The sequence below is a fragment of the Merops nubicus genome, unplaced genomic scaffold (assembly GCF_000691845.1).
Source record: "Merops nubicus isolate BGI_N331 unplaced genomic scaffold, ASM69184v1 scaffold3072, whole genome shotgun sequence".
In the NCBI taxonomy this organism is placed as follows: Eukaryota; Metazoa; Chordata; class Aves; order Coraciiformes; family Meropidae; genus Merops; species Merops nubicus.
In genome coordinates this window covers 242-115,134 of record NW_008592685.1, presented here as the reverse complement: position 1 = coordinate 115,134, position 114,893 = coordinate 242, and the positions used below count along the sequence as shown (strand labels likewise).

General features: G+C 41.8%; 1 protein-coding gene across 1 annotated transcript; it reads right to left on the bottom strand.

The window, feature by feature from the left end:
• Window positions 1–62,355: 62,355 nt before the first annotated feature.
• On the bottom strand, window positions 62,356–97,534 carry KIT (v-kit Hardy-Zuckerman 4 feline sarcoma viral oncogene homolog; the record flags this gene model as incomplete). Its single annotated transcript, XM_008935214.1, has 20 exons — window positions 62,356–62,664; window positions 63,813–63,918; window positions 64,584–64,683; window positions 64,781–64,892; window positions 67,404–67,526; window positions 70,679–70,806; window positions 71,156–71,244; window positions 72,991–73,141; window positions 74,821–74,931; window positions 75,019–75,123; window positions 75,381–75,507; window positions 75,592–75,698; window positions 76,768–76,961; window positions 78,145–78,259; window positions 83,678–83,793; window positions 84,474–84,663; window positions 87,456–87,615; window positions 90,160–90,296; window positions 93,413–93,691; window positions 97,295–97,534. Coding segments are annotated over 20 exons (2,816 nt in total), but the record flags the coding sequence as incomplete, so codon positions are not given.
• Window positions 97,535–114,893: the final 17,359 nt, after the last annotated feature.

Genomic DNA, 114,893 nt, shown 5'->3' with positions numbered 1-114,893 from the left:
TGGGCAGCGTGGCAGACGGCGAAGCAAGGCATGCCAAAGGCACCAAGCTCACTAGCTAGCAGAAAGCTGGCCACAAGGTGTGTCTCTCTGCGTGGCACAGTCACACCTCTAGTGTGCACCTGCAGCATGTCTATGTTGAGGAATTACTGCAGAGATGCAAATCAGTCTTGGTTGGTGGAGCTTCTTGTACTTCTGGGTGGACTGCACAAACCCATGATGATACCTGTCATGCACTGCAGCCACAAAGAGTATCTGTGATGTTTCCTCTCTTTGAATTCAGAATATCATTTCCACAGTGTCCTTCCAGACTCAACTGAGGCTGTAGATTGCAGCTGGTTTTCTATCACTCATTCCTGGTGTACTAGACCCTTGTTTAACACCACAGATGATGGGAAACAGCTAGTAGCAGCAGCCTGGGGTTTGGGACGGGTACTCTGCCTGGACTTGGCAGTGTTGTGTTGGCATGGAGCAGGACAGAGGATCTGAAAGAAAAGTTTTAAGAATTGTGTATGTTCTTTTCCAGTATGCATATTTCCTTATACTGAAGAGTTGTACTTCAGCACCAGGAATTCAGGAAGAATAAAGGGAGTTTGCTCATCTGGTTGCACCATAGGGCTCGATGACCATCATTGCTTACTGCTCTTCATCTGGAGGATGTTTCGTGGTGTGTATTTCATGCAGGAACAGGGCTCCTTATCCCCTAAAGTCTGTTAGTCTTGCACAGTGCAAGACTCTTCACAATGTTCAGGCTATAGTTTAAGAGACAAGGGCAAGGCATTTGAACCAGCAATGGGCCTTTACGTTTAATGTCCTTTGGCGAATTTTCCACTTGTTTTTTGAACCCATGTAAAACCCTCAGCATCTGTGACATCCTGTAGCAAGGACTTCTTGCAAACAGATTTCCACTCGATGGCCTCAGCTATTTTCCAGTACACCACTGGAGTATCCCCTCCTCATTTTCTCCATGCCATTTAAGATTTCATGGACAGCTATCCCCTCAATCATTCCCTTTTAAGCCAGACTATTCCTAGGCCATAGCAAAATCTGTTTGCATCTCCCCAGACCCGTAAGCAGGGCCCCTTGGTGAGAAGGTGACATCTGCTCGGCATGCCTCCTGAGCAGGTCTCCGTGCCGGGAGGAAGGAGGGCGCGGGCCAGTCAGCAGAGGAGAGCGCTGCGTCAGCTGATGGGCGTGAGGGCTACACCGCCGCTTCGGCAAACAGCGCTCAGTGGCAATGTCCAACTTTGCCGGCATCTTTTCAGCATGGCTATTTTTGGCTGCTGAAATGTTTCCAGGGGTTGGGCGGGATTGGTCTCCTGTGTGTGCAGCGCAGGCCCATTCCCAGGCTGCTTGCGCTGGCTCCTGGCTGGCTGCGGGGAGGGATAAGACGCAGAAAGCAGAGGCTCTGTGGCTCAGACTCGGCACAAACAGGGGCACCGTTTAGCACCATGAACTGGCAGAACAGAGCGAGAGCAGGACCTGTCTTATCAGTTACTTACTGAGTTAAGACTTGGGGGTATAAAAACTCTCTTTAAACTCTGGGTAATATCCATAAATGGGGCCCTTAGGAGATAACTTCACAAGCGGAACTTTTTGGGTGCACTTATGTGTAGTTTTAAATTACAATCCCAAAGACATCTTTATATTGTCTGATAAATTTCTTAAACTGGCAACAACTATTTAACATTACGGTTTAGTTAAGTACTAAACCAGCAGGGAGTGTGCAGCTAAAGCGCCACAATTACTAACATATAGTTTGGTAATGCTACCAAAACAGTGGCTTTAGGCATTTAAAGCCTGCTTTCAGACTAATGTCGCTAATTTTTCAGAAGGATTGTTAAGTTTTATTAGCAATTAGCATCTCAGTATAATTATATGGATATTAGAGAAATCAATATTGTATAATGTAAAGTCCCTTAATGGCTATACAGTTTGTTGAGTCTGTTATGGGACCAGCTTTGAAGTCAATTTAAGGAGGAATCTTTATAATTCTGCTGGAATTAGGTTTTGCATGATGAGGTAGATGCCTTAGACATTGAAGAGAGGATTGCAAAATCCGTCCTCAGTCTTGAATCTTTGCGTTCAAGTTACAGTTTTACAAGCAGACTACAGAAAATCATTGCTGTATGTTTAAACATCTTCCTCTCATTCTGACTGATAAACTTTATTGAAACTTCTGACCACTACAAGCAAATTGATATATCCATATAAATATGTGTATTCCACGCCATAAACGTTTGTCACCCATTGCAAAAAATTCACTGATCTAAAGTGATCTGCCACAGAAGTGTCTGTGACAGCTTTCTCATCTGAACTGATGAACTGCTTTTTATTTTTAATTATAAAGTGTTTGGGTTGGTTTTTTTTTTCTTTTTTAAGAGCATTTCCTCAGGTCTGGACGTATGACAGTTCATGGGAACTTAAATATCATTACTTTCTTGCATCATGAGAAGGTGCATCTCAGGTAGTTTTTATTTCATGATCTATGCTTCTAGTATATATACTTCCAGCATAGCTCAGCCCAGCATTTCTCTGACACTTACTCTGATTTAAGGTGACAACTTCACCATAAGAAACTGCCCTGTGTTTTCTCAGGACCCTTAAGCTTAAGCATTATCCCATGTTGCATGTGAGTTTTATTTTTTGCGCCAGTAAACAGCTGGTGGCCACAGAGTAAATCTAGTCAAAGGACAGAACTGACTGAAAATAAACTGTGGGTTTTGTGGTTGGTGGGTTGGTTTTCATAGGTTACTTTGAACTCAAATAAGTCCCAGGGTGCAGTTTGCTAGGCACTGCAGCTGTGAAGAGATGTGTCAGCCGCAGGAGGAAAAGTGGTGGCCACTGACAGAGGTGGAGAGGCCCGTATTTGTTCCTTCCTCCAGTGAACACTGCTTGTGACACTAAAGCTGGTAGGGCCTTTTCCAGAGGCAGCACGGAGAGTCTGTGCAGCTGTAAGCAGGTGTAACCAGAGCTACAAAAGGGGAGACTGACCCACTGCTCTATTTGGAGTATTTTTCAAAGTTGCAAGAAAGGCACCTTTCCCTGTCCACTTTGTACTGATTTCTTCCTCACTAGTGGAAAGGATTTTAAGTAAACTTGGAGATTTTCCTGCAGATACTTCAAGTCCTCAGCAAAATGGGTCTCTGCATTTCTTTTATTTGTGTTACAGAGAAGAATGATAATGTTTTGCTATCTCCTGACTTAAGTTGTCAGTGTTTCACAGAAGGAAAAGTTGTAAGGAAAAGCTGTTTTCTCACTCCTCCAACACAAGAACTAGTGAGCATCAACTGAGAGTAACAGGGGACAAGTTCAAAATAAATACAAGAATATAGTTTTCAGCTGTGCTCAGTGAACCTGTGAAATTATTTTCCACAGGTTGCTAATATTTACATCAGCTCAGAAAACTGTGGAGCAAATTAACAGAAGAAGAAACCATTCTGAGGTACTAAATTTAAAGACACTATCACAGGTTCAAGAAATCTTGATCTGCGAATAGTGGGAAACTGAAATAGGATGTTAGGGGGAAGCTTTCTATGAGCTTATCCTGCTCTTAGTATCCTAGTCTTCTCTAGGCTTCCACTACTACTAAAGCTCCTAGAAGGGTGCCTCAGTATACTCTGGTATGACCTCCCCTCTGAATTTTTTATAAGTTAACTTGCAAGCTCTTACAGTTAACTAAAACATCAGCTTGACACATTATTTCTCTGCAAGTGTTACAGTTTTCATGCTGCATGTAAAAGATCCAAAGTATGTGTTTCCAACACACAAGAATCTCTGCACAGAATCACTGTGTAGGTTAGTAAAGTTCTGGAATTCTGCTAAAATTGCTCTAAGTGGTCCTGAGCTCTGGGCAAATGCTATGTCCCCAAAGAAAGGATGAAAGGGCAGTGGATCAGACATCGTACCTCGCAGGTGTGGCTGAAGCTTGCAGTCTGGTTTCAGTGATGCTTCAGTGCCACCACGTACCAGCTGCACAGCTCATACCTCATGTCAGCAGCTTGCTGAAGAGTCATGCAACCTCTGGGTGAGAGGCTTTAGGCCCTGATATTCAGCCTTTTGGCTGGAAATAAACAATGCATTCCTGACATTTCAGGTACACAGTCAGAATATCCTCTGCTCCAGCAGGCTGCTGAGAAGTTGTGCAGAGGAAATCTACTACAGCCTCAGGAACTGATGGGTTTCCTACTCATTCTGAACAGATTGACTAGTGCTAAATATATATATCCTGTATTTCCACACAGTCTTGGTAAGTCAACCTGTAGACTTTTTTTAAAAAAAAAGTTTCTTTGTTTTTTTTTTTTTTTTTTTTTTAAGGCAGAAAAACATAAGGTGACCGTAAAGTGGCAATTAATAAAGGAAAATCTAAATCATAATATTTTTCTTACCACTCCATGCTTCTAGTTCAAAGTTCACTGAACACTCTGGTCAGCACTACAGAGAAAGAAAAACTCATTGACATCTTTGCGAAGCATGTGTAGTTAGTAATTTTATAGGGAAAAATTTCCAGAAGACTAAAGCATGGAAGTGCTAAACAACTACTGAAAGTCTATGAGATGTAAACACTGTTTACTTTGGTGTCTTTGGATGTTGCCTTGCTTTATGAACCTTTAAGAGATACTCAGATGTTCTGGCTTTGGGAAAATTTCCAAAAACAAAAGGTAGTGAGCTCAGTCCTGAAGCTGCTGGGACTCTACAGCTCCTCTGCGGACAACTGCCCTGAATATGAGCCTGAGTAGAAAATCCTCATCAGATCCAAAGCTTGGTATTTGGTGCTCAATTGCTGCATTGCTACAGCTCTGGCAGCCCAGGCACAGCATGTAAGTGAGAGATTTGATTCTAGGGATTGTACAAGTCACATGGTGCATACAGGTAGAAGACCTTCACAGGACTGTAACACAGCAGGTAACCTGTCTGACTTCTTCCAAGGCTTTCCCGTAAGGCTGAAGAAACTGAGGAAACATCCTGATAAAGCTGAACTCTGGGAAATCCAGCTCCCTGATTCAGTTTATACCTTGCTATCTGTATACTTTTCCATCGAGCCAATTTCTCACTTTGAGTCTTTGCTCGTGTGAGAGAGATGACATGAGCTTGTAAACGACCCTCTTCTGCAAATATTGCTGTAAATCTTGGGTGATGCCCTGGGAGATTTAAGAAACAACTTACTTTGTTCCCCCTTCAAAAAGACTCTACCTTAAAAGTTTAAGATGAGCCCTTAAGTGTTAAGCATTCAAATTTTTTTTTTTTCATGCTTACTCCCTTGTTTCACATGCACTTCAGTCATCCTCCCCATTATATTTAGAGCAAGGCTGTATAAACTTGGTCTAGCATTCCTTAATTATTGCTGGGGATAGATGGAGATGCAAGTAGAGCTATGATTGGCATTGTCAAAGCAGGAGCTAATCAGTCCCTGGAACAAATGTTTACTGTTCTGCTAGAAAAGCAGTAGGGAAAACTCAAGTTACAACTGGATTTCTCTAAACCCAGCCCTCCCCAGATAAAGACATTTTAAAATAAAGCTCATTAGAGGAAGAACATGTTAATATTACCTGAGATTGAAATAAAAGAGGAAAGCAGACGGGTCTGCCCTCTGAGCCTGGAACCAGCAAAGCTGAACTGACTGTGGCTCCCACTCTCAGGGTCAAGTTTCTTAGTGCCTAATCAGTCACAAACTCCATTTGAAGCTTTTCCCCAGCACTGGAGTATATAAAAAATATTAAATGGAAGACAAATGGATTAAAATGGTCAGTGGATGAAAAAGTTGCTGCAGGGGGCAGGAAGGGAGGACAGGCAGACAGTGTGATTACATTAGAGCAATTTCCTGCCATCAGATCAATGGTATGCAAAAAGTTAAATGCTATACCTAACGTGCCATAATCATTGAGTACTTTTTCTAGTGTCTCTGGGGAAAAATTAAGTTTTGTCTGAAGTTCACTGAATTTTTGCACTCATACAAACCCCTCCCTGCGATCTTCCTTAAAAAAGAACTGGGTGAAACTGTCCTCATCGAAGTCCAGAACTGTTTCACCTTTTACTTTAATCCAGCCATGTTTTTACTTATTTATGTCTCTACAAGATCTCACAAACTATGCATAGAAAAATCACCATTCACTGGTCTCACAGGTTCTGAAGCCCATGGGACAATATCCGTGGAAAAAAACAAAGAGGCAAATTAGACAACAATAAGCCAGGCTTCTCCCTGCAAAACATCAGTCCCCTCCCAGTGCAGCTAAAGGAAGCAACAAGCCAGATGAGGAAGGTAAACTTGGGACCTGAAAGGAAAGAGTCTCTGGTATTTATAAAAGTCAGAGGTTCACACGGAAACTTAGTTCCAGCACTGATCCTCTCCAGTCTATTTCAGGACACGCAGTCCTTTTTCAGCTATAGCATTTGACTCATTAGTGTTGGAATATTTCTCCTCCTTTTAACTCTTTGAGTGGAAAACCTTGTGCTGATCTGAAACTATATTGGTAACTAGAATATATGAAGTGAGACATGAGCACTGAAATGAACACATTGCTTGAGTAAGAACAGATAGAATACTAAATCTCAGCTTCAGCACGTGATCTGTAAGCAATGGAGCCATTTGACCCATCATGGTCTTCTGTAATTCTGTGATTAACAAATGCATGGCATGGAAAAAGGGAAATGGAAACTGTCTGCAGCAGTCATTGTGATGAAGTGCAAAGAATGCTGATGCATACTGCATTTCTTGTGTTAATACCCTCTGAAGGAACAACATGGGCTTCATTTAAAGCCTTCTCACAAGATCATGGGGTAACTCAGGTTGGAAGGGACTGCAGAAGGTCTCTAGTACAGCCTCCTGATGAAGTAGGGCCAGCTCTGAGATCAGATGAGAGTGCATTTCACCACTCTCTTTGGGTCATTGATAAAGAGGTTAAACACAAGAGGTTTCAAGATAGACCCCTGTGGTACCACACTTATTACCAGCCTCCAGGTGGATGATGACCCATTAACCCTCTAAGCCTGATTATCCAGACAACTTTCTAGCCCTTTAGTTATCTACCCATCCAAACCATAATGTTCTAACTTGGGGTACAAGAATGTTGTGAGCAATAGTCTCAAAAGAATCACTAAACTCAAAGTAAATTACATCCACTGTTCACCCACAAACCCAGCTGTTCTATCACAAAAGACAATCAAATTGGTCAGGCATGATTTAACATTGGTAAATCCATACTGATTGTTCCCAGTCACCTTCATTCCCTTGTGTGCCCAGAAATACCTTATAAGAGGACTTGCTTCAAGATTCTTCCAAGGATCAAAGCAAGACTGACTGGTCTGCAGTTCCATGGATTGTGGTTTTGGCCTTCTTGAAGATGCATATAGTATTTGCTTTTCCCCAGTCATCAGAGAGGACACTCCCAATTTCCATGACATCTCAAAGATGATAGAGACCTTGCAATGGCAGCAGCCAGTGCTCTCAGCACCTTCAGATGTAGCCTGTCTGGTGTCTTGGTGTGATCACCTTTAATTTGGCAAACATTTAGGTTCTCTGTATATTGGTTGTTAGTATTGCCTGCCTGCAGTCACAGTAACAGTAGAGAGAAACTTCTAAATAGAATGCTAGAATTGACAAAACAGACACGGAAGGATTTTATTTGTGACAATAGGTGAGTAAGGATAGCTTTCTTTATCATCAGAGAAGTCAAACTAAAGCAAAGGTTGATCTCATCATCTGTTCTTTCAAATTAAGAATGAATCCCCTGCCAAGGATTCACAATGGTGTAAATCTATAGTGGTTCTACATTTTAACCAAAAACTTTTTCACGTTTTCACCTCATCTAGTGGTATAGGCAACACTGAAATATTCATCTCTATTAAACATAGCTGAAGTTATGAAATTGTCCCTCAGTATTTAATAAAATCCATCTTCCTGAGACCATCTGAGGACACCATCTATGCAGAATCTTTTAAATAAGTCAGCTGCTTTTGACATTCATCTCAGTAGACTGTGGCTACAACTTCTGGAGGGACCAGGTTCACTTTAATCCTTTAATGATAGAAAGCTGAGACAGTATTTAAAAGTAGCTGGTCCTCAGCCTTATGGGGGCTACCACAGAGGTCTAATCTCTTACATTTTCTATTCAATATGTCTGTATGATACCAGATGTGAAAATTAATCTAGCTGTGGTGATATATACGTGCCAAACTGCAAGGTTAAAGGATCAAACTATAGATAATACCTGACTGTCAAGGTGATATATTGACTCAAAGGAGTCAATATTTTCACTTAGAAAGGATTCAATACTAAAACCTGGAAAACAATTAGATGCCTCAATCCATAGATGAGGAGTTATGTCTTGGTCTACAGCATGAATAATTGGGAAGCAAGAGAGATGCCCTAATGAAGGTTTATGGCCATTTATATCCAAGTGTAAACATCTCTACTTTCTGAAGGATTCAGGTAGCAGCTCAGGACAAAACTGCTTTTTCCATCCATAGATGACTCTAACAATTACTTCTGGATTATTCATTGCTCACTTGCACTAACAGTGATTCTTGCTTGGTTTGGCTGCACTGAAAGGTTGGGCTCTGCACCATTCTCACCCTGGCTCTTGCAAACTTTCTGCTGCAGCTAGTGCAGAAAGCAGCAGCCAGCTCAGCCAGAGGCCACCGTTATATCCTTATGTAGATTACACCATTACACAGACCCTACTGCCTTTCAGGTACTGGGAGGAGACCAGTATGTGGGATTTTGTATTTACATCCTGTGAAAGCTCAGAACAAGCGCCTGGATCCTCAGGAACACTGAGACTCTCACAGCCAGTTGAGATCCACAGAAGAGGCATGTTTGGGATTAATTTGGTCCCAGACTATTTCTGAGAGTTTTTTTCAAGTCATATGAGAGAGATCATCCTGGAGAGGACAGGTACTCTAGCTGCAACTCTGCTTTGTGGAGGATGCCCTGCCATGCAAATGCTGGTTAGGCATAAAAAAGACGCAGGCTGAAATGTAATCTGTCAGAGGGTGGGTAAGTCTTTCATCATCCTGGAGAATATTTCTTGGCTTTTTGCGATTGTACCTGGGCCACTACATTTGAGTAAGTACTCTTGGTTATGCTGACCAACAGAAACTGTCTATAAGGCTGTCTCTGCATGAGCGTGAAGGCAGCTCTGTAGAGTGAATCAGTTGATGCCAAGGACTCAATGATCGCATTGGGGGAGGGGGGCAAGGAGGCTGCTTTGGACTATTTCTGGTCTGGTCTTATAGCCTGAATACCCAGCAGTGGCTGGGACATGTCAGTTGTGTTTCTAGATCTCACCTTTCTGTCTGATGTCATCTGAAGGGACTCCAGTTTTCACACTCTGGGGTAATACCCCAACATGACCAAAGTGTTCATCAATGGGGGGAGTGGAAAATTTTCTTCCAAACTGTTCCTGCAAAAAGGAACAAACATACTGATGTTGTGCAGCCTGAGTTACTCACCGTGGATATTTTTCTTGACTGTAGGAGTTTCCATATCACTGTTAGTCAAGGCCTCTTTCCTTGCCCAGACTCTTCCTGAGACTTGTTAATATAAGCCTTTAGCTTTTCTCAACAAATTGGTTTGAACTTTCTAACCTCAAAGGTTAAGCCTGCTACTCAGTGAACGTCTTATACTATCTGCCTTTATAAACTGGAAGAGGACCTGTGTCACCCCAGTTGCAGATGTTTGCTCCACTTCTGGCAGGATCTTAAAATTGCAAGTTACACCTGTTTATCATCTGGAATGAGAAAAACAACATGACTCTGTAGCAGCACTCTGTTTATCTGAATGCTCAAGCTCAGGATCGTGAGATCCTCAGGAGACCACGTTTCAACTTGGTATCCTGATTTGTGGCCTCTAATTGTTTGTTTTGAAAACAGAACTGTCACCAGCATCCCTTGAAAACAGAGCTCTGGGTTTTAACTGTGTTGTAGCAGTCACTTGATATGACTGCTAAAATGAGAGTGCATGTTGGTGTTAATTGAGGTCGGCATCAGATGTGTTTTATTGGCTTCTGATTGCTACCATTACGGCCGCTGTTACTACTGCTTACCTTTCTATAACCTCCTTGCTCATTCCTTAGGTAGTATATCAGAGAGGTGGGTTTCTTCCCATCGCAATAAATGGCAAATGAGAGATAATAAGAAAGTTAGCTTTGCCTCCTGCAGATTAATGGAAGTGTCGTCATTTCACCAGCATAATAACAAGCTAATAGTGCTGAAAGAGATATTATGGCACTTCCATTGTTAAAAAAAAAAAGAAAAGAAAAGAAAAGAAAAGAAAAGAAAAGAAAAGAAAAGAAAAGAAAAGAAAAGAAAAGAAAAGAAAAGAAAAGAAAAGAAAAGAAAAGAAAAGGAAAATTAAAAAGACATGATTACGCACTTCAATCAGCTGTAAAACTTAAAAGCCAGAATTCCAAAAAAGAATAAGGGAAAGGGAAGCACCTGTCAGCACGATCACTTTGAGCAGTCCTGGCTTCTGGTCTAATCATAATCACTTAGCAAAGGCTATGGGGCACCTAACTGCTGTCTTCAGCTACCTGTTGTGGCACAGGGAGAAGTTAGATCCAAGTTCTTCTTGAAGGTACAGTATGAAAAGACAAGAGGCAATCATCACAGGTAAGAGCAGGGTAATTTCAGATGAGTCTTTCTTTAAAGCTCTTCACCATGAGCACTAGAGCAGGTTGTCCCAAAAAGCAACTGTGCACATTTTACAGATTTGATGGAGACAAGGCCCTGAATAATCTGATCCAACTTTAAAGTTATCCCTGATTGGGGCAGAGCAATAGACTTGGTGACCCTCCAGAGCTCCTTCAAACCCTAAATTATTCTATGACTCAAAATGTTAGGTTGTGCTGGGGAAATATTTCAGCAGAAAGCTTTCCACAGAACAGTTCTGCTCTAGTAAAATGAAACTATTTTATAGGACCATGTTTTATGGCACACTTAGTTAAAAAAATCTCAAAAACTCTTTTGAACAGCCCCAAACTAAAATAAGATATATTATTTTAGTTGTTACACTATCCATATGTATATTTTTAAAATTCATACTACATTTTTTTTTCTATTGTAACACTGAACTACTGTGAAAAGGAACAAATTCTACATTATGAAATGACTGTGCTAAGGTCTGGCTGATGTTTCCAAATTCACACCATCTGGAATACTTTCTGCAAAAGTTTACACATTTCTAATTATTTTTAGGGGGCTTTCAGTTACCTGAAAAGTGGCAGGTAGAAATTCTGTCATCTCTAAATCAAATACTAATTCACAGAAGTGATAAAATGCATCACACCAAATACATCCTACATGTGTGTTGCCTTGCACAGAAGCCATGTGTGTTTGTGTTCCAGAGAGAAAATCTTCTATGATATCATTGGTTGCTTTCAGTTCTGATCTGGATCCTCTGAGTGACAAAAAAGATGTACCACCAGACTGAGATAGGAAGTCTTTTCTGCTTAATGATTCAGAAGCTATGCTACCTCCTCTTTTTGAAGAATTAGGTGAACTTCTCCAGAGAAATAGGACCTTCTTTCACATTAGCTGTTGAAGTCCCAGGATTCCATCCTTAAAGCTAATGAAGAACTTGGCCCTTTGTATGGGCAGTTTGAACAACTCTAGGTTTTGTGCATGGCCTTGGCATTCTAGCAGCTGAAAGTGGTTCCCAACACTGCATTCCTCAGTTAATAAGATAATTTCTTCTCTTTGTGCTCCTGCTAGCTTGTGTTTATCTGATAATCTGGTTTTGCTTCCATTTTTCTAAGTCAAGATCCTTTCTGTTTTTACTTTTGGCATCAATTTTGATTTACTTTGATTTAGTTTTCAAGATTTTATAGGGGAGCATGATATCAGACAAGATTTGCAATTACTCAAGTCACATTTGTAGGGGCATAATGGGGGTAGAAATCGTGCTTGAACATTCACTTCTCTGTCCCTGGTAAGTAAGGCTGAGCAGTCACTAACCATGGGCTCAGGGATGGAGACAACTGGCCTGGTAACATCATGTCCTCCACCTCCTGGGTCAAGTAAGTAAAGGTAAAGACAAGTAGACAGGATATTTCTGTTCATTTGGTCCCACCACCCAGAGTGACTAGAGGAGTGCAGTGAAAAGGAGCCAAAAATAACACCATGGTGAAGGCTGCCTTGCTGCATTGGCCAAGCTGAACATTGTAGTTGCGACAATCTCCTCAAAGTGCTTGGGAAGAGATTAAGAAGTACAAGAGAGAGCCTTCTCACTCCCTTTCCTCCAGGAAACTGAGTAGTTCAAAACCTTATGTTCTTTTGCCTTTACTGTCTTTTCCTAGATAGCACTAGCAGCAAATTAACTGAGAAGCATGACTAGGATGGAGCTAGCTCCAGCTCATCGGCACGTTATGTCCTAACCAGCAGGAACAAGTCCCAGGGGATGAGGCATGTCAAATGAGATGTGCTCGGAGGGATGACGCTTTAACACTAAGTCATGTCCTAGCACTTCAAGGATAAGTCTTCATAGACTTGCACATGGACCATTTTACCATCACCATTTGGATGTCCTTAGCACTCTCCTTATCCGACCTGGAATTAAGCTGCATGCTTTTAAAATGAGATACTGTGTTTACCTTGTTAATAAAATAACTGGCAATGTCCTAATCTTGAGGCATAATATTTTCACACACAAAAAAAAAAATAAGGGCTTGGCTAATAAAAATTTATAATTAATGGCAAGAAACAAGTGATTCATTCATAGAACAAATGAGCATAACTGAAGAATGGCATCTACTGAAGGACCCTTGGAAAAAGAAAACCATCGTTCATCCTTGCACTTCTTTTGATTGAAGTTACTTTAGGGATCAGCTTTCAGAAGGAAAACAACTTTAGCATATAAACCACTCTAGCTAATGTTTATCCAAGGCAAAGCGTTGAGGACACAGGTTAGGTGTATATAAACAGTTAATTTCATGGGGAATTAGTTTGTATTTCAGGGATCAGCAGGGCAGTGAGGCACAATGTGCTTCAAGCTGCTATTTGAAACACAGAAACATCTATGGCAAGAGTTTTACTAGAATATGTAATGATATTCAGGGTGTTTATCTCTGTAGTACTTTTCCTGTTGTGATGGAAGTTTTTACTTGCAATGACACACAATAACAGCAGAGGTAAAAGCAGAAATGAAAAAACTACCCTGAAAGAAGGTATACTTGTGCAGGCTCCTGTGAAGCTGCTTGTGTGAAGGTTTGAAACCGTCCTCTCCCCCATTCACAGATGGGAAAATGAATTGCAGAGATTGCAAATGACAGGCTGAGCACATGGCTGTTTTGGCACCCAAGCCTGGCAGTAATGTCCATGCCATTTCTGGTGCTAGACCAGAAATATATCTGTATCTCCATGGCTGAGTGAAAAGACTCCTACACACCAAAATTCACATTTTTTGTGACATTTGCAGACTGTCATTTTTTTTAGGCTAGAATGTACTAGGGACCAACATTGTCTTCAGCGGTGGAAAAGAGCTGCACTGCAGAAAAATGGCATGAGAAATATCTTCCTGCTTCTGCAGGGTCTTCTACGTGGGGATCTTACTGGGAGATGGAGAATCCACAGCTGCCCCGTGGCCAGAAGAAAACTGAGAAAACTCACTTGCCTTGCTTTGAAAATCCTGAGAGAAGGATTTGAGTAGAAACTGAAAGAGGAAAAATGTTTAAGTAGTACAAGAATGATTTTTTTAAATGAATTTTTAAAGAAAACCTTCCCAAGTAGAAAAATACAACAGCATTAATAGCATTTATACTGATTTTTTTGGGGGAAAAAGTATATTTAATCAGTAGGCAAAATTATGCCTGAAGGGACATAAATTTTAGAAGTGTATTTTCTCTCTCCATCCTTTCAAGTAACAGAAGAAGTCAATGAGAATGAAAATCAAAAGCCACCTCCAGGTTTTGCCCCTAGTTACTCTTTCACTTGTAAATCTGGGAACTTGTGAAGGTAAAAATGAGAAAGAAGAGTATGCAGTGCAGTTGGGAGCATGACTTTTCCCTACCTGGTGTCTGCATTTGGGTGAGTGTTACTGGGTGTTCACCTGCTAGCATGTAAATCCTCATGTAATTCTGATCACCCCATTTTATAACAAGGTTGCACTGTATCCATTCATTGTGTCTGTGCAATAGTAAAGGACTCCTGATGGACTACCAGGACAAAGAAGTGGATTTTCCACTTCAGCCGTTTCTGAGAGGTAAGCTTTATCTACTGGAATCTGCAAGCGAGCTTCACAGCTAAAGGCAAAGAGCTGCCCTCCACATCTCTGAAGGCTGCCTTCAGGACAATTCTGCCAACAATTACCCATCAAGTGGGCTGTTCCTCACATTCGAGCTGCAGGACTTTGACATGAAACTGCACATTTGGCTTTTACTGGCTGGGAAACTGAGAATGACAGGGGAATGTGAGGTTATTGTGGTCTCAACAGCTTCTGCTAGCAGGGGTGCCATAAAAAATATCATAAAATCTGTAAAATCATAAAGACAAATGAGGTGGCCGTATCTATTTAGATACATAGCCGTGATGCGTGCTTTAAATTGGAGTGTAGCCTGTAGGTGCATTGATTTTTTTTTTTTTTTCCAAAATCTCTACAATTTTGAGCATTCCTTATGGGAAATTCACCTGGAAATGCCAAGCTTTTCAGAATGGCACTTATTTTCCTGGACATTAATTATCTAGGGAAATATTTATCTTGTTCCTACTTGTGACTTTTAAGGCTAAGATACTTTTCTGGAGACTCTGAAGTCAGTCTTTTCACATCATTGCTCGTAACAGTATCTTTTACATAGAAACGTATTACAAAGAGATAAATATAAAAGAATCAAAGCAAAGTATAAAATCTGCTGTATACATTTTGTATTTTAGACAACTTTAAATTAAAATCAGGAGCTGACTGGTTGTGCTTCTCTATGATCCAGCATTTAGCATGAAAAAAACAAGTCAACAAGACCATCAGGGTTCTTACTTCCAGGAAGCAATCTATTTTTAATATTACAAATGTTTTCCTGTTTTCTTTTCTCCAAGATTTCTCCAGTGCATATGAAATCCAGGGTTTAAACTTTTTTTTTCTTCTCCCCTCCACCCCCGCCTTGGCCATGGCATGCAATCAGAGAGGGAGATCAACATTTTTATTTATTTTAAGAAAGTCTCTGCGCTATATCAGCTGAGCTGGGTAACATTGATAGGCTTTGTGGTTCACAAATGTCACCCTTGTTCTAGGTGAAAAGCTACTGCTGCTAGAAAGCTCATGCACTGCATGTGTGTTTAGTGTACGTGGGATACATGTTCTGAGACTGAGAGTGGTCAGAATATCTACTGATCTGCAATTAGATTATCCATGTTATTATTTTTAGTTCTTATTGAATTGGAAGCAAAGTGAGTTCAGAAAGAAACCATCAAATGGCTCCAACTGAGATCAGTGATAAACAATTTTTTTTCTCACAGAGCAAAACCAGAGTAAACACAGCCCAGGTTTGCTGTGGTAGCAATGCCTGTAATGCAGCAAGAACATCCTTTTCAAAATCTTGTCCAGATTGTTCCAACAGGTGAAGAGCAGGGTGTGTTTAGAGAGATTTCTCCAGGCTTTATGCAATCTCCGTGGCAGCTGCAGCACAGTCTGAAGGTGCCAGGGGAGCAAAGACAATTATGGATATGCTTGGCTGCGTGTACAGCAGATACTCTTCTCATAAAGGTGGTTTGCCAGAGTGTGGGGTCCTGTAGATTAGGAGGACAATCCGGTGATGGAGCTGATTGCCTTTGTTGGACAGTGAATATCTACAATACTTTCCTTGTTTCAGCTCCACAAGCATTTCAGCCAGTAAAGCCAGACAAGATGCTGTTGTCAGGATGCAGCTTGATCATTCCCTGATTTTAATTTGCAAGGTGCCTTTCTCAGTGAACACATGCTGTAACAGTTTCTGAAAGCAGGTTAACTGATTTTGCTGAGAATTGCCCAAATATCACAAAATGCACTTTTTAAAGATAATCTTCATGTTACGATTTGCCAGGGTATTATACTATTCCTGGGCTTTATTGCAAATTCAGAAGCTGTAATGCTGTCCAAATGTATTTTTGAGTTTTCCTCTTCATTGAGTAATGAGGTGTCTGGTTTTCAGCCCCAGTTTTTGCCAGAATCCCTCACTCTCCATATGTTGCATGTCTTAATACTACAGTTTGCTATTCTTATGCATTGTGGATTCAGTATGAAAAGCCTGCAGTTGTTCTCTATTTATACAGACTTAACCATAAAGCAGATTTTCATACCCTCAGGTGCCTCCCCTTCTGCTCAGTGTCCATTTCAGAGAGTGATTTGTATTTGTGATGCTCCATCCTCTTCTGTCTTGTGACTGTTTCTTTGCTTTTGAAACTGAATTGTTGCCTATTACAAACTGAATTTAATTGTTTGCTGGTTCTTCATACTTTGTCATGAGTCATACCAGAACTGCTGATTCTCAACAAGACACAGAGCTGGAGTTACTAGGCTCAAAATGCTCTGCACCCATCTTCCTTGCTAGCACCTGCTTCCTTTTCTGGTGCACTAATACAACAGAAAATGTAAGTAATATGGCAAATTCCAGAGCCATTTGGAGTCATCTGGCATCCATCCACTGACCTTGGGCCACACACAAGCTGAAGACCAGCTGAAAGCCTGTGAGTTGGTTCATTGCCAATTTATCCTGGAAATTCTTGGTAGCTTTCTTATCCGCTACGAATACGTGACTTTGGTGGTCCTCCAGCAGCTCAGGTAGAGTCATCTGTTTTCCTCCCAACCCTAAGCCCACATGCCTTTGTCTTTACTCTCAGCTGTTTCCTTGGGTTGCTTATATTGCTGGATGTCTCCAAGCCACATGCTGATGGTCTGTACACAGTCCAGGTGATACAGTCTGTCTTCCAAGGGACTGTTCTGTGGCATTGTGAGAGATGCACCATTCATGCAAGAGGACTGACAGGCAGTCCTGTCTCTGTTAATCTCCCAACAGGTTGCAATTAACAGAGATTAGCAGATTTAGCATCTCCAGAATTGACCTAGATGATGGAACAGAGCACACACTCAGCAAGTTTGAAGACAGTATGAAATCAGGAGAGGTGGCTGATACATCAGATCATTGAGCTGCCATGCAGAGAGACCTGAACAGGCCAGAGAAATGGGATGGTGGGAACCTCATCAAGCTCAGCAAGTGGAAATGCAGAGTCCTGCACCTGGGGAAGAATAACTCCAGACACCAATTACAGGCTGAGAACAAAGGGCTGGAAAGTAGTTTTGCAGAGATGGCCTCAAGGGTCCTGTTGGACACGAAGTTGAACACAAGCTAGGAATGTGCCCTTCCAGCCTTGAAGTTCAACAGCCTCCTAGACTGCACTGGGTAGAGTGTCTCCAACAAGTTAAAGGGGAAATCTTTCCCCTCTAGTCATAAATGGTGAGACAGATCTGGAGTGCCAGGTCCAATTCTGGGGTCCCCAGTAAAAGAAGGACATGGACATACTGAGTCTGATAAGGGGTCATGAAGATGATTAAGGAACTGGAACATCTCTCATATGAAGAGAGGCTGAGAGAGCTGCGACTCTTCACGCAGCCTGGAGATCTTAGCTATGTGTATACACACCTGGTAGGATGAACTAAAGGAGTCAGGCTTTTCTCAGTGGTGACCAGTGGCAGGATCAGAGTCAATGGGCACAAACTGGAACACAGGAGGTTCCCTCTGAAGATCAGGAAAAACTTTTTTACTGTGAGGGTGACCAAGTACTGGCGCAGGTTGCCCACAGAGGTTGTGGAGTCTTCACCATTGGACATATTCAAAACCTGACTGGGCATGGCTGAGAGCAGGGAGGTTAGATGGGTGATCTCTGTGATTTTTGCAATATCTGAAATGGGATGATTTAATCTCTCCCCTTTCCATGGTTAGAAACAGACTGGAAAACAGTCATAATAATCATAAAACTGATCTGATCTTATATTCTGGTGGATGACTTCTACAATAGCCTGTAAAACTCCTGATTTCCTTTGGGAAATATTTCTGTTTGTTCATTCTTCGTTCAAGAGGACCACAAACTCCTATTATCTTTCCACAAGAAACCAGTCACTTTTCTTGCACCACCCTATACTAGCTGAAACTCAGGGCCTCCCAGGAAGAGGAAACCAGAGAACAGAGTAAGGTATTAGATATAGCCTTGGTTTGTCTCAAGAAATGCATTGGCTCCTTTTCCTGAATTTTCCTGAATTCAAATAGAAAAGAAAAATTCTTTTCATAGAATCATAGAATCTTTTCAGCTGGAAAGAAACCTTTAAGATCATTGAGTCCAACCATTAACCTAACACAACCAAGTCCACCACTAAGTTGTGTCCTTAAGCACCTCATCTACAGGTCTTTTAAATACCTCCAGAGATGATGGCTCCCCCACCTCCCTAGGCAACTTGTTCCAATGCTTGATAACCCTTTTGGTGGAGAAGTTTTTTCTAATATCCAACCTACACCTCCCCTGGCACAACTTAAGCCCATTTCCTCTTGTCCTATCACTTGTTACTTGGGAGAAGAGACCAATCCCCACCTCAGTACAGTCTCCTTTCAGGTAGTTGTAGAGTATGAAGGTCTCCCCTCGAGCCTCCTTTTCTCCAGGATAAACCACCTCAGTTCCCTCAGCTGCACCTCATAAGACTTGTGCTTTAGGCCCTTCACCAGCTTTGTTGCCCTTCTTTGGAGATGCTCTAGCACCTTGATGTCTTTCTTGTACTGAGGTACACAAAACTGAACACGGTACTCGACATGCAGCCTCACCAGTGCTGACTACAGTGGGACCACCACTTCCCTACTCCTGCTGGACACAGCATTTCTGATACAGGCCAGGATGCCGTTGGTCTCCTTGGCCACCTGGGCACACTGCTGGCTCACATTCAGGCAGCTGTTGATCAATACCCCAGGTCCTTTTCTCGCGGGAAGCTTTCCAACCACTCCTCCCTAAGCCTGTAGCATTGCCTGGGTCGTTGCGGCCCAAGTGCAGGACCCGGCACTTGGCCTTGTTAAACTTCACACCATTGTGCTTGGCCCATCGATCCAGCCTGTCCATTTACCTCTGAAGAATCTTCCTACTCTCAAGAAGATCAACATTCCCACCCAACTTCATACTCTCCACAGATTTACTAAGACTGCACTTGATCCCCTCATCCAGATGCTTGACAAAGATACTAACAGAACAAGCCACAATACTGAGCCCTGGAGAACACCACTTGTTACTGGCCACCAACAGGATTTAACTCCACCACCACTCTTTGGACCCAGCCATCCAGCCACTTTTCTTACCCAGCAAAGGGTACATCCATCCAAACCATGAGCAGCTGTTTTCTCCAGGAGGATGCTGTGGGAAACAGTATCAAAGGCTTTACTGAAGCCCAGGTAGAAAAATTCTACAACCTTTCCCTCATCCTATTGGTAGGTCACCTTGTCATAGAAGGAGATCAGGTTAGTCAAGTAGGACTTGCCTTTCATAAACCAATGCTTACTGGACCTGATCCTCTGGTTGTCCTGTATGTGTGTCACAATGGCACTCACAATGATCTGCTCCATAAGGCACTGAGATCAGACCTGTAGTTCCCCAGATCCTCCTTCCAGCCCTTCTTGTAGATGGGTGTCACATTCACTAACCTCCAGTCCACTGGGACCTCCCCGATTAGCCAGGACTGCTGATAAATGATGGAAAGTGGTTTGGTGAGCACTTCTGCCTGCTCCCTCAGAAGTCTACCTCAGTACTTTACCCAGAAGTCCTTCCTGAAACATACAGCTCCTGCAGTCAACTGCGTCCGAGGGTGGTGATATGAAACTTCAGTATCTGCTGCTCCAATACCTTTATTTTTTGTACCTCTAGCCTTTCTGCTGCTTCTCTCCCAGTACCAGTTCAAAGAAGCAATGCTAGGTGACTTCCTAGGGCACACACGTCTGAGGTGAACCACCTGAATAGATGAATGTTTTGGTTAAAGTCTTCCGTGGCTTCATTTTGCTAGTGGCTGCTTTGACCTGACTGCCTAGAAGAGTTTGATGGCTTCTTTATGCTTTCTTTCAGTAAAAACAGACCAAATGTAGGGAAGTTATCCAACGTATAAAGTGTGCTTTAATACCATGGACCTGGGTTTGACAAACGCTGGACTTCATACGACCTAGATATCACAAGCAATGCTCTGTTCCCCAGACCTCACCTACTTGCATAGCATCTGACACTCTTTGGAGAGACTGCACTTTCAAACAAGAAATCACAAGCGACTAGGTTTACAAAGCATTAATGATTAGCACAGATTCACTCCAAACCAAGTTGCACCAAAATGTCAATTATTAGACAGCAATATGGACTTTTTTTTCTTTTCACTGCTCAGCAACTTACATGGTAAAAGCTACCCTTGGCTCTAGCTGATTCCAAACTACTGGCCTCCTACCTGCAAAGACGTAGGTGCTGACAACGGCTAATACAAAATACTGCTCTGCATTGGCATTTGCAAGCAAGTTTCTGTGACTGACATTCTTTGCTGTATGCCTTGATTTTTAATTCCTTCACTTTCATTATCTGCAAGTAGTGACTTTTTCCATTAGATTTGTAAAGGTGCAGCCAAAAAAAAAAAAAAAAAAATTATGAAACAACAAATGGCCACTGGGCAGGAAATTAATCACTCTGGCTTTGAGTGTGCTAACTACAGATACTGCAAATATACAGAACACTTTGAAAACTTTCCAAGGACAATGCTCTGTTAAAACTATAACGTATTCTGGGGATCTGGATATATTATTACACAACTCGTTGAAAACAAAACCCAAATGAGGCATGCAATAAAATCTTGGGGATGTGTTTGGATGGGAACTTTTGTTTCATATGAGCTGGCTTCTATTACTCTTAAATGACACTCTGTAGCCAGATCTCTATTCTCCTTTCTAGGAAGGACTTAGCAGATTACTGAGAGTCAGGTTAATTCTTGCCCGAGAATTGTCTTTTTTCCTGCACGTTAGTATCATCCCCAAAGGATGCTGTGGTAACATACTGCCAGATGGAGATCTGTTCGGTCAGAGAATATGTGACTATTTTTGTCCAGAAGGAAAAGTAAGGGGGTTCTCCATGCCCTCTTGTGACACTTGGCATTTTTCAGAGCATGTCTCTGGTCATTTACCATCACATTGACAACTTACATAATGTCCCCAGCTTGATTTGCTTGATGGGATCTCACTTGCTCAACAGGGCTGAAGATATATAGTTATGATCAAAGGCTGTCTCAGAAATTTTTCAGTCTCTTCTACTCCTACATTGTAAACAGAACAGAATATTTAAAGAAAGGCTGCAAGCTATGGGCAAAATTCAATCTTAACTGACTCAGTTTAAATGGGAGACACAAGCAGTTCAGATAGATTCCATCACGTCCCAACATTTTACACAGTCACTAGTAAAGATTATGTTTATTCCATTGTCTTCTTCTGTATGTTGCAGAGGATTATCTAAAAAGCAAACTATTGACCTACTTTTGGAGGTTTCTTCATTAAACTCCTGTTTGTGCTGCCCAGATCTAGCCTGGCTAATAGGTGACTCAACCAGAGGGGAAAAAAAAACCCAACAAAGTAAAACATCTGTGGTTCATTTAAAAAACATCATAACAAACAATATAAAGTGTGAAAGTTCATGCAGCTTTGTTTGAACAGCCTAACTCAGACCAAGCTTGCTGTATTTTGTTTCCCTCAAACTGCAGCACAGAATTAGGTTTGTCATAGCTGTTTGGCCTTCAGTTAGAGCTGCAGCTGGATCAGCTCTCAGATGCAGAGCTGCTGGAACATTTGCTATTTATAAGAAGCCAAAGGAGAGAAAATCAGTAAGTAACAGCTGTTACTCAAAGAAAAAAAAATTATTAAAAAAGAAATAAACTAAGATATTTGAGCCATGTTTTAGAGAGATATGGCAGCAAGACTAAGCAGTATGCAGGTTTGAATGCTAGTCCAGGATATGGGACAGTCTCCCTTCCCTACTTGTCTACATGCTTCTCTGTCACACAGACTGAGGAGTGCTGTGCTACATAGCATGGGTGGAGATGGCCAAGGAGCCATCACACAAACTGGCTGGGTTCTTGGGCAGATATGGCAACATTACTGTAACCTCTATCCAGCTAGCAATCGTGGCTGCTCAGCAGGATTCAATGGCTACTATGCATCAAGGATCTTTCATGACTCCTTTATGACCAGCTTGGCTCTACTACTGAGCTAGAGATTACGTCGTTGTAACTATTTGATGCACGTATGAGAACCTGAAGTTTCACTGAGAGGTATTTGCATGGAGTCTGACACTTGATATATGGCCAACATGAAGACTGGTACGCTCATGCAGGTGGGATGTGGCATGTCGTCTGCCTCAGGGTGCTGCTGGGGCACTCCCTCTTACCCATGGCATCCCTTGACACAACCCGGGCTAGCAGGGATCTGTCATACACCAAGTTCACCTCCACTTTTGCTGCGTGGCCACTTCTTCTCCTGAGAGTGCTCCTGCCTCACCAAGTCCCAGGAAGGGGTCCAGCACACATCTGGGGTCAGCAAGAGATGAAGAATTACACAACTTACCCAGCAGTCTGCTGTCACTGATAATTGCCCTTGATCAAACACTGTGATCAGATATGTATGGCTTGGGCTTCCAGCTACCAGTTCTTGCCTTGCTTGTTCTGTGGAGTCCTACCCTGCTTCTGTGCTTGGGCCTTAGCACATACACAAAATAATAAAGTTGAAACTAACTAGTGGAATCAACAACTCTCCAGTAGCTGCTTCACATTTTTTTTTCCACAGCTTTGAGACCGGGGATTGACACTGTAATGACAAAACTGCAGTTTCACAGGAAAATTCAGGAAGCTGGTTAAAACACTCCAAGAAATAGAAAACTGAATATTATTTCTTGAAGTAAGAATACAGAAATCTGGCCTGGCCCAGGAGGAGGTACTTACCGTTGTACATAAGATTGTAATCGTGATCTTAGGAGGAGAATGCTGGATATTTGCTAGCTGATGTAGTCTTTGAGTAACAACAAAGTGGAGGTTTTAGTTCAAATCTCAAGCAGAGCATACCATATAGGCATGTTTGGGTCTGGTGCTCCCAGCAGGGATTTCCGTGTTGGTGGTGCAAAAGAAGGAGATGGAAGGTGGATAAAATGTGACAAATGTGAGCAAGTAGCTACTAAATGGGAATCATCTGACATGAAGAGAGTGCACTAAGTGATGTCATGTCTCTGTTGTGCTTAAATCCATGTATAGGGCACTGAAGACGGACTTGAGTGTGCATATCTGAATATACGTACTCATTTACCTAAAGGAGACTCCAGAGGAGTCATAACAGTCCCATACCATTGCACATCCTGTTCTGCTGCCTAGCTCTGTGCAGCCTGCAGTGCCCTCTGCCCTCTCAGAAACCTCTTCTTCACTGAGATTGCTCCTGGACTTTTATTATAGATTTCTTCATTCTAGTACAAAACATCAAAACTTTTTAACTAAGCCATCACCAACAGATTGTTGCAGAATGTAAAAGATCATAGGCACAAAACTAGGAGAAACTCTACTCGGATATAGTAACCGTAGAGACTCTAAACTTCACAGTCTGAAGAAATGTTTCTTTCTCCACCAGATGTCTAAGGAGTGCAATGAGAATTTTCAATATTTTCAATCACAGTGTAGGTAACAAATTCATATATGACTCAGGCATATAATTCATTCTATTGGAAAATATTTGCATCAGGATCTTTAGTGAGCATCTAAAATACAAGCCCCTGAAAATGAGAAAATAGAGATTTGTTAAGATGCACTGAAAGACAGGAAGCCACTGACAGCTTTCAGAGTGAGGTGACAAAGGAAGAACAGCAGAAAAGGAAGGTGACCTTCCATAGCAGCAGTAGTTTGGATAGAGTGATAGAGGTTTAGTTACTTACCAGGAGAGCAACAAAACTACAGAAAGATAACTGGAAAGTGACAAAAATCTGAAGAAGTTTTTAGTGGCTTAATATAACATGCTAAGACAAGAAGGGCAGTCTCTGGGCCAAGTGAATCCAAATCCTTCCCAACCCAAATTACCTTCATGCTAACGGTCTTCTGAGTACTGATGTTCTACAACAGAAACTAGACAGCTCTGACTTCAATGAAACTCCTTATACCTCTCTGTTAAGTAAAAGCACTTACAAAAAAAAAATTAATTCAACGAAAATGTGTATTTATGGAATTACATTGATTTTAAAGAATTTTGTACCATAGCCCAGTTATTAAAATTCCTCAAACCCAAACTGCATTCAGTTTTCTTAGTGTTCTTGTAGCACACCAACTCACTGCTTGCTCATTTTCCTTCTGTAAAACCAGCCATACATGACACTCTATTAGTGATTCTTACTAAAACGCTTCATTCTGCCAAGAATGTATGGATTGTGTTATAAAATCTAAGCTGTTAGTGCACTTCAACTTTGTTAAAACTAAACAGAAGTTGATCGTGTAAAAAAAAAGGAAAAAAAAAAGGAAAATAAAAAAAAGGGAAAATTGATAATACGCACTGTTCAAATTATCTATGACATATCAAGTCAATAGTTAAGACTTATTTTATTTTGTATTTTAACTAGTTTAAGTATATATATATATATATATATATATGTAGCAATGCAGCGTATACTTTCATGCAATGTATCCAATAACCTTCAATAAAATATTCTAAAGGCTATTATGAAGCATAAAGCACATTTAATCAAAATAGGTCAGCATAATTAAACTCCTTAGTCTAGGACAGTGTTGCTGCTTTTTAGTAAGGACAAACGGGAAGCATTCCCATCACCCTTGTGTCCCTTTGCTGCTTTTATTTAAAAAAAAAAAAAAAAAAAAGGAAGCTTGCTGGAGATGCTTTCCTTGGGGTTGAAGAGCCATCTAGTGTCGGAAGGGCAGGGTTCCCACATACATAATTTCCCTTTACTCTTAATTCCCCAAACGTTTCCCCATTTCCACTTTAATGATTTTATCACCCTTTCTCTGACTCCTTTTTGTTCTTCTTTCCCCCCACCCCCCCTTGCTTTTCTCCTGTCTTTAGAAATGTTCATGCATGAAAAGACTGCCTGACAACACTGTCTGCCCATACCCATACAGAAATGATGGCAGGCCCAGCTTTCTGTAGTTGTTTCTTCCTTAGGATAGAAAATAGAGGGATGGAGCAGAGCAAAGATGCTTTGATTCATTCAACCCTCTGCAATGCCTAAGGCATCAGTTATACCTAGGCTAGCCCTAGTAGATATCAGTCTATCCTGTCCCTAAAAATATTGAGAACGTCCCCATTCCAAAGGTAGGAATTTCATATTCTTTCTGGCCAGCCTTTCCCCTGTGGTTACTCGTTTTCACTTAGGCAGTTTGCTCTCAAGTCTATCTTCAGCTTATTTCTTGTAAATCTAGGTGGATTCTTGTTGTCCTGCCTTGGCAAAAAAGAGAAGCATTCGACCACTGCTGTGCCTGTTGTTTGCCTATTGGTGGATGTGCATTCTCCACTACTTTTTGTCTGTACAAAGCAAATGTAAATCTTACAGTCTTTCCTGGCCTGTGGGTCTTGTGGGACCTATTTGCCCTGCATTCTGCTCTCCCCTGAGCTGTCTCCTTGTCTAACCCTGTCTCCAAGAGCCATGGCAGAACTGGATGCTGCTTCAGCCAAGGCTGTGCCAGTACAGCATCAGGGCAGCACAAGGGTGATATAACACCTTACACGTGATATAACTGGTGGTGATCTTGGGTGGCCATCTCGGATGGGGTAGAAACAGTCTGGAAAGCTGCAGAAAACCCAGAATACAGAAAAGAGAGGTCTGTATACAGGGCATTCAGAAAAACAGGACTACAGGGTCTAATGGGAAATAATAAGAGCATCCCAAGTAGCTCATGCATATTGGGAGCTACCAGGGTCAGGAGGAGGAATGATCTGTGTGTCATATATATGCACGTGCACTTTTCCTACATTCATGAACACAATGTTTCAGTTCACTCTATACCAGATAATGCTTAATTGCTCTAGAGTTGGAATAAAACTGTGTCATTTGAGAGACTAGCTAGAGAACAGGTTTGCTAAATGTAGGTACAGTTTTATTCTGGGAGCAAAGTGCTTGCTTCAGGCAACAGAAAGGGTTTATGTAGATGTCTGTTCTGGGTCTATTAATCAACAATTAAAAGAAAAGAAAAAAAAATAAAAAAAGAGACGTTTGTAGCTAGAAAGCTTCCCTGTTTCAAAACTGAGTTTGACTGCATGACATTTGGCTACTGCTGATGTGTTTCATTTGTGTGTGTGGTGGTTCATGTTATCCAATATGACTAATATGCAAAAGATAGGCAAGTCTATCCTAAACAAGATGGGACCTCAGAGAGATGCCTTTAATATTCAGCTCCAGCTAGAGCAGATTTCAGTGAGCCATGCTGGAAGTGATGAAGGAATAAATGACAGAGAAGCTGCCATCCAAGAACAGGGGCAGCCATAAATACAGAGATGAGATAGTCTGATTATAGGATGGATACTGTTACCTAAACATATGAATGGCCCTGTTAGATAAAGAGCAGCATTTATCACCCATGTGTCTGTTTAGGCATCTGGAAATAGCAAGTCCAACAGGATTTTGAAAGCAATCTGGCAGAAGGTGGGTAACCTCAGATTTCCACTGAGGGTGGAAAAATTCTCACTAACAACTTCTGAACCTGCTGGCCAGGTTTAATGGATGGCTAGCAATCTCAAGGATATGAAATTCCTGTATTTTCTATGACAATCAGTCACTGGGTGGAAGAAAGAGATCCAAATGGCTGTTTCCTCCTCTGCTACTCTACCAAAAGGAATAATTTGTTTAAATAAAATATCTTATATTTGTTTTAGCTTTGGTTTGTGTTAGCTACCCAGCAGTCAACAGTTTTATTAATTGGAAATTGCTAGTTTGGAAAGAAAAAAAAGTCATTCATTTGCCTCATCTTAAAATAAAAGTTGTTTGTAAAAACCTTTGGCTCACAATAGCTTTTAGGGACAATTTTGGATCATGGGAGTGGATGCGCTTTCAGACAGACAGCTGCCTCTCAGATGGAATATATTAGCAGAACACAAAAATGAGAAAAATAAGGTGGTTTTGTGGATCTCTTCACTGGAGGCCTCCCTCGTCTGGTGCTCCTTGGGGCATCTGGCTGCCACAGGTGACTCCTGAGAGAGAGAAAGGAGGTGTTGCCAAAGTGCCAGTGACCTGGATAGTATAAGGCTGTGCCAGTAATTGTCTGACAGCATCCACCGGTACATTAAAGTATCCATTTACTATGAGCCTTTCCTCAGAGGCTGAAATTTTGTTGGGTTATTTGGGCATAAGAAATCTCTGTCTTGCAGCTCTTTTTGTGGGTTCCTGATGTTTCTGACTAGACTGAGGGAATGAAGGTATTGCTGTATTCTCCCATTATTGCTTTTTCCTTCATCTAAGCTTAAACTGTTGCTGAAGAAAGATCAGAAAGCAAAGTTTAAGACTAGAAAACAAGGAAAATCCACAAGCTATTATCTGTAAAACTTCAATGAAGAGCTGCTTGCAATTCCTGGACAAGAAGTGTATGAATTATTACAAGAATATAAGCAAACCCAAGGTGTTTTTCCCCTTATTGTCTCCTACCCTTGCTGCTGTGATGTGCCTGAGGGGAAATGCAATTTGTTGATGTAAACCTTACATTTGTGCACGTGATATATAGCATACACACACGGAAAACCCTTGGACCTTCTTTGGGGGTGAGTTTTCCATATTTATAACATGACCATGCAATGACAGATGTGTCACCTGAGCTCTCCCAAACTTCAAAGGAGATGACAGCAGATCCTGTTCCATCTTCCCAGGAACATCTGCTGGGCAAGCCAGTGGCTGGGAGACCTCTGCAGCCAGTAGCACCATCAGCTCTTGGCTCACTGGTATCCTTCCACGTGAGTGAAGCTGGAAGCCCCTGTATTATCCAAAGTCGAAGAAGTATTCGGATGCATATCAAATGTCTGCAGAACTGATGGCATGGCCTTGGTGGATCCATTGCTGGCCAGTCCCAAATCCCTTTCTACCTCCCATCTTACCAAAGCTCAGTCCTGAGCTCTCAATGGCACTTTGCACATCGCTGGAATATGCAGCCTCTACTGAAGACCAATCTTTGATGAACCCTTGTATTGACTGCCCTGTGGTCTTGTGCTTCCCCTCTCCCAGTGGCCTGTGCTTCATATCCCCTTTAGCAAACTTCTTAGGCAGGTCACAGTTCTGGTATAGCTCCTCTCTTAATTGATATTTATTGTATGGCATCATGTCAGATGCTCCACTGAAATCAAAACAGAGCAAATCTGCTGGGGAAATCAGCTGTCCTGTCAAAGAAGGATACTGGGTTAGTGTGGCACTACGTGTTTGCATATTACCTTCATGTCTTGAATTACATTTTCCTCCCTACAAGGTGACAGCTCTTGGGAGGGAAGAGCCCTGTACTCAGACCAGGCCAGCATTAGTCATCATCCCTCTTGCAAAGAATAGGGTCCTTGAGCTGCAACAAATTATGAGTGTTCCTCAGTAATTACTAGCATGTTTGGTCATAAACAGGAATTAATTAATCACAAATCCTACACCAGTATCATAACTTGATATAATAGCATTGTTTCTCTAAAAAATAGAGTCAAGTAGCAGTAAGGAATCTCACTGCTACTGCTGACTGGACTAATCCATCAATTTACGTTCCAGAAAGAAGGGTGTGTAAACATTTTTCTTTCCACAAGTGAAGAGGTGAATGACATTTCTTTTATTCACAAATGATTAGTGAAGATATCAGCCATGAGCAGCCTCTGGAGCAAGCCATTGAGATCACAGTGGTAACACAACACTGCCTGGTACCAAATTTCTGCCTCTGCAAAGTGGTGTGGTGTGTTTGACCCGTCTGCTAGTACTACCAGGCACTAAAAGCCTAGTCTCACCATGGTGGGCGAGTTCCTGAGCTGCCCAGGAATCATGTTCAGTTTGCAAGCACAGTCTGGTTAGTTTGTGATCCTTTCAGACCCAGCAGCAGCAGTCAGTCAGCTCTCTTCCCCTCTTCTCATCGAGGCGCAGTTTTCATTCTCAGCATCACACATCTCGGCGCAGAGGCATGAGCTGGTGTAGCCAGGACAGCACTTCATTCCTCTGGATGTGTCCCTGAGGTAGGGGATTATTCTCTTTTCTCTGCATCTGAAGGCTGGGTTATGGCCACATGATGCAAGGAAGTCCGGTTGGGTCATACAAGATGCTGAAATGCTGTTTGGCTGATGGACAAGTTTTGTTTCCCATGGAAAGCAAACAATGACTAGACTATGCAAGCTATAGTCCTGTGCCCTTGTTCTCCATGGGGTGGACAGCAGGAGAGAGGATATGGTAGCAGATCACTGCTCATTTTTAGTAAAAAGCCCAGCACACTGAAAATCACATCTTTTGTGTTTCAAACAATGTCAACAGCTAATACAGGAGAATTACTGCAATACTGCAGTCCCACACAGCGGGTACTCTCTTCTCCCAATATACTGGAGTAAAACGACTGTTTCTGAGTAAGTGTGTGTAACCAGTCCCGAGTCTCTCTGAATGAATAAAGAATTATTGGCAGCAAGTTTAACTGCTAGTTTAACTTCCACTCTTGTGGAACTTTTCAGCTGCCGCCCTACAGTAAGGAGATAAACACAAGCCCTAGAAGTCTCTCAGAACTTTCCCACATACTGTAACATATTTTAGACATCTAGAATAACACAAAAGTGTCCAGTGGAAAAGAGCAGCACCACAGAACTGCCAAAACTGGGGAACCAGCATGAGGGACTACCACTGATTCTCCTACATTGTTAAGTTTCCTGATGAGTTTTGCACTGCCCTTCAGCATTTTTAAGCAAACAATTCTCAAGCATTTAAACAAACTTCAGTAAATATAGCAGACTAGAAGCTCTGATTTTAAAATGTTTGGGTCCGCAATCAGGTGATTGCTATATACAGCAGAGTAATAAGAAAGACTTGACTCTTACCTGAATTTAGGTGCCTCTAAAGCACCTGAATGAGGATTGGCATAGGGATGATGTCCACAACCGGGCAAGAAAGACCCTCTTGACTGGTTTCCACCCAGGGTCTGGCCAGCCTTTGGTGGAACTGGTTAGGAGATCACCACCAGCTGCCTGCACCTTCCACATTAACTTGAAGGTGGGGCAAGAAGCCACCTCTGTAAGAGCTGACCCCATACATAGGGAGTTGGGGAGGTTTGCTTATATGGTGTGTGTGGATGCTGATTATTGGAAAGACTCCTTGACTTTTCACAGTAAGTGGAGTTCCCAGGATGACAAGGCCAGAATCTGAAGCTGTCTCTCAGTCCCTACTATGTAACTAGGCTCATGGCCTGGCTGCTAACATTGCCCATGGCTGGGATCCCCACCTGGCTCTCTCCCTCCTTCATGTCCCCTGTGGTGGGTGAGTGTATTGACTTGTTCCTCCCTCTGCTTGTCCGACACTTTGGATCTCTGTTGCTGGTCTGTCTGTTAATGATAATATCATTCTATATCAAGCAAGTGGTCAGGAAAAGAGCCTCTGAGGCACATCTATGTTCCAGCTTGGTAACTAAGCACCCTTCAGAGTCAGCAGAGTTAAGGAAATACAGGGAGCAATTACTCTTGCCTAAAGTAGTCAACTAAATTTGGCCAGATATATTATGAGATCTCAGCTGACAAAATCTCCTCTGTCAGGGTGGGTGCCTAGGTAGCAAGTTCAGATGAACTGGCAGGAGTAGGAATAAGAAAGCCTGAGAACAACAACAAAATTCCTAAAAGGCTTAAGCAGAGGAAACTAAAGCACTTACCTAAACAAAAGAGTTCAAGTATTTATAAACCACTGAGAAACCATGTGTCTCCACAGCCATGTCATGGAATGCCTTCAGAGCTAGCATGGCGTGACTGACAACAGCATCTCTCTGAAGCAAAGCTCACTCTGAATGTAGTTCCACCCTGGTGAGGTCCATGTTAGCCTGGAACCTTATTCCCCAGCTCCTTGGGCTTCCACTGGTCTGTTGCTGCAGGAGGAGCTGGGGAGGGCAAACAGTGCTTGGGCAGCAGCACCTGCAGCCCAGTGCATGGATGTGGGTCTGCAAGTGGGGGAAGAAGATGCTGCCCACTGATTACCCTCAAGCCCAGGATGTCATCCAGCTTTAGGTGCTTCCCGAAACATTTGTGTGGTTCCCAGGAGCAGCTGTACTGGTGCGCAGAATCACATTAACAGTAAAGAGTATTTAGATTTTTCTCTTCGTGGGGCTATATTTTTCTTAGTTGCTTACTAATTGAAGCTTACCTTTCCTTTGCTTACACCCTCATTTCATAGGCTTTTCAAGCATAAGCAGGAATCCTTGCTGCCATTTCTCAGGAGTTCCCTTCATTTTCTTTGTCTCAGCGGATGGTGGGACTTGTATGAGGCTTGAAGCAGAGATGCTCTGTGGTCACTGGCTGATAACAAAGCTGCTTCTTTGTAAAAGAAAAGCATTTTTTTTCTTAGATATTTATCATTTGAGCCCTGCTTTAAAGAAAAAAGCCTTACAGGTAAACTATATCAGTCAAGGACCACAAGTTACATATGTATATGTACGTATTCTGAATCTGGAAACACTCTTCCTCCATTTCATCTCTTGAATTTTTTACATCCTCACAGTGAATAAACTAAACATTATTAAACTGTCCATGACCATGGAACTATAATATCAACTACTGACCTGCACAGAATGGAGGTATTTACACATGTTGCTTCTGTTTGTACATGACATACAGTAAGAAGTATACCCAATATATATGCATTGGTGAGACCGCATCTGGAGTATTGTGTCCAGTTCTGGGCCCCTCAGTTCAGGAAGGACAGGGAGCTGCTGGAGAGAGTCCAGTGAAGGGCTACAAAGATGATTAGGGGAGTGGAGCATCTCCCTTATGAGGAAAGGCTGAGGGAGCTGGGTCTCTTTAGCCTGGAGAAAAGGAGACTGAGGGGTGACCTCATCAATGTTTACAAATATGTAAAGGGTGAGTGTCAGGAAGATGGAATTAAGCTTTTTTCAGTGATGACCTGTGATAGGACAAGGGGTAATGGGTGCAAATTAGAGCATAGGAGGTTCAAGGTGAATATCAGGAAAAATTCTTTTACTGGGAGGGTGATGGAGCACGGGAACAGGCTGCCCAGAGAGGGTGTGGAGTCTCCTTCACTGGAGTCATTCAAAACCCACCTGGACGCCTTCCTGTGTGATGTACTCTAGGTGACCCTGCTCTGGCAGGGGGGTTGGACTGGATGATCTTTCGAGGCCCCTTCCAGCCCCTATGATTCTATGATTCTATGATTCAAAGCAATGTTCAGTTCTGGCCAAATTCTGTTTTAAGAAACAAGTGGAATCAGACAGATAACATTAGCATATTTAGGCCATTGTTTTAAACAGTATCAAGAGATTTAATTAAGGAAACTCACCCCATATTGTGAGTAACACTGCGTGACTGTTGCACAGACAAACATAAGTAATTACTTGATGAATGCTGCTTCACAGGTTACTAATGTCAGATGAATAAATAACACTATCCATGCTCCCAAAGCCTCCTTTCTCAGCAAGGAGCCTCCTTGAGTGAAATGCTAAAGAGAGCAGCTCACAGGTTTACATAGGTCAGGATGTAAATCTCAGGGGAAGTAACAGATTTCTCCAAGCAAAGGAACAGGAAAAGGAAAACCATCAGCTTTCCTTCTTCCGAAGGGAAAACAGATAAAAGGTGCTGGTGGCTCCTGCCAAGTCTTTGCACCCACTGTGCCACAGACAGTCCTGCCTTTCATAAGCTGTGGAGCTGCAGCCATTCATTTTTATCAGAGAATTAACTGGTTTTCCCATCTATTTTCTCCATTTGAAATTATAAAAACTGGTTTGTGGGGGAAGCTAATGCCTCAGGTTGCTGTATCCTGTCAATAGCCATCAAAGCTTGGTGGGACTTTAATTTCCAGAATAAAAGTTCACCTCCCAAATTTTGCACCTCAGTCTGTGTGCTGAGTTTGGGTTGGGCTTGTAGGGCAACCTCACTTTTCCTGTACACAAAATGGGAGGGTAGGTGCCTAGGTCTGGTCTTTGCATTTCCACTCTGTAGGTCAGTCTGTAGAGCAACATCTGCCCTGCAGAGGAGTCTCTGCTGCTTCATTCCAGCAACTTGGCTGGTGGCCATGGTGTGCACCCTCGCAGCACAACGAGGAGTTTCTTAGGTGCTTTCCAGTGTCTTCTTGCAAGTTCATGAAAGCTGTCCCAAGAGCTTACTTAAGCCGTTGCACGTTCCAGAGGCCACAGGCAGGGGGATTTTGCAATCTCCCCTTCATACAAGCTCTTGCCACAGAGAGGCAGCCTCTGCCAGTAAGACAGACAGAGAAACAACACTGAAGGGGAAAGAGGAGCTTTGTAGAAAGCGTCAGTAAATGGAAAAATAGGAAGAGTACAGTCAGGGGGTGAGGCTGTGCCTGACCCACGCCCGAAGTGCCTCTGCGCTTTGCGCTGTGGGTGGAGGCAGCACCTCAGCAAGGTGCTTTGCATACAGTAACACGGCAGTTTTCCTAACCTGTAGAGGCAAAAAGTTTTATCTGTTGTGAAACGACAGTGGTGTCTTTGCTGTTGTTTGTTCTGAGGGCGGGGGCAGCAGTAGTACCTGTCCTGATGGTTTCTGTGCCCTCACTGAACAGTTTGGGGGATTCTTGAGCCCATCTTCTGCAATCAGGGGACCTTGCCAGTGGAGACCATTTTGTTCCAGCACAGTGGGCAGTCTAAAGAGAGCATAAATGGTAATTTACAGCAGGTAGGGATTTACTAAAACTATAAAAAAAATACATATAAATGTTGTCCCTATAAAAGACAATTTGAGGATTATTTTTTTTTTCCCTAACTGAATATAGGGATTTAGTTCCTTTAAACTCGGAACTCTGTGACAGCAACATTCCTGAGGGCAAAAGTCCTTAGCTTTCCACCTGCGACTCAAGGATGTTTTTCTATTAAAATCTTAATTGTATCAATGAGGTTTCTTCATTGTTTCAAAGCTACTAGTAACAATTAGCGTGCTGATGTTCACTGATTAAGAGAAGAAGGAAAAAAAAAATGCTTAAGGTAAATAAATCAGCTTAAAAATCATCCCTTTCTGCAAACAACAGCTGCACAGGAAAAGGAAGACTGTTAGCCATCTTTCACTGATGTACTAGACTGATCCACTAGTTGCATTTCAAGTACTCTGTGGCTGCAAGTTAATATATCCTACACTCCACAGGAAAGAACCGTGCAGGAAAACAAAAAAAAAAAAAGCAGAACAATTGTGTGAACAGAACGCCCCATCTTATTCTGAAAACATCTGGGCCTTTGAACGTTTCATTCATTCATTTGGTTTATTTGGTGCCAAAGCTGCCCAAGCACTAGCAGCCTGTCTCAGTTAATAATAGAAAAAGCAAGTGTTGGTGTAGAGATCCTTTGCCTTTTATTTGGTAGGACATGGATGCAGAAAACAGGAACTGCTCAGGGGCTGAGGCTATGGGGAGTATGATGGGAGTTGGTATGGGGGAGGATGGCTGGGATATGCAACACTGGGATTATGGAGGGGATAAGGAATGCCAGGAATTTTGGACATACTGGTTTATGGAGAGCTTCAGTTCAGCACAAAGGACAGGAATATTGGAGAAAAAGAATACAGGTGTGAAAGAAATAAATGGGAGATGAAATGCAGGCTTGGGCCTGGGATGATTTTGGCACACAGCTTCCAAAAAAACCCGTAATTTTACCAGTCAGGATATTAGAGTTTCTGACTTCTGCCAAGCTCAGACATGAGACTCTGCTTTGGTGCTGAGGAGTGTCTGGCAAAGGGTTAAGTGGTGAAAGAGCAACTGCTTCATTTTACTTAGATAACACAACAAAGACTGGAAATGCAAATTCACTCAGGAGAAGCCTTTGAAGCATGTTTGGTTTGTTTTTTTTTTTTCCTCTCAAAGCTCTTAGTTATAGAGGTTTAAGAAAAGTCCTCACTGTTTATTGTCGAGTGTTTATTACTCCAGACGTCAGGAACAGCTGAGAAGTTTACATAAAAAATTCTGGATCTTAACATTTTCCCAGTTGTTACTTTTCCTTTTCTACTGCTTCATCTTTATAGAAGAAAGGGATTAAAGTGATGTATTTTGTTGCATATTTTCCTGTGGTGAATTAACCCTTGGCCAACAATGACAAGGAAGACCATGTAGCTACATGGAAATTAACTTGGCAGCCCATAAACAGGAGAGTTTGCTGTTCACTGGATTTCATTTTAATAGCATTGATAAGGCTTTTGGGTTAAATAAGCAAACAGAACTAGCCCTGAAACTATGATTTCATTTCATAGTCCTTTTCACAGGGATTAGCTATGAGTGTGAAAGACCTTCAAGGTTTAATCTGGTTTTTTAATTCAAATTGTATGAATCCATTGCAATTCCATTTTGCCCCTAAAATGCTGCAAACAAGTAAACAATATCCCTTGTAGTTGCTTATATTTCTTGGTGCATGTCAGATTTTAAATGAGAAATCTGAGATTGGAATGATGCACATTCACACTGCTCTACCAGTGTTTGATCCTGCATATTCCCAGATCTTAAATTAGTGGTAACTTTTATTCCAGAAGGATAATTTTGCTTTTTAAAATGTCAAAGGTACATATGTGAGATTAAGGAACAGCTAAGCTTGCTTTTCTTCCTCTTAAATTTTAGCCATAGTTTGTGTCTGGGCTGAACGTGAAATGACAACAAGCTCTCTGGGTTGTGACATCAAGCTTGCATTGCCTCTGCCGGTTAATCAAAATTGAAGTGACATCTCACTACAGACGTCAATGCTCATTCTGCTCATTCTCCTTTTCAGAAATGTTCCCCACTCAGAAGTAATACAACAATTAACAGCTGGATAAGAGCAGAAGCGTGCTGTGAATGCTTTATTTGGGGGTAAAAGAACTTGCAGTAGCCACAGCACCAAAGAATCAAGAGGAGTGGTTCTAATGATCGCTTCTGACTGAGAGCAGAGAATGGGAAATTAAAGGAATGCTTTTACACATGCTCTGACTGAGCAAGTCTTCCAACCAAGAGGAACCACAGAGCTTCCTAACAGGACAGTCAAAAGCTCGCTGCAAGAGATCCCCTCAGGTCCATGGCCAATGATGACGTTACCATGCTTCATGGCTCCAGCTTTGCATGCAAGCACAAAGACTTGCATGTTGTGATGATCCTGAGAAGTTTAAAGAAGTTGTATCGCTTGGCACCTGATGTACCCAAGAGCCAGCCTCTGATACGTTTCTCAAAGTACGGAGCAGACCAAGTTGGGTGATGGAAAATTGTTTTCCCAAAGGCTCCCAATTAAACCGGCCATACTTGCATCCTTTTCACCTACTTTCATGCACTTGCTTGTTTGTATAGATATTAATGAAGGCTTTTATTTATATGAACAAGTATTATTCACACACAAGTGGATGTAGGACATATGAACAAATGTGTTTCTGGAAACACAAGCATACTCTCTGGAAATTATCACCTTGCAACCCTATACATACACATTTATTTGATGAGAATGTGACTAAAGAAAATAAACGTCAAACATGCAGGACAGCCAATAAATGTCATTAATGTGTTCCAGTCAGGAAGGAAACCAGCTATTTTTAAAACAAGGATTTATAAATATAGACAAATGTAAAGCATACTCTAGAGAGAACATGCAGGAATGGAAGATGCTTGGTAGCTTTCCTGGAGCACACAGCTTGTTCACCATCACTGTTACTGGCCCAGACCCAAGTAGAGCAGAGCCTTTCTGACATCCTGTTAACATATCTACTGCTCTTTTAGCTAATAGCATCAGAGTATTTAAAATTAAAAAAAAAAAAAGTCTGTAGAAATATTCAGGACAGGGCTTAGCAGTTCTACAGGTGTTTATTGCAGATTTCTGACTGTCAAGCAGCAGAAGGGTTGAGACTGGAGTGTTCTGTATGTCTGCCTCATACTTATGTCCACAGACACTCACCTTACCTTGTGGTATACGAACCTGACCATGGTTCTTCACATGTTGGGCCAAGACACCGTCTCTTCCCGTTCTTTCCTCTCTTCAAGAACTCAAATAGACCCAAATAGGTTAAATTATTCTAGCAGAGAAGCTCAGTTCCTAGAGAATTCTGTATTTCTGTGCTGAAGAACAGAAAGGTGAAGATTGTATTAAGATCTTGCGTTTAACATCTGTGATCTCAGCAAATAGGCGGAAGAGGAGGAGATTGTCATGAAGAAAACAGCAATGCTTACTACCCAAAGGTTTCTGTTTCAAAGATTTTTGAAAATATTTAATATGTTAGTTGAAAATTCCTATACTAGTTAAAACATGCATTGAAATATTTATTAAAATACTGCATTTCTCTCTTGGCTTCCCCTCTCAAGGTGACTCAGAACTGTTATATCAGCTTTGAGGGGGTTGGTGCCCCCTCCAAACAAGCAGCCCAGGGGCTTTAATTTTGTGCAGCATTTCTCAAAAACCTACAATTGCATGCTGTGCTTCAGCAGAGAGTGAGGTTGAAATGCAGCAAAATATTGCTGTTTTAATGTTCCTATCACATGGGTATATAAGACATGAGAAACAATCAGTAGCTGGTTATTTAAAATCAATTTACTGCAGTGTTCCATGGTGCAGACATCCACAATCATAAGTAATCTGAAAAATCTTGATTTTATTGTGAATCTCCCAACACATGGATTAAATTTTCTGACTTTGAAGCTACAGTTCCTGGGGAAAAAAGAGGACTTGGAAAGGTGCTGTGTGAGCATTAAAATATTTCTGGACTGATAAAAAGGACACAGATATTGTCTTCTTAATTTCCTACTTTGAAACCATTCTTATGATTTCACCGCCTTTATTATTGTATTTATATATTAGTGAATTTCCCAGTCCCACCTTCATGGACTGCATGCAATAATTAACAATTAACATGGTACTTATATTTTATGGTTATTTTTTTCTGCTTTTCCTAAATTTGAAGTCTGGTTTTATTCTCTAAGTTACAGTTGTAGCCCATAGCATAAACTGGGGCTGTTCAAGAATTGTATTTTTAATATCTGTTTTCTTTAGCTTAAAAGACTGTTGAATTTCAGTGAGTTTGGGAATGTTATTATGTGTGGGAGTCCACCTTCACTGAACAAATTTTGAGAGAGTCTGGAGGAAGAGAGGAAATGTTTGCTCTCAAGGTAAGTCAAATTTCTTTCAAAGCTGTTCTCAATTCATGCTGGTGATAGATTGTGGAGAGGCGAGCAGCAGCTACAGGCTCCTCTGAGGCATTTCTGCAGCCTCAGGGCTCCTTGGAAATGTGCTCTCCGTAACTGCCTCCTTTAGACAAGGAGTAGGCACCACAGAAGGTAAGATCTTCCTCCCCTGCACTCCTCACACATCAGCACCCTGGCAGCTGAGTAAGGACTGCTGCTGCATAGGAGGGGTTCAGTGGTAGCGTACTTTTTTTCCCCAAAAGCAGTCTCAGAGTGATCACCACCCTGAAATGTTCAAAGCAGACATGTTAATGCAGGAATGGCAGGAACCTCGATTAAAGCCACTTTGAAATGCAGCATGCCCACTGCCTCTGGGTTGTGTGGGCTGTACCGCTGCACCTGCACACTGGTTCACAGAGGACTTCTTCTTTAGCGTGCTTAAATAGCAAATACCAAATGAAGGATCATTGTAAAAAGGTACCAAAACAAGGCATTTGGAATGCAGCTTTGTGATTAGGTCAAGAAATAACAGCATTAAATAATAAACTTTATGCTTTACTTACTTTCAACCCGTACAGTGAAGGACTGCAGTACTAAAGTGGGAGGCTGTGGAAATGTCACCCTGAAGGGGTTTAAGGAGGGGCTAGCAAGTATCTCCCAGAAGTGGATTAGGAATCACAGATCCTGCATGAGGCTAGAACAACAGACTGGATGAGCTCAGGATTTTTTTCTAGCATTCATTTATATAGCTCATTGCACACCAGAAATGGGGCTGCTCTTCCAGATTAAAAGGGACTCCCAGAGAAATTCCTATTGCTCATTGGCAGTGTAATGGGTCTTCCACATCCCAAGTGGAGCTGCCTGCCTTGTGCAGTCCCCAGTACGTGCTGCTGCTTCACACTGTCACTGAGCCATCAGCCCCAGGGAGAGAGGCTGTGTTGGTATAGCAGCCAAACTACAGAAAAGCTTTCAGCTGCAGGCCGTTCCTCCAGCAGAGCTGTTTCAGGGGAAGGAACATCCTCAGCCCCTCAGTGGCTGCAGACACCTCTCCCTGGAGGAATCACATTAGGTTTTTGCTTCAATGCCTCTGCAAGAGTAACCACCAAGAGTCACACCAAAACAGCTCACAACTAGCTGCTCTGCACTCTGACATGTTCCAGTGCATCCAGCATCTGCTGCTCTGCACTGACTTGACAGAGTCACCATTATTAGAAAATCACATCGTGGAAGAGTGAGAGAAGTCCATCTCACTTTGCCTGCAAACCAGGCTGATTGTCTTCCCACAAGGAAGAACAAATAAAATTCCTTTTCAGGGTCTGAATTTCAGCACTCCCTCCGTCATACTCAATCACTGCTACAGCCATTGCTATAGTCAGTTGTGTAAGGAGGCACAAAAGCTTTGGCTTTACTACTGCATCATGCTAACAGTAGACACTAGTGAAAAAGAATAGCTGAATTGTTTTTTAACTCTTTTTAAATCTCATTTTAAGATTTTAAATCTCAACAGAAAAAAAAAAAATGGTGTGATTGTGTCTCACACTGTCTTAAGGGGACAAATGAGCTTAGACAACTTTGCAGCAAACGAGAAGAAGATGGGGAGCTACCAAGCAGGACAGCTTGATGCCAAGAGTGAGCAGGGAGCTGATGTGCCACCAGCTTCATCTGAATATTCAGGAAAGTTAGTTAAATGGTGACACCTTGTCCTGACATATGTCCCTCTCCTCTCCTGTAAAACAAACCCTGGCACTCAGCACATGTCGTGTCACTTGCATTTTACTTATGGAGGAAGAGTGAAAAAATTCTGCACATTTGTGAGACATCTGCATTTAAAGCCACAACAGCAGGGAATGTAGATGACTGTGCCACTAAAAAAATAAATCCCAGGGCATATTTTCATGGGGTGCTTTGTGCCTTGCCCTCACTAGACCAAAGAGTCTTGAGACCACAGTCACATGGATTAGGGCAGAAGCATTGCATAGGCTGAAATTATCTGCCACACTAGGCAAAGATTTCTGGATGAAGATGTGTAAGAGCTAGTGATAACTGAGATGGCAGAGACTTAATAATGCTCCTAAAATTGCCTATGTGAATTTCCTGGCTCTTTATGGCCTGCAGAAAATGCTTTCTTGGACCAGGGTGGTGCATGTGAATCAGCAGTTCACATCCCCCAGAGAATTTGTGAGGGGAGCTGTGTGAAAATGGGATGCATTTGGGAAGCTGTGGGGCAGGCAGGGTAAGTGCAGCAAGAGAGGATGGAGGAGTGGGTTGTGCCAGTCTGGGCAGGCTATGGGGAGGCTGGCCGAGGAGCCAGCCTCCTTTTCAGGAACAACTGTGAAGTGCAGGTCTTCCAGGTCTTGGTGGGGCAAAACACTTTGAGTTAACTTTTTTAGAGCAAAGTGAAGGCTGTAGGGAGCATAGCAGCTTTAGGGGAGCTCACCCACAGCTGAATCTCCTTTTCCTCCTACCCAGTGTCTGTCATGACAGTGTCTGTCACCATAGCAGGGACTATGCATTAGCTAGCTTCAAACAAGGTTCATCTTACACCAGAAAAGCTGGCCAGAAAGAAAGACTCTTCAAAACTCAAAGGTCTCTTCTCTGGCTTGATGGAGAAGCAGGTTCTACTCTAGTACTAGGTAATTATTTTTCTATGCAGTACAGATTTTGTGAAACAGCACAAAACACTTTCATAAACCACACAAGATAATATCTCACATCAGAAACACTGAGTTCAGGCTTCCCGCAGAAACGTCCCTCTGGCTCTTTAACCAGGCCAAATCCAGGCTGAGGAAGTGCCCACATTAATCCATTTAAGAGGGAGGATCATACAAAACATCTCATGAGAGCAGCTGACCTTACAAGAATGCCTCCCTCATGATGGCAGGGACTTGACACAGACGCCTGAACTTGCAAAGTATTTGTCATTTTGAACTGCCACACTGGGACAAGACTTCATAGCATCCTTGGGATCTCCAAGCCTTGTTCTTTAATTGCTCTTCAACTTGCAATCCAGTCTATTCAGAAAAATACAAGTAAATGTTTTGCAGTGTTTGTTTTCAAATATATGAGCTGACTTGGAGAAAGCAGGATCTTTTCATCTCCACAGTAGCCATTTCTCAATGGAAATAGAAGGAAATTACTTCTAAGGTAAAGAAATGATTGTTTTCAGCTGGTTAATAATGGAAAGAAATTGTATTTGAGAGTTTGTATTGTCAAATCCTCCTGTTAAATAGCGAGAGAGAATGGTTGTAGAGCAAATCTCCAGGACGGGACAATGATGTAGCATTATCCCTGTTTCCTTTCTATCACAGCTTTTAAAATGATCTACAAACTGCATCTCAAGACAGCTCAAGATGAAGGGTCTCATGGAGCCAGAGGTAAGCACCATGTTTTGTTACTGCAAATTCCATCTGTCTCCTGCCTGACTCAAATAGATATAATCTAGAATGGAGGGTTAATGTTCATGTACCTTTGGATATCTTTCTGATTGTCTAAAGAGACCACAAGTAGGGCATAAGTATAATTTATACATACTATAACCTCATTTTTCATTGCCCCAGTGGAGACTTGCTAACTAGGAGACTTGGGCCCAAAAAGTTCATATTAATTCAGGCATTTGTTGTTTCTTCAAAGAGTAAAATGGCAGTTATACAGCTGAAAAGCCCAGTGGCAGCACCATAACTTGACAAGAGGAGACAAATAAAGCATTCAGTGTTCAGAAAATACCACAAGGACTAGTCTTGGTGAATCTGCTGATGTCCTCAGTATCCATCAAGCAACGTCTTCTGAGAGAAAAAGCATCTCTGTTTGAGTCTTCTCATATAGCTGACAGCTACAGGAGGTGACTCATGCCCTGTGGGGCTAGTGTAGAGTCAAGCTGGCAAATTTTGGTCAGAACCAGCTCTGAGAGCAGAGATGAGTGGGAAGAAAGAGAAATGGCCCTGTTGTTACAGCCACACCACGTGACCCGAGGCCAGGCTGGGACCAAGGCAGCACGGAGGCTGCCACTGCTTTCTTGGCATCCTTCTAGAAAAACTGGGCTTCCAGACATTTGTATTTTCCTGATTGCAGAGCAACCAGTGCCATTGGGCTGCACGATCATGAATCCACACAATCAAAGGATCAGTGGTGGGCAAAGGCAGGTGGTGAATGCCTACACCCCACAACTGCTCTGCCAGGCTGTGCCCCAAGGGTCATGGCACTTGATGGCCAGTAGAGCTAGGATCCTGTTTGCATTCACTGTACCCCCGCTTGCATCACCTGAAGCAGGGATGAGTAGGTCCGTAAGGAACGGGGACTCAAGAGGTCAGCACAGAGTGAGGGAGACTTCTGGGGTCTGATACTGCTCCCCTTAGAGCATTCATCTCACCCTCCTTAGTCATTAGCATCAAAAAATGTTGTTCACCATTAAGAGCTGTTTTTGAAGGTATGCAGGCTAACTCTGCTGTTTAACAATAGATAGTAGCAATGCATAGATAACTTCTATTTATTTTCTTAATCTTACATTAAGCCAGCAATGTGTTTACATTTAGGATTTCTAAGTAACATGCTTCTCATGTGTGCCTGATTTTTAATGGTCTCCTGAATAATTCATTCTAAAAGCCTCTTTATTTTCTTCTCTCTAGTTTAATTAACCTCTTGGTGCAGGATTTTACCATAAAAGCATAATGCATTTTGCATTAGCATGTTACATGCTGGAAGAATCTGAGTACAGCCACTAAGGAGTTAATAGCAGGTTCTGACTTAATGCCATTTTATTATAGATGATGAATAATAACAGAACAATTTCTTTGTGTGTGCCTGAGTGCTACCTTAGGATACCTAGAAAGGAGTACTCATCCTTCCCAGTGCCACTAACCAGACCTTGGCACATGACTCCCTCTTCACATTGAGGCAAGGGCAGCATCCTGCATTAGTTTTCTATGGAGTTCTTCCCACCCTTCTCAAAAGCCTGAAGAAGGTTTCCAGATGTATGCTGGTCCTCTGCCAGAACCCCAGGAATACCAAAATTATGGGGGATGAAATTGTGATGTCAGGAGGCTCTTGGCTGATACATGCTTTTGTAAATGCCCAGGTAAACCCTTTTTGGGTTCCTACTGATGGACCCAATTGACCATCCCATCCAAAGACTTGGACTTCATCAGCAGAAAAGAGCATTTCTCCTTTGTGCTCCAAGTTGTCATTGACTATCAGTAACTGTGTGAACTACAGCTCCTTGCTCAAGGAGCTAGACTGCTTTCTGCAATGAGAAGTATTTTTTGCTTTGCAAATGGAATTTGCTGTACCATCATAGTGGACATTATGGATGCTCGTTCATGAGGTATCTTTTTATTTCCAACATGTCTTCTCTTCCAGGGTTTATAACTGCCCTATGAGTGCCTGCAAGCTCACTTGCCTAGTTCCACAAAGTTTGGGGATATTATTCTTTCTCTTACAGAAGGTGGGGAACGCTTATACAGAGAAATTAATAAAATTGTCCCCAGTTCTGTCACCTGGATGAGGACAGCAAAGGGAACCTTTGCTTGCTGATCCCATCCCTCCTCACGTCTTATGCCATTTATCCCATCCCTGGGCAAGTTTGTGTAGCTCTTACTTCCTACAGTCATACTCAAGTCATACTTGGGTCCTTGTAGTGCAATAGATTTACAGTGGACCAGCTGAGCATAACTTTGGTCCTGTGGTGAGGGACGGCACAGGGCTATGTCAGGCTCTGATGGGCCAGGACCCAGAAGATGTGCAAGATGTCGCAACAGTGAGGAGCCGTGTTTGTCCCTGGGCCTGTGAAAGATAACCCATCATTAGATAAAAGCCCATCATTAGATAAAATCCTGATGATTACAGAATGATTCCTAAAATAAGCAAATGATTAAGACCCAGCTGGTTTGGTCTGGACTAATTAAGGCTGGGAAAAGGGACATGGGATTTAAATCAACCCTGCACCGTTTCAGGAAACAGATTGTCTCACGCTGGTTCCCTCCCCCCCCCAGTAACTATTGTCTGGGTTCAGATGGTCAAAGCTCAGGCTGGCGGTTGTTCGCCGTGCATTATTGGCTCCTTTCTTAAGCCCCTCTTATGCAACGGCTTCGTTACGAAATGGAGGAGCGGCAGGTTGCCACACGCCAGGCAGGGCGCGAGGAAGCTGGCCCTACCTTAGATAAGGGCCGGGGGTTGGCGTGGTGGCAGGGGCCGGGGGCTGGGGCTCGTTCGGGGAGGGCAGCGCTTCCTACGCACGAGCCGCACCAGCACCTCGGCTTCCTGAGCATCTGCGGCTCACGGGACCCCCCGGCCTCCCAGCTTTCCCAGCATGGCCTTTTGCTTCCTTTCCACCCAGACAAAAATATAATAAACCACCTATGTTTTGCAACAGGGCTAAACTGAAACTGCCCGGGTCAGGAGGTTTCTCTTCTGCTCTCTCTGTACGTGCACACACGTGTATGCACACAAATGCACCTTAAAGAGCACCGCAGAGTGATGTTCTTCTCAGTGGCAGTGCACGATTTTGAGAACAGGCCTTTCAGTTCCTACATTATTTTTCACAGGATTCTCAGTTTGACATCTTTGATAATTCTTTACCAGACCTTTTAGACATTTATTATTTCCTCAGTGCGCACAATGCAGCTCAAGCTTTAATCAGAGAGCCAACCGCTCCCTCCATGAGAGGAGCGATGACAAAATTATTTTGCTTCCAATGCCTTCTGAAGACATTTGAGTGGTTTGCATCCCAGCTTTTTATAAGCATGGATGAAAAGCCAATGCTTTTGGAGTCTTTGGTATAGGAGACTGCGAAGCGTCCCCCACATGACCATGGGGGCTCAGAAAGGGACAGAAATGGCATTCAAGAGGCTGCATTCCCCATGATTTGAGGGAGCTCAGATAGGGTATCACAGAAGCCAGAAGTGGACTGCCTTTTGCTGCTCAAGATCCTGACGTGGGGATCTTCCACCCTGCACTGGGCAGCAGCTGGCAGTGGTGGCCTGGCTGGAGATGCAGAAGGCCTCACTGCTTTCCATCAGGTGCTCTCTCCTGACACATAAAGCCTGTTTTGCAGCTTATTTAAGGAGAAATTTGAGGGACGGGTTGTATCTGTGAAACCTGAAGTGATGTGGTCCCTGGGCACCAGCACCTGCCTCATTCCTCATAGAACACCAAGGCCAGCCCAGGCACTCGTGCTGGGAGCTACACGTTTCATGGGGAAGGTGCCAGTGGGTGACATCTCCAATAGTCCCTGGTGCTTGCTTATCATGCTAATCTGCCCCAGTCTGAACTTGTGGCACTCATTCCTTGCCCTTCTTGTGAGGGACGAGATCCTGGCTGGAAAGGGGATTGATTTTAGGCATAGGCATTTGTCCAATGGTATAATGCCAGAGTTTGGTTTATTAAGATATCTTTACATATAAAAAAGCATTTTATTGGAATGCATTTTGATGCATATCTAAATGCTTCCAGCACCTAAGATTTTTCTGAAGACTAACTGAAAACTTTTTTTTGCATTATAAAGACTGTCATGCTTTTCCACAGAAGGGAACATACTCATGAGAACGTTATAAGCTGCCTCTTGATGTGTCTTTATTAATTTTTGCTGAGATCTTTTCTAATAATACACATTAGTTCAAAAAACTAGTAACCTGTATCTGGAGCTTCAAAATTAAGCAAGCATTCAAAGACTATTTGCCTCTGAGAGCTTCAGAATTGTCCCAAGCAACAGTTACCAGCGAAAAGAAACCATCAGCTGGCATTTTTTATACTTTATGCAATTTTAAAATTTAAGGAAGTTCAAAATTTAAGGGATAAACTTGTTGACTCAGATCTGTTAAAAACAGAACTGTGTATAGAAAATATATTTTGAATTTTTTCCCCCCTCTGTTTAATCAAGTAAATATTGTGCAGCCGTAATTCAAGCTGTTTGTGGTCTTGTCTTGTAATGAGAGACTATTTATTCCACAGCATCCTAGCATTAGAGACTTAAGCTTAAATTCCAGCCAATTTAGATTGTTTGATCTTGTTTATTCCCAAGCTTCATTCTCAGCCAAAAAAGTTAGATTTCTGTGTCCTAGCAGATTATTATAGTCTAAAATTATTTGCATTGAATGAAAGCATATAGGAATTGCAGATAGCTTGTGGGCTTTACAGATCGCTGTGGAGGAAATTCCTTCAACATACAATCTGTCTGTCCAGCTGTGAGTTGCTATGTGTTGAAACCTTTATATGCTAAACATATGGTACACATTTTAAGTCTTCTCATGCTATGGATAGCACGTCTTTGAAGGCATGACTTTAAAATGTTCCTTTGCCTGGTAGACCTACCCATGCACAGCAGCACTCTTACGTTGGGCACATTGAGATGATGGTCACTGAGTCTCTGTCTTTACCAGCAAGTGAACGTGGGGGAGGACAGGTTCAAGCCCTGTGCTAGCATGGTTTACATGCTGCAGGGAAAGTCCTATAAGCCCCAGCAGGGACCGTTTTATAGAAAGCCTCAAACGCTGAGCAGAGCTAGTGTTTATGTACCAATGGTGTGACTTCTGAAAGGAAAAAAGGCGCTCAGAAAGTTTATGTTGCTAAAGAGCAAGTTTTCCTTAGTGAGGCATTTGTGCCAGCACATATACTGCCATGTGATGTATTTAAAGGTTTTCCAGCTCATCCCTGCATGAAACTGCTTGCTGAATTTTCTAGCTGGGGATCAGCTTTCCAAAATCTCTAAGTACCCCATGCCTCTCTTTATGGGATATCTTTGCAATGTTACAAGAAATCTCTCTGAAGAGCATAGCGTAATCCTCCACCATAAATTATGTTAGTCAGTCTTCTGGAAAGCAGAATTGCCAAGGGCAAAACACCACCTCTCTGTGTCATTTAAACTAGGGTAATAATAATACTTACCTACATCACAAGGGTGCATTTAGGATTAATTACTCCTTCTCATGCCAAGGATGAATTTATCCCATGGCATTTGGTACTGCCACCCATTAGTGATAATTTGTATAACTAATTATTATGAGGCTTGCCTGCCAATGCTCTCTCTCACACACACACACATGCACATACTCTATGTTAACTTCTTTCTAGTAGACTTTCTGATACTAGCAGAAATTTTTGGCAGATGAGCATAAGGCACAAGTATTTCCTGCTGGCATTTTAGGATATACTTTCAAGCATCTTTTAGAAAAGGAAGTAAAGTAGGACCCAGAGAGATCCTGCCGCAAAACCAGGTTGTGAATGTCTCTTCCAGCTGGTGGCATTAGACTGCAGCATGCAGCTCAACCAGAAGACTGGACAGCTCGGTCAGGTCAGGGCTGAGGTAACATTCACTTCCCAAAATTAATTTGAAACCTAATTTCCATTTCCAAAAGTCATTTACAAACTGACTGAAACTGTTAATGATTAAAGGATTCACCTCCCATAGCTTCAGCAGTATAAATGCCAGCTTTGTAGGCTTGAGTGATTCATCCTGTCACAGGGTAAGCATCCAAGACAGGTGAAACGGTCTTGCTGCCAGCTGCAAAAATAAACTGGGGGGAGAGGAGGGAACTTGGTCGGTATGCCTAAGTTTCAGACAGCCAAAATTAACTGAAATTAACCCCCCTTTAAGATACTTTTGAGATGTGAATTAGTTCGTAAAGTCAAAACAGTCCAGAACCTCAAGGGTGAGTGAGCACCTCACTTGGGCTCTTTTCCCATTTCTGAAAACGTTCTCTCTGCATCACATGAAACTCTGGTGCTTGGTGAAAAACGCCTGCCTGGTTGTATATCTGAACTTGTGAATACAATGTCCTTTATATAGCACAGTGCACTATACTGTTTGCATTCATTAAATCCTTTTCCACTGGAAAATTGGCTCTCTGGCTTGGGATATGCGTGTCACATAGGAAGGATGTCTGTAATCACTTACACAAATGTCCATATCCTTCTGTTCTTCCTGCTCCCTCCTTACTGTCTCTCATGCTCAACTAAACTGCATCTTAAACTGAGAAATGACAAGAAGTGAAGTATTTTCAATCAGTGAGAATTATGTTTGGGTCTCAAGTATCCTAAAAGCCAGAAAGTACTGCATTTACTAAGAACCTTTTTCTCTGAAAATGTATTAATAATGTATGATCATACTTTGTAGATAATACAGTAATTGCTTGCTTGATTATGTAGCCAAAATAATAATTTTCAGAGATATTTGTTTTTTTGCCTGGTGACTACATTTTGTATCATTTTCAGAGTAACAGATGCTCATCTATTTGTTCTGGTTCAAAAAACAGCTCTAAATTGAAAGCGAGTTACTGTAAATCTTCCACAGGCATCTGATTTTTCTTTAAAAATACATGCAGCCTAAATGGTCTTATACTCAGGAGGGGAAAATCCACACACAAAGTCCATGTTCAGAGAACTCAGTGCACTGCAATTAGCATCACACCCTGCCAAAATGGTCAGATTACGTACCCAACAAATACACATTTGTGCACACATAAAAACGTGATGTCTTTCAAATCTGGTTTTTAAATGTTGATTGTGTTTCTTTGCCCTAGCGTGAAAGTATTTTATGTAAGTTTTTAAAGTAAATGCTTATTTCACTAAATAAAGAAAAGTAAATAAATAACAAAGTAAAATTTAATAAATATAAGTTGTAATTTTGGCTAGGCTGGAACATATTGAAAGCCTATTTGGGTAACAATTTGGAAAGTAGTGGACTATGCAAAACCTGACCTCCAAAATGGGAACAATCCAAATATATATCTAGGGCTAAAAAAAATAAATTACAATTATGATTTTTCCCTAAAAAAAAAAAAAAAGTGAGAAATCCAATAGCAGAAAGAAGGCTTTCCCACCCCTGTTTTGGTGCTGGGCCGCAAGAGCATCAAGGAGAGCATGCTGATGGTGGGCAAAGCCCACCTGGAGAGGACATCCACCTTCATGCCAAGTGCCAGCAAGGTCAGTATGCCACCTGGTGAAGTTGAGCCTCCCACTACAGGCATTGCTGCCCCAGGGAAGAGGCCAACTGAAAATCAGATTGTATCATGGGCCATTGATTTTATTATCGATTTCTGACAATTCCTGCTTGGTTTTGTCATCTACTTTTTTTTTTTTTTTTTAACAACTAGTAAAATGCTTTATTTTTACCTCAGTTATGGGTACATTATTTTCTAGTTGTCTTCTTATTTATTCAAGTGGATTTTCACCATTGTCAGGCCTGAGGCAGGAGGCAATTTAGGGCTTGGACAGAGAATTGTGATCAGATGTAGCCAGCAGCGTAAATAGCTCCGTTATACTCAATTCCATTTTCTAGATCCTTGTTTAGGGTGTTACAATTAGATGAAGTAATGTCTGAGACTAAAAGAGGGGGAATGATCTTGTTCTAGTTTTGTTTGGTTTGTTTTCTTATTTTCTTTTCAATAAGACATTGAAATGAAAACAAGGTGATATTGCATTGGAGAGGAAAAAGGAAGAAAGAAGTGACCAACCTAGCATGAGGCTATGTAAAATCTGTTTCTAAATGGGAACCTGGAGTGCAAAAGGAGAAGGAAACACCTTGAAAAGCATGGTTGGTCATGGCATGCAGGCTAAAGATAAGCACATCAAAAAGAGAATCTCTGTGTTGAAGAAGTCAGTGCTCAGAAATAAACATTTTGAATGGGAGGCAAGGAGGAGCCACTTTCACCCCTGCTCCTTCAGGTATGTCTCCTGTCCTGGCTGCACTGTGGTGCCTCCTGCTTGTGCAGCCTCTGCCTGATCCCTTGAGACCATAGAAGAAATTTCAATAAAAATGATAAATTCTGGGAGACAAGCTTGGGAAAAAAAAAAAGGAAAAAAAAAAAAAAAGAAGCAGTCTATGCAGTTATTAACCACCTGATTTAAGAGGCGATTTTTGCAGTCATTATCTACCCAATTTCTTGGAATGGAATGAAATATAGTTAAAAGAAATCCTTCAGTGAAGGAAAATGTAGGAAAGCAGGAAGCAAGATGTGTGATGCTTCTTGATTTCAGCTGGTTCTTCATAACACACAGCACCAAATCCTACCTGCTAAAGGACGAGATGCTAATTTGTGTTGTGTCCAAGCATTGCCTTATTAATTGAAACCTCCTTTAAGCAAATATAGTAGGAACTACCTCTGTTTCAATAAGGCCCTTAATGGAATGGTGCAGACATCAATACTAGGCCTGTTTTTATTTAATATAGTTCATTATTCATGATCAAGAATTTTACAAAGGAGCCAATTAATTACAGTTGCAGAAAAAACAAAACTGGAAGGTACATCACTATGCTGCTGCCAGTAGTTAAACTCAACTACTTCTTTGCCAGGAAGATTTTTTCCTTCCAGCCAAAATTAGCAGTAATGTTACCCCAAATTGCTGTCTCCTTATCCCCAGAGCACCTTCTTCAGGTGATGAAGCTGGGTGCTATTGACCCCGCAGGGGTCCCAAGGGGATTCTATGTCTGATGGTGAATGCCTGAGCCAAGCTCTCAGGACCTGTGTGGCTGTGCTTTGAGCTTGCTTGTTCAGACTGTACAGACAAAATAGTACAGATTCCATTCCTCCTGAGATCTCAGCATATCTAGCCTATATACTTTTATGCTTCCTGTATGCTTCTTCCCACATACTTTAAGGGCAGGCATGGGGGAGAAGAGGAGCAGATGCACAAGGGATACAGGTGGGTGCTGGAAAGCACTGGTGGGTATGTAATGAACAAGATGCTTTGGCAAGAGCCATCCTAGTAACAGTGAGCATCCTCAGAGGCCACCAGTTTAGGAAGTTGAGTTTGCAGGCAGTTGGTAAAACTGTTCTTTTGGTGGACTTATCAAAAAATATCATATCTATTTTCATGACAAAATGTATCTGGACAGCAGGACGAAAAATGTTACACAAAGGCTAGGTAAAAGAATAATGCAAATTCTGAAGTTTTTCTTCTTGTAAAGTTTCCAAGAGAAGTCTGTCATGCATAGTCATGTCATAATATGCATAATATGCATAAGTCATAATGCATAGACTTATAGCTGGCTGTCATAGCAGCCCTGTGTAGCCCACTTTCTACACTTGGGGTAAAATGCTAAAATCTATTGCGAAAGAATTATATTGAGTGTGTCTGCTTGGAAGTGACAGACTTTCTGAAGCTGCACTGATATTCAGGAACAGTCTTTTCAAGTTTAGCATATACTTAGCTGGGAGAGAGGATTTGGACATTATTAGACAAAATGAACCATCTTCATATGGTGTTTATAAAATACATTTGGTTGTTATTTCCCACTGCAGCAGATGGTACCCAAAACAAGAAATGACCTGGAACCTCATTACCAACTGCATCAAGCCTGCACAGAACTGCTCAGGGAAGTACAAAAATATTTGACTTGTTTTCTTTTGAAGAAAGCTTTGCTTAATTTTGTTCCCTTAGAAAAGAAATTTTGTGGCAGATACTCATCACAAATATCCACCATGACACTGGGCAGGATGGAAAGTTAGAAGAAATATCGAGCTTTGTGCTGCAGGGTACCAACCATCAGCCAGTGCTTTGGGCTCAGACGGCACATCCCCGCCATGAGGCAGCTATTCCCGAGGTGCGCGTGATGGGGACGGCTTTCCAGCCTCCCCTGAAGCAGCTGATGGGACCGTTGCCCAAGACTGCAATGCTAAATGCCAGCATTCATTTTCCAGGGAAACAGCTGGAGTCTCAGATGTCACTAGATAAGTATCCTGGTGTCATACGATGTGACCATCCTTCCTTCCCAGCCACAGGGGCTCTTGTGAGATGCAGAGAAGGGTAATTAGCCACAGATCCAACATTCGAGAGGGTCCCCATCTCTAACACTTCCCTGTCTTTTTAGTGTTGTGCTTTAGATTGCTGGAGTTAGCAGCCAAATGTGCAATCTCCTATTTCCACTAGTTTCCACTAGTGGCAGAAGCCGCTGTCAGGAGTTACAGAGGACAAGGATGATCATGAAGCACAGGACCTGGTGTGGTGCCAAGACCAGTGCAAAGAGCAGTAGGATGCAGCCAGGGAGCATGTGCCTTTGCAGTGGCTGTTGAATCTAAAGCACCTAGCAAACATCTGCAGCTGTGTTTGCTCATATAAATGTCATAGACTCTTAAAATACCATGTTGGAAGGGACCTGAAGGATCATCTGATTCAACCTTTCCTGGGAAAAGCATGGTCTAGATAAGATGGCCTGGTGTCCTGTATGTCTGAATCTTAAAAGTGTCCAGTGTTGGGGAATCCACCACTTCCTTGGGGAGATTATTCCAATGGTTGATTGTTATCATTGTGAAAATTTTCCTCTTGTGTCCAACTGGAATCTCTGCAGAAATAACTTGTACTCATTACCCCTCATCTTTTCCACACGCTTCCTTGTAAGAAAGGAGTCTCCATCTTCTTTGTAGTCACCCTTTAAATACTGGAACACAGTGATAAGGTCTCTCCCAAGTCTTCTTTTCTCAAGCTTGAATAAGCCTGATTCTCTCAGCTTTTCCTCACATGGTGGGCTTCCCAGACCTTTGATCATCTTTGTGGCCTTTCTCTGGACCCTTTTAAGACTGTCCAAATCCTTTTTGTATAGCAGGGACCAAAACTAAACACAATATTCCAGGTGTGGCCTGACAAGTGCTGAGTAGAGTAGGATAATAACTTCTTTACCTCTGTTGGTGATGCCCTTGTTGATGCACACCCAACATCCTGTTGTCTTGTTTTGCCATAGTAGCACACTGTTGACTCGTATTGACCTTGTTGTCCATCAGGGCCTCCAGGTTCCTTTCCACAGAGCTGCTTCCCAGCCAGGTAGATCACAGTCTGTGCTGCACTCCTGAATTATGTTTTCCCAGGTGCAAGACCTTACACTTGTCCTTGTTGAACTTCATAAGGTTCTTGTTAGTCTGCTCTTCCAGCCTACCCAGGTCTTCCTGCAGGCTGGCTCTCCTTTCTGAAGGATACACTTCCCCACTCAGTTTGATATCATCAGCAAACTTTTTAAGAGTACACTTGATTCCATCATATCAAAAGCTCTTGGCTGGTTGACCCTTCACAGTGATTGCCCTTGACTGACAGTGGCCACTGTCAGCAGGGGCTTAGCCAGAAGCACCCAAGGGCATAGGAGCCCTGTTTTTCTCCCAGATGCTGGGGAAGCCTTTTCTCTTCCCTCTGAGTTTGCTCTCCCTCCAGTGATCACTGCAAGCTGTCTGTATACAATGATAAGCTTTTAGGCTGGATCTTCCTATGTTTTGGGTCTTTAGTGTCTGAACAGACTCCATTTTTAGAATGGCTCCTACAGCCATATTGTGATACTCCTTCACTCCTGCAAACCACTGCTGTGTTGACTTTCCCTTCCATGTGAGTGTACAAAAAGTCTGCCCTCACCTCCCCACTGGGTGGGAATGACCTTCAGCCGCATTGGGTTTCACAGGAGGTATAACTGGTTGCCTCAGTACTGGCTGCTTGCCTGGCTGTCCAGCTTTCCACCCTTTGCAGAGGATCCCAGTTCCCGTCTCCAGGAGGCTCAACTGAGCTCAGCCCAGCCCAGTGAGTTTGCACCCATGTCACAAAGTTTGGCTTTCCTCCCTCCTCTTCCTTTGGAAGATGGTCAAACTCTTCAGCAGCTATAACTGGAGAAACTGCCATCCCAGAGAATAATAACACTTCACTGTAGGAAAGCTGTTTCCAGCCTGTTTTCTTCTACTTCTACTGAGCCCCAGAGGCTGTTTTTTTTTGTCACAGAGGAGAAACAAAACAGTTTTTTGTTCAAGTTCCTTGTGCAAAGGAGCAGAGTCGTTTCCTACTCCAGCTGATATGTTGTAGATCAGCTTTAACCATATTTGCAGGTATCGCTGCGGTTAGGCTCATGTGTAACCACAGATTAAAACTTGGGTGACAAAAAAATAGAGATAGCTTGTCATATGACTAACGATCTCATGGTGCAGTGCAAGTGGGGTCCACGGTTTTCTGTGCCACCCTCTTTGCTTTTGCACTGGCCATGCACAAGTGTAAAACCGCAGCTCCTTTGAATCTGTTCTTCCATTGGAAGGAGAAGGCTTGGGTGGGCAAGCAGGGTGTGTTGACACTTGTCCACAGTCCTAATTTGTGCATATCACTGGGCTTGGGTGAAAATTAGTCTCTGCTCCAGAGAGACTTTTCAGTATCAGAAGAAGAAATCTTGAAAAGACAAAGAATATGCACGCGCTCTCTGGGCTGGTGACACCAGCCACGTGTTGCTCTACAAGACCTGCAGGCATCGGGCCAGAAAATATCCCTGGTGATACTCTGATGTTATTTCTGAAGAGATTTCTTTCGTAATAGAAATGGCTTAAGATACTTCCCATGTAAGTGGCTCCTGGGACGATCCGGATACTGGGTGGTAAATGAAGGGTTTGAAATTCTTACTTACCAGCTGGTTAACAAATATTTTCTTCATCATTTGTAATGACATTACTAACAGCCCTATTTAGTATGTTGCAAAATACTTTGACCTTCTATAAGCAACCCTTATTCTTCTCTCCTCAACTCTGAACTAAGGGTAAAGTGTGAGAAAGCAGGTGTGGTGTTTAGTCCTAAATAATGTTCTGCTGTGAAAAACATGACAAAACATGGTTCTCCTTCAGCCTTTCTCCTCCCTCACCTCCTTCCCTTCAGAAGCAGATGTTTTAAAAGCTCTTTGCTTTGAACAGATGACAAGAGCAGGTCCAATCCGTCATCACATGGTCATTCACACAGACATTTCTCAGGGCAGAACTGACAGCGTTGTCTGATCCTGACTAGATAAATCCATCTATTACTTGTGATTAGAAAGCTGCCGGGGTGGTGATCGGCACACATGACCATCACAGGGCCTGGGGATCCTACGTAATTGCAACAATAACTTACAAAGATGACTAAAAGGAAATTTGTTCCTAAATCCGCTTAAAGGGGAGGCCAGGGGGTTCTGCAGGCAGCCCTACGCCAGCAGGCATGCACCAGGAGGGAGCTGGAGCCTCCCTGCTGCTAGAGAGGGGCCTTGAGCAGTTTGCCTAAAACCAGGATCTTCCCCAAGGTTGTACTGCTAGGGCTTCACTGAAAAATCAAAAATGTTAAACACAGCAAGAGCTGAGGGTGGTGAGGCAACTTTATTAAGGAGCAATAAAAACAAAAACAAAAACCAAAGAGACATTAAAGAACATCTGTGTTTTTTTTAAATGCCCAGCTCCTTGGGACAGAGGCTGTAAGGAAGCAGGTAATATGCTTCCCTCTGGGAATAACTGGCAAAGAGAGGCCACCTTGGAAGCACATCCTCTGGGTTAACTCCTACCACTCCTAGAGAAATTTCTGTCCCCTGTCAAGTGCTGCTGGTTCCTCTGCAGGGGACTGGTGAGATATAGCAAAGAGGTTCTCCACCTTGGAAGTGCTGTGTGTGGCCTCAGAGAGAAGCTGTCTGGGGCGCTCAGTGCCAGGGCTGGTGGGGCTGCTGGTCCCTGTGCTGGGTTCCCAGCACCTCTGCTGCCCTGCCCGGGTGCTCCTGACGCAGCCCTGCAGGGGCCAGGCCCCAGCGTGGGCACAGTGCAGCGAGACATGCAGCTGCTGCAGGGCTCTTGCATTAATATTTTTAGGATTTAAAATACTGTTCTGTTTTCCCACTTCGGTAGCAAAAATCAGCTTGGCTTTTTTTTTGCTGCAACAAGTGAAATGGAAAAGACCTTCTGCTATTTGGTGGAGTCTGAGAAATCCTAAGAAGTCTCTGAGAAGCTGACAGTCAATGGCTGGAGGGAATGCAGAAAGGTCCCAGTCATCTGTGTCCTCTGGGCTGCTGCTGGAGCTACCTCCCTGTAACCCAGGGCTCTACTCCTGCACTGCAGCTCCCCAAGGCTAGGCTCAGGCACTCCCCAGTAATGCTCCAGGCCTCTGAAATCTCCAGTGGTTTAACCATGAACTTCTGAAATGTAATTACAATCCTGGAATGCCATTCATTTCCTTGGGGGATTTTTACTGTTACTGCTCATATCTGTGTGCTTTCTCCATGCCCCAAAATGCCTGAAGTGATTTAAAAAAAAAAAAAAAAAGAATAAAGCTTCCAAAATGAGTTATATAACTTATTGTAGTGAAGCTACTTGATTTCATCATAATTAGTTTCATCAAGGATACTGACAAACATGCTCTACAACCATTGATTTCTATTAATAAATGAAAAGGTGTTCTAAAATATACTTGTGTATTCACCCTTTTAGTGTCTTAGTTCTCTCAAATAGAATAGCTAAAATGTATTACACCATGTCCTGGGCTGGGTTAGAACAGAACTAATTCTGTTCAGTGATTTTCCTTCTCAGCTCAGTCTCTTCTCACTAATTGCACTTTCTGAAGTTAGCAGCATAGTTTTGCAGACACTGTCTGCTTCTAGCAGTGATAATGACATTTAGAGCTACTACCAAGGACTGGTGTGCAGACCAAGGTCACTGTTAGATCTTGTGTCCCACATGGAGGAGTGCAGAAAGTAAAAGGCCACACCTGGGGGGAGGAGTGGACAGGACACTAATTAACTAAACTAATTAACGAGGTATTCCATCCCATGTATATCATATTCAGTATACAGCTGACAGATCACGAGGGTCAAGCTCTCTTCTTCAGTGCCCAGCATGGAGGCCTACGACTGTTCTGCCTTCAATCCTGACCCATGTGTTCCTGAATCTAGTTCCAGAATCCAGGTCCTGTATCCAGTTCCCATCTGCTGCTGGGTCCAGCCTGGGATGTTTCCCCAGAGTCTGCTCCACAGCTTCAGTGGTGAAGGTGATGTAATTGCCATTGTGGTGTGGTGAGTGGTGGGAGCGGGAATAGGAGGAGTGGGTTTGATACTGGTTTTGTATAGGTTTGTATATATTCCATTTTATTATTATTATTTTCATTAAAGCTTTTTTAATTTTCTTTCCTAATTAATAAGTCCCTCTCCCTTATCCTCTTTCTCTTCCCCTTTGAGGGAGAAGGTTTAACAGAGAGTGTCTGTTACAGGTCTGGGGGTAGCCCTGGCCCAAAACCATGACATGTAATTTTCTTCCTTTGCCTCTAAAGAAAGCCACTTGCAAACACAAGGGTGAGTGCCCATACCTTTGAAGGCCCAACTTACAACGGGATAAAGCAAATTTTTCTTCCTCTGCTGCTGCTAGGCTTGGCCATGTGCTGGTACCCAGCCCAAGAGGCTCACTGCGTTTCTGCTGCTCTTACCACTGCAGCAGCTCCAGGGTATCCTCAGGCAGGGGGCTGTGCAACTACTTACCACTTTTGGGGGACCAGTTGCCACTTTTGATCTATTGTTTCTAGTCCAAAGAGAAATCTTTCCCTTGGTGCGTTGGCTCGGAGACTTCCTGTCTGCCAGAGAGAGCTGACACTCAAAACATATTGCACAAGAGCACTGGAAATTTCCAAATAACACTAACTTCTGGAATAACGTGACTAGCTAATGTTTGGTCCCAGCAAAAGAAGAAAAATGCAAACAGCTTTTGAATGAAACATAACTGAAGGATAAAATACAAAATGTTTTCATCTCATAAATGAGTTTGAATTGGTTTGCTATTTTAACTCAGAAGACGAAATGCCAAAAATAGCATCTGGGAGATTGCTATTGCCCTTTAAGAATTTTCTTTTAATGCGTTGAAGGGGATGGGCCACAGGCATGAGGAATGTCTTTCACTCCTTTCATCCCCAACCCACCAGGCAGCTAGATCCAGGCTGGCTGTCCTGCTAAGCAGCCCTCTTCTCACCCTGAGCAGGCAAGTCAGATGTCACATTATTTCAGTCACCAAAACTGAGTGCTCAGCTGTGCCCCTAAGCCAATTTCGTTTTTGAAGACCACACCAAATCGCCCCCCCAGCCACATATTAAGGGCAAGGCTCCCTATTTTTTAATGAGACTTGGACCAGTCCAAAGCATGCGGAGTGTAATTCACAGAAGTGCACACAGCCACCAGTGCTGGTACTTCTCAAAATACACTTACTTGAGGGAAGCTGAGGATTATTTTGCACTTTCTGCAGTGAGAGAAACTACTGAGGTAACTCATACTGCACAATCCTGATCTCTAAAGGAAGCTATATGCTGTGTCTTTCTGCGCAGCAACCTGGTGGTTGGTAGCATTGTATCTGCCACACAAACGCTTTATGGGATGCTGCTAACATTGCTTAGAGGAGCACATGCCCAAAGCCCATCAGGCCCTTCAGGATCAGCTGGTTTCTACTGCCTGTCACAATCTAGCTAAAATGCTTTCCAGGGCATGGACAGAAAAGTCAAGTCAATGGAGCTATCTCTGTTAGTAAATCATCCTTAACTGTCTGGTTGGCAGCTGACAGATAATAGTTATTACCAAAAAGAGTGACTGATAATCAATTTATGAAATATGGACTATCTTTCAGCCTCAGAGTATTTTTTGGACATAAACTTATTTGTTACAGAGTAATCTTCTAAGAAATTAGTGCTCAGGAAACATGGCAATTGAAGGTCATCTGTAGCCACTAGTCGCAAATTTCTGGAAATCACAAAAGAACTGCAGGGTAAGTTTTCATATTTTTGTTATAGTTTCCATTCTAAACCAGGGGCTAAAAGGTCTATGCAACTGCTCCTTGTCTTCTGTTGAGACTCAGACCTCCCCACAGGACAAGTAGGAAGTTTCCTAATCCATGAACAGGAAAAGGGAAACATTTCACTCTCTTGGTTTCAGCCTACAACACAGTAGAATTTAGGATGCTGCTGTCTAACCTCGCCAGCAATCGCTGTGAACGTTTCAGTTCAGGGTGTAACTGTTCCCTGGTGACTTGGACAGACACATCATGTCTCCATCCACAGACAACGTCCCCAAAGACCTATACAGCATATATGTGTGAAGGAGAACCAAAACAAAAAAAAATCTGGTGGTGGTGATGTGTATGATACTGGTCGCTAACTCCTTGTATACTGTTGTGCTTCAACAATCTTTCTTCTCTCCCACAGAGCCTGCAAGAATTTCATTCTCTAGCTAGTAAAGAGAGTGGAGGGAGATTTTCTTCTCATCAAGTGCATGTTACAGATCAGATTCTCCAAAGTGCCTTTGCTAATTGCAGAATCACAGAAGGGTTGAGGCTAGAAGGCACCTCTGGAGGTCATCTGTTCCAAACTTCTGCCCAAGAAGGGCCTCCTCCTAAGGTCAATTGTCCAGGATCACATCAGGATGGTTTTTTAGCATGTTCAAGGATAGAGACTCCACAGCCTCTCTGGGCAAACTGTGCCAGTGCTCAGTCCCCTTCACAGTAGAAAAAAGCATTTCCTGATCTTCAGAGGGAACCTCCTGTGTTTCAGTTTGTGCCCATTGACTCTGGTCCTGTCACTTGGCCACCACTGAAAAGAGCCTGGCTCTGTCCGCTTTGTACCCTCCCCTCAGATATTTGGTCCATGATGGTCGATGGTCCGTGCTGATAACATGGTGTTGGTTTATCTTCATATCTGGGTACAATAATGCTTTGAAGGACAGCTAAAATACTTATCAAATACCTTCCTGATGTGCTTTCCCATGTAAGCTACCACTTAGAACTTGGCACAGGAATATAATTCAGGGGGAAATGGCCTGTGTGACCATGAACAGGAACAGAGGTGGTAATCACTGTGAGCCTTGTAGTAAGGAAACAGAAGGATTTTTTTCTGAAAGCAGAGATGCCGTATTCTAGGTTTCTTCAAAAGAGTGAACATTTTGGGAAAATAAAATTAATGATGTGATAACCAAACAAATACATAAAATAGCACCTTTGGCTATGCTAAATGAGCATTCACAAAGTATTTGTACCAGTTCAGATACTGCATATGCACTTCTTTGAGCAAAGGGGGGAATATTCACATCGCTGCAGCCTTTGAGTGGCTCCAAATGCCTCTGCAACCATAACCTTAGTTAACACTGGGATAGTTTTGTTCAATTTTAAATCCTGTTCATTGTCATATTGATTGACTGCATCAACAGTCTACAGGACCAATCTTCCAGCTGCAATTTTTCCCAGAATAAAGCTGTATTCAAGTTTCCCAGTATTTGTCCCATATATTCACAGGTAAAGAACTTTCATAACAAATAAACATTAAGGTTTTCCTGCATACATTTGCAAAATTGCTTGGGAATGTCAAACTTAACCTCTGTGTGGCCTGACACTGAGGTATTGCTTCAACCCAAGAACTTATTAAGACTTACAGGAAAATTTTCCAACTTAACATAGTACACATCAGTAGCATTTTAATACATATTTACAGATTTATTTGAACTTTTCTGAACTGCAATTCTACAACTGAGCAACATATCCATAAGTGTTTCATAAACTTTCAAACACTTACATATTTATACATATAGTTTTTGCATATATATAAAAAAATATCTTTGAGACTCAAGGACTGAGAATAGTCAAAAGGACATTATTGCTACATTTCCGTATTTACAAAAACGATGCATAAACCCATTCAAAACACCAAGCCATTGCAAAATAAGTTTCCAAAATCCACAAATTATAAAAATATAAATTTCAAGAACAAAAAAAAACCAAATCTCTTTCAGCTAAGTGTCTGTAAAGTACCGAGGCATCTATAATCATTATAACTAGTTTGTCTACAGTTGCTCTGAAAGCCAACACATTACGGAAGAGCTTTTATAGCATTAAACTGAAAATGCTCAACAACAAGTATGCACAAGAGTGCCTCCAAACAACTGGATAACTTTGGAAAGGTGCAACAGCCTAAGTTCAGTGCAAATGGCTAATTTTTGACTTAACTCTGAAAGACAGATTCCTGTAACAATAAACCAAATGCACAGTCATAGAAGGAACATGGTATTCAACATAACCCAAAATATACTACCAGCATGTGTATTTACAGTTACTTTGCTTTTGGGCAGTTAGTTACACATTTAAATTGCATGTAAACTCAATCAAAATCCTGGCAAAGTACAACTTACAGAGTGCTTAAGTGCATTGTAAATAAATAGGTACTTAACTAGTACTCTGCCTCTGACAAATGCTTCTCTTAATTCCTTTACTAATTTCTAGGGCGCAGAAACAAAGGAAGAGAAGAACTAGAAGTGTGTCCAATGGAAAAAAAAAAAGGGGTTAGAAGATACTTAAGCACAACCCTTGGCTCAACAGATACTGACCCCAAAGCCTCACGTCTGTCAAACAAGACTGAAGGGATTCTTTCTTTTATTCAATTTATAAATTCAGCGCTTCCCTGTTAGGCTCTTCTTCATTATGATCTCTGGATTGCTATAAAGAGATGAAACAGCTCAGGGTGGAGGAACATAGCCCTTCCCAGCTAGCACTATCCAAGCCTGCCTGCGGGAAAGATTCACCTGGGTAGGAGAAGATAAAGAAAGGGCCCCCAGGAAGGAATTTTTTGCCTCTGCTCTCACTTAGATAAGATGATTCGTTAAACAGCCTCTCCTCCAGACACACAGTTTACTGGAAGCAGCCCTCCTCTTGTATTTTGACCAACTTGGCAGGGCTCACCTATCTCGGGTGAACACTTCTGGGACACAACTAAAAGCAAAACAAGCATCGGAGTTCCAAGGCCAGGGTGTGCAGGAGTGGTTGAGGCCCCAAGGTGGAGTGAGACCCAGTGATGGGCAACTTTGTCACTGGCAGAGAAGGGGCTGTGCCCATGGAAACCTTATGACTGGCCTGCAAGGCTGACAGCACTGCTGGGAAATAAAGATGATGATCTACACTCTCTTCAACCCTCTCTGATTCAAACCCCAGAGTTCCCAGGAGAGTTTGCTGCTATGCAGACCAAATTTGGAAGGGTCTCGGTCCCTTCACCTCTCCTGTCCAGGTACATACAGCACCCTCGCCAGCCTCCAACCTATGGTACCTGCCTGGGAAAGCTCCTCAGGCTAGGCTGGATGTGGAAAGGGGTTTACAAAGCCATTAGCTTCATATTCGTTTATTTCTTAAATGCATCAAAACAAGATTAACTTGAAAACAACTGTACGCCTTCTAGGCACAAATCCACAGAAGGATCACTGCAGATGTGCTGTGATCTGCAGTCATCTTGTTCCACACCCTGGCTCTTCTAGATTTCTTCTGGTTTATTTTTTTTTGTTTTGTTTTTTGTTTGTTTGTTTTTTTTTCCTTCAGATCTGGCGCTCTGCTGCAATACACACAATATAGCAAAATATATACAGCTGCAATTAACATTGCAATGATGCCTGTAACCGTGCTCAGCAGATTATGTTTAAGAGTGTGTGGTAAAGGACAGTATTACAATGTTTCAGCTACACAGTGGTAGTAGTGAGTAAAAGTCAGAGAAATTATTGAAGTCGTCCCTCTCTAACCCCCTGCACAAGACAAACAGTGAATACATCTGGGCTCCTCTTCTTCCAGATGCTACTCAAACATCTTCACGTACCAGGAGAGGCTGAGTAGATGAAGCACTGCTACCCACCGAGTTAATCCTCACTGAGTGATCAGGGGCATTTCCTTGATGGGAAGGTGGAGTGGAGAAGTTTGCGTAAACCTGCAGAAACCAAAGACTGCTGTCAGTACTCTGCAGACTACTCCCTTCACACATACTTGGAGAGCTCTCCTTTCCTGGCCTTGTCCCACTGCACACCACACACCACCATGGAAGGGTTCCAGCTCAGGTGTTTCTTTGCAAATCTAAAGAGTTTCAAATGGTCTTCGGCTTAACTGCTCTTTTAAAGAATTAAGAACCTCTGTGTCATTCATTAACAACACCGCAGCTCCCAACTGCATGCCAAATTTCATCTGAGTTGGAAAAAAACGCAGCTCAGGTTATTACTACTCCCCAGAAACCTCACTAACACTTCTTTGCATTCTTGCCTTTGTTTTAGTTATGCCTGCACCTGCCAAAAATATGCTACAGGATGCAATTGAACACCAGCAGCTTTCAGTTTCCTCTTTTCTCAAATTGTCAGGAAGCTGTGCGCTCTGCACCCAAACAAGGCATCCAGAAGGTAAAAGAAGCTTTATTTTTAAACCTGGTTTTAAACTTACTTTTTTGAACCCCAGTAAACACAGTGTTACCATGAGAGAAAATCCAGGTTTCTGATATGCCTCAAATTTTTCTTTGGACTGTTTTGTGCAGTTACTCTGGACTCAGCTTTTACTAAGGAACAGTTGAGAGAGCGGTGAATACTTTGTCACAGCATACCTCCAGGGTTATATAAATAGAGCCAGGGGAAGCAAGTGAGATGAGGCAGAAGAGCACCAAATGCTCAATTCCTTCATCCACAAAGCTTTTCTAAAGAAGCCTAAGTATACTTCACTTCTGAGTTTTTTCCCATCGGAACAGAATTTTTCATAGCTTAAGATAAGATGAATTTATGCAATGCCACTGCATTTTGTAACACCAGAATTGTTGTGCCAGCTCTATTTTGAGCGAGAAACATGAATCGTGCAAACAGCCTTCTCCAGCTGTTACCTGTTTTAGGCATGGGCTTAGAGAGTTACTGTCTAATGGCACCACAAAGCAGAAGCAAGTAGCTCAGGCACCATTCCTGTCACACAAACTTACAGTGCAAAGCTACATAACTAATAAAGGAAAACTCATGGAGGGCCCAGGCTCTTTGCTCCTCACAGCTCTCCTCTGACACCTCGCTTGAAACTGCTTTGACTCCGAAAAACCGATGATCCAGAACTTACCCTGGGGGCATTATCTGAAAGCTGCTGCTCTATCAGCTGCACAATTTGTTTAAATGTGGGTCTCTGTAAAGGATCAGCATCCCAGCAACTTTTCATTATGTCATACCTGCAAGGATACTGAAGTTAAGTACTGCTCATGAGGAAATCCTTAAAGCTCTTACCTCACCTCCATTATTGTCAGAAAGAAAAGTGTAACCCAGTCCCACAGTTTACCTTCTTTAAATGGCTTTTAAGAATAGAAATAGTGCTGCTAACACCTGTGCTTGTGACAACAAAGGACTCAATACTAATGGGAGTCTCTGGACACAGTTTTCTTTGACAGCTTGCTAAGTGCCAACCCATTTACAAAACAGTGAACAAGGGATGTCTCATAAAGAAGATGAGTAGCCAGTCAGGAAGTACAGCACAAATGCAGATGCTGTACAGTCTGGTGATACATCTCACTGACTGCTCTATCGGAATTAAAAATCCTTTAATTATGTTCTGTGATCTGTCAATAATTTATTGACATGGAGCAAATGCCATGACAGAGACCAGATGGCACAAGGCGTGACTGTATTTCATTATTTGTAACAACACAGGCATATATTCTGTTAGTTAAAGTATGTGGATTATCTAAAACATGGAAAGAACTAAAAAAAAACACAACAAAACCAAAACCAAAACCCGACAATGGGGTAGTGCAATAACCCTTAATGCATGAGTGGAAGCTTCCCTTCCTGTGCCACACTGCTGATGTTTGGTGATTAGGGGTGCTGGGTGCTCACTTACATTTCAGGCGGTGCGCACTCAGGGCTGAACATCCTGTATCCCTCCTTGATCATTTTGTAGAACTTGGAGTCCACAGGCATCCCTGGATACGGGCTGCTTCCTGTTGAGAGAGCATGTGAGCAACGTGATTTCTGCAGCTGCAGTAAAAGCAAGATGTAACAGAAATCCCTTGAAGTAGAGATCTCGAAGGTGCTTACCTAAAGAAAAGAGCTCCCAAAGCAATATCCCGTAAGACCAGACATCACTCTCAAAGGTGTAGACACAATTAAAAATACTTTCAGGTGCCATCCACTTCACAGGAAGACGAGCCTTTCCAAGGAAAAGGGAGTAAAATAAGACCATGGACATAGGGCATACAAAATTCACAAGATAAAATTAACCTTTTCTACTTCCTGTGCACTTTAAATACTCAGTAAATCAAGAAATAGGTGTACCCAACCAATAATGGAAATCTCAGCATTTTAGAGTCTCTAAAATGCTGCATCTTTCCATCTTCCTGATCCATCTTCCTGTGGGTCTACCAAACTCATGCAGTTGCTTGCACTCTGATTTTCTATATACTATGTAATGCCTTCTGTCATGTTTATCAGGAATGGCAGGAAGTCAGAGCTAAGTAAATTACATGACCATGGCATGGTTCTGCATGTAAACATGCAAGTCTAATTCTATGGACTGGCTACCACAGGCACACAGATGAGATTCACATAGTCAGGATGCCTCAAGGCTTTAATCAACAGCTAAGACATCTGCTTTAGCTCCTCAAGTTTATTAGGGAAAAAAAAAAAAAATAAGGCTTCTGTCCTAAGCATTTGTCCTGCTGTGGGAGAAACCAGACCTCCTCCTTTTAAGTGGTCTTGCAATGATGTGTCCAAAGATGTATTTCAACCACACTACAGAGAAGAGCCTTGATGTAGTGTAAGAAAAGGAGTCCCAGTGGAAAAGGAGGTAAAAATGGAAAAAAAATGAGGTGGAGGAAAGGCAGCATTTGCCACGGGCTGGCTCATCAGAGAGGCAACCAGAGTTGTTTATTTCCTGAACAACACAGACAGCAAACACTCTTCCTGGCCAAGCCCCCAGCTGCTGTCAGCAGCACTGCCTCCCAGCAGTGTCCATGGCTAGCAATGCCTCATCTGCTTTAAGGTCAGGCCAGACCAGTTAGATGCCTCCTGCAGCCACTGCTTCCTCTCTCCTTGGGCAGCTGCAGCCTATCCTCCTCTGACCCTTTCAGGCTATATAAAATCCTATTCATGGGCAACTCAGGAAATTTAAGGGTAGCCCAGACAAGTAAAACAATTACTTACTGCCCACTTCCCTCTTAAGATCTGGTCTGCACTTCCCACTCCCAGGAGCCTTGGTTGATCAAGCAGCTCTGGATCTAACACTGAGCCTGAATGCAGCTTTCTTACACTAAATGCCACTTAATATTTTGCCAGAATACTCATTCCTGAACTATTTCAGCTCCTGTTGTTCCTTAACCTCAACTTCTAGGCAGCCAGTGATTGGTACCAACACTGTTTTTGAAGACAACCAATAAATCCATCTCTCCCATAGCCTAAAATAGGAATGCTGTAGGTACCTGGGGCATCAGGGACTGCTGGCTGAGAGCAGAGCAGCAGAGATACCTCAAATGCCATGTTCTGACTGCGGTTAGCTGAGTGTGGCACACCACTTCAGTAAGAAATGTTCGGGTGTGAGATTTTCTCGCTTTTCCAGCTTGCCCAAAAACAGGATGGGCAAGCTTTGGTTTGTGAGCTGTCAAGCCCCTAACTAATGGCCAGCCCCTGGCCATGGAGCACTCTGCTGGGCTGGGGAGGAGAGCTGCCATGTTGAACACGGATCTCCTCTCCTTTGAAAAACGGTGCCAGTGAAAGTGTGTGTACTCTGAAGGCAGTGGCTGGCTACAGGCGACTGACACAGCCTTAAAACACTAATCCGGGCAGTGCAAAATATCTACACTTCACAGAACACTTCTCCCGCTTAACCACAGACAAGCTCTATTTTCTTTGGTAGGAGGGGTCCTTTTACTGCACTAGCACTTTAAAGGGGACTTCAAGTGCTGCCAAGTGCATCACTTCCAAGTGTCTTTGTACCCCTCCAGTGGTCTAGCAGGTACCACTGGTCTTCCACACAGGAATTTTAAACTTCTTAAAACAGTGTCTTCTCCCAACTCTGTTACAGAGTTTGAACTGAAGCTGCAAGTTAAAGCTGTATTTGTTAAACATATGAGGTTAAAACCTCTATATTGGACCAGAGAAAGCCAAGGCTTTTTTTGCCTCCCACTATGACCTTATCAATAAATTTACACTTCAGAATACAATTTCTATTGTCTGAGTGATGCTTTATAGCAAAGAACAGGATGCGACCCCCAGATTATTTAGATGTTTTAAAAAGAACTATTTCATAAATAGACAATTATAGCAATACCCAGAGAAAAAGTTACAAAATAATTAGATTTTCGATGGGGCTACCTGAATATTCCAATGGCAAAACTTGCAACCACACACAGAACTGTATTTTTTAGTACATTCTGATATAAAAGAAAGATTGGGCATTATATTGGTGCATCAAAAATCTCTCCTCCACTACAACATACATTCAGACAACAGTATGTTTTTTCCAGTGTAACAATATGCATACAACAAGGGTTTTTATCAGCATATTTACATCCGGAATTGTCCCTCCTGACATTCCTGACCAGCATGGATGTATATCAGAATTGGGAAATCTAGATTTCTGCCTTAGAAAGGCTTTTCTTTCCAAGCCAAGGCAACAGGAGCTCCCCTGCTTAAAATGGGTGGATAAAACATCATAAATACTTACGTTTCCTTTGACCACATAATTTGAGTCATTCCTTATGTCTCTTGCCAGGCCAAAGTCACAGATTTTTGTTACTCGACCATGAGTAAGAAGAATATTTCTTGCGGCCAGATCCCTATGAATGCACTAAGTAATAGACAAATGAACAAAGCTATTTTACAATATTCTTAACAGGCTGTTGCTTGGTTACATGTTTACTTAGCTATACAACTTACTGCATTATGCATTTTATGCCAAGATGAAAATCATAATGAAGCTTTGAGTTAATAAGCTTACTCAGATGATTAAACATAGTGGCATAGTATCTTTACTATCATGACATTGATTCACATGGTTAAGGTTGTCTCTGCATTTATTTTAGAAAAGACCAGTTCCAGTCACTGAATTTTCTAGTGTTTCACATTGGCAGTTAAAAGTTTAACATCGTTTTTATCTGACTTTTTATCAAAAAATCACTGCCTTCTTTTCTAACACAGGAGCCATAAGGGGAAAATGTGGTTTGTTTCTAAAATAATTCCAACCTTTTATTAATTAGCTATTGTTGTTGAACAGAAAGTGTTGAAAAGCTGAAAAGAGGGAAAATCATGGTAACAACTTCAAAGCACACATGTAAGGAAACTGAATCCCACTTCAAAAATACTCCCCTGGAAGTCTTGAATTATCAAGTACCAAGAAGAGTTTTATAAACAGGTCTAAGTATTTGAAAATTCTGGAAATTTTCATATGCCAGTATCTTTCAATAAAAAGTTATGTGTTTGGTGGCCTAGCTAGCTTATACTACAGTTTCCACTTGAGAAGAGTTTGTGGTGTTTGTAACTCCAGCTCCAAAAGGATGCCTGATTTTCGCAGTGGTCACATTTTCTTGGAGTCCAGGTGCATTTGTTAGAGAAGGGAGGTAGTCCTCTAACAAAAAGGAGAGCATTAAGCTTCCTACTGATGGTATATAGTAAGCAGGCCACAGCTTTCCAAAAAATGGATGAAGACAGTTCAATATTTATTTTCATTTTTTTTCCTTGAAATACAAAACTTTGTGAGTTCCCTACAAAAAATCACTTAAAATATCATGAATTATGCAAATCAAACTCAAAAAATGATAACTGCAGATTGCATAAGGAACTTAATCTCTGTCCCTTTTGCATGCTTACATTAGGTACTATTTTTAATGACAATTCCTGTCTCAGAGGACTCTCCTTCACCTCCCAATCCAACATTTTCTTCACTCTGAATACGAAAATGACTGCCCTGAAGCAGTAAAGTGAAGGAATGGCCGAGCATCCAGCATGTCACTGCCTTGTTCCTTCAAAAGCAGCGCACTTTGCACTGAATAAAGACTTTGTCCACTGGAGGAAGCTCTGTCTTGTGATTAAGGCATGGTGTGCTTAATAAAGGAATTATCCCCCCAGGACAGGCTCCTGTCCCAGCTCCTGCACAGAGGCACTTTTATGCCTTGAAAACACAAACTGCAGAAGAGCAGCTGGGTACTCTGCACTGCTGGTCCTCACGGACTCTTCTTCCCCAAGGGCGTGAGGCAATCTGAAGCATCTTATCCATCAAGAGGAGCAAGCACAGCAATGTGTTAGTGCAGTGCAATTTAATTCTGTCATAAAGCTGTTAATTCTGCATTGCCAAGGCGATACTGCACGTTACTTCCTAACCTCGTGGTGAGGTGGTGCTACATTCATTATTGCCTTTGCTACTCAATGCCATGGTGTCTGTTTGTATCAATGGAAAGACTATGAAGAAAACAGTCACCAGGAACACCACACAGTGAATCCTGTGGCTGTTCTATAGGAAAATAATAAGAAATAAAGAGTGCGCGTAACACCGGATGCCCTGAATAGTGTGAAGGATGCAGCAGCCTGGGGAAAATCATTAAAATCGGTAATATAATGTGTTTGCTTGTCATGCTTCTTTTGAAGCTGTTGAAAGATGAAAAATAAACTAAAGGGTTGGGAAGGAGGAACGGTGGGGAAAAAAAACCTAGGCAAAAGCAGGCTTTAATTTGGATTTTGTTGGAACAGAATTAGAGCTACATTTTCCACTACTAACACAGGATCCCAGGATTACCTTATTTTCCTTAAATTGTGTAAGTTTGGTTTTGTGCTTTATCCAAGGTGCACCTATACTATCCCGCGTCTATATTAGTTACAATATTTACATGCTAAGTGGCATTTTTCCAATAAAATCTAAGAACAGCCATAGGAAGATCATAATCATGCTGCGCTGAAGATATTTTTTCTTTATAAATCTCTTTCTGTTATGCAATACCTCTCCTATAAAACCCAGAGGAATGTCTACTATGCTTAAGGTAGCCAGTGAAGAGTCTTTGTGGGTCTAGGCTGATTTTACCTTTCCAAAAAATTAAAACCCAAGACATATCCTGTGAATTACGCCATATTGCCAAAAAAAGCACACAATGTGATAGCTCCCTCGCTTAAGGCAGTATTCTGCATAAGAGAAGTAGCAAGTGGAGTGTTGTTTAAAACTCATGTAAATAGGTAGCTTTGCAGCTGTCTTCATACTGTTCTTCAGTTTGTAAACTCTCCAGCAGTGCCACACAGTATAAATCTTAAACTCTCAATATTTAATTATTTTTGAAGGCTTCCACATGTTGGGTTTCTGGTTCTTTCCTGAATCCCACTTAATTTCCATACACCAGAGAAGACTGAAGAAAGAACTTCTCAGGGTTCCTATGAGTTTCACTGCCTCCAAATCTATCAGGAGTTCTCATGAAACTACCCGTGTGTTCCAAGAAACAAAGGAAGGGCTGAAGATCAAACCCACAAGAGCCGAACCCACCCAAGCCAGGGACAGTTCAGCTGTACCTGCCATCTCCCAACACATGACATTATTCACCAGTGGAGCCTTGGGATGCAGCAAACATACTTCACACTACAACTCCTCTCCTCTGTCTCTTCTCTTAACAGAGAAGTAATAGTAATCTATTACTAGTTTCTGCTCATGAGCAAGGCCACTGATTCTACTAGCCTGACCTGTGGATATGCAACAGCACCACTTCATGTTGACTACTATGCACCCTATATTCTGTTTTATGGGATATAAAACACCACTTTTGGTCAACGAGCACAGTACAGAACTTCAATGTTAGCCAAAGCTCCAGGTAGGAGAAGCAGCATATCAGTCTGCAGTGCTTGTTGAAAAGAACACAGAGACATTCAGCGTTTAAACATGTGGATCACATTAAAACAGTGAAAGTGATGCTAAAGGAAATCAGAAATCGACTGATTCTGTCCAGCTCTGAAAAATTCTTAACTTACATTTTTGGAGGCAAGGAAACTCATGCCCTTTGCCACTTGGTAAGAAAAGCTTAGTAGATCTTCAACATCTAGAGCAAGTTCATCATCTTCTGACATAGAAAGGGCAACATCCTGATCGGTGTAAGATCCTATGCAATATAAACAACATCAACTTTTGAGTGAAGCAAGTGTAATCACTTAGATACAGATTTGTCTTAAAGTTAAACAGAATAGGGATGTGAAAAATTACCAGACTAGAGTCACATAAATAGCTTAATGCCAAAAACCAAAAAATAATCCTAATACTTCATTTAAGTGTGGAGAAATACAAGACACTGTAATTTAGCATATTGCCCTTTCCTGAGCATCCTAATATCCATCAATGATTTTTAATTGTCCCTATCCATAAGAAAAAAGTATGATAAAACTGAAAAAATCTATGAAACTCCTCTCTCTGCACTCCCACCAACAAACAGAATTCCTTGTCACTGTACTCACCAGACTTCACTGGTCGTTTTTTATCAGCCTTTGGTGGGACTGCATATGATACTCCTGGTTTCATGTCCATGTACTCATTGGCAACATCACTGTAGAAGCAGCACATGAAAGCACAGTTTAGTGAAAAAGGTTTCAAAAGGCATTCAAACAAAAAGCCAAGGTTATATAACGCTGTACAAATGATCAGTAGATTTGAAACTCATGGGTGTGTAAAAAAGATGAGGAAAGGCCTGTGCAGAAAGAGAAGTTTGTCAGTACAGTTAACGATACATCTCAAATTTTGGAGTTTCGCTCAGGTAAGCAAACAAAACCTTCATACATATGGACTTCACTCTCTATAAATTAACATCTAGATGTTTCACAGGATTTGCTACTGCTTCCATCTTCTGCTTAGGCCAATTGCTACCAGAATATTTCAGCAAATCAAGTGGTAATTGAAATGCAGAAGACACGTGGTAAAAAAAATGTTAAAAGTCAGAGCTTCCCAAGTTCCATGGGGGATTCGTATGTATTTTGAAGGATCAGCCAAGGCTTGGGACAGCCATCTGCTACATTTTTAAATTTTCATTTTCTTACTGCTATATATAATTCAAATGTACAGATTTTCATACTATGTGGTCCACAAATATATAGTTACGCACCTTTAGAAATGATGGGTGTACTTTGGCATTTCTCACTTCATTGCCATCAGAACTCATATACATAGCCCTTCCTTAGCCTGAAGTGTCTGTTTAGATTTTGAAGAATAAATACAGCCACAGAGCTAACGTGCAAAGGAGTAATGAGATCACCAATAGCTCTAGTCACCACCAGAAACACATCTGATAGATTTAGCAGCTGCAACTTCACAGTAAATACTAACACGATAATTTGTAAATATTCCACAGTTAACACCTCAATTTACAAAATGTGCTCAGAGATCCCTTCCCTGAAAAGAAGGCAGAACTCCAATAGCAAATCACAGCTTTGTGTTCATGACCTCCATGGTCCCAACCACTCTGAGGCATCACCAGCTATCCATATATCACCACAGCACAAACAGCATCATCAGTACTACATCTTGCTGGGATGAAGGACTTTCCTGCCTCCCGAGGTTCTGTCTGGTTCTTTTGTGTCTGCCAACACAAACTGATGGGGCCACTGTGGCAATAAACAGATTAAGAATAAAACTGGGTAGGAACTGGAACAGAGCTCCTAGGTTTTGGAATGTTGTGTCTCCCTCACTTTATAAAGGGAAGGAGCAAGTGGGAGATCTGCTTGGAAACATACCTGGAAAGAGCTCTAGGCTGGTATCTAAACCAGAGCAGTTAAAAATATACAGATGAAGTAACTGAAAAGAACCAAAGAGCAATCTCAGAATTGTGACCTGTGTCATGTCACCACAAAATCTATCAAGCTATTGGAGACAGCTTGTCTCTGATACTGTAAGTTGCTAGTTTGACTTTTTAAAGACTAATTTCTGAAGGCAGGAACTTAGGAGAGCTCAGTCTAATAACGCCCCAACACTGGTGGAATTGTCATTCAAGCTGCTAAATGAGCACTGCCAATGTTTAACAGGAATGGTATACACAAATAGGTATGAAGGTTGGAGCCAGCTGCATGAATTAACTACAGGAATTTTGATAAAGAAGAGATCGTATACAATCAATCACACTCTGATAGAATAAACCATCCACTGTAGAAATTGTCTCCTTAAATTCTTTTCTTGCAAAGCAAAGAAACTTCAAAGCGTGCTATATGAAAAGTTTCTCCATGTCTTATCCCTAATAAATTTTGATACCTCTTCCTTCCCAGTCTTCTAAAAACACAGACACATTTCAGCAGGTCATACTTACACTGCAGGCTCTGCTTGATGCAAAAGGTTCTCATAAACTGCTGTTTCTGCATGTTCTTCATGCTTTGGACAAATAAATGAATCTCGTTTTCTTCTCAGAAAATTTAAAAGATCACCATAGCAGCAATATTCTGTAATGACCAGAGTGGGACCTGTAGAGGTATATGAGGTTGAGGAAGCAGGTGAGTATTGTTTTTAAGCAGAAAACCTTACATAAAGATAGCATTCAGCCAAGCACACAGGCTGAGCTATTACAAATCACACTGCCCAGCACTGTCTAGACTTGAAAAGTTATAGAAAAGTAACCCAGGATCTTCCCTTTCACAGATCAGCAACTATGGTCCAGCTAAAGCTGTGTCACTCCCAATTAATTTTTTCCCCCTCAACAGCATTGCATTGTACAAAAATTAAACAAATACGTCCTTCTCTCTTTCTTCACGTGATAATGTTTCTGGCCAGACACATCTGTTTGATTTTGCTCACTTCCTGAAGGAAGTTATTTGTTCCAAACGTTAGAGTAATTCAGGCTTCAAACATTAATCCTTTTGATTCACTTCTGTTTACAGTAGAGCTTCACACTCCTTTAGTAATGTTTTGGAAATGATGTAGAGTGTTATATTCTGCAGTATAATAGGAAAAATCATTCAAACAGAACAGCCTGCTGCGACAGAAAACTACATCGCACGAGGTCTTAGAATATTAAAATGAAATCAGAAAGGAGAATCAAGTCATCTCCAGCACGGATGTTTATAGATCAAATATATGTTTTCTGAGTGAATGACTCCAGCTATGTCCCTTGAATATGTAATTGCACTGCGTGTTATTTCATCTGTAAGGTTATTCTGCACCATCGTTTCCTAACCTCACTAGTTTATTTCCATTTTTCTGCAGTTAAAAATTACAGCTTTCATAATAGGAAAAGCAGTGTTTGTAGTGGGATTTGCTTAGAGGTGCCACACTTTTTCTGCTGAGACAGAAACGCACTCAGGCCAGTGAGTTTACTTTGTCAACTGCTGAAACAAAAGTGTTTAACTGTGTTTTAAAATCATTAAACGTCAAAGTGAGAAATGCTTTGCCCCCATGTAAAACTACAAATTTTTCCATCCTTGTTTTCTTTGCAAAATAAAGCAAAAACTTAAAGAGCAAATACTTTGTAAGAAGTCTTTCATATTAAAATGCAGATAAATTAAAAATACAGGACTGTATTACTCTGTATTGAGACTTCAGCTGTTTTGCAGCTTCTACTACATATGAAAACAAACTTATTAAGTTAATCTCAAAAGTGAAACGCTTGGATTGTGCAATAGTTTATTTGGAAACTTTTTTTTCTTAACTTTCTGCTGCTTAGAATTTGTAACTTCACTGGTGTCTAAACAGATACATTTACAGTTTAAATAGAAGGCTGGAGGACTATACAAGACAAGCCTGTTGACTTCACCTCGGATACCAACAAGGAGCCAGTTCATGTACCACTTCTCATTTCTGAGAAGCTATGGTTGAGGACAAAACTTATGCCATACATTTTGTCATCTCTCAAGAATAAAGGACACAATGGTTCAAATGTAAGAGAATAACAGCAACTTTCCCGTTTAGCTGCAGATAGCTGCAGATACAGTGGTGTCACTACTACTTTCAGAAAGAACCTAAAACCTAGATTCAGTAATTCACAGGTGATAGATATGATGACCTGCAATCTGCCTAAGCAAGAAGATTTTTTGAAAGACTATTTAAGATTTCTACACTTAGCAGCACTGGATTCTTCTTCACAAGGTTCCTCCTTCTGGCAATAAAAAAGGAACAGAAATTATCAATAATCTGTTGCTAACCCTACCTCCAATAGTGCAAGCTCCAAGCAGATTCACAATATTAATGTGGTTTCCAAGGTAACTCAGCACTTTAAGCTCTGACATCAAGGCTTCTCTTTCTGTTAAATGGGCACTTGCTGCAAGGCAAAGCACAATGCTCAGTACCTAACGCACCGACCAGAGGGATGTGAGAAAAAATTGTACAATATATTACAGCAACTTACTTTTCAACATCTTTACTGCTACTGTCATAGCAGCATCAGATTTAAATAGACCATAAGCAGTGGCTTCCACAACTTTTCCAAAAGCTCCAGCTCCAAGGGTTTTACCTAGTAAAACAAATCAAAATACTCTGTAACTACTTGGAGTAGTTCTTCCTGAAGAGTTCAACATTTTGTTTTATGGTATAAAGGAAGCTATTGTAGATATGGCTGCTTGCTTTTTGTCCCAAGGTAAGCATGAGTAATTATCGCTGGTTGCATTATCGCACAATGTCTTTTTGACAAAACCCTGCTGTTTGACCAAAGTCTCATACGAGACCTGAAGATTTCACCTTGCAGATGAAGTTAAATAAATCTAAACTAACCAAAACTCAACCGGTTTCTAGGAAATTCCCATTTGTGATCATAAGGAAGTTGCGTTGGGTCTATGTAAACATAGTTGTTTCCATTTATTTCTTCTACAACTTTCCACTGAACTTCATATTTGGGTTTCTGGAAAAGAAAGAGAACGGCTGTCACTATGGAAGCCTCCACAGGCAGATCACACACTTTCCTAACTCAGTCAGAGAGGTTTACCTGCAAATATATGTACACCAGGACCATGACTATGATGCACATCAGCCCTGCAGCAACTCCAAACGCGATTAGTAAAGGGGTGAAAAGGGTATGCGTGCGGATTTGTTCTGCAAAGAAAGAGAAAATTCCACTTAAATACGCAACATGAAAAACTATATTTAAAAGATGCCAGTGAAAACTTTTCCGTGTTTTTTCCTTGTGAAACGCAGCTTGGGAGTTTGACTTTCCCAGTGTTCCACGAACACCAGAATGGCTTTCCTGAATGTGCTGTGGGGGACAGAACTGGCACAGAAACCATTCAGCTTGTTGCCTTAGGAGTCTCAGCATCACCAATTCAGAAGATGTGACACCAATGTCAATTAATGCAAATGGTTTTCATATTCTCAGTAAAGGTAGGTTAAAGAAAGAAGCTTTTTTTCTGAAGACCTAATTTCTTCTCTTCTCCTCTCCCCCTCCCCCCGTATGATCTATATAGCACAGTCTTTACAAGGAGAGGTTGTGCTAAGCAGTGAAGGTATACCATTCCAGTAAAAATCCATCTGCCTCAATCTGGCCTATTTGTTTATGTTCTATCTGGGTGTAACAGATCAAAAAGAAGCAGCAGAACATTTCATTTTGCAAAGAAAAGCACAGATTTACAAACACATTATGTTATCTATGTTCTAGCGCTTTTTTCCCCCCCACAAGCCTACAAATAGTACTACAAAACTCAAAAGTGCTTTTGCAGTATGTTGTGTTTACTCCTTTTACAACAACAGGGCCCTTAGGCTCCAGGCAAGCTCAGGACCACATTTTTCCTGAGACATTGTAAAAACATTTTTAAAAATGCAGTCTTCCCTTGAAAAAAAAAAAAAAAACACGTGCTGGCCTAAATAGTCAAATCAGACAACAACAGAAAAAGAAAAGGGAAAAGTTTGCCCCTGCCATGCAGAGACAGAAGAAAACCAGCTACCTACTGTGCCGCAGATCTGGAGATGTAAAAAGACAACACCACAATAATAATTGAAAAACTGAAGCAATTCTTTGACAGGCAGAACATGGCAGTGTAATACATTCTCATATGCTCAGCCACAGTACTGCAAACTTCCTCATGAAAAAGGTAACCACTTAAAATCCTCTCACAGAAAGAGCTGAGCAGCACCCATGCTTTATGATCTCATTCATCCCAGAGATTACCTTTAATAGCAAAGTTGAAGAATGCAGAGCTCCTGTCCCCATTGCTGGAGGCCTCGCAGCACACGGTGCCCGTGCTCCTGAACGCGCTGGCGTTAATGGTGCTTTCGACCAGGATTCGTTCGAACGACGGCACGGAGGAGTTGGTGTAACTGATTTTGACGTCCATGGGGGATAGTGTCGGTGAATCAAAACACCTGGGAGAAACAATACTGACAGCTGACTGTCATGGACTGCTACCTGGAATGCTACCTGCTTGTTGAGGCAGACAGTCACTGTCAGACCAACAGATAACTAAACAACACCGCTCTACAAAGGGGTTCAGCTGAAGACCTTATCCTCTAAACTTAGCCTGCTCACCATGTCTCATTGTCTTCTAGGTAATGGGTGAAATGGATACGTACATCAAGCCTGACCTTGTCAGACATCATGAGATCTTTGCATTTGCTTTTGGCTAGAGATACCTACAGGTCTGTAAGTCCACTACTGGTTTTGTACCCTTCAACCTACATCTCAAACTTCAGATTTGAACAGTAGTGGTCTATTATCTGCTCTCAAAAACATCATTTTATGACAGCACAAAACCAACAAAAAAATCCATGATGTACACACAACACCATCAAGCTCATATGCAGCCAGAAATAGCCAGTTTTGTTCTCTCAAGATGCTACCTCTTCTTCGTATGTCACACATTTACTACGTGAGCACACAGTTTAAGATTAAAAAAAGGAAACAACAATTATTTTAGGCATGAAATAAGTTATGCAGGTGGGAGACTGAGGTATGAGATCTACAGCCACAGCAGAAGTCAACCAAAACCTTAAAACATGCTTCACAAATGCTCACTTCACAGTGAAACTCTACTATCTTTTTAGAACATGGTAACTAGACATCAGGTTTTATTCATAGTAAATCTGGACTTGTTTACTTGACATATGCTTCATGTGAATAGAAATCTAATTACTTTCTGTCTTGAAAAATTATATCATTACATAAGAAAACAAAAGATTATAGCCATATTCACGAGTAATGCTGTGATTGTCATTCTACAAAATTGCATACAGAACGTGTGTCATTTGGGGCCAAACTGATACAAACCTTAGCTAGCTTGCAGCAAAAAGAAGGTTTGGGTTTTTCCTTCTGCAGCAGAAAATATTAGTTAATTCCCTTTCAAGGGTGGAATGCAAAGGGGAATAATGAAATGTACCCCTGCCTTCCCTCAAACCACTGCAAATAACGCAATGCCAAAAATTATGAAAACAGTGATGCAACATTTGAACATAACTGTTACTGAGTCATTCTACGTTCTTAATTTTTAATTCTATATTTGGCGTGTTGCATTTAGAATAACATTTACAGACTCTGATTTACTTAACTCACCTCTGCTCAGTTCCTGGGCAAAAATACCAGTATATGGTTGGGGCTGGGAATCCAGCTGCTACACACTGGAGAATACCATTGCTAAGTATATCCAGAGTGAGAATCTCCGGTTTTGCTGCAATAAACAAATGAGATTCACACATTAGGGGAACATAGAATTGGCATTGCCATTTTCTCTTCACCCCAACAACTTCTGTACATCATCACCTGTGGAATTACTCAGGTGAACCGAGCTTCGGATGTTCAAGGGTCTCCAGGTCTGTATGGGTGTCCTGCAATTACTGACCCTCTGTGAAAATATCAGTTCCTACAATGAACGCTTGGTCCGGATTTCAGAAGAATACCATATCTTCACTGAGTATTTGGTTTGATGAAAGATCCTAAACCAGCAAAGCCCAGAGCTTAAGCAACCCCAAGAACACCAGTGCAGTTCCCATTCCTGTACAGCACGTCTTTACATCCCTGTAAAAAGGACAGTTTCTTCACAGTTATAAGCGTACTAAATCTGTCAAACCACATCTCTCTTACATCTGCCCTGTGTCTTAAATATTACCACCACCACCAGAAAAGGAACTACAGTGTAAGGCAACCAGTGCAGACCTCCCCATTCCCACAGAGGATTTATGTCCTCTAAGATACCACTACTGAAATGCCCAACTGCCTGACTCTCTGAAACATGCCGAGGAGAAGAAGCTAATATTTGGGTGAACGTAGTAGCATTCCAAAGCAAGGAGTACTTCGTGATAGCTCTGGTAGTTTAGAAAACAATCCAACCAACCAATTCCATGTCCTGCACCAGAGCTAGTCCTGCAGCTGGTTCAGGAGCAGTTGTCTCAAGTATGGCAGGAAACAAGAGTGATCAGACAGACTTTACAGTCACCAGTCCAAAGTCATAGGATTCAGCCAAGGGCACTATCAAAACAGCAAGATGTTCTTCTTAGTGAAACTTGAATTAGAGGTCTTCTTTCTTATAACCACCTTAGCTTCTTTGCAAAATCACACAAAAAGAAGTTAATGGAAAAACCAAACTATATTGCAATGATGCTGCTCACCTGACGACAGGTACGAGTTAGGAGTCCATTAGCAGTTACTACAACGTTACAGAAATGTAAGATGTACATCTAATATTCTAGAAGGCAGTGAAGCTGTATAGACTACAGTGGGAAGATGCAGATTTATTTCAGATAAAGTCCACATACAAAGACTGCACAGTGTTAGTTTTTAATGAATATTCTACTTGCTCATTAAATTAGAGGCGGTAAAGCACACGTATATTCTCAATCACATAGCATCTCCTCATGACTCATGTTACAGGAACAAAATGTTCTTTCATTTTTAAATCCCCATGTTGTGTTTCCTGCAAACCACCAAGAATCAAACATTGTTGCAAAATGTTGAGATGGATTTTCAGCATTACTCATTTGGTGAGGAACTTTTTGGGAGCGCACAGTATCTCACCCAGCCTCAGTGCTCATAGAATACACACCATTCACATTTCTGAAACTCTTGTCAAAATGGTTTGATTGTGAAATTGTAATTAGCTAATCTACTACCTATGTGCAGTTTGCTTAGGTATATGCTATGTTTTAGGCAATGTTAGAATGCAAAGTAATTCAAGAACTGAGAGAAATGAAAAGTCAGACATAAGAGGAATAGGAACTTCAAGCCCTGGAAAAAATATTGTACCAGAGTTGGGCCGCAACTGCCATCTTCTGACTTTGAGTGAGGGAAACAAAAATACCCATGTTAGTCATGCTTTTTCTGCTGTAAAAACCTAGTGCAATAAAAGTCTATTACAGGCATGAGTCCACGTGGACTCATCCTGTAGCAGCAGAAGGAGATGAAGGGCTGTGCAGTGTTAACACCTGCAGCAGCCTGGGCAGAATGGTCCAGCTCTGGTGCCATGGCTATCTGAGGTGCAGCAGCCTCCTGAGAACAGCTGACCCAAGAGCAGCTTTAGCCCTGATGGGCCTGGTGAGGATTTTGGATGTGGTGATTAGCATGCTCAGCCTTTCCTCACCAGCACAGAGGGCTCCCCAGCCTCCCTGGCTCAGAGAACTAAGGGATGTGTTTCACTTGCAGCAGCAGAGTCTCCCATCACCAGTACCCAAGGGGATAGAGGCAGCTGCTACTGCTATCCCCCTTGGCTGTGCCATTTGCCAGCTTGGGTCACCCATGTGCCTCACCACCTGCACCCCTTCCTGGCAGCCAGAGCATCTTTCTCACCCACCAGCATAGGTGCTCCAGGGGATGCTGGAGCAAAGATGGACTGGGTTTCACAAACAGATGACAAGCTGTCACCCAGCATCTTCTTTTCAAGAGATTTCATTGTGCTTGATTTTATGACTTTCACTGCCCAATTACCCCTGGTATTAGACAGGCTCTTAATGACTAGACTTTGCTTGCTGTTTTGGCTTTAACCCGTTAAATATTTCACATTTGATTACATTGCTTGGCCTATATGCAATGTATATGCTACTATAATCAGTCATGAGATGTCTTAAACTTCTAATTTCATTGAGTTTATTATCTGCTTTTCAGTTTTTATTAATTTTGACTCTGAATGTACCAAAGATTATTTCTAAGAGGTCAATGCTCTGTACCATAGTGTGCATGTAATTGTTTTCTACTACCAATTCCCTTTTCTTCATCGTTAACAAAGTAAATGTCTAAAAAGTAACACTTAATAGGCGTTGTCTGTCATTGCAGTCAAAGATAGAGGGCTTTCCTCCTGGAGTTACATTTTCTGGATTGGAACAAATCTTTTTATAACACCATGGTGACTCCTCGATTGTTCACTGCATTAGACTCAATGACAAAAAACTGCTGAGCCTGTTTCACGTGATCTCTAATACCATGACCAGTTTTCTCTTTGCAGCATGAGCCCCAAGCACATAGAAAGTATTTTGTTGACTATAAGCACAGACACTATTTTGCATTAGACTCAAATACCAGTTGGAAGATTCCTCTACTAATTGCTAGACACACTGTACCTTGCCACTCCGGAGATTTCTACAATTTCTTCATTGTAACTCAGTTTAATGTGCAGCTTGTAAAGTTGTAATTTTCTGTGTGGCTCCTAACTTCAGAGCTCCTTCCTTACTTACTTTATGTCACATTTACTAAGAACTACTAAATTATGCTTTTTAGAGCCATTTAGTATTGTTTCAGATTAGCATATGCAATTGCTAAATGTGTTTAAATCCATGGGAAGTATTACTGCATTGGGTTTTTCACAGCTTTCAGCGAACACTTCAGCATCATTTTTTGTTTATGTGAAGACACTCTCCTGATTATGAATCCTGTTTTACCTGTTTGATTACTTTCTGCTGATTACTTGCCCAAGCCAGACGTGTAAACACCACAAGCTATGTCCCAGCAATTTATGCAAAATCCTTGCTGACAACAATGCCATGTCAGGATGCACCATTAGATAAGGATCTGACCCACCCACACATGACTCACCTTTGGCAGCTAACTCTGCTACGTCAAATAAAATGGTATGTTGTTGTGCAGTTTGTGTTTCATGTCTAAATGATGAGCACTTCACAAGCTACTGAAAACAGGTTATTCTTCTTAAAAACAACCTCCGAGAACGATCATCTATGTAATGTCCTCTTTTCAAAATGAAAAAATATTGGCAGCAGCTTAGTCAAAATGCCAAAAGAAACCCTTTATAAGTTGTGTGCCAAATCCATCTGCTTCAGCAATGGCTGCAGTTCACTCAGGACCACAGTGCATGGTAACGTGAGCTCTATGAAACTGCTTAAATGTCCTCATTGCATCCCAAGACTGATCCTACTACTTTCAAGACCAGTAGTTGAAGTAAGAGGGAAGAGGACTTGAATACTGCTGGTTGTCTGGACAAGCCATTCAGAAGATCTAAACTATGTTCATTCTTGCCTTGGCCATCCTGCTTCACCGTGCTCTTCCTAGTTTGGTTTCCTAACCATGATCTACAGGGGTTTTCAGCTTTTTTCAAGTAGCACATTCCTCAAAAGTGACAACATGGAGCTCTGCACAGAGGATTGATACCTGATGATAACAAAACTGTGGGTTGTTTGTGGTTTTTTGTTCTTGTGCCCAGACAGCTCCCAAGCAGCCTGGAGAGCCTGGGAGAGCTGGGAAAACCATGAACAGCCTCCTCGCTCCAGGCACACGTATGATGCTTCAAGTCAGACAAGACCATCCAGCCTCATGTGAACTGACAGTTCCACAGGCAACCTGTAATTTCTGCCATTACTTCCCAGAAATTAAATTTCTAGGTCAACAATTTGCTCTGCTATTCTGTAAAACAGTAGAATTATCCCTCATGACTGTAACCCACACTCATCCACAGAGGCAAAGGACATATGAGGTTGCCAGTGACATCACCTCAGAAATCACAACTAGGAAATGGAAAAGGCACAAGAATCCAAATTACAACATTCACAGATGAAAGAAGAAATGCCATGTTCTGAAAGGAGCCCACGTGACATTTCTAGACCCGAACTATGCAATTGCTATTAGTGACACTACAAGTGTCGACCTTCAGTGATAAATGAGAATAAATCAGAAATTAATATCTAGGCCTTTGTGCATCTGTGGAAGTCTAAACATTTCTCTTCCTAAGTCTACGCCTGGAGAAGTACACGTTGCTACTAAAGCACAACAGCAACACAGAACTGTATTTGCAGCACACTCACTTACTTTCTGTACTATTCCTTCTACTGGGCTTGAAGGCATCATTGTCTCCTTGCCTTAATTTTTCCAGTTTGCCTGCAGTACCCTCCTGGTGTAATTTTCTTTAAGCTTGGCCTTTAACAGCTGCCAGTATTTGTCTGTTGAGAACATGAAATGCTCTAACAGGATGGCTCTGCTAAGAAGGACAGGGTTTCCTGAAGGTTTCACTGAATTTGTTTTGAAGTTTAGCTTTTATCTTGAAGAATGCTGTTTGTAACTGAGACCGATGCTTTTTTTTTAAACAAGCATACTCCAGACATGACAGCACACACGTTTGTGAAACTATGAAGATAGATAGCTTCTAAAACAATGGTGATCTGCATTATTATACAGAAGTATTTAAATGCCAGAAGGCACAAGTGAATAATTCTCCTGACAAGCTTTCAAAATCTGCATCTAACTCAAACAATCTGAAGACAATAAATACCTTAATTTAGCTGCCAAAAATGCAAATTATAATCCCTGTATATCCTGCTCCACCTCAAATTATCAAAGGTTCATGGTACATGCTTACTTTTGAGATTGTGTTTCCAGGTGCTACAGTTCTTTTCCTGTGTAAACTATCTAGCTGCTCTCTGGTAACCTCTGGAATACGTTTGCTAGAATGTAAGGTCACACTGGATAGTAGGTGGATTTGTGTAAATACTCCGCACTTCTATATCTTGACATTTAAATAGTTTTCCAGCGTGTGCTACACTTCAGAAAGCCTTTCATATGCTGAACCACACTGTGACATCTTGTGCATACATTATGTTGTATAAAATACAATGACTGTGATAATGAAATATTTCAGACTGTTCACTTTACTTACTTTTCACATAGACATTAAATGTTACAGAAGAGCTGGCATCAGAATTGGACACAAAAAATGTGTAAATGCCTCCTTCTGTTCCTTTTAATCGAGTAAGGTGAAGTTCACTTGTATAACTGTAAAGAAAAAAACTAAGCGTTACTGATGCTCACAACTTTGGGTGAACAGGAAATGGCTGCACAGAAGCTAAGGAGTGAATTATTAGCATGTTGTCATCTTTGGCAGACACTGTCCATGCAAATACTCTTTATCTTGCATTATGACTGCCCCTACACTACAGCATCCAAAAGTTTTTCCACTTCTAATACTCAGACGTGTGCCCTGGTGCCCCTGCGCACACACCACCACCTTGCTCCTCTTCTTGCTGAGGAGGAAACCCATATACACCACCCAGGCCACACATGCTAGGTACTTTACTGGATTTTTGGAGGGCCAGGGCTCAGAAAAGAACAGTGCACAGCTAAAATAAAAGCATAAGCTTTTGTCCAGAGCACTGGGATCTGCTGGGGTGGTGGAGGGAGTCTCCATCCACAAACAACTTTAAATTCTAATTTTTGCTTATTGGGCAGGAATGGCATCTTGTAGGTGAGTCATGAGTATGTGGCACACTGGTCCTCAGAGGGTGTGGTTAGCTCAATGCTATTCCAAATTTGGTTAGCAGACTCTGTAGGAGTTACTGTGGTAAGCCATGCACACTGCAAGTAATTTCATCATGATCTCCATTTTCCTCTTTCCAGAACAGACTCGAGTTTTCTGTTCCAAAACAAAATTGATAGTACTTTGTCATTTGTATTACCTGTTATTGCCCACAGTCTTAAACTTGACATAATGGTCCGATGAATTCTGTAATGTTTCATTCATGTACATCCAGACTTCTTCCTTAGGTTTTGGATATGCCTCATACTCAACAGTTAAATTTCCATTTTGTCCTGCATTTATATCTATTGTGGTATTCATTGTTGCAAACAAACGGACAAATCCTTTAGCTGTTGGCCATAAGAGAAGAAAAAAAATAATTTCAGGGCCATTTAGAAGATTGTCAGTACTCTAGCCACACTTAGGTTACTTCAAGATCAATGATCAAACGTCTGACCATGAAACAGGAAACCTCATCTACAAAACAAAACCAAGGCTACTAGCTTCATATAGCAATGAGGCACAGGACTTAAAAAAATTATTATCAGAAATAATTCCATCCTCTTGTCATAAATATCTTCTATTTGCTTTTGGAAAAATATAAGCACGTGTTTGATTCCACTCAAGTATTTACATTTTTCCAAAAATCAGAGTGGTTGTCTGATATGAAAGAAACGCTAAGAAAAAAAGCAAGATAAATTTATCATTCATGACAATATACAAGAGTATTTAAGGTTTCTTTATCAAATATAATTAAGAACAACATTACAAATGATGCTACTAAAACCATAACTAGAGAAAAATGTGCTAAGTCCACAGACCTAGATACCAACTGTCTTGAACTAAGGCATTTCTGTTCATCTACTGCTGGGTCTTAATCTTTTATTTGGCAGATAACATTCATCACTGTGCAGTTTCGTCCCAAAATATGTAGAGTAGCATCATTACTGCAGTGGATTTAATTTCATTAATAAGCTCATCAGCTTCGGGATTATTCCCTTTGAAAAGACAATTTTTTTCAGTTCTATTACACGAATTCATAGGGGAATTAGTAGTTTGACAGGCAGATTGCAATTACAATGAAACACATTTATCGAGAGAACTTGAATTTAGACCAAAAGGCAATCTCAGATCCTTGCTTCTTCCCACTGTCTAGTAATCAAACTGCTGTGGCCAGCTGGGCACCTGAGCTCGGGAAGAGCAGAGCCAGCGGGGCTTGGTGAAAGCATATGGAGCTGCCAGAGCACTTGACAGATGCTTTGGGGGAGAAAGGATGAAGTAAACTCACAGCAGGCAAGTAAACTCTAACATGCTCTCCACCATTAGAAAACAGAAAAAGGTTTTACATCTGGAAACTGAAGATTTTTAGTTCCTTCAAAGAGCTTTTTTTCTATTTTCTGAATAAACACAGGATCCCCTGTGCAACCTAGATTCAAAACTGGACCCAAGAGCCTTCATATAAAATTTTATGATTGTGCTATCAGTCCCTGAAACACTCTTCTAGAAACTGTTTAGTCATATAAATTAACTGTAAAATAAGTATTTAGCAAATTTACCAAAAATACTCATTATTTCTTGTAAATCTTTTGGCCAATGTTAAAGGCACAGCAACTAGGAACTGATACAATCCCAGGATCTCTCCAGTACATGCCATACACCACTTCTCAGGACCCTGGGAGTTGGCACAGTTCAGATAAATACAGTTAGTTTGACAATGAATGGTGAAAGGTATCCAGGAGGCAGAGCTATTTTCTTCTAAGCCAAATTTGAGAAAGTGAGGAGAGAAAAATCTCAAAAAGAAGAGACACCAGATTTTCTCTGGCATTTTTTATTAAATACAAACTGCATTTTATTACATACAAACTTGTTACTTCATCTTCTGCTTTTTATAATGTCATACTTTATTTTTGTCCCCAGACTTTCCAAAGTCAATCTTTTTAAAACCACATTTGCATACGTAGTATTCCTAAGAATTTCTGTAGTTAAGTACTTCCCTCATCTTATAATAGAAGCTTTCATATTGTTCACCCTGGGGAAAAGATCTTCTTTCATAGTTCACACTGTTTCACTCTTTTACATATGAATTTAAATTGAATTTTAAAAGTGAGGAAAACATCCCTGTCATTATGAGCCCTACCCCCTTGAACAGCAGAGTAAGGTTAAGGGCACTCAAACCTTTGCTGCCCTGCTGAAGGTCTGACCTGCACAGGTCAAACACTTCTGTTTTCTTTAAGCTACCAGGGAAAGCAAAACAAGCAATGTTGCAGGAGTATCTGTGCAACAGAAAAGCAGATTTTAAAGAAAAAAGGATCAAAGGCTACACTTCCCTCAGTCACGACCACCCTTGAATGGTAAAGAACTGAAATGTTTGTGGCCAACTAGGCGGACTTCTTCAGAATTATCTTAACTAGACCAAAATGTCCTTAATTTATCAAATCATCAGGTTTCAGCAGCTTTAAAATTCAAAAGGCATTGTGGGTCACCCAAGTTAATATATAGAATATAGGTTAATATCTAAAGTCTGCTATTAAACAAGAAGAGGGAGGGAGTCCACTCAGTGTTACAGGACACGATCTAACACCTGCAGAAGTGATGGATAGTGGGTTTACCGCAGGGGTGAGCTCCAGAACAATTTCATGATGTCTATGCACACTGCAGTGTTCCTCAAGGTATTATTTTAAAGATACATAGATAGCTATAAAAACATAGACATGTCAGTATCAGTGAAATTTCCCATGCTTGAAAGGCAGGTATTAAAGATATGCCCTGTGCTTGTGCTGTCAAATCACAAAAGCACAGGGATAGTACCAGGCCAAGATATATTACTTACTTTGTTAAGACTGGATTAAATTTAAAATTAAACCAAGAAGGATGAGACAAATCAGAGAGATGAAAACACTGTCGAGTGGTTGTTCTGATACAACATTCCAATAATATGCAAAGGGTTACAGAAATTAGTCATATACACCACAACACTTCCTGAGCCATCCCATATGGTACCAGTCAGTAATAACCTTTTAATAAAACAGCTTCACTCATCCAGGCCTGGGGAAAGGCGAGAGATGGAAAGGAAGGCTCCCCAGTGTTCTCACTTTCCATCTCCCCTTCTTAGAAACATTAAGATTTCTACAAAACTATTTACCTAGTGCTTTCAAGGTTACTGTGGCATTGGTTTTTCCAAAAGAGTTTTCTGCTTGGCATGTGAATTCTCCAGAATCATTAACTCCCACTGAACGGATGTTCAATGTTAATTTCATTTCGTATCCATAATCACCCAAATTTCTGCTTTTGGTTGTAACAATCTGTCGGTAAAAAACAATTAACATCTAAAACACTGTGTATGCAGCATCTTTCCCAGATAAATTAAAAATAGAAGTAATTATAACTTTGCCATATTAATATTCATAACTTTAAACCGGAATAATAAGCCAGCACGACAAACTTGTCACTAGAATCTTTCCATGCAAAACAAATGTGTGATCAGTTTTCTCTGGGAGATAATGTCCTTTCCTAAGTCCTACCCTCTCCTCTTATTCTTTATTGCATGTATGTGTGTGTGTGAGAGAGAGAAAAATGAAAAGGGTGTTGTGCCCAAGGTCAGATCCAGCTCACTCTAGCTAAATTTCTAATGCTGATGAAGGTGAGGAACCAACAAAAGGTTCTATCTGCAATAACAATGCTCCTAGCTGTATGGCTTGATGCAAAATGACCACTGGGTCTTGACTCTTCTAAAGCTCAGAAGCTGCAGATATGGTAAAAAGTCACTGCAACTCTGCAGTGTGGTTCACCCCTCAAGTGGTGGCTAAAAATCACTGAACTCTCTAACAGTTGTAACGCTTCCCAGTGAATGATAAGGGAGAATTTAACGTGCTGGAGCTTCATTTTTAACTGAGCTGCTCTAAGCACTATGTATGGCATCTCCTGATTGCAGAAATACTGCAGAGAGTCCTGCTGGCAGCAGGCTTTACATGGCATCCTTCCTCCAGTATCCACCCTGACTCTTGGTCCATAGTAATCCAGATTTATTAATTATAAAAGCAACTAGAAACTTTATTCTCTTTTCAAAGCATTAAGTATATCATGACCCTGTGCCTACATATGCACAGAAAAAATAAACTTGACTTCAGTTTCTGTGAAAATGTTTGGTGTGGTGGGAAAGACTGACAAATTTACACTGATTAATACAAATGCAGACTTGGACTTGTTATGATTTTCTAGTAGAATTATTTCAATTCTTGGAGGTTCCAAGAGCATCCAGATAAATTTAGTCTTCCTAATGCAATTTTCATTCATCCTCAGCTACAATAATCACAAATACAAGTCTTCCAATTTTCAAGAGTGGTAATAACTTCAGTTACACAAGCAAAAAGTATTCTGTTTTTGGCTTTTTTTTTTCCTCACACTTAGTCAGGATAAAACGTAATTCTGAATGTATTTACACATTAATTTTATTTACTCTGTTTTGGTATAAAATTTAACTTAATAGTCAATATTTAAAAGGAAGGATTCCCTGCTATTTACCAGAAAGGACAGAAAGGTCAAACTTATTTGGTCAGAAATATTTTCCTGGTGACTTTTACTCATTAAATAGAAAGTGATAAAGCACAATAACTTAAGGGAAGGCCCAAATTTCATCCCACTGTAACAAAGAAAAGGGCAGGGAACAAGAGAAGAAATGAAGTTCTCACATGAAGGACTTGCAGTTGACCTTGGCACAGGACCAAAAGCCCCATCTGCATGTCCCACACTGCCTTCATGTCATTTAGACCTACTCAACCTTCAGAGCTGTGAGGTGGGATTTCTGGAGCAGCGAGCACTTAGTGTGAGCAGTTCTGTCAGAGGGGCAGATTAGCTAAACACAGCACGCCCACCCCCAGGGAACAGGCCTTTGGTCTGCTATCTGCTCGAGGAGATGTGACTTATCCAAACATCACAGCATCACAGAAGCCTTTTTCTCCACACACACATGGAGCATGAATTACATATTCTGGTCACTACCATTAGCAGCAAAGCCCACCTGATTAGCATGGGAGTGTATTTGGCGGGAGCAACTAACAGGTCTTCACAAGGGCTTTTAATTAATTTAAATTTCAGGATATACCCAGAAGACCAAAGAGGGTCCTTCAAAAAGAAGCCAGTGCCTGCTGCTCATTTCAAAGGCAGAGCTAGCAGCACGCTGGCTAACCAGGGGAAGGGATCTCTCTGTCCCTCATCTGCAGAATAGCTGTGCTGCCAGTAATGAACTCTCCTGGAGCACTTTAGCTTGCCAATAATTTAATTTGGTGATGCCAGGCAGTAACTTCATCTATCACTACACATAAAAGCCAGTTCAATGGTTCATTTTTCAGAAGCTTCCCAGTTAGTCAGGCACACCATGTAATTTAAATGAATTAATCATTCCTGCAAATGCTTACTACTATTCCTGTCACACACAATCCCATGCTAATTAGCAGGTATTTTACTGTTAATGATAACGACTAGAATATGTAATTTGCAGTCCATGTGTTGATATTTGCAGTTCCCATTGATTGCAGTGTGATGTGTAGGCACTCCATGCTTCCACATTTAGGCAGCCCAACAGAGGTCACCTAAACTTCACATTGAAGAGCCTAACTTTAATTTATTTTTGGGAAGAGAAGCTCATGCCGATGCTTTTCCTTCCAGCCATCCACATGGGCAAAGAACAGTTGTTGCTGGCCCACTACTGGTTTGTGGGATGCAGGACCTTTGGAAATGCAACAAATCCAAATCAGTATAGCACTGGGTATCCAAGACAAGCCCATGAATGTTTACAAAGAGTTTATGTACTCTGCTGAGGCATACACGACACAATTAAAGGAACTCACCCCACTCTTGTGAGAAATCCAGCTAGCTTGTACACTGCTATCCACATCTGTGATTATGCATGTAACTTCAAATTTTTCCCCTTCTTTGAGAAGCTCATAGCTTTTTGATAAGGTGATGACAGGAAGAGTTTTGTGAACTGGAAAACAATTTAGAAGTGTGTTACTTTTCATTAGCTTCAGAGCTTCTGGGGGGATAAAAATCAACAGCCATTAACTTTCCAATAAAATCTCAGGCCTCCAAGAGGAATTAAAATTTCTTTAACATATTACACAGTTGTTCCTTTACCATAAGCACACTTCTGCTTCAATTTCCCTTGAAATTACACTTGAGTTTAGATAATAGTTGTTAGAGTGTAGCAACTTGCATGAAAAAACTTGAACAATGTTGAACTACCAATGAGATGATTCATTCCACGGCAGAGATTAATAAGTTGTACTCTGGAATTGAAAACTGTGAGGTTCAGTCACTGAAAAACTACTGCCTAGCATAAACTGCAACTTTTAATTACAAAATACTACAGCGGACATGAAGTAATATCCGTCAGGTCCCTGAAAAGTCCCTGATGGACAGCGAAGGAAGGACGGGTACAGCTGAAGGACTTCAGCACGTCCATCCCTGAAAGCATCACAACTTCTGCTCATGGCAATGGTTCACAGAGGTGGCTGGAGCCAAGACTGTGGACAAGTTCATCACCCAAGAGGTGGTAGGTGGTTACAAGCAGCTGAGCGCTAGCTACACACCTGTTGTGCGTCAGGGTGTCTTCTGACAACATTCATGTATATCTGAGGACTATGTGTATCTTATCTGTGCAAAGCACTTCAACTCTTCCTCTGTTCTCTTCACAGTTTTTCTGTTTGCTTCACCCTTTCTTCAAATTCTCATCATTTATGAGACTCCAGTAAGCTTCCCACTAGGGCTTTTATGCAGGAAGACTCACTTTCAAACTCTGAATGAAAAATGTATCAGATAAGGTTTTACAGAGTCTTCCTGCCTCTAACACAGGCTTTGTAGTTGCCTTAGGCAAATGATATGAAATTTAGGAAAGCACCATGCTATTCAGCCATATTCATGCATGAACAATAATGTTTTCCTCATGTTGCTCTACGTGGCTGTGGAAGAGAACAAAGAAATGTGTTTGCTCTCTTCAGCTATGAAGTTCACATAAAGACCTCCCCTGGCATTCACCAAGAGACAGGAGGAAGCCAGCGCAGAAGGCATGCTGTGTTCTCATCCGCCACAAACATCTATGGACAACAAAAAGAAATGCTGTAAGGCCATAAAGCATCTCATTATTTTGATTTGGACATAAACACTGTCTGTGCTACTGTAGCAGGGTTGGTGTATGTCTGATATGCCTTAACACCTCCCTGTGTCACAGATGCCTCTTCTCTCTTTCTGCATGAGAAGCTCAGGCTTGGGCATCTGAGTGCCATGGTCAGGATTATGAAAACACTGCTCACCAAAAGGTCTCCGAACGCACTTCAATCTTCAGACAAGGAGAAAGTGTGAGTTTCACCTGATGAACTTGGGAAGGACTGAACTCTACCTACAGCACAGTAATTTTAACAGGGGATGGCAATGCTGCTTTGCTGCTGCTGGCCTTCAGAAGACACTTCACTTATTGCACTTCCCCATGACAAAGAACATAGGCAGAGCACCCAGGTCCCACCAGCCACAACCAGCTGCCCACCATCAGCGGGCTGCTGGCGATGGATGTCAGGTCGGCATCCTGCCATCTGAAGTCACTGCTGTATCAAGCAAGTACAGACTTTTACTCCATAAAAAAGTGAAATAGTCCAATACTACAACTTGCACTGTCCCATGTCAGACAAATGTCAGTTACATTAATCAGCTGTCTTTGGCCACCCCTGAAAAAAGAATTGAAAAAAAAATCCTGTCACAGAACAAACAAGAGAGTCAGTGTGATCGGACTTGATTTTTTTCATCAAAGGAGAATGCCAGGGATTCTTGTACTGATTAAACTTTTGTTCTCTTCTCATTTAGCATTCATTAAAATTCACTGTATTAAGAATTTTCAAATGACCACGAAAAACACTTCTTCAATTTGTCACAGCAAACTGCACACTTGAGATGGCCTCCACTGCCTACACACCACTGAGGAGCACAGCACCGGGCAGTCCCCACCATGGAGCAAACAGCAACGCGTCCCCTCATCGGGCCACAGGGCATCCCTCCTTCCCCAGCACTGGAGGAAATGGTGGTGGTGGTGGCCTGCCCTCAGCTCCTAACACCTGGCACAAAACAGGCACCGGGAGGAAGCACCACAGCCCGCTGGAGACACTCTCCTTCCAAGGGGAAAAACCCAACGGGACACCTCGGCTGCGTGACCCGGAGTGCCCTTGCAGCCAGCAGGAACTCCTGGTGCGCCACCCGTGGGTGTGCAGGGGCAGGGGATGCTCCCTGCCCACACCCTGCTTGATGCCAGCCTTGGCTTCGCTCCAGCGGCGGAGAGGGCTGCCTGCCTTCAGAGAGCCCCACAGCCACGCGGAGAACACGCTCATTCACCTGCCCCTGAGGAAACACCGAGCCACCCTGGCTTGCTAAACTGCTCCTGCCACCTCTCTCCTGAGCTAAGTGCTTCATCTGACAGCTCAGCCACAACACACTCCTCATCATGTTCTGAGCACATGGTTGCTCTTGTGACCATCCTCACTCATGGAGTCAAAGAAGGGCTCTCTGCTCCCCTAAGCTCTGCTTTTCACTGAATTGCTCTTCATCAACACTATCAATCGTCTCTTCCTCACTTGAAAGCAACAGACATGAGCCTGGCATCCAAATCTCCACCTTGTCTGCACAAACCTGTTCAAAACTTAGGGTTTGTCTTCAGTGTTTAACAGCACAACCCATATTTCTTAGAATAGTAAAAAAACAGCCCTAGAAATCACCAGGAACAGAAAATAACAGTGATTTTGACCAAATCTGCTCAGCACAGCCACAAGCCAAGTGTCCCAAGATCAACCTGTCCCCTGACACAGCTTGCCCCGATCAAGCTTTCTAGGCCCACCACCTTCCCCTGGACAGCCTGCATCAGCCACAGAGCAGTCCCCCACTGTGCAAATACCTCTGGCTTTGAACAGGAGACTTCAAAAGCCTCCAGAGGAAGCCACCACCTCCAGCCTCCCCAGGACAAGGTCAGGACACAAGGTGCGTCTTAACAACACTTCCCATCAGCTCATGGGAAATGAAGGGTAAAATCAGATGTCCTACAAGAAGGCAAAAACCCTGCATTACCTGGCCTCACATTCAGAAAAATGTGCTCTGATATTTTCTCCACTCCATTGTGCTTGGCCAAGCACTGGTAGCAGCCCTTAAATGACCTCTGTACGTTCTTGATCATGATGCCTTTCTGTGGATTGGGAATGAAAGTCATATTTCTGGGGAGACTTTTGCCGTCACATTTTCTCAGCGTGAAATTTGAAACATCTGGATCTGTTAGTGGGCACACTAGCAAGATGTCACTGTCTTCTTTTCCATAGATCAGAGAATCAACAAGGAAGAGCACATTTGGATCTGCAAAGAAACACAAGGACCTGTCAGAGAAACTGACATTGCACAGGGAACTTCTGATGACCCTAACTCTGAAACTGGGCCCTTACAACAACGTTTCATATTCAGTCATTAAAACCAAGTATTACTCAATTCATTTCTACCAAGAGACACTTAATTTTGTCCTAAAATAGCAGCACAACAGGAGATGTGCAGTTGCATTCAATACTAGACACACTAAAGAATCATGTGCACTAAAAATAATCTTACTGCTTTTTTTATTTGGAGACAGAGGTGGGGGGTTTTGCCTTGTTTAGCTCCAAAGCCTCTACCCCCAACAGTAAACAGATTCTCACAGACCATTGAAAGTAATTTGCTTTTAGCTAGTGACAAGGCTGTAAGGTTTCATGCCCACAGGAGGATTCTGAAGAGATTTATGAGCAATGGAAGTTGAAAAGCACCTAAATTACGGTTTCACTTCTGTAAAACACATAATCTAAATGAACACACATTGCCACCAGAGGAAGCACCAAACAACTTCTCTCTTTCTCCCCTCCTGAAAGCAGGGGATATTTTTAGCCTCCTTAGAAAAAAAAAAATAGGCATATAACATCTGATTGAAAAATCATCACGTAATCTTTCAAAAGGTAACTTTTCTAAAGCATTTAATCTTGTCCAAGCAAATCACACATTAAACATACTTTAGACACAACCAGAGTTGAAGCCCATGATAGCTGACCTTGAAATGCTAAGAACCTGGCCACTGATAGCAAACACAAAATAAAGGATGGTGTGGTAACAAATACTTTGTAAAAGCTTATTTCACCTCCCATATGCCCTCCCTACAGAACAGAATGAATTACAAATGTAGAAACAGAGGGGAAAGTTTTCTTTCTTTTTTGCAAACTGTCTTCATACAACTTGAATGATGAGAGTTAACAAACCATGACCTAACAAGGAAGACAGAGAGAATTTAGTTAAGATGATGAACAGTGTGCATTTGGTTTAAGACAAGAACTATCAGACTGAAAATGAAGCATAAGACATTTACATAAGCAGTTAGGAAATGCTAAGTTGAAGGGTGCTCATGACGGAACAGAGAAGTTACTAGCTGGTTTCTAGCTTAGAGTTGAGGGTGCAGTTTTAATCTCATGCGATACTCCCACCCAAGAAGCCCACCCCAAACTGAAAGCTTTGAAGCGTCAGGCTAGAACTAGAGGATGAAAACTACTAACAGATGAAAAAGTAAACCATGTCTGAACAGAACCAAACTGGCATTTTGCACATGGAGAAACTTGGAGAAATGTTATGAATTACTGTCACTCATGAGCTGGAGGAGTATGGGCTGGAAGAGCTCATCTAAATGGCTCTGCTGACAGAGAATTAATTGATTAGTTTCCTTTCAGTCCACTTTTTCTCTAATATGGACTTAGCCAAGATATCATCACTATGCAGAAATTATGGCTTGCCAAGGAAAAAGAGGCATTTTTTAAAATAAAAGAAAGGACCAAAGACCTGTTTCAGTAACAGCTGAAATTGCAGGGAAGGCCTTGGCCAGGGTAAGCAAAATTGCTGAGGTGCTCCCCTCCAATCTTCCATCCCATTCTGGAAGGGAGATATCATGGTGAGAAGACGTGGAAAGATATGCTGTAGGGAATCCACACACAAACAAGGCTGCTTATGGTCCTGGTCTTCCCTTCATAGCTTTCCACTCCAGGTACATCTTGGGTAACACTTGCTTTCTGGGCATACCTCAGGTTTCTAGCAAAAGATGTAGTGGTGCTGATCATTGCTTGCATCTGAAAGAACTTGAGATCAAAATAAAGAGATATTTCTCTCTTATGTAGATGTCTGAACTAGCTTGATCTTCAATAAAATCATTGGATGGGGACACAAACTTCTTCTACAGACACAACTCAGGCACTTTCTGCCAAGGCAGAAAGGTGAAAGAGGTAAGTGCCTACCAGCTGTCAGTGATGTGTTATCCTTGGTCACAGAAGCACAGAAAATTCGGTTTTAGTATATCCAAATGGATGTAAGACAAATAGATGTGATCATTTCATGCACCACTTGGGACTGTGCAAGATCAAGGTTCTCTTCATTCCTAGCTTTACAAGCAGAAAGCATATGGGGTGCTTGTGGCAACATCACAAGCAGCTGAGCTCATGGTAGTTTCTTCAAGGTGATGTAAGATGTCATTAAGCCCAAGTCTATTGCACAATGATGGCCAACCTCACAAACATACTTATTTTAGTGCCAAGAAGTTGTCTAAGTGAAGCTTGCACACTTTTCACACGATTAAGACACAGAAATTAACAACATGATGCACGAGGTCCACACAACTTCTCTGATGCTTTGATAATCATGCTCAGTGGGAGGGTCATCTGCTAAGCTGAGGTGAAGGAGTCACTTGTAATAGAAGGCACAAACATCTCTGTCATCACTGCTGTCTGGGATAATTACCATGACCTTCAGGAAAACAGTCATGGTAGATAAAGTCAACATTGTTTGTCACATATAGATAAAATATAGATAAAATATATGCCAGATTTCCTTTAGTTATAGTCTGAGAATCAAGAAGGTAAAGAAAACTCATTCATGGCAGCTGCATGGCTATTTGGACAACTCACGAGCAGTTAAAGGAGTACTCTTTAAACTGTGTGGCCACTATGACTGTCAGATATCTTTCCTTGGGAAAATACGCTTTTGCTGTTCTGTGATGGCATCTCCCTGTCTGGGAGAACAACTTTGTGGTAATTCTCAAAGGGCTGGTAGGGCTCAGAGCATGCTCTTGGAGACAACCCCTATTGGATAAGGAATGCTGTCTCAAAGAAAGTGGATGTTGTAGGACTTTATTCCATCAACAGGGAAGAAAGACCACCAGAACTATTTGAAGATCAAGGAAAAATAACTGTCTTCCTTAGAAAGAAAAAGGCCAATGCCAGGTATGGTAAACTGTCAGCTTGAGGGCAGCTGATGAAGCCACTGATCAGGAGCCAACAAAAGAAGACATCAGAAGAAAACTGCACAGAGTAGAAGAGTAATACATGATTGTGAAAATGTGTCAGAGGGGAGGCACTTTTTTCCCCATTTGAGACACTTCTGATCAGTCACGAGGTAGATCGGGAGCTGGAGACAGCGGAATCATTGTTGCCTGTTGGCTTAGGCCTGACAGCACAGCCTCAAAAAGCGAAATCCTTTAGCTAAATTCCTCAATAAATCAAGAGCTTGGGGCCAAAACTTACATGACTCCATACTGATGGATGGCATTGAATCAAAAGGACACTTCTAACTACTGCTTGCTTCCTCACAGTACAACTGGCTCATACAACAGATTCAGGTCACTTGGCCAACTTCTAGAAAGAGAGCTCAGGTATATTTCACCACAAAACAGGGTTATAATGAGAAACTCATCCAGAACATCGCTCTGGTGACAAAGGCCGTTGGAAGCAAAACTGGGTGGGAGTGTATTTTCCTTCTGCTACACAGGGAAGATGATTTCTTCTGTCAGATTGTGTTCTCCCTCTGTACCTCAAAATCATTTCCTCCTCCAGCATTTACTGTCCTATTATTTTGGGAGTGGGAAAGGGGAGAGGAAGCAAATGTCATGCCTTCATTGATACTTACCTTTAACAAAAACATAAAAAGATGTGACAACACTCCCTTTGCTTTTGCATATGTATCTGCCTGTGTCTCTGACTGTTGCATTTTTGATGTACCACTCTTTCGCATTGGAACTTCTTGCTTTTGCTGATGGGTCTGAGTTCTGGAAATTCCAAGTCACATGTCCATCCTCATTGCAACGCAACGTTAAGTCCTCCCCTTTATTCACAACCCGTGAAGATTCTTCATGGAGCACTGAACCAACTGAAAAAAAAAAAAAAAAAAGAAGGCGGCACAAAATACAGTGCCTGTCAATACAACACTCTCTTTTTCTTCTGCAGCAAAACTGTTATTTAGTTGTATATATGTGGCTAATATTTAGAGAGTTGTTTTTTGAAAATACTTAGCTGTAATGGCACTGTGAAATTCTACAGGCACCTTTTAGCTTTTAAGACCTTCAGCACACAGAGCAAATAACCACTGCAGATGATAATGGGCCTTTAAAAAAAAAACATTTGAAACTAGTGTCAGATGCACCAGTTTCTGCAATGGTTTGGCTTTTGAATGGGAACAGACCCAAGCTATTTAAAAATTAAATTCAAGAACATATGAGCCTGATTCTACATGGCAGCACTTTTAATCACTCTTTGTCATTTACTCAGTGTGTTGCCAAGAAGTAAAGTTTCCTTGCTCAATAGTTATCTTTAACTGCTCTCTCATGTACTCAGAAGCTCCACTCCACTTGTACTTTTAGATTAGAAGTGCCCAGTTTAATGAAGACATTAGTACATGCTTTCCATACTTATTTCTTTAGCTGAACTGCTAATCCACCATTTATTACCTCCAAGAAAATGTCATGCAAAATATTCTCCAAGCTTTCATCCCAACACTACCACGTTAGTTTCACTGAGGCACAATCTCCCTGTCTCCAAAGCTGCTCTAAATGACCACTTAGCTTCTTTTTCCCTGAACATACCAAAACACAACTTCTTAAAAGTCCTCAGAAAACAGAGCCATGTAAAATTAGCAGCTTCAATTCACAATTCCCAACCACTTCTCAACTTACACTGCGTACCTGGAGAGAGAAGCACATTCAGGCTTCTCTGACTCCACTGTTGAGATAGATCAAGCAAGAGGTTGCTGAGTTAGCATACCTATGATGTGAAAATCTGAGTGAATCTACAAAATGGAGTTTACAGCTGAAAATCCAGGTAAATTCTTAGTACTATGGACATAGTTGAACATCAGAAGAACATATGTAAATACCGAGGTGGTCTTGCAAGAGTAAACCCTTCCCCTTCCAGAGCAGCTCTTTAGTCCTACAAGTAATCCTTAGTTTACAATAACAGTGCTGTCAGCTAATGTCCCTCTCACATGAAGCACAGTTGTACAAGATGGTACAACATCCATATGCAGTACCAGAGTCATGCCACTGAAAATACTACTTGCATTTAAAAACACACTCTGCAGCTCTGTTCAGAGGCTGAATTTCCCTACCCAGAGATAACAACAGACGTTTAAGCAAAACAATTGGATAATTAGTAGATGAAGTTGTATACTCCAGACTTAATTCACTCATCTCACAGCTTTAGTCGTTATTAAGGTATACACTGGATTAAGACCAGGTCAGGTAACGGCTCCTCTTCTGACAAATCCACCACAGATCAGGAAGCAGAGGACAGTCAGACCACCTGCAGAGCCTAATTACACTGTTTGTGGTCTGGCTTTCGGAGACAGGCCTTGTTCTCTCCCCGTTTCCCTCGGATTAAAATTTATTTATCATTGCTAAACCCAAAAGGCTGTCATTTTTTGCACCATCAGAAATGTTCCACATGAGGTCTGTGAACTCTGCATATTTGATTCCATGACTCAATGCATAAACAAGCATCTTACAAATAATAATTGCCAGAAAAAGGCAGAAAAAAACCCAGTTTTAATTTCAAATGTGATTCCTCAAATGCAGGTGTGATACAGCAGGTCAAACAAAGAGAGTGAAAATCCAGGGTCTGAGGAATGTAGGTACCAGGCAGCAGTGGCTCAGCAGGCAGGAGCTGGACAAACCTTTTGCCCTGGTGATAGAGGTGCCTGACAGCAAGGGTAGAGGCAAGGAGACCAGATCAGAACCAGCAACTTTTGGTACCTCAGAAAATTGATGGCAGAGACCTCTGAGAAGGTCTCGTGACAGAGCATGCAGGTCTTTAATGAGGATGTCTCTGGAAGACTTCTCTGCTGCTTCCCACAGACCGCAGGGTAATTCAAGTGACAAATGACGCTGCAAACAGCAACGCGTCCCCTCATCGGGCCACAGGGCATCCCTCCTTCCCCAGCACTGGAGGAAATGGTGGTGGTGGTGGCCTGCCCTCAGCTCCTAACACCTGGCACAAAACAGGCACCGGGAGGAAGCACCACAGCCCGCTGGAGACACTCTCCTTCCAAGGGGAAAAACCCAACGGGACACCTCGGCTGCGTGACCCGGAGTGCCCTTGCAGCCAGCAGGAACTCCTGGTGCGCCACCCGTGGGTGTGCAGGGGCAGGGGATGCTCCCTGCCCACACCCTGCTTGATGCCAGCCTTGGCTTCGCTCCAGCGGCGGAGAGGGCTGCCTGCCTTCAGAGAGCCCCACAGCCACGCGGAGAACACGCTCATTCACCTGCCCCTGAGGAAACACCGAGCCACCCTGGCTTGCTAAACTGCTCCTGCCACCTCTCTCCTGGGTGTTTATACGGCACATCAGTGACACACAGGGTAACTGTAAGCTCCAAACTGCTCCGACAACCAGCCTGTCACGCACCACACAGACAGGCACTGGGCTTCTCTTCCTTCCCAGACCCACTTAAACCGTTCAACCCTAGGGCATGAGGGTGGGTGAAGGTCAAAGGCAGGGCATCATCAAGAGCTCTGCAGAGGAGAAGGACACACTGGAGGCAGCAGTGCTTAATGTCATAACAGACCTACTAAATGAGTGCAGATCTGTCAAAACATACAGGTTGCTGTGATGTGTGCAAATGCTGATGGGTGCTGCAGCAACAAACCCTTCCCCTTGAGAAGATTGGCTCTTTAGTCCTACAGATAGCCATCATCCCATGCCCCTCTAATGCATAGCACAGTATTACACCGTTGGACTGGATGTGTAAAAGCCATGCCTGAGCTGGGATGGGGGGAACATTTCTCGAAAACTAACACCACTTGGATGCAAAAATACACTCTGTGTCTTCATTCAGAGGCTGAATTTTCATGTGTGCACAGATAACAACAGACATTCAAGCAAAACAATCAGATAATTAGTTGGGATGAGGATATATACTCCAGACTTAATTCACTCATCTCACAGCTTTAGTTGTTCTTAAAGTATATACTGGATTAAGACCTTCTCCTCTTCCTGACAAATCCACCAATGAGTGGAAAGCAAAGGACAGTCAGACCACCTGCAGAGTCTAATTACTCGGTTGTGGTCTGTGTTTTGGAGGGAGCCCTTGCATCTCCCCCAGCTGAAGATTTATTTTTCAGTGCTAAACCAAAAAGGCAGTTCAGTAGCACCTGTTTTTCCAGTACCACCAGAAATTTTCCACGAGGTCCACTAATCCTCTACATAAACTCACATGACAGAACATATAAACAAGCATCCCAGAAAAACTATTTTCCAGAAAGATTAAGAAAAATGTAATTTCATATTTCTATGCAACATCTGTGAGTTTTACCCACTGATTCCCCTAGCACCCATCCTACCCATTCAAGTTAAGAGTGCAAAATTTTGCAACCCTTTCGATCAGGACTATCTAGCAAGTTGGCAAGTTTTTAAAGGTGGTAAACAACACAGCAGAGTATGACTACACCCAGAGGCACAAGAAACAGATTACGCACCAGAGCTGGGGAAAGAAAGGCGAAGAGGGAACAAGCACATTGTGGCACTCTACAACAAAAGCCACGATATTTCAGTTGAAACTATGACTCATATTTCGAGACAATCTTGCTATGGTTCCTTTTACACAGCATAGAAATTCTCAGCACAATTTACAAATTAAATTAATATCTCGTGAAACCAATTCCCACAATGTTTTTTTGTTGCCTTCTGAAAATAATGTATCTTCAAGAAAAGCATGGTAGTGCAAGGACAACAGATTGTCAATGCAAGGACCATCAGATGTGCTTGATATTATGCAGCTAAATAATGCCTAGCTTTTTTAAAGAACTGAAACAGTGCTTAGAAAGATGGAAATGATTTGTGTCTTCTTTTTAGAGGAATAATTATCAGAAATCTGAGAGTTTAACCAACAACTTGTAATCCATTGCACTAATCCCTACAGCATGTGTCCATCTGCTATCTCTTGATCTTTCCTCAGACTGCAACGCCTCACATCCACGACTGCTCTATTTGTACCACACATGAGGCATGACAGGGCTCTTCCAGGCCCACTGTTGCTCTTGTGCACTCCAGTAACACGAATCATAAGCATGCAATCTTATGGAACTGACACTAATAATATAAGAATCAGGTGTGTTGGCAAGATACACACCAGGGATGGTAAGACATCTTCACGTGCCCAACCCCACAGGAGACAGTGTCTGCTGTCACCTCCCAGGGCTCCACATTCACCCCAGGCAGGACCACAACTTTACTAGTCACCAGCTGGACTGTAAACTCTCGTGCCCCTACCCTCTCTCAACCTCCTTACACCTTGGAAAAGGAGGTGGACCACTACCTTAATATTCAGCTAAGTGTCCCCACCTTAGTGAAGCCCACCTGACCACAGGGATCCCACAGGAAAAGGGGAAGAGAGGAAACCCATCCTGTGTCCTTGTGGCTGCTGTGGGTTAGGGGGAGCAGATGATCCCACTATTGGTCACAGGCTGTGGATCCTACTGCAAAACAACCAATGCTCTCCATACACTGCATAGCCAGAGTACCACACTGGGGTTCTGGACGACCTTCTAGAGTTGTCCTCAAGGGCAACTAGCAGGTATGCAAACAAAGTATGTTGATAATGGCAAACATATAATAATTAATAATGCAAAAAACCTCCCCAAAAATAAATTGCAAAGGTCAGACTTGGACAGCCCGAGACCCATCTTGGATTCCCACAGCTGACGAGTCACTTTCACTACCCTAGCTACCCCTTGTAGTATAATAAAATTCAGTTAAAAACTTGTGAATGAGGATGTGTAACTGAAAAAAGAAGCAGAATATATGAATATATTACAAGCAGCTTCCTAAGCCCTAAAAATGAAGGAAGAGGGTGGAAAGAGGGGGAGTAAAGCAGTTGTGACTTCTGCATGCAGAAGGAACATCTGGAAAACCAGGCTGGAGGAATTAGAAAATGAAACAGCTCTAGATAATACTGATAGGAAATGCAGGTCAAATTGCAGGGATATGATTAAGTACAGCAGAATGTTCCTGTAACAATTAAGGCATGTGCAAACAAAAAAAGCTTTGGCTAAGGAGTGCACCATCCTGGGGGAAAAATATGGTTTATGCTGGAGCTTTTCAGCCTCAGCCCCAACACTGCTGTAGCATGGAAAAACACATCAGGTGCAAGTCCGCATCACCCTCACAAGCAACTGGAAACCATCTCCAGCTGCCAAGCAAACAAAGGATGTGGGACTGCCATGGAATAAGATGAAGAATCAAGCACTATGGATTTTATTCCCAGCTCTGCCACACATTTCCTGCATAACCTTAGGCCAACAGGTTAGTCCCTCTGTGGCTGTTTCCTCCTACAGCTCTTATCTAAACGTTAAAAGGAACAAGAAGTTTGTGGCAGCTCTGTAAGACAACAGATCACTTTCAGAGATGCAGAACAAAACAAAACAGTGCCTTATCCCATCCCCTTCCACATTAACCTTCTCCCAAACATCTCCCAAGACAGGGGTGCAGCATGACTTCACAGCACAGCCATCACCTGCTCAAATCCAGTACCAGCCTTTCCGCCAAGCTCAGGGGACTTGTAGCAACCTGCCAGCAGGTCCATTGCTACCCAGCAAGAGTAAATCCCTCTCCCAGAGCTAGGACCCACTGCTAGGGCATGGTAGGCTCTTCTGAGCTTCTGCCTCTTCCTCTTGTGGTTGTCTATAATCTTCAGTTATCAACAGTCCCCATGTAAACTGTACAAACACTGCACAACGAAAACAATGACCTGACCATGACCTGATCGTGACCATGATTTCTAAACCAGTTAACATTTTACTATGACAAATGCACTGGGGAGCAAAACTTCAAGGGACAAAACGTCCACGACTTTTGTGTAAGATTGTGGTGACTGGATACAACTAGAGAGACTGCTTTCTCTTCAGTGCCTCTTCATTCTGGGCACTGGGTTTATTTCCAAGGCTATCACACAAACCTCACTCACCACATTTTTCTGTTTCTCATCTACAACAACACGAGAGAGTAGAAACAAGAGATATGCTTTATCAGTTAAAGTAGCAGCACTGTTGTAAATGCAATGGTCTGAGGATATCAGCATGACATGGCTTGCAGGGAGGTAGTAGTATCCTCTTACAGCATACCCAGCCATGCTGGAAAAATTAATGTGTTGTCAGGCACACAAGTCTCTGGCAGGTGTGAAGGAAAAGCAGAAGCAAAAATGTCTCTTTTACACGAGTTTAGAAGTCCTAGCCAGAGGCCTGCCAGGTCTTCTTTAGAGTATTAGTTGGTTTAATTGAAGAGTATCACCTTTCCAACTCTGCCTGTCTCTTCTTTGTTAAAGCCACTATGATACTTGGCATATGCCCTGATGGAGATGGATTTAAGACCTTTTCAATTATATTTTCTTTGTCCTACCACTTCATGCACCAAGGAAACAACTAAAATGTAAAACTCACATGTTAATCACACTGAAATTACTTTAATTTTCTCTGATGTATAAAATCTCACAGATTTTTCAGAGAAGAGATAGTATCATATGCTTACTTGTTTTGTTCCACTTCACTAAACAGATATTCTCCCTTATGGTTGATGAAAAGTTAAGCAATGGCAAATGTCAATTTTAAGTGATTTGATCTGAAAGCTACATCAGGTCCCATTTCAGCTAGGCAGTGGGGAAAAAGAAGGCTAGAAGTATAACCTCTTACTTTGCAACGGAAATCATCCACATCAATGCTTATGCTAGTGTCTCCCTCAAAGACACAGACCAAAAAAAAACACCAAAAATGTAATCGTCCCCTCTAAGTGTCATGGTCTCTCAGCATATATGAATATACGAATCCCACAAATCCTTGCTGAGAGAAATGCTGACCAGCTCCTCTACCCAAAATTCTTGGAGACTGAAAAATACTTAACTGTCACCAGGCATGTATTACAGGGTCTAGCCTGATTAAGCTTCCCTGCAGAACTAAGTGGTTTGTCTCTAACCCACTAACAGAGTCAGTGCTGTCTGCTAACCACAGACCCTTCCATGCTCTGTGTTTCCCAAGAAGAAATGCAGATCTCCTGTGCTTGTGCTTGCTCTGAAGTTTTGGATCCTCCAAGGCTGTACTTTACTAAACAGAAAACCACGGGAGAGGATTAGTGGGGGCTCTGACATTTACCCAGCTGCATGAGGGCAACCACTGGCTTCTCACCCAGCCTTGCCACCCTGTAGACCCTTCACCCTGAACGGGAAGGGAGCAGAGGAAGGGCACTATGGAGGGCAGAAGGCAGGAGCTCACCAGCCCAGGACTGAAAGGCTCAGACAGACTGACTCCATCTGCAGGCAGCAGAAAGCAGAAACAGGCATCCCCCAACACAAAGAGCAAGTGTGGAACCAGCCAGCTGATTCCCACTCATAGCAAACCCAAGAGAGGAAGTAGAAGGAGGCTGGAACAAAGGTTGCCTTTATCATCTGTAGAGGCATGAGTGTGGGGAACCACAGAGGCAGCTGGACCCTTGGCTCTAGCTGTGAGACACCCTGCCCCCCTTGTAGTGACACCCCATGGGAAGCTTTCAGCTCCACAGTCGGGATTACTCCTACACCAGCCTGCCTCACTAAACACCTCACACCCTGGGAGGGACCTCCACAGGACAACCAAAAGGCACGTGGGGCACACCCCCTGCAGAGAAAACAGCTCGGGCAACTGAGAAGACGCAGCTACACCTAAAGAGAGGTTATGTACCCCTCAGAACAAGATGTGGTTAATCAGAAAGGGCCAACACAGAGTAAGGTGGAAGTAAGACAAATCCAGCCAGCTGCCTAGCCCCTGCACATCCCACTCTCCAAGAGAGACATTTACAGGCTCTTCAGACAGGAGACGCAGGAGCACCTGGGCTGATCCCTGCTTGTGGGTGGAAGCCAGCAGCTCCTCCTGCAGAGGGTCCTGTCGCAGCAATTAGCAATGTAGCTAACGGTACTTTGTTTCCCTACTTCAGAAGCAGGCTTAGCAGAGCACACTCTGCACATGACCTCCAAAAGAAGCGCAAGAGAACCACCCTATAGGTGCAAGCACAACACCTTCCAGAGACAGAGTGGCACCTTCATCTTCCACCAGTTGCTTTGTTTTCCCTTACTGGGGTGAGACAACTCCAGCCATGCAAACAGGTCACTTTTCCTGCCTACCAAGCAACTTGCCCTTTCTGACTCGCATCCCTCATTCTGCTAGGACAGGTAATAGAGGCATTTGCCAAAGGCAGACGTGTTGCTGAATATAATTCTAGTTTAGCACATACTGAATGGTCACAGCAGGATCAAATGCCATGCTTCTTTCCACATCTTGGTACAATACCTTTCTAAAACCTCCTTCCCTGGGAAGTAGTGGCTTTGGGACTTTTTCTGTTGTTTGGGGGCTTTGGGGTTTGTTTTTTTGAGGAATCACCATGTGCATCATAGCAGTCTAGTCATTCATCTTGAACCACTATGAGCAACAACCTGTTCTAAGCAATTAATTAATTTTCTTACAGCATGTTGATGCACTATGGTCTCTTATACCTAAATTTCCCATCACAAAAGCCATCTACAGGCAATGTATTAATGAACAGAATCAAACCCAAAGCATGAATGACTTGTCAGGTTTTTTTTTGAAACCAGAATGGTCTAAGATTAAAACTACCTGCTAATTCTTATTCAAAGAGAAATACAGAGGACTGATAAAAATATAAGCGTATGTACACAAACTTAAGTAGGATTTGCAATAAAAAGAGCAACTGTGTGCCACAACATTTGTCAGCGTTGAGATTTATAGTTAGACTGATCCTTACTCCTACTGAATACTGCCTTCTTCCCTCTAATTTCCAAAATTACTTATTAACCAGCTGTTCCCACAGTTAGCTTTATCAGCTGTTAGATACATAAATAAACAAATTATAAAGTATAGAGAATAATTAGAAGGAATGAAAAAGCACACTAATGCACAGTGTATTCAAATTCAGCTGTCATTCATCCAGTCTGTTCCTTTAATGGTTTTTTTCTTCTCACTTCTCTCTGCTGACATTTACATTAAAAGGTGCAGTATCTTTCAACTTCCATTTTGAACGAATGTTCCTTGTAGCGAGCAACATAGGCTTGAAAGCGTGTTTGCTGAAATAGAGTGAAAAGGTAGCTTTAATGAAGAGAAATGAGAAAACTGGATAACAGTGAATCGTTTTGCAATCTGAATTAATGCCTATTTGGAAAATGCTCAACTGAGGAAGGAGATCTGAGACTTTTGGCAATGCATATTCTAATTACTTCAAGTCTTGGCAGTAATTTTATCAAATAGTAGCAATTTCATTAAAAGGTGCACTGGTAATCATCTACATAGGGCCTCCAGAGAGGAAAATATACCAATAATTCCATAATTATGTTATCATTGCTGTTATGATGGACCACATTAAATACCACAAAGAGCAGCACTGCTTTTTACATTCTCTAGATATTTAGTACAGTACTTTTTCCTAGAAGATTACAGCAATAAACAAGACTTCCAGATTAATAAACATGTCCACTAAATTTTGCAGAAAAGACACAGCTATCTTTTATGTCCATTTTACTTTGTATTCTTTTTTCCTTCACTGAAAGAACCGATGGATTCACCAGAAAAATGCAGGGTTTAGTAGTGGTAACTAAAGTATTTACATAGCTCTGTTACTGAAATACAAGTCATTGCTCATGTGTCATGCATCCATGTGGCACATGGATCTCTTTAAGAAGCAGGTTTTGGAGTATTTCCATATTTGTCCATACAAATTAACTCTGTCCATCCACTGATTTTTAATAAGCCTGCAATAAGTTAGATTTCCCTTGTCAAACTAGTGCACAAACTTCACTACTAAGATGATGCTAAAAAATAGGTGTGAAATTGTTGTTTTACAATGTCAAATCTAATAAACATATTTTTAATAGGGAGCCAGTATTAGAGAAGTATCTTTGCACATGCTTTCTGAAACTGTAACTACCTTCTTTACTTTGAGGGTGATGGAGCACTGGAACAGGCTGCCCAGAGATGTTATAGTTTCCTTCTCTGGTGACTTTGAAGTGTGCCTGGATGTGTTCCTGTGCAACCTAATCTATGAAAATCTGCTTTAGCAGAGGGATTGGATTAAGTGATCTCCAGAGATCCCTTCCAACCCCTATGATTCTGTGATTCTGGAGTGTTCATCAGCACATTCTTCAGAATCTCCTAAGGTGAACCAATCTTGCCTCAGGTAATCAAACTCACATCCAGAAAGATCTGTCACTATTGTTGTCTTGGAAATGTCTTGAGTACAGAGACTTGGACACATTTCTGACAATCCAGTTTCGTTTCCCCATTTTTCTAGCAAGGAGATACATAACTCACCTGTCAAACTTAATCTCCGATGTCAGCAGAAGTCCCACTTGCCTACAAATTGTACTTTATTTCCTAGTTTATTAATAAGCCCTAACACAAATTGCATATATATATAGTATATATTAAGTAGCTGCTTATTGCAAAAGTGGTCCTCCTTCCTACCCCAGGAGAGACACACAAGAGGGCATCATGCTGTGAGTGCAGCCCAAGTACCTGCCTAAGCAGGGAATCCCATTTCAGCATGGTTTCTGACAGTATCTAATCTATGGGAGGAGACCAGAAATACTGGGTTTACTTCTGCTCCTTCCATTTGACCTCTTCTGTTGTGCTGCATACCTCAAATCCTAGGTAGGATGATATTAGCATTACTGCAGACTCAGCAATTTTATGCATAATACCTGGAAGTCAGACGTGCTATGGAATAGGAAACTTCAACAGCTTGGATTACAATGAACACTACTGAGAGGAAGCTTTTATTTTGTTGAAGATAACATAATTTCTTTTCAAAGTTAAAAATTTATGCTCATCCAGGCATAGAAAGCATTTTCATGCCATATAAAATAGCAAACAAAGAGTTAGGCAGCAAAAGTAAAGAAGAGAATCAGGCAGTCCCTGAGCAGCAGAAAATTAATGCCTCAGTACTATGTCCTACTGTAGAAGAGCATCAAAGACATACAAACACACTTCAGGTAGAAATACCCTATTAAACTGCCTATTTTATTAATTTGCATGAAAAGTAAAAATGGAGCACATTTTCCCTCCAAAAAGCAAAAATATTCAACAGTAATTCTGAAAACACAGCAACGTAAATTTAAACTTAGGACTCCTTTAGTCATTAAAAAAAAAAATTAAAGGAAAAAAAAAATTATTCAAGCTGTACATTTGCTGCCAACATTTTAAAGATAATCAGACTACTGAACTGATGGAAGTCAGTTGCTGAGCACCTCTAGGCAGGTTGTGCCGCAGTGATAAACCAGCCTTTGGCATCTGCTGTTTCTAGCAGGTGCAAAGAAAATATTTCAGTTCATTCAGTAGAAGTCAATTAAGCAAGTAGTCCATTCAAAGAGAAGCTAAGGACCAAGAGTTGAAAAAAAAAAACCATGAATGTTTCTTTCCATTGCCATTCTAAGAATAAAAAGAGGATGAGATGCCTAGTTCTAAAATTTTTGCAGCACACTGATTAGAAACCACCAGTTTTGACTACAGATAGGCCTTTCAGACATTAATTCTTTATTTCAAAACATTTCTCAATGAGTTTTTCTTCTGAATTGGCTGGCTTCTATGTGCTGCTATTTATCTAACGGAAGAACATTTCAGAATTCTCATTTCCTTCATTGTAATCAATGCAAATCATCAGTAAAAAATCAATTATCTAATACAAGACATGTCAACACTTCCTATTTTCATACTAAAACATACACACGAAGAATCAGAATAAGTGTATATATAACAAGCTACATAATTGCTTAAATACAGGCACAGTGATTAATCAAAGTAAGTATAACATTAAGTGCAAAGGCTATATTTAATTAAAACTCTATCTCAATGGTAATAAAGGAGGTTAAACCTTTCTTTACAAAATGATTAAGTACAAATGCAAAACAGTTAAAATGAGGCTTACTGTTGGCTGATTTAAATCATGATTAAAATCAGATTTACAATGCTTTGAATCAAATTGAAGTACAAAGTACACGAGGAGGTAACTATTTTGTTAAACCTGGGAGCACTACATTTCTCATCTAGAATTAGACATCAATTTTGCACATCATATCTGGAGGAAATGCAAACAAGTTGGAGAGGGCTGAGAAGAAAAAGAGAAGGAGTAACAAAAGATGCACCAGAAGAATAGGCTGAAAAGGTTTATCATAGCAAAGTCAAATATGCTATTTTAATTGTCAATGTGCAAAATGTTATTATAAAGAGGATAGCGATCAGCAGCTCACGATATCCACCAGAGTAAGGAAAGAAAAAGGATGGAATTAAGCAACCATGAAGAGATTAGATTAGGTTAGGTATCAGGAAAAGCTTTTGACCTTTAACAACCAATTACGTACTAGAAAATATGGGTGGTAGACTCTGCACTACAAGTATACCTTCAAGCAGGTTAGACAAAAGTCCACCTGAGATGATCTGCTCTCTCTGACCCCATGGGAGACCAGGGGACAGACAAGATGACCTCTGCCACATCTTTTCCAGCCTTCCTCTTACAGTTCTGTGGGTGCTTCCTAAGACTGGCTGCGTCTCTTAGGAACCCAGCTGCAAGAGGCAGGTAAATGAGTGAGAAAGCAAAAAATGAACTTTCCAATCCTGAGGGCTACGGGCAAAACCTTCAGTCATTAACTCCTGAACAAAAAAAAAATCGGGGGAAAAAAAAAAAAAAAAAAAAAAGATTAAGATTGCCAAGTGCAAGCCTTTAACCTCATGATATCCTTTAGCAGAAGCCTGGTTAGTTCTGAATGGCCTAAGTTTGTGACTACCCAAATCATTTCTATTACACCGCTCATTGGGACCTCTTCTCCCTGCCCTGAAGCACAAAGCCTCTGAATGACAGGTTCTAAACAGTAAGTTTGATTTCCTTTTCCCATGTGGCTTTTGTACAAAGCCTTTCCTTAAGAAAAGTCCACTCCTTGTCATGAGGAGCACGTTCACCCAGCTGGAGTGGAGGAGCACTACTTAGCTTAAGACAGTTGCTGATGGGGAAAAAAAAGGAGATGAAGGACTAGCCTGGTATTTGCTAGGCTTCCGAAGAACCTGTAAGAGATGCATCTCTCTGACTTTCAAATTTCCCTGCCACGGCTTTCATCTGTTCTTAGCTTAATTCAGCCCATACATCCTCTTTATCACTTAGATTTACAACCGTCAGTGCCTCGCTGACCAGCAAATTCTTCTCCGTATCAGATATTTAATGATTATCTTACATGATTACGGACTCGGTTGTCAAGATGACATTTAAAATCATAGGCATTTAATGCTGTCAGCCTCCCAGTGACAAAACCCCCTGTAGCTGATAATGTTACTAAATGACACTTCATTTTAGTTAAAATTTTCAGGAATGATCCATATGGAGCAGCCGAGGAGTTGCAGAGCATGGTAGCAACATTAGAAATAGTTCTCTTATTTACATTCCTGTTGCTGTTAAAGATAACAAAACAAAAAGTCACACGTGCAGTACAAAAAATCTGTTGCAACATAAGAAAGATCACTAAAAATCCATTTAAATGTATATCTGAAAACCTATGTTTGCAGAATAAATCAATATAATCCCCAAGAGTAAATCCACTGAGAGATTAACATTTACTTTGCTTTCTAATTGGTATACCCTAGAAAACAGGAGTCGCAGTCTCCTTTCAAACACAGATGTTTACTCTCTCCTTATGCTTTTATCACTAACGGCAGCAATCTTGGCCAGTGGACAAACAATACACTTTCGGTTGCCATTAGGTTTGGCAACCAGCCAAGGAGACTGCTCACACGAGTAAAATTACATTCGTTTACGACTGTTTGCAGGATTCATTGTCAAAGAGGGTCTCTTCAGAGAAAGCCCCTCCAGTTTCCTAACAGTCATTGCAAAAGACAAGCACAATACTTCTGCAGCAAAATAATATGGAAGAACAATTTTAAGATTCCTTTTATGCCAAGTCTTAGTAAATTCTGTGTGCACTCTCTTCAGATTTTTTAAAATGAATGTCCAAAAGATGTAACACAGTGAAATCTGGATCACCACTTTCATTAGATGCCTTTACCATCAGCTCTCCTCTTTCACCCAAGGTTAAGATGAACACCTTAAGCTCTATTGAGGCTGAAGTGCCTCAATCGGAGTAGCTAAGTTTCCGCAGGACAGTAACAACTGCAAGTTGTTTCTTGGGCGGGAGAATATTCAGAAGGACATTCAGAAATCAAAAAAAAAGACAAAGTTTTATACTTAAAATGGGCAGGCACTTACAGTAATTTCAATGCATTAGGATATTAGACCTCATTTCCTCCAGCCATTCTCTGAACAGCTGAAAGACTTAAGGAAATGAGTCAAAATCCTGGAAGATGTTTGTACCAGATGAAAAAGAAAACAACATCTGTAAAATCATATGTCACATACATGGAGCAAGACAATGTGCAACCCTTGATCTCTGCAATGGCATTCATCTTCACGGGCAGGGAGAAAAAGCTGAAAAGTGGCTTAAACTTGAGCAATTACTGCCTGTCTTCTACAAGATGGCTATGAGATTAGATCAGTTGTCATGTATTGTAGATAAACATACACACTGTTGAAACTCCTAGGTGCTGTGTAGTTCCTGTTTCATCCAGAATCTGTTATTCCTTACCTTCAGAATACACCAGAGTACTGAAAGTTCAGGCTAGAAAGCAGCTGTCCTTTGCTCTACAAATGCCTAGTATTTGGTACTTCAGTTTGACAGCTCTACACATGACTCAAAACTCTTTCAAATAGCTTGCACCAACAACAAATTATAGTTCAGACAGAAATCCAAAGAATACAGAGGTATCATTAAAGTCTGTCACAACAGATCAGAGAGAGAAAAGGACAAGTTTCACGATGAGAAACTCCTACCCACTGGAACATGACTCAGATGTTCCTCCTAAAACCGGTCCTAGCTCGTGTTTACATGTGCTAAAGACATATCCTTTCCAATTCCACCTGTGTCCTAGTGCAACATGTCCCTTCTGGAGGTGACTCAGGATTCTTTGATCAATCCAAGCACCTGCAAAGAAGTGTTACTGCTTGGACAATCAACAGCAGGTTTCCGAGAGGGCTGAAGCTAAGTGGAAAGCCCACAGAGAGCCATTGCAGCCCAGCGATACTACAGCTGCAGTCATCTCTCAACGAGAGGCTCTCCCGTGCAGAATGAGCAGGCGGAAATGCCTCCAGTTTCTATGAATGGTGCTTAAACAGGATGCAAATGGGAGTCTTAATTCTTGCCAAATTTATCACATTCTTTATTATAAAGCCTGAAGAAAAATAATTTATGCACTTTCTGGCAGAGGGTTCCCGCTTGTAACAGAAGGAAATAGAGTTGAGTACCTTTGACATTTCCATTCAAGCTCCTGGCAGTGGCCTTGGGCCACACTTCTCTGCAGGAGAATCTGCACTATAGCAGGGGAGGGAGGAGAAGGAGAAGGACAGAGCAGAGATGGAAACGGAGGAGTAGGGAGGTCAGGATATTCAGATGGTTTGAGGGGGTCAAGGCAGCGACTGAGTGACAGCCATCAGAATCCTCATCAAGTTCAATCTTCCTCCTTCAAGCCTCCTCCCTTATGGCTGACAGGTAGCAAGAAGCATCATGAAAACAGACACTCTTCCCTTTGGGCACAGGGACAGCCTCCAATTACTCTGCAGCCTGAGTGAAAAGAAAAAAGACTGCATTGATGGATGCTTAAAGGAACCATGTCCAGTCTTCCATGACCACAGGATGGAAATGTCAAAGAGACTCTGGCAGAGTACTGGGGCATGGCTGGGGGACAGGACAAGCCTTGGGGGAGGACAAGAAAAGCACAGAGAAAAGATCATTCCAGAATATTGCATAAAATGAGGACTAGGCAATGTCCAAATCGAAGGAAAAGTGGAAGCATCTGTTAGGGTGAAAGAAAAACAAAAAAGTAGGAAGGGACTGTGGACAGAGGAGATGAATGGTTTACCCTCCAAGATGCTACATTAAGCTCTGTTTTCTACATCCTCCTTCCCTATTTGCAACCAAAGGAAGAAGCTCTTGATTAAAGGCCAAAGACAGACACTTAATATAAATTTGCATACCAATAAACAACAGGCTAGGTCTCAACAGGGACTGTGGGAGATTGTCCAGTCCAAGCGTTTGCACTGAGGCAAACTCAAAAGAAACACAGGGTTATGCTAGTTCCAGAGCAATCCAGCACAGCACGTCAGCTCTGTCCTGCCTGTGACTTCTAAAGTCCCCTGCACCCCTGCCAAGACACAAGCCATCACTCTGATTCCTCCAGCAGCACAAAACTAGACCTGAATATTCCTACATCTGTGTGATACACAGGTGATGCACATGCATAGCCAGAGAGTTATCTTTTGCAACAGCAAGTCATTTATGCCTACTGCAGTGTATTTTCATCTACACACGTTCATCTGATGTGCCCCCAAGTTGAAGTCTCCCACAAATAAGTGTCCAAACCCAGAACCAGAGGAAGGATCATGAAAAAGGTTCCCTCCTTGCTCCTCCCCCCAGTATTCTGGAGCTTGCATGTTATGTCTTCCAGGGGATGTTGCTAGTGTGACCTGTTTCTCAAGCTTTCCTTAAGGACGGTCTAACAATATGATGAAGGGTAACCTTCAAGTGCAGGCAAGAAATACATGAACTAAAGAAAGTTAGTATTAATCATGCCAGCTTTTTTTTTTTTTCATTGATTTTGAGGAACAACATGTTGGCATGAGACTTTCACATCCCTGTGGCCACAGCACTGGCATTTTGCAGACATATGTGGGTATTCTTGAATAGAAAATTCCAAATAGTCAGATAGCACACTCTAGTTCAGGTTATCAATAAAGGAGCAAACCCAAAAAGTTACCCAAACAAAACTATTAACAAAAATGTTGATACATCAACTACAGTGCCACCTCACATGCCAGAGTAAAATGCTTACAATGAAGAAGTGCAAATTTTCACTACTGTTAGTTCCTGGTATTTCAGTTTTATTTGTTCCCGGACACACGGGCAGACACAGTTGCGGAGCCCTTCCCCGGCTGCCCTCACCCAGGGTGCTCTGCTGGTGGCAGCAGATGTTAAACACCTAGCGCTGTGCATCGCTCCCCTGGATCCTCAGCTAGCTCTTAGATGAGTAGCAAAATAACCTTTCACTTTAACCGCTTTCAGACTTCAGCGCACAGGGCCACATTCCTCCCTGCGTGCAACTCCTCCACCAGCGGCTGCAAG